Source organism: Camellia sinensis, chromosome 12 (assembly GCF_055761805.1).
Source record: "Camellia sinensis isolate YWXY chromosome 12, ASM5576180v1, whole genome shotgun sequence".
In the NCBI taxonomy this organism is placed as follows: domain Eukaryota; kingdom Viridiplantae; phylum Streptophyta; class Magnoliopsida; order Ericales; family Theaceae; genus Camellia; species Camellia sinensis.
Genome location: NC_138972.1, coordinates 169,082,393 through 169,226,571, shown reverse-complemented (window position 1 = coordinate 169,226,571; position 144,179 = coordinate 169,082,393).

The window sequence follows — 144,179 nt, the reverse complement described above, 5'->3', positions numbered from 1 at the left end:
TATGACTTACACATCATTGGGTCCAGAAAATGGATCTAAAAAGTGGGCTTAGATATCATTTTCCATTTGAAAAATACTGACTTCCTTAACTAGAAGAAGAGAATGAGGGCTTCTCATGTGTAGAGAAGTATGTTGAAAATCAGAAACACCTAAACCACTAAACCACTAAAACACCCACACCATGAACATCTATCTAAGGCCTCGTTTGGCAAGTGCCCCTTTTAGCCAAAAAGTCAAAAAGTTATTAAAAAAATCAAAAAGTCAACAACCCATGCCAAAAAGTCATCCTAAAGATACTAGTTTTTTTTACATCACATTTTAGCTAAAAGGCCAAAAAGTTACTAAAAAAGCCTATTCCCAAATGAGGCTTAAAATGAAATCAACAGCATGTGAGGAAGTTGTCTCAACTTCTCCATTAAGAAAGAAGACGAAAAGAGAAATCAAAGCCACCGGAGGATAATCCAAAGATGTTGTGATCTAGAAATTTTTAATTAGACCAGAATTTTAAGATTATTATTCTTATTTTGTACTAGTGAAAAAGATCATTAAAAATGTTAACTCAATCAAACTTTAATTTTGTACTAGTTACTCGATGTATTCTAAGCATTATACCGAATAAACATGAAGGGAAATACTCTTGAAGAGGAAAACACAAGAACGAGTAACTAGGAATAACACGACTCAAAGAGGTAAAACACGACAAAAGAAGGTGCAATCAGAACACAAGACTCAGAATGACTTCCCTAAGGAGATACTCTTCTACATCGTTTAGCGTCTACCATGGGTATCACCATGCTTGTCGGGGGAAAATTGCCATAGGAAAGCCTCTTAACATTGGTTAATCTAGCTCAAGATCTATAGGCTTATAAAGAGGCTGAATAAATTCCATACACATTTTAGTCGAAGCCATAAGAACAATGTGCATGTGATTAATTGATTGCAATATCCCATTTGTTCACACTAAAGTAACTCTACCCAAAATTCTTAATATTAACTTGAAATTATATCCATATGGTATGTAGGATGCTAAGGTGGATGTGTGGCAAGACTAGGCAAGACAGAATTAGGAATGAGTGTATTCGAGATTGAGTAGGAGTAGTATTGATAGAAGATAAGTTGAGAGAGAATCGATTGAGATGGTTTGGTTATATTCAACGGCGACCAACAGAGGCAATAGTGAAGAGATGCGATACTCTAGAAATCCTAGAGTGAGAAGCTCTTAGGCAATCTTAGAAAATTTTTACTTCAAATTGATCAATAGTGTTACAAGACACCACAACACCTATTTATAGTCATAAGTTCCATCGCTAACTAATACTCACAAGCCATGCACATGCTAACTAACTCACCACTAACTAATACTCACATGCCAACTAACACATGCAAACTAAAGTTGATTACATATTTTGGTTCTTTCTTATTAAAAGCAGCTTCTATAAATTTTGCTGTTTATTATAAAGCAAAAATTATAAGTTAAAAGCATGTTTGGGTTATTGTCTTGTTTCACATTTACTTTTTCTAAAATATCATTTTCAAAAATCATATCTAAATTTTTTAAAAAGGGTTAATATAATCTCTTTTTTAGTAATAAAGTTGAAAAATTAGGAAAAAGAAGTAAAAAGGTTAACAAAGCATAATCTAAAATAATATAAGACCATTTAAAAGTAATTTAGATTATTTGTTATTTGGAAGTCAGATATATTAAAAAAGAGTATAATATTATATGATTGGTTTTAATTGAACTCAAACTAAATTTAATTGGGTTGAATTAGGTGCAAGAAGTAAGAATACGTAACTTAAGGAATCTAGATTAAAAGATGGATAAAGCTTTTCAAAATTCTCGACCTTCTTATGGTTGATGTTTTTCTTCTTGTTATTCTAAGTTTTTTTCTCTCCAATTTATGTGTTCTTGATTTTAACAAGTTTTCTCGTGCCCTTGTGTCCATCTAGTTCTAAAAGGAGGAGATTCAAATATCATGGAACGCCCATATAAGTTAATGGCGACTGCTATGTCACGAGGTCTGACAATGTGCATTGGGAGGAGAAATGACAGATTCAACAGTCTTCGTGACCATATTGCTCATCACATTCTTTCCTTCCTGACAATGAAAGACCTTGTTCGGTTCATGTTCACTTGCAAAAGATGTAGAGAGTTATGCATGACTACTCCATTTTTGACTTTTGATGGGATGAAACCTTAGCCAACGTCTGATCTGTATGAATGCGATAAGTGGTTCCTTGATGCAACATCAAAGGAGAAAGATATGTAACTTATGTATTCGTTGGTGTGTTTTGGGCTACGTGGGTGTAATCTATCGTGTTGTTACATGGTTACATATTGCAGTGCAAGGTAATGTGGAAGTGCTTGAGCTCGAACTCCTTGGTTATCCACCATATACCAAGTTTTCATTGCCACTATGCTTATTTTCTTGTGGATCCTTGAGGTCTTTAACATTGAATTTGAACAGTTGCTCTCTTGTATTGCCCTCCGCAGTCGGGTTTACTAATCTCCAATCCTTATCAGTATCATCCGTTAAAATGCTCAACAAGTCTTTTGGTGATTGGATCTCATCCTTGTGCAAATCCCTTAAGGAACTAAGGCTTGAGAGTATTGAAAAGATGAACAGTATCAACATTAATAGTTCATCGCTAGTGTATTTTACATTATTAAATTCGTCTCTTACTGAACTCGACCATCTCAGCATTGCAGGTGAGAAACTTGAAGTCGTGAATTTGGAGTGGAGATTCAATTCCTTTACCGGCAAGTCATTGAAAATTTCTACTCCCAATCTTAAATATTTTACATGGAAGGGGAATCCAACAAACGACAATTGTTTGGGAAATTTGATGAATTTAGAAGGTGCTCAACTTTTTCTTGAACCCAACCTATGAGAACTTACAGATGGCAATTCATGGTATAAGTTGGATCCAAGACCTTACTTTAGATGACCTTACTTTAATTATTGATGACCCTTTTTTTTTAATGCTTTCTGTTAAGTTGTAGTCACAATCTGTGTATTTTCTTTTTTGGGATGTTAAATAAATAGTCTCTGCAATATAATTTCAATTCATAAATGGATTTCTAGAGTAACCACTGCACATGAATTTATTAATTTATTTGACTCCTTTTGCTATTCTCAACTTTTATTTCCTTTAGTTTTGCAGCTACTCTATTATTATTATTATTATTGTCAGATTCTAGTCTAACCTTCAATAGTTTGCATGAATTGATGAATTTTTATTATTCTTGTTGTTTTAGCTCAATTTTTTTTTTGGTTGTCTCTTTTTCTTTGTTTCTTTCTTTCAAGCTGAAAATATTCCTTCACAATTTGTAGGTTTTATATGAGCAAGGTTGCTTGCCTACTTGCTTCAGTAATATATGCAGACTGTGTATGTATGTTAGCAATTTGAAGGATGATCTAGTCCCAGCATTTGTCTCCCTTCTTAGAGGAATGCCTAATTTAAAGATTTTAAGCATAAAATCGTCCCCAAACTCTACTATCACCCATGTAAGTAAAACTGTACTTTGCATGGCTCCGTGTGTGTGTTGTGTGCACACGTGGGCATGCATTTTGCAGAGGGAGCTCAAACATATTTAAGGCTTTGAAGTTAAATTTTAAGTGAGGCCCTTTTGTAAATTTTTACATTGTAATTTTTTTATTTATAATTAAATTTACTAATTTTTTTGTGATCTAAAATTAGTGATTAGGTTTTTATCTTTATGTTTTGTTGACCTTTCATTTTCATTTTTCTTGTGACAGTTGATATACTTGAGATTTTATCACTTTCTCTTTTGCCCGTTTATGTCAAGACAATTTTACCTGTGCTTTTACTTTTATCTATTGCATATCTAATGTGGCCCCATTTGGTGCAAATTTACAAAGTGTGATCATAATATTTTTATTTTTATGTCAGGAGTTTGTGCCAAATTGTTTGATATTGGGTCGTATGATTTAAATAAGCTTGAAAAAATTGATTATTGAAAAGCTGGAGTAAGTGCCTTTCATATTATGTTTTTAGATTACTAATTTTATTTAGTTTGCCACAATTTCTACCAAACAGGGCCTATCTATAGTATCCTAAAGCTATAAAAATGGGGCCTCCTCTTATTGGGGCCCTGGGAAAATACCTAAGTTGCCTATTGGTTGAGCCACTACTGGTATGTTGCCTATGACTTCAGGATAGGATGCATGCTGATTGGGACACAAACACACTGTACCTGTAGGATGGTATCCGAGATTGAGTAACAATTTTCATGTATCAAAATCTTGTTGCAGGTTTGTGGATTTGATGCGGGATATCGGGAGTCTCAAAACTTGATATTTATTCATCATCTGCTTGTGGCAGAGATCGAGCTTTTGATGGTAAAAATGATTTGGAGCTAGCATTGTTTTTGCTTAGGCATGCCAAAGAAATAACAAAGATGGCCATCTTTTATTCTCCCCCTTTGCCACATAATGTGCATGCAAAGTTGCATCATTGTGCTTTGGCTTCTGCTACTACAGTTGTTTTCCAGAAGACATGAATTCTTTTGGGTGTTTCTTGGAGATTGTTTTTAATTTAGCTCGGACTAAGTTGGACTTAAAGTTGAAGATTAAATTGGCCTTGATTGTAAAATGGGAAAGAATTCATTGTTGTGGGTTAATGAGAGACCCCTTTTGATAATTATTTGATAACTTTTTTATTTTTGGGATGAATTATGTTTTGTATGTGATCTTTGTTATGATTGTAATTCATTGACTTTCATTGTATTATCATATGTTTATCTATCTTATGTCATATTTATCTATATACTGTAAGCGTTGCTTAGAGTTTTCTACAGTAAAAGATGGTTAATTTTTTTTGGCACACATCTACCAAAAATGCCATCCACTTTGTTGTGATAAATGCTCTATCCAAACTAGAAAGACCTTTAATGAAATTTGTCTTGGCAGAGAAAAACTCTTAACTCTACTCTATCACCGGTTAACCTAGTTAGTTTTGTCTTTTTCATTAATCATTTTCACTAGGCTAAGCCTTTGTCTTTTTCTGTTTTAAGAACATAAAAAACATTTATATTAAAAACAACATACAGAAACAAGATTCTAAAGGGTCAAACAAACCAAGCCTTTGCCTTGTTAATTGATCTACTGGTTGGATGATATCTGTTGAAGAACTATGATACTATCATTGTTACGTTGCATTTATTATTTTGTATTATCATTGCATTGATTTAATTGGAAGTATTATCAATATATTTTTTTTCCAGTATTGTGATAATAACAAATCACATAGTAAACAAAGAAAATTGTTATATATAACCAGAATATTTTCCTTAGAACGCTTCACCTTTGGTGTGAAATTGTTATATATAATTAGAACATCAAAATAAATCATAACTAAAAATCACGTCATCATAACTGAGACATATGGTACGTACCGAAAAATGATTTCCCATTTTCAAAATACAATGATTCATATAAGACTTTTATCACATAATAATAAAGATGCGTAATGAAACAATGGTGAAATAAAAATCTAATGGTAAATAACATTTCTCATTTTTTTAAATATGGTGACTTACCTTGTGCTATAGAAACATAACTTAATTGGAACGTTAATGCTCATCAACATTGCAGATCATCTCTGTTTCAACTCATGATATTGAACCCGCTCATTTTACATTACTACCACAATTCAACCCAACTTTAACACCAATAATTCTAAACTTCAAACTGTCTCCAACTTAACTTATAAAAAATCCTCATAAACATCTAAAGAACATAATTATCTCCAGGAAACAACTTTACATATATAAAAATAAATAACCATTCAAAGAAATTCATACGTCCTGAAAAACAACTGTGGCAGCAAAATCCATAGCGCAATTGTGTATCTTCATACGAATATCTGATGGCAGAGAGGAAGGCAAGTGAAAGAAAATCATATTCTTCAAACTTTTGGCATGCTTAAGCAAAAATAATCCTAGCTCCACTTCATTCATTCCACCATTAGACAGCCCTATCTCTGCCATCTCCAGATGATGAATAAATCTCAGGTTTTGAGACTCCCAATATCTTGCATTAAACCCAGATGCCTGCAACAAGATAGGGAAAAAATTTACTAATTTAAAATATCATCCATCTTCAAAAGAGAGAGAAAGGGGTTGTGCAATGAACTATATTACTTATGTTGTTTTTAGCCGAGGGTGTTGATGATTTTATGCTGCGATGAAACCTTAAAGAGGGCTTCACATAGTAGTTGGTAAATAATATACAACACTTCATGTTGCAATGTATTCTTGTACTGCTTATATTGGTGTTAGCCGACAACGGTGGGGAAGATTTTATGCTTAAAGTCTTTAAGTTGGGCATTCCAAAAAGATGAGAGATCACTGCTGGAACTAGGTCATCGTTTAAACTGCTAATGTACATATACAATCTACGTACATGATTTAAACTAGGACATCGGTAACCTTGCTCATACAAAACCTACAACATTATGAATACAAACTTGTAAGTATTAAGAAAAAGAAAAACAGAAAAATAAGAAAGATTCTTGACCAGTTTCCCTATAGCAAGTGCTAGCTCAGCTCTAAAGATTAAGGAGAAGGCTGTCACTGTACGTAATAATGGAACAAAAAATAAGGGCAAAATTCACTTTATCCCCTTGTGGTTCGAGGCTAGAGCCCGGGACATTTTATCTCAATGTAGTTCAAATATAGGCAAACTCTCCATTGTTGTTTTGGACTGATTTGCAACTGCTAGGTTCTCCCCCCAGTTAGTTCTTTTTAGTTTCACCCAACAAAGCAGTTTAGTCAGTCAAGTCCAACTATGCAACGAAGGCATGAGGGAAGAAAAAACGTCCTTTCATTAAAGGCTAAAATAGTCTTTTGATTACTAGCTTTAGCAGATGTTAGACTACAAATCAGTCCAAAAGTACATGGGGGGCAATTTGTCTGTATATTTAAACCATAACGAAGTAAAGTGCTCCCGTCTCAAACCATGAATGGGTAAAGTGAATTTTTCCCAAAAAAACAAAAGCATCCTTGATTTGTTTACAGAAAGGGAATAAATATATATATATACATAGAGTGACAATAACAGTAGTAAAGCTAAAAATTGTTGACCAGTTGATTCTATTTGTGGACAAATGTACTTTAGTGTTCGAGGGGAAAAAAATACAGAACAAATAAATGATATTAGACTTATTTTGACAATTGGCTAAAATAGCCAAAAAGTAACTACAAAAAAGTCCTCTCTACTTTGTCCTTTTGTAAAAAGTCAAAAAAAAAAAAAAAAAAAAACTAAAATAGTCAATTCTCGAAACAACCTTACTTTCCCTATGAAAATGGAAAATTAACAAGATTTGGACTTTACATCGCACATAAATAATCCAATATGAGCATAAAGCAAAGTATATTTACCTTAATCATAAGGTCACGTACATCAAGATCTTTAGTTTTGCTAACACCAAGAAGAATCTTATGCAAGTTCTTATCAGTATCTTCCTTGGGTTCAAGAAAAAGTCGAGCAACTTCTAATTGCATCAAGGGTTCCAGACGGTTATCATTTGTTGGATTTCCATTCCACATCCACTATTTAAGATTCGGAGCAGAAATTTTCAAAGACTTGCCCACAGAGGAATTGAATCTCCACTCCACATTTATGACTTGAAATTTCCCACCTACAATTCTAGGATGGCAGAGTTGGGAGGAACAAGATTCCACTAACGTAAAACGCACTAGAGATGGAATTCTGATGCTAACTTTGCATATCTCCTCGATATTCTCAAGCCATAATTCCTCAAGAAAGACACAGTTGGATGAGATCCACTCATCGAAGGACTTGTCCACTTTAACCGATGTTATTGACAAGGATTGGAGACAAGTAAACCCAAGAGAGAATGGCAATCAACGAAAGCAACCATGCAAATTCACCGCTACTGACCTCAAGGATTCCCAACAAAATAAGCAAAGCGGAAAATTACCGCTTTTGCCTTCATAATAATGGAGCTCAAGATCAAGTACTTCAGCATTACACTCCACTGCCACATGAAACCATGTAATGATGCGATAGAGTTTCACACCTACTTCGGACCCAGATCAAATCAAAAGCGACATATTTTCCTCCTTTCACGTTCCACCAGTAACCTATCCAAGAAATCCAGTCTGCCATCTAGCAAAATAGAATATAACCTGAATTTGAGTACATAGAAAGTCAGGAATGGATTGGTCGAATACAATTCTCTACATCTTTTTGATACCAACTTGAATCGTAAGAGATTTGTAAAACAGAGGAAGGAGAAGATGTGGTGCACAACATGGTTGGGTAGATCATTGAATCTACATTTCCTACTCTCATTACAAATTCCTAGAGGTTGTGAAACAGCAGCTTCCATTAACTTAAGTGGGCATTCCATAATAATATTTGAATTTCTGTGTTTTATGAGAGAAAATTAGAACAAAAAGGTATATCATCAAAATCAGGAGGACATAAAAACATATTTTCCAAATAAATTAAACAATTATAATTGTAGCACTTGTAATCCTTGGCTATATATAAATCAAATATATATATAGCCAAGGATTTCCTACTCTCAGCACTAAAATTAACCAAATTAATTAGTGTATTAAAGAAAGCAACTTCACACGAACTTTCGGTCATTATTGTAAGAATGCAAATATATATATATATATATGAAAACAAGATTGAAGAAATATATATATATATATATATGATGGTGAGATACAACTAAAAATAATAATAATGGTATACACAGAAACGAGGAGTAGACAACGACTTGTAATCAAAACAAACCGAAAACCATCTCCTCAATCAAACCAAACCCATCTTCCAGTTGTGGAGTGTTGCAGAGAGAAGCATTGGATCCGTCGATTATATCATCAACGCCTCTGCATCTATATATACGAAAATGTTAAATTTTTTTAATTTCTTTAAAATTAGTGACTTTTTTTTTTAATATCAATTATGATTTTGTTAAATATTATTACTATGCAATAATTTTTATTTTTATTTCATTATTTATAATTTATAGTTATTTATTTAATTATATATTATTAATTATGACGTTAAGGTTCGACTACTTCCACCTGACGGTTGAACCAATGACCCATCCATCTGATCCCCCTTTTTTGGTTCACTCACCAATTTGACCCCTCCTGCTTCACTATCTTTTGGGAGTTTCTTCTATATTTTCACTTCACACAATCTCTAAGTACACTTACACACTACTTTCTTACCACACCACACATATTTTGATTTATTTGATATTTTCTCAATTCACACCATCAATTTTTAAAAAATCTTCTGAACTTTCTAACCCTAACCTAAATCCAACCCTAACCCTAACTTCCACCGTCAGTGACTCCACCATCGCCGCCCATCCATATCACCACCATCTTTCCACATTGACACTGCCCATCTCCACCCACTCTCACTCACTCGCGATTTTCTCTCTACGTCGTGCGATGGCAGTGCGACTGGGCTGGAAAAGGGAAGGACGAAGGTTGCAGAGATTGGGGAGGGTGGATGTAGGGACGGGACCAGAAATGTTGCTTAGGGTTGGCCAAGGTGTGTGTATAAAAAGATTTGACTTAGTTATGGTATATGACTAATTAAAAACAATTTTTTATACAAACATTGTGAAAACAGAATTTCACATGGATGAAATTAAATAAATCTAGCAAGTCCTTTTTTTTATTTTAAAATTTAAAATAGTTAAAAATCGTCTCATTATATATTATAAAATACTGATAAAATAAAAAATTAGTGAGTGATTTTATAAAATAGGTATCATCTCATTATATATTTTATAAATAATCTCGTTATATATTATAAATAATCATGAAATATAGGGGTAATATTTGAATTTTCCAAAACTTGAGAGGGGTTGTGGCCACTGCTTGTACCTATACTGTTCCGCCCCTGGGTGGATGGGGCCAGAGAAGGGTTGAGAGAGATGACGGGGCTAAAGAGGCGATGGTGGTGGCTGCGGCTATGAGGATATTAGTCCCAATCCAAAGTTAATTTTGAATGATGGAAGCATTTCAAAATATTGACATGTCATTAGAGTTGGAAGAATGGGAAATGATAATATATAGCTTTATAAATATACATTGGATATTGTTGGCTACATATTTTGTATAAGCCAATTACAATTCAACACGTGGCAGAATAAGGGCAATACGGGAAGACTATTCAAGTCTTCGATCGTGACCGTACACGTGGCAGTTAGCATTGGTTCTTATGAGATCTGCATAGCATTGGATCAGCAAAGAGATGCAAAGAGATGTGGTTCCAACGGTTACCCACATTCAAATTCAAAATTAGGAGGGAAGCCTAACTGCAAGTGATGGCATAGTGGAGCTAACTATAAGGCAACATGATCAGCGATCATGGAGGAACGATTCGACGGTTAGAAGTGCAGTTCGATGGTCATCATTGAGAAGTATAAATAGCAGAGAAGGCCCTAGAAAAGGCCCCCACACTCAGATCCAAAAAACCAGTTTATTCTACTTTATTTCCTTTCCAGTTTTACATTTCCTATTCTTTACATTTCTGTACTTTAATTCCTACACTGCACTTCGTTCATAGGAGTAGTTTCAAGTAGATTGTTGCTGTAAACCTCTACGAGGCTGAATTGGATCATTGTAAGTTTTTCATTTTAATGAAATGCTTCAATTGTTCTTCATTTGATTATTGTTTACTTAATTCTCCTAAATCAAGCCACTAGTGAAAGTCCTCTTCATTGAGGCTGAAAGAACTAAAACAGAATCGTCTGATAATTGGTTAACAATTAATTTTCTGTAAGGACTGATTGATCCTTGCTGGCACGCTCACAATTACAATAATAACCTTCGAAAGCCAAAAAGCCAACATATATTTTTGGCACGCCCGGTGGGACTAATTGAAATGGCTAGACGTAGGAGACAATGAGAAAATGAACGCTTGGAAGAAGGCGTTTATGGAGAGGTAGAAATACCTAATCCAGAGGATAATGTGATAACACATCATGTGGAGACACCTATTTTATTAGAATCTATGGTCGAACAGACCAGCACTGCGGAACAAGTACTAGATGTTCATAATGTTGGACGAGGCCAGGGAATTGGACCATCCACTGTTCCATCTACTCAGCCAATGAATCCATGGGGTGTCCTAGTAGATGCCATGGGACAGCAGTTAATGAATACAATGGAAAGGTGGGCAACATCTTTTTTGGATCGAATGAATACCCACCAACCAACAAACACAAGACACATGGAGGAAATTTCAAATGTCTCTCAGCAAAGATTAGCTAGAGATAAACAGCCTATGCAAATTAATGGACATTCTAATGGTCAAAATAGCAATCAAAACTATGGAAGACCATCACCTCAATCTTGGTATGAGCCTCTTTCGAGGCCTATGGCAAGTCAAAATGCCTTATTACTTAACAGTGAACCATGCAAACTGGTGGATCTAGCTTAGTACAAGAAAATGGCATAAGGATGGTTCCAAATCCCATGTTCGAAGCCAGACCTGGCACAAGGGGGTTCACTAACCCTTTATTTGAATTTATACCCGGGGGGTTGGAAGGTTTTCCTACAACTGGAAGAGACACAACACCTGTGCCAGCACCTTTCGCAGGACAGGCTCAAAGAGGTCATCCATACCCTCAACAGCAGCCAGCACCACAGGGACAACCAGTCCCAAATATACCACCCTATGGACCAAGAGGACTCCAAGCACAAGGTTGTCCACCAAATCCTGTGTTTGTTCCTCCAGTAGTGGTTCAACAGGCACAAAATATGGTCCCTAGGGACCAAATTGCTGACATTGTTAGAGAGATATGTGGACCAATGGCTCGGGGGGTTCAGACTCCTGTCTACAGGAAACCATACCCAGAATGGGTAGATAGGGTACATGAATACCCAAGAGGTTTCAGGATACCAGATTTTGCCCTTTTTTATGGGAATGGGAACCAGTCAACGGTAGAACATATTGCTAGATTCGCGGCTCAGTGCGGTGAATTTTCCAATAATGACTATATGAAGTTAAGATTATTTCCAAATTCTCTAACTGGAGGAGCATTTGTGTGGTATATTAATCTTACACCTGGCTCTATCCAAACTTGGCAACAAATAGAAGAGGCATTTCATGCCCAATTCTTCCAAACAGAACCAAAGGTTTCCATGGCAGACTTGGCAAGATTGAGTCAAAGGCCTGATGAGAAGGCTACTCTGTTTATTTCCAGATTTAAAAGAGCACGAAATAAATATTGGATCATCTTACCAGAGCCTGAATTTGTGAGATTGGCTCAAAATGGTCTAGAGTTTAGGCTTCGAAAGAAGTTTGACTCAACTGAGTTTAGAGACTTAGTGGAATTAACCTATAAGGTGTCTAGGTATGAAACATTACTGGAAGAAGAACAAGATCGGAGTAATGCATCATACAAGACATATTATAGAGATCCTAATTATGAGACTGATGTAGTAGAGATTGTAGGGAAAGAACCTGTGATTTGTGAAGCATTAATTCATAAAGACACAACGATTGACCAGCAGTTTAAAAAGAAAACCTTCATAGGAAATACTATTTCGATTTAACAAAGGCAGATGATATTTTTTATCGTTTGCTTGCTGCAAATTTCCTGAAGTTACCAAAAGGAGTCAAAATTTCATCTCCAGAGGAACTTAAAGGAAAAGTGTATTGTAAATGGCATAATTCTTGGTTGCATTCAACTAAAAACTGCATTGTTTTTCGAGATAGGATCCAAGAGCAGATTCGAAAAGGGAGTTTAAAATTCCCAGCTAAAGCAGAAAAGGCCATGGGGATTGATACTAACCCATTTCTAGAAATTGGAGAAATGCCAGCCAATGTTATCATGCCAAACTTCCAAAACTTATCCTTGAAAGAATTGGAAGAAGTCAATGTGCAGATGCATGTTGCCAGCCAGACAACTGTCAAGAAAGACACTGGAAATCTACCAGCTATTGGACAAGGTTTCTCAGACCAGAGGGAGGACTCTGATAAAGAGGCACTGGATGATGATTCTTTGGAGGCAGCTGTTATGCAAAGAATGTGTCCCAGATGCAGGCTGAGTTACAAGTGGTTGAAAAGACTTCCAATTGATGGGAAGCAATACTACAGGGATGTGCAAAGGCGTCCTAAACCAACTAGTGCTTATAATAAAAGGCCATATCCAACTAGCATTAGGCAGCAGCCATTAATGGCTGAGCCAACAGCTGCTAGAATGCATTCTAAAGGCAAGAGGCCTTTATATGAATCCAGACCACCTAATTATTACAGAAAGGAGGCCGGAGAAGGGTTCAGTTTATGGGATCAAAGCCAGAGATTGGCCTCCTAGACCAACCTCACGTAGGATGGAAAGTGGCTACCTTTATCAAAGGCCTGAGTCAGGCTCGAGGCAGGGAGTCAAGGCCAAGCAGTGGCCTTCACAGCCAGCTTTGAAGGAAGAAAGGAACAGTTCGACAGTTGGGTCAGTAGGTTCGTAGGTATTTGGAGTTCCAGATTGGTTTGTCCTGGAGAACAAACCTAAGGAGATGTCTACCCAAAGAAATGCGGTTGGGAACCTAGGTAGGATGGTCAAACCTCATTTGGTGGCTCCAAACAATTGGGTATTACTTAAGCACCCGAAAATAAAAGAACCAAATATGGTTCCAGTGATTTCTAGGTCCAAAGAAGGAAGATCCAACGAAGGTACACTCAGTACCAGAAGGATCTGAAGGAAGATGGAGAAAGTTCTTCATTGGTTCAGCCAAAGAACCAGGCAGAGGGAGGAAGAGATTCGAATCTAGACCATTGTCTGAAATCAACTCTCATAGACAAAAGGAGTTATAGCAGGGAGTAGTTGGCCAAAGTTCATTTCGAGCTAAAAGCCAAGGAAAGATCCAGTTTGGTAGGATTCGAAAAAGCTCTGATGGAAAGTGATAGTGAGATAGAAGATGTGGTCATCCCAAGCCAAAGGAAAAGGGTCGTTGAGGAAGAAATGTTTGAAGCCTTCATGGCTGAACAGACATTTTTGGTCGAAAAACCAACGGAAACAGACTATTCGAAGGAAGTTATTAACACAGAAGTGCCAGAATGCAGCATGGAAGACGCTTGTGTAGTAATTGAACAAGTTGACCAAGAGGGAAAGCAAGTACAACCAATTGTCCAATTTGGCTCGTTCCCTCCGGTGTCAGTGAATATGGTACTTATATTACTGCAGGAGTTTCAAGCTGAAGATGAAAACCAAGGTCAGGAGGTTGACCCAATTCCAGTCTCCAGTGAAGACTCACTAGTAAGTACGGTGCAAGACGAATCCGAAGCAGCCACACCAATGGAAACTGAAGATGGGAGTGAGGAAGTAGTAAGTATTAACCTCTCATACCTTTTTGAGTATCCCACGGCGTCTATGACACAGCATGTCAAACCCTTGTATACAAGGCCTTCTTCGATGGAATACCGATGAATCGGGTGCTGGTGGATAACGGGGCAGCAGTAAACTTGCTTTCAAAATCTTTGTTGAAGAAACTAGGAAAGAAGAACCCCAGACTAATCCCAACCAGTACAACCATTGCTGGTTTTATGGGAGACAAACAGATGGCCCAAGGTATTCTGCCCATCAACCTGAGTGTTGGAACCAGGGACTGCATGACAACATTCTTCGTTATCGATAACAATGCTAAGTATAGTGCTTTACTTAAAAGAGATTGGATTCACACCAACAAATGTATGCCTTTCTCTTTACATCAGAAAATGATGATGGCCTTGTGCAATGGAGAAACGGAGGAGATCAATGCAGATCCTCAACCCTCCATAGCTTGTGTAGATTTCGCAGAGGCCAAATTATATGTTGAAGGAGTGGCACCACTCAGTATAATGAGAAAGCCTGATGGGTCAGCCGATGTGACGGCTGATGAAGAATTTGCACATCTAAAGCACTTGGTCCAGGAGAGTGCTGATAAAGAGTTTGTCGTTAAGGATGACAATGATGCCTGGTTGTAGGCAAAGAGATGAAGCCCAAGAAGCCAAGTCTTTGGCTTTAATTAAGTTCTCAATATTGGATGTAAAATCAATAATCCAGAAAGTGCAGAAGCAAGAGAAAGAAGCCATGACGATTGGTCGTAGGAAGGAACAGCAACAGGTCAGATTTTTGGCCTTAGATAAATATTGTGCTTTGGACATTGAAACAAAAGTCCAGGAGATACAGGAGGAAGAAGCCTTGTGGACAGACTTTGTCTATGAGGAGGAGAGTAAAGATGTTGAATCAAAGAATCTAAGATCAGAACAAAGCAAGGAAATTACTTCGAAGTCAGAAGGAATTAAAGAAGGAGCATTAGTAAGTTCTCAGATGCAAGACCCCTTGGAAGAAGTAAATTTAGGGGAAGGTTCTACACAACAGCCCACCTATATAAGTGCTTGGTTGAATACTCTTGATAGGAACCAGTTATTGGTTGTTTTGAAGGAATATAAAGATTGTTTTGCATGGTCTTATAATGAACTACCAGGATTGGATAGGTCATTAGTGGAACATAGGCTCCCTATGAGGCCTAATTTCCAGCCATACAAGCAAAAATCAAGAAGAATGAGTCTAAAAGTGATTCAGAAAGTTAAAGAGGAAATTCTTAGACGCCTCAAGGCAGGTTTTATTAGGACAGCCAGGTATGTTGAATGGCTATCTAATATTGTACCTGTAGTTAAAAAGAATGGTAAAATGAGGGTATGCATCGATTTCAGAAACTTGAATCTAGCAACCCCAAAAGATGAGTATCCTATGCCTATAGTAGATTTGTTGGTAGATAGCTCAGCAGGGCATCAAATTTTATCAATGATGGTGCGGACGCGCCCGAATGTCCCGGGACAATCCCGTTTTGTTCATTAGGCTTACTACAGTTTGGACTAAAATTTCATGGTTCTGAATCTAATCTCGCAAAGTGCAATGCAAGACCGATAAATCACCAAAGAGTCCAAATCCGACAAATCGTTTTGAAAAACTGATTTTAGAAAGAAGTGCCAAACATGGATTGCTTTGCCAGATACAGAGTCCCTAAATATTTTATTTTGGGAAATTTAGTGTCACGACCCGAACCCGCCCCCATGGGTTAAGGACGTAACTAGCCAGTAATCCTAAGATTACCTACGGCCTCAAACCAAAACAGACTTAACAAGGAAAGCCAAATTTAAAACTTTGTCCATAGAGCTGTGCTTACATGGCACATCAAAACAAACCATACATATGTACGTTAATAACTCACAACAAAAAGTGTAATGACATAAGATTCTATACAGACAGGATCATCCAAACTAAGTCAACCCATGAAAACTATATACAGACGTATTCAGAACTTCGCCAACCTGACAAAATGTAAATATAAACAAAAGGGCGAAGACGGGTGTAGTGCGTGAGACACAAGGGCTGACTCTCTCAAAACCTTAGTTGCTCCATACAGACTTCACTCAGGCTGGGTCTGGACTTCTCTTGGCTCACCTACAAACACATGAATGAGCGTGAGCGAAAGCCCAGTGAATAATATCAAATCAAATACAGGAGTTACATAACAATGTAGAATAACATGTTCCAAACGGCCTTAGGCCCAATTCCTATTTCTATTTAACAGATATATAACTACACGAAATTCAAATCAAGTGACTGTAGTTCCAAACATTCTGGCCTTTGGCCCATTCAGATTTCCATTCATGTCAAAACGGCCTTCGGCCCGTTCGTTTACGTCAAAACGACCTTCGGCCCATACATTCATGTCAAAACGGCCTTCGGCCCACTCATTCATGTCAAAACGACCTTAAGTCCATTTATATATGTCAAAACGACCTTCGGTCCACTCATTTCTATCAAAATGACTTTCGGTCCATTCATTTCTGTCAAAACGGCCTTCGGCCCACTCATTCATGTCAAAACGACCTTTGGTCCACTCATTCATGTCAAAACGACCTTCGGTCCACTCATTTCTATCAGAACGACCTTTGGTCCATTTGTTTACGTCAAAACGACCTTAGGTCCATTTATTTCTATCAGACAGAATGACCTTAGGTCCATTTATTTCTATCAGACAGAATGACCTTAGGTCCATTTATTCATATCGAAACGACCCTTGGTCCATTCATCTCTATCAAAACGACCTCTGGTCCATTCATTTCTATCAAAACGACCTTAGGTCCAATTACTTTCATGTCAGACTTTTGCCCACAATCCCAATCAGCAATTCCAGCAATTCATAAAGCTTATGAGGGAATAAACAATTGGACATTCACAATTATTCGAATATCGATATTACTCACAGTGATCGGCTTGTGGATTTGCCCTAGAGCTTGACCTTACACGTTTCATGAACACAAAAGGGTCATTAACAGTTCAATCCGTTCTTTAATTCACATATTCCTCTTTAGGCTTTATTATTATCTCATTAACTCATTTACAATGCTTAACATATGCTTAAGAGTGCTTGCAAGTGAAAGAGAACGGAAAACAGAACACAAAATGCAAAAACAGGATTTCAGAAAATAGGGTCCCCGCTCGAGCGGACCCTTAGGACAGCAAAAGTACTGGTTGCCTTCAATTCCAGCTCGAGCGTGAACTCGGCCGCTCGAGCGTATTGCCTGTCTACATAGCTCCCCGCTCGAGCGTCAAATTCCCCCGCTCGAGCGGGAACCATGTCTGCAAAAAAATGCTGGGAGCTTGTTTTCTCCGCTCGAGCGGCACTTCACCCGCTCGAGCGAACATCGAAAATCTGGGTTTTCCAGATTGAGTTCTTGAGCTTCATCTCGACATTCAAAGGCTCTAAATGCATGATTTCGGTCCAAACTTCACATAATCATGTACTAACATGGTACAAACATAGAATTACAACATATTGAAGCTCAATTTCATAATTTATTTGCATGCATGTCCCAAAATATCACAACCTCATCACCAACATGCTCAAATTCAAACATTCAAGATTACACATTAAACTCATGAATTCAAGAATCAATGCTTACCTAGAGGCTCAATCTTCACAATTATGGCCAAGTCTTGCACCTAGCCTTCCCAATTCACAATTTTGAATCAAAATGCCCAAAGGTGCCTCCCCTCTCTCTCAAAGTCGTCTCTCTCTCTCTCTAGAGAGTTAAGCTTCAGCCAAAATGATATAAGGGTGAGGAATTGATCATAATAAGGCCCCTATTTAGCCCCACTCAACACATTATTTCATTATAAAATATTTGGGCACTTAATTCATCAATTTAATCGATTTAATCTGACCCAAATCAATTTTCAATTAAACTCCACCGTAGGCTCTAAAAATTACGCCAATCACAATGGCGCGATCAATTTCGGGTTCTGTGGCCGATAGGGCCCTCAATTTAATTCCCAAAGTAGTTTACTCAAACAGATATTCCTACAGTGAACAGATAGAATTGCAAAATCACATAATGGCACATAAAGTCATGCTGAACACATAATCATATTCAAATTAAGGACCAATGTAGCATATTACGGAACAGGGGTATCACAATCTTCCCCCCTTTAGGAAGTTTGGTCCCTCAAACTTATTTCATCCTTAGTCGAACACAATTCGGAACACCTTTCATTCAATGGTTCCAATCCTTTTTGATAGCCATTTACTTAGTCTCAAAATCAAGCAACACTCTGTTCTCAATCAGTTAGGGACTTACATTTTCTTCCATACAAAGCTTGTATGGTGTCACACCAATCTAGAGTGTAGGCTGTGGTTGTAAGCAAAGTCTGCCAACAATGGATAGATCTTTCAAATTCCCTGAAAAATCTACTGCATAAATTTGGAGTATTTCTCCCCAAAATCTAACAAGTTCTTTCTGATCATACATCAATTTGCGGATGGAAAACAGTGCCGAATCATAATTCAGTTTTGTATCAAATTCATAATTTGTCCAGATCATACACAGGAGTCATAAGTCACGATTAAGTTTACGTGATACATTCATTAGCATTAACAGAACAGAACAGAACAGAACGGAACAGAACAGAACATATACACGTGAGGTTACGAATAACCAGTTCCATAAGGGAACCTCCGGGTCCGGGTAACATAACAGAACAGAAGCTGAGGCCCGATTTCCTCTTGAAGGCTTTTCAGAATTCAAACACATTTTAGAATTTCTATCTAAACAATAGATACTGGGACCCCATGTAACGAGCGATCTTATCGATGTAAACAGTGGCTAGTCTACAAGCATCATACAAAGTTTTATAGGGAGAAATGGGCAACTTCAATAATTTTACCTACAATAGCCCAAATAAGACTTATACCTTGGGTGCTCAAGGTAGCCCCACAACGAAATTCCTAGCCACATATTCCCATTTCCATTCCAAAATGGAGAGAGGTTGAAGTAGTCCCGCCACTATCTGAAATTCAACTTTGACCTGTTGGCACCGAAAAATATTTAGACATATTCACCAACTGCCCTCTTCAAGGTAGGTCACCAATATATTTATTTCAATGTCAGCTAACTTTATCACAAAAGTTCGGTCTATTCCGTATCACAAAAGTTCAATTCATTCTTCAATAATTCCCCAATTCACGATCTGATTCGGTATTTAGTCCAGTGACTCATCACAATTATCCAAGGTCAATTAAAAGTCTTCAGGAATATAAGGTGGATCCAGATACTGATTCCCGAAACAACAAAGGTAACATCGAAGTAATTACCCACACAATACACATAGTCCAGACATCCCCATAATACTGATTGTAAAGTACAATAACATCGAAGCAGGCAATTTCTGACATAATACACGTGTTCTTAATTCATTCAACAGTTTACAGTTCACAATTCAGTTCAATATTCAACTCCCTGTTCTATCGAGTCTTTCCACATTATCTGATAGTCATCAAAAGCATAAGGCAATTCATATATAAACCTCCATAATGGCAAAGGTAGTATCAAAGGAGTCAATCACATGTTAAGCACAATTTACACATCCTCAGGGCCCCAATTACAGAATATAATGGCGCTGGGCAGGCGTTCACAAGGTGTACTGAATTCGCACACTTATGGATAATCAGGATTTTTCAAAGCTTCTTGGATGTCTATAACATCTGCATAATACCAAAGGATAACATTCCGGACAAAACAAAGGAATAATCGTCTCGGAATCAAGCACACCCGTTCACGACCATCGGTGGCCGACTCGAGATCGATTAGTCAAACCCACCCGTACGAAACCGTCGGTGGCAAAAGGTATCTCGATCAAAGGTGCTACATAGGCTTAACGTCCCCTAGCACGAAAGGACGCCCCAAGAATGTCATCAAAACAACCATAATACCACTCACCGTAACCTGATCTTCCAAAATCCGATAACACTGAAGCAACTACTCTCCCATACACAACATATTCTGATCAGTCAAGGACAACTATTCAGTACTGCTTATAGTCAAATCAATCTGCCATCATCAGTCCCCATAGCATCAAACCAACCAGGATGGGACAATACACAAGCATCGTTCCTTAAGACACCCAATCACGGGATTTGTACAATTCAGTTCATCTATAACACATATGTCCTCAATGGTTGAAGGTTGGTTCTCAATGGTGTTCATAGGTAGATCAATCTATTGATAGCCCACAAAAGGTCTTTCAAATAAGTCAAGCACTCCAAACGGGTTCAAGTTTTGGGTCCATCAGTTTTCCTGCCAATAATAATCTGGTTATTTATTCACAAGCAATTCTTAATCCCCTTTTTACAAAATCAAATTAGATAGAGGGTCTTATCAATCAATCCAAGCAAAGGTCTTGTCAGATTAAATCAAACAAAGGTCCCGTCAAATTATATCCAATGAGGGTTCTATCGGGTCGATTCAGACAAAGGTTCTATTGGATCAAGTCAGATAGAAGTTTTCTCAAATAAGGTACATTTGATTCTATAAAGCTCACTTCGTTTGTTTAGGCACATGGTTGATAGTTTCACAACTGCCCTAAATTTATCAGTTCTCAAGGTCATATCAGAATCATTCATCACAACTGTTCATATCAAAGTGTTCTAAATCACGTACAATACGGTATTGTCCACATAAGTTCAGGTATAGTTACATAAGCATGCAAGTGTTCATATCAGGAGGTACGTATCATAATCAGTATAGCAGTTCCCAAATAAGCCTTATATGCAAGACCATGGTGCACAGTAATACATTATACAAAGTTCCTCGGGTACACATAGTATGGGATTGTTACGCAAAAGTTCCAAATTAGTCACATCACCCAGTCAACTTTCTACCAATCAAAATATATGGTCTCACAATTATAGAGTTCATCATTTAGGGCGCTCAACTTGGTCACACGATTACAGAATCATAATTCCAGTGGTTTAGTCATTGAAGACGGTAACATAATAAATCACCCTGAGCATAGGTGTAGATATATATGTGCATGTGCAGAGTCAATCAATATCCCAAAACGTATTTCACAAATTTCCCAAACGGGGCATATACCTCCAATGAATACCGTCTCGATCATGTGGGTCTAACCAATCTAGATACACATGCAGCAGATATGAAATATATGCTGATCCGAATCAAATAATATCCCAAGCAAAGATGTACAAACGTACTAATTCAGAATCAATCAACACATAAGCATTCATTTGTAAACAGTATAGATACCTGAGATAATGGTTACAACATTCTGAGTGCTTTCTGGGATGAGTGTGATTACTCCATCCTGAGTAGCAATTCCTACCACTGGTACGAATTTAGCCAAGGCAGAGGATTCATTCACATTTCGTTCAATCCGGGGACAGTTCCTTGCCGTATGGTCCATTTTACCATATCTATAACGAGCCCCAGAAGTCTGATAACAAACTCCTCGGTGTTTCTCACACTGGTGGTGGCAAGGTTCTTGCCGTAGCGGCAACTGACGCTGTTGTCTCAAGATCTCTGCCAATTCTTGTACTACTCTTTCTGGACTATCAAGTCGGGCTATGGAAGAACCTTCCAACCCGTATGCCCTTAATTTGCCCATACTCTACACAAATTCTTATCAAACTTTACCAAATACTGGGATGCCCAATACGAAATTAAACACAAAATCACATGAGTACATTCGCACATAGGCACATTGTTATATTCTCCTTTCACATATCGTACGCAATTAATCACTTACGTCACAGATAATTGCATATTTATCAAATATCGCATGCTGAACATTTACTAAGTAATTATATACTCAAATCATGTTCATATTTCAAATAGACACCCGTAGGCAGAATTGAATGCACATAAACAACTTTTCATGTATGTGCATTATAACAAAACAAACTTGTTGTACACATTAGTGTAACAATTTATATCTCACATTCGAATCATGTGTGGTACTTCTTTTAGTGTGACATATCATGTTGGTCAAGCATATCAACATATCTCATACATAGGCCACGGTATTATTTCCCCCGAGCGAGGGCCTATGCCACGGTATTATTTCCCCCGGGCTAGGGCTTCATGACCATAAACCACAGTATTATATCCCCTGGGCGAGGGCCTCCGCTAAGGGTACCACAATTATGTTCAAGGAGAATTTAGGAAATCATTCACTTATACCAAACATAGCATTATACTTAATACAGAGATTCACAAGTATGCATATACCAGAGAGCATACGTATTCCAAAGGTTTACCATGCAAGCAATTTACAAATTATAGCACATGACTGTTCATACCGAAACACTTAAGCATACTCTTGATGCTTTCAGATTTACATTTATCACGTGAATGCATCCTAGATCTTTTCTAGACGCTTATTGCTCTTTTGGACAAGTGTGTGAGTTATTAACTCGTGCTCTGATTGTAAGAACCCACATTTTTCATCTTAATCATGTTCATGAGCATCTGTATGATTATGGTTTGTTAAGCTTGCATGTGTATGTTCGTGACTTGTCCTGCTTAAGTGAGTGAGATCCATGCCTTGATTTGATACCTTTGTGATTTGTCTAAGTGTTATGTGCTTGCCTAAGTTATGATTAGCCGACGTTATGCCAAGCCTAGGTTACGTTGCGCCCTAGTGATCTCGTCCTGGAGTGGTACGACCTAGACCGAGGTGTGGCACATCTAGGCCAAGATGTGGCACAGCTTAGTCAAGTGTTGTCTTTCCTAGCCGAGGTCATTGTCACCTTAGTTGCCGAAGCCCTTTTGTTAGCCGATGTCACCTCTTGCCGGAGTACCGTTCCGTGTAGCTTGTTAGATACGCCTTGTTATTAGCCGATGTCGTTGCCTCGTCAGGAAGCCCATACCGTTTTGCTTGTTGAACACCCTTTCACCATGCTTTGTCCAGTCTGTCAGCCACCTTTTCAGGGTGAACCCAACCAGTCGCCGCCACGTGTCCCAACAGAGGGATTAAGCCCAGAACCGAGTGAGAACACTTATCATTTTAGTGTCATAACCTTGCCTTGTAGAGAGAGAAACTCTAGGAGGAAGAAGGAGTTTTAGAGTGAGAAAGTAAGTCTTCAAGCTTGATTCCGAGAGATCGAACCGTTAGATCCGTGTTCTAAGGTTAGGTTCTTGATCCGCTCTTGTTGTTCTATATGTTTATGATATTGCATTGCATGATTGAATATGATGTGTAAGCCATGCATTGCTTTGAAGTTCGATTTTAGAAAGAGAAAATGGTTTTCATGTGTTCTTCAAGAAAAGTCATGTTTTGATCCGAAAGCTCATGCCAAGATCCATGTTTTTGTGTTTGTTTCCACATGATTTTCAAGTATGGGTACCCCGGTCCATGTTTTCGAACTCATGTCATGAAATCCCAGATCTTGTAATAACAAGTTATGATTTTAGCATTCATGTTCTTCATGTTCTTCACGCTCATGTTCTTCATGATCATCAACAGAGGGAAACCCAGAATTTCCCGACCTCTTTCTTTTGCATGTGGCCCTTGGGGACACACCTCGGCAAGGAGGTGTGGAACCTCGGCCTAGACCTGGTTAGTGCCCAGCATGTTTTTCCGAGATCATTTGTTACATATGAAGCTTGTTTGAAAGTGCATTCAATAGGCCTTGCCATGTGCTTGTAGGACTTGGACTTGTCTCGACCCCGACGTTCGAAGAACTATGTGAGTGGTATTTTTAATAAAGCTATGTTATACTTGTTTTGATGAATCTCGTTTCGCCTTGTTTGATGAAAAGTATTTGATTTAGCATGATGCCTATCCCTATTTGAATATCAAACACTATCTTGTTTTGATGACATGTCTTGAAAGTCCTTAGTTGCAGGGGACTATAATGCAACTGCACTCTTGTCTTGAAAGTCCTTAGTTGCAGGGGACTATAATGCAACTGCACTCTTGTCTTGAAATGTCATCGCACTCGTATTATGTAGATGTTATTAACATCCAAGGAATTTGAAAGACCGGCAACGAACTTGATTTTTCCCCTTGCTTGTAATATATGCTATGTATGTTTTTGAAAGAATCTCGGATATCAATCATGCAAAAACCTTTATTTATAATATCATTCACTGAGTATCCAAGCTCACCCTCTCTATATATATGTAGGTGATGAGCAAGAAGGCATTGAGGCCTAGGTGTGTTGCCGATGTGTTTTGAGTGCTGTGCCGACGTGTTTTGGATTAGTATTTTGTAACGTCTTGAAGATCATGCTTCTTAGCTTATGTTCCATTTGTAATTTGTATATGTCGGCTTGAGAAGCCTTTTGGTCAAGATGTATTTTGTATTTCATTTCCTTATTGTATCTAAGTTGTAAGACTTTGTAAGAATGTATGTCATTTCATTGGACTTAAGCACGGCTCTCATGGACTATTTGGATTCCATATATATATACATGTATACGATGCTTCCGCACTTGTAAGCCCCATATTTTATACTCTGATTGTGTGTGATTCTTGTAAGTCGGCCTTTGGTAATCTCGGATTACTGGCCATCACGGCACCAAACTACTAGGGGCGGTTTGGGGGCGTGACACTGATACCACTCTGTCACGACCCGAACCCGCCCCCATGGGTTAAGGACGTAACCGGCCAGTAATCCTAAGATTACCTACGGCCTCAAACCAAAACAGACTTAACACATCAGAGTAAAGGGGGCCAAAGGGAAGCCAAATTTAAAACTTTGTCCATAGAGCTGTGCTTACATGGCACATCAAAACAAACCATACATATGTACGTTAATAACTCACAACAAAAAGTGTAATGACATAAGATTCTATACAGACAGGATCATCCAAACTAAGTCAACCCATGAAAACTATATATAGACGTATTCAGAACTTCGCCAACCTGACAAAATGTAAATATAAACAAAAGGGCGAAGACGGGTGTAGTGCGTGAGACACAAGGGCTGACTCTCTCAAAACCTTAGTTGCTCCATACAGACTTCACTCAGGCTGGGTCTGGACTTCTCTTGGCTCACCTACAAACACATGAATGAGCGTGAGCGAAAGCCCAGTGAATAATATCAAATCAAATACAGAAGTTACATAACAATGTAGAACAACATGTTCCAAACGGCCTTAGGCCCAATTCCTATTTCTATTTAACAGATATATAACTACACGAAATTCAAATCAAGTGACTGTAGTTCCAAACATTCTGGCCTTTGGCCCATTCAGATTTCCATTCATGTCAAAACGGCCTTCGGCCCATTCGTTTACGTCAAAACGACCTTCGGCCCATACATTCATGTCAAAACGGCCTTCGGCCCACTCATTCATGTCAAAACGACCTTAGGTCAATTTATGTATGTCAAAACGACCTTCGGTCCACTTATTTCTATCAAAACGACTTTCGGTCCATTCATTTCTGTCAAAACGGCCTTCGGCCCACTCATTCATGTCAAAACGACCTTCGGTCCACTCATTCATGTCAAAACGACCTTCGGTCCACTCATTTCTATCAGAACGACCTTTGGTCCATTTATGTTTATCAGAACGACCTTTGGTCCATTTTTTTACGTCAAAACGACCTTAGGTCCGTTTATTTCTATCAGACAGAATGACCTTAGGTCCATTTATTCATATCGAAACGACCTTTGGTCCATTCATCTCTATCAAAACGACCTCTGGTCCATTCATTTCTATCAAAACGACCTTAGGTCCAATTACTTTCATGTCAGACTTTTGCCCACAATCCCAATCAGCAATTCCAGCAATTCATAAAGCTTATGAGGGAATAAACAATTGGACATTCACAATTATTCGAATATCGATATTACTCACAGTGATCGGCTTGTGGATTTGCCCTGGAGCTTGACCCTACACGTTTCATGAACACAAAAGGGTCATTAACAGTTCAATCCGTTCTTTAATTCACATATTCCTCTTTAGGCTTTATTATTATCTCATTAACTCATTTACAATGCTTAACATATGCCTAAGAGTGCTTGCAAGTGAAAGAGAACGGAAAACAGAACACAAAATGCAAAAACAGGATTTCAGAAAATAGGGTCCCCGCTCGAGCGTGGACTTCCCCGCTCGAGCGGACCCTTAGGTCAGCAAAAGTACTGGTTGCCTTCAATTCTAGCTCGAGCGTGAACTCGGCCGCTCGAGCGTACTGCCTGTCTACATAGCTCCCCGCTCGAGCGGCAAATTCCCCCGCTCGAGCGGGAACCATGTCTGCAAAAAAATGCTGGGAGCTTGTTTTCTCCACTCGAGCGGCACTTCACCCGCTCGAGCGGACATCGAAAATCTGGGTTTTCCAGATTGAGTTCTTGAGCTTCATCTCAACATTCAAAGGCTCTAAATGCATGATTTCGGTCCAAACTTCACATAATCATGTACTAACATGGTACAAACATAGAATTACAACATATTGAAGCTCAATTTCATAATTTATTTGCATGCATGTCCCAAAATATCACAACCTCATCACCAACATGCTCAAATTCAAACATTCAAGATTACACATTAAACTCATGAATTCAAGAATCAATGCTTACCTAGAGGCTCAATCTTCACAATTATGGCCAAGTCTTGCACCTAGCCTTCCCAATTCACAATTTTGAATCAAAATGCCCAAAGGTGCCTCCCCTCTCTCTCAAAGTCGTCTCTCTCTCTCTAGAGAGTTAAGCTTCAGCCAAAATGATATAAGGGTGAGGAATTGATCATAATAAGGGCCCTATTTAGCCCCACTCAACACATTATTTCATTATAAAATATTTGGGCACTTAATTCATCAATTTAATCGATTTAATCTGACCCAAATCAATTTTCAATTAAACTCCACCGTAGGCTCTAAAAATTATGCCAATCACAATGGCGCGATCAATTTCTGGTTCTGTGGCCGATAGGGCCCTCAATTTAATTCCCAAAGTAGTTTACTCAAACAGATATTCCTACAGTGAACAGATAGAATTGCAAAATCACATAATGGCACATAAAGTCATGCTGAACACATAATCATATTCAAATTAAGGACCAATGTAGCATATTACGGAACAGGGGTATCACATTTAGGAAACCCTGACTCGTGCCTAAAGCATAAACACTTACCGAGTACTCCGAGCCAAAACAGAAACTAGTTAGAAATCAATGCATGATCCTAGCTATGTCAAGAATGCCTAATGTAACACATACAAAATGCAACTAAGACAGGCTCGGCTATTCTAAAATGTCATGTGAAATGCAATTTGATACATGTATTCAAACAGGAATTGAGATACAATGCAGTTAGCATGATGCGCCGAGCCCGGTGTATGCAAGACAGATGAATGGATACAAACATTTGAGCATAAGGATGCTAATTGAAACATGCTCTAAAACTAACCATCGTAAGTTGGTAAATAAAAGGGAGAAAGAAATGGGGGTTGGAAGACATGCATCACACACACGCACACTTATTTACAACAGTTGTGCCCTCTCGACGGAGGGTCCGAATGAATAATACAGAACCAACTAGCTAATCTAATTAAACTAGTTATTACACAACAGAATGAATAACAAGCTACAGCTAATTATTACACAACTCTAACTAATTAACAAATTAACTAAGTTAGCAATTGAATAAGCATGTAAACTATATGAAATAGGCTGCCTCAACTCTGCCTTGGATGACGAAGGATGCGTGCCCAGTCACCTCGTGCGAAAATCCATTGCGATGCCCCGATTTGCCTCTGTTTGCAACTGGTCTCAGGGCACTGCAAAAAGCTCTAGAAGGTTGAAACTCCATCATGGGAATCTGTAGGAGGGCTGCCGACCAGTTCTTGGCACTGGAGACCACCTGCTAACCACTTTTTATGCTGAAAACCAAAAAAAGTGGTCGGCTAACCACTTTATCTGGTCGGCCGACTAGTTTTTGCTGTTAGTTTCTGGTTTGCTGCAACAGAGAGCAAGAAAGGGGCATGGCAAAGTATTTGCAACACATGTATACACAACCACCCTCCCTATCATTATGTAAGCTCAAGGGAGTATGATTCTCGACCCGCGGGACACCAGTCACGCATCTCGATGCATGATAGCCAAGGAGCCCAAGTTACACAACTCAATATGAAAGGAATGCACACATGAACACATAAAGCCTAAAACTCCATCATGTATAGTCAAGAGTGTCAGCAACCGAGAATTGAGGCACGTTTTATCACTTCGAGTATGAAACGCCCCTCATTTCCCGTGTTTGGACTAACTCCTATTCCAAACACAATGCAACAAATAACATGTCATGTCATACACAATGCGGCTCAAGCATGCGAACATACAATGCAATGAAACAAGTATGTGAACAAGATGCAATGGACAATCATGAAAACATGCAACTAACATACTAGCATACACAATGCTATGAACTACATGGCATACACAATGCTCATGACAACTAGTATACACAATGCACATGGTAACTAGCATACGCTAGGCAATGGACATGGCATGCACAAATGCAATAATCAATCATGCAATAACATGGCATTCTCAATGCTATGAACCACATGGCATACTCAATGCACAATGGGCTTAAACCAAAATGAATAGGCCTCAGCCATGTCCAAATCAGTGGCCATACATGCTAAGATAGAAACTCAAAATGCTATACAAACATGCATGCACATCGACCCAAACTTAAGGCTCAAAACACAACTCTCCAAAAGCATTGAAAGGATGTAACATGGGGTACAATGGCATATGTTCCAGCACTGAAATGACATGCAAAATGACTTAGAATCATGCCAACAACCTATGTAATGCATGTTGAAAGGCTCAAGCGTCAAAGCTAGTGAAGTGCATTACACTAGAGGCATTCAAGACAATGCCCAAATGGCCAAACCAACCTCAAACAGACCCTATGTAGGCCAAAATAGTAGCAAAGATGGGTTGAGATGATGGCTTGAAAGGCACGAAAATGAGGCTCCTGCAATGGCTCACAAATAGGGCATAAAGGCACAACCCTCAAGAGCACTTAAGGAGTGGAAAATATGGAAGTATAACAGCCCTACATGCTCTGAAATATTATTTTTAATGATGCCAAAACATGCAAATACCTCAAGTTAAGCATGTAAGAGACCTCAAAACTCAAAGCTAGTTAAGGCTATTACACTACAAGCATGCATGACAAGAATTATTCGACCAAGAAGCTTCAAAATAGAGCTAGAACAGCCCAAAATATAAACAAAATCATGCTAGAGCATAACCAAAATATGCTAGAATAATGAGCCAAAACATCATGCAAACAAAGCTAGTAAACAAGATTTACAGTACAAGCATATGGAGCATGCAAGAGGCTACCAAACTAGCCAAAAATAGAGTCATGACATGTTAAATGATGGCCAAAAATCTACTGAAATGGAGCCAATACATGCTAGAAAGACATGCTACTTTGATGAGTCACAAATGGGAATACACTACATATACAAGAAGCAAACACAAGATGACCAAACCAGCCATAGACAGAGCTAAGGCAGGCCCTAAAAGTCACAAAAAAGTGCCTGAACCAAGCCTTGAAAGTATGAAGATGCATGCTTCTTTGATAGGCCAATAATGCAAGCAAACAAAATAAGAAGAGAGTGGATCACCCCCCTCTGATTTGATGCCTCAAAATGACATACATACCACTAAAAATCTACTGGATTTCAGTGGCTAAAAGGCCAAGCAAATACCAACCCAAAGGCCTTAAGGCATGGCACAAAACAAGACTAAACAAGGCATGCAAGAGGGTAGAAGACCCTCAACACCAAAAGGGCCTTAAACAAACATGCTAAGGACTGAAAAATAGAGCTTTTTGTAGTTCAATGTTAAGCCAAGAGAAGCATGCAAATATGGCTAAGAGTGTAATCAAAATAGAGCTTAAAAAGGGAAAAAGAGGGTTACCCTTGAAGCACTGCAAAACCAGCAGATTTCCAGAGCCAAAACCAGCTTTTGAGCTCCCACTAGGCCCTCCAGCAACTTAGCAACAAGGTAAGAGTGTTTGGCTAGGAGGTTGTGTGCACAAATGTGAAGCAATGCACAAATATAGAGAGAGAAGAGAGGAATATAGAGAGAGTATAAGCCTATGCTCTCAGCAAAATTCAGAACCTCTGCCATGGAGAGGGAGAGCCTCTCTTATAGAAAAAAAAAGGTTCAAGATTATTGGAGAAGCTAAAACTTGGATGCAATCCCTCCATACACGTGTATGGAAGATACAATCTGTGCCCTCCAGCTAGTACAGCTGGCATCCACACAGTCTGCCAAAACAGGGGGAAAGCTGCCGACCACTTTAAGTGGTCGGCCAGCCACTTGCAGTGGTCGGTCGACCACCACAAGTGGTCTCCCAGGAAAGAAAGTTGTTGGCAGGGGAAAATGGCGGTCTCCACACTGAAAGCAAGCTAATGGTCTGGTGGGAGACCAGAAAAGGTGGCCCAAAGACCAAGAAAACCAGTTTCCTGACCAGAAAACTGGCTGGCGAGAAGAAAAGTGGTCTCCAAGGGAAAAAACTGGTCTTCCACCCTCATACCACCTTCCAAACAAGGAATACAAGATTTGTACCAAAAACAAACCAAAACGGATGCAAGACGAGAGTTTGGGAGGCAAAGCGCGTAGTTGGGAGCCTCGAAAACTAGCTGTCGAGCACCAAAAATGGTACACGACCACAAAAGTGGTCTCCCGGACCAGTGCCCCTCTTGGGAGAGGAAGCAAGGTGTGGTTCAAAAACCAAGCCAAATGGAGAACGTTAAGCAGTCCCAAGACAAGGCGCACGGCCGAAGGCTCTAAAAATCGAAAACTAGTCTCCAAATGGAAAAAGTGGCCTACGACCACGAAAAGTAGTCTACGACCATAGAGAGATGGTCTACAAGACCTCTCCCTCCGTCCAGGAAGGGAAACAAGGCTTGGTCCGCAAACCGAGCTGAAGCACAAAGAGTTCGGAGACCCGGAGGCAAGGCTCTCAGCCAAAACTCTAAAGCTCGAAATGAGCACAACACGCACTATTACCGAGCGCTCAATCGATGACATCTTAGTCTTAAGGTCGGTAAAAAATGGAGTGTCTACAGATGGATGGATATTCTGGTTATAACCAAATCTACATTGCAGAGGAAAATGTCCACAAGACAACATTCAGATGTCCTGGGAATATTGGCACGTTCGAATGGGTTAAATTGCCATTTGGCCTGAAGAATGCTGGGGCTACATATCAGAGGGTTATGAATACTATCTTTCATGACCTTATTGGGGGGGTATTTAGAGTGTTATATTGATGACATTGTAGTGAAATCCTAGTCCATGGAGGAACATTTGTTTCACTTAGAAGCAGCTTTCGAAAGAATGAGAAAGTTTAAGTTGAAACTCAATCCTCTTAAATGTGCTTTTGGCGTATCATCTGGAAACTTCTTGGGCTATGTAGTACACAAGAAAGGAATACAAATTGACCAGAATAAAGCCAAAGCCATCATTGAAGCCAGACCTCCATCAAGCAAGAAAGAATTACAAAAGTTCCTTGGACAGGTTAATTTTCTTCGAAGATTCATTTCTAATACTGCAGGGAAAACTAAAGTATTTTCTTCCTTGTTAAGGCTAAAAGATGAAGAGGAGTTTGTGTGGATAGCAGAGCATCAAACTGCTTTCGAAGGAATCAAAGCCTACTTGGCCAACTCTCCAGTGCTGATGCCACCAAAGGGTAATAAGCCCTTGAAGTTGTACATAGCTGCAGCAGAAGATTCATTGGGAGCTTTCTTAGCCCAAGACAATAAAGAAGGCAAGGAACAAGCTGTTTATTACCTTAGTAGGTTTCTAAATTCTTGTGAATGTAAATATTCAGCTGTAGAAAAGCTGTGCCTTACATTGTATTTTGCTGCAATGAAATTAAGATATTATCTTTTGCCTACAACTGTCTTGGTAATTGCAATCACAGATTTGGTTAAGTATATGTTATCTAGACCCATGTTGAGGGAAAGAATTGGCAAATGGATACTCGCTTTGTCAGAATTTCATCTAGAATATGTTCCCCAAAAGGCAGTAAAAGGACAAGTTTTAGCTAATTTTTTGGCAGACCATCCATGTCAAACAGAAAGCCAAGAGATAATGGAACTTGGTATGGCTAGTGTTGAACCATGACAAATGTGGTTCGATGGATCAAAAGCCAATGGTTTAACTGGAATTGGTATAGTAATCAAGTCACCACAAGGAGTAGAAACCACGCATGGTTTCAGAGTGGATGAAATTACTTGTTCCAATAATCAAGCTGAATATGAAGCCTTAATAATGGGACTGGAAATACTTATTGGATTACAAGCTCATGCAGTTGACATATTTGGAGATTCTCAATTGGTAGTTAACCAGGTGAAAGGGATTTTCAAATGTCAAAGTATAAGCATGTTGCCATACTATGTTGTTGCATTACATCTGCTTTCTCAATTGTAACTCATGTCCCAAGATTCTTGAATAACAAAGCTAATGATATAGCTCAGAAAGCTTCGAATTTCAAGAGAAGGGATAATATTGGAAGAGATATAAGCCAGACAACATATTAGAAAGTAATACTACCCTTGAATAAAAGGAATGTGGTCCTGGAAGTCAATCATAATGACTTACAAGAGCAAGATTGGAGGCATCCAATAATGCAGTATCTGACTGGCCCAACTTCGAAAGCCAGTAGAAAAATTAAATTGCAGTCTATGCAATACACAATGTATGGTAATTCTCTCTACAAAAGAAGGGGAGATGGGTTATTGTTGGAATGTTTAGGTCCAAAGGAAGCATTGACAGCTATAGCTGAGGTTCATGAAGGCATTTGTGGTGCTCATCAGTCTGGTGTGAAGATGAGATGGTTGCTTCGAAGGCATTCATACTATTGGCCAACTATCCTTAAAGACTGCATAGAGTATGCAAGAGGTTGCCAGGCATGCCAAAAGAATGGCACAATAAGGCACGTGCCCATAATTGACCTGCTTGCAGTTGTGAACCCTTGGCCATTTAGAGGATGGGCTATGGACATGATGGAAAAAATACACTCACCCTCTTCGAAGCATCATTGTTTCATCTTAGTGGCCACTGATTACTTCACTAAGTGGGTCGAAGCTAAGCCATACAAGGCTGTAGACCAAATTGAAGTCATTGGATTCATTAAGGATTTAATCTATAGATTTGGCATCCCACAGACTATAACTGTTGATAATGAGACTGTATTTGATGGGAAAATGGTGAAGTCTTTTGTGGCAGAATTTAGAATTAGCCTTGTTAATTCCACCCCCTATTATGCACAAGCCAATGGTCAAGCTGAATCATCCAATAAGTCTTTAAAAAAGGTAATACAAAAAGTTGTGGAAGAGAATCCAAGGGATTGGCATAACTTATTGTTAGATGTTTTGTGGGCTTATAGAACTTCTCCAAGGTCAAGCACAGGAGTCACTCCTTGTGCCTTAGTATATGGGCATGATACAGTGTTACCTGTAGAAATTAATGTTAAGTCCTTGAGGGTAAGATGCCAAGACCAATTAGATCTTGAGCAATACCATCAGAGTATGTGCCTGGAGTTAGAAAGTATAGATGAAGCTAAAATTCTGGCATTAAATAGCATGCTTTTCCAAAAGAAGAAAGCAACCAAAAACTATAATAAGAAAGTCAAACACATTGGCTTTGATGAAGGTGATTTGCTATGGAAGACAATACTCCCAATAGGGATTAAAAGCCATAATTTTGGTAAATGGTCACCTAACTGGGAAGGACCATATCAAGTTCATAGAGTCCTGCCTTTTGGAGCTTACCATTTGAGAAATTTGAATGGATACATACATCCAAAAAGATTAATGGCAGATATTTGAAGCCTTATTTTCCAACCATATGGGAAGCACAAGGAATAAAATAAATACTAAGTACAAGAACATAAGAATACTCAAATGATAAATAAGAATTTGTTTTTCATAAAGAGTTGAATACATTTTGCCATAAAAATTGGCCCAAAAGTTAGTACAATGCCTCAGTTGTTCTTTTACAATGGATGTTCTATTCTTAAATGATGAAAACAACTGGATGGCTGTGGTCATTTCCTGCTTTCGGTCGGCTAGTCCTTGATTGGTAATCTGCAACTTGGTGTCAGTTTGGATTAAGGCCTGGTTAACTGCGGATAACTCCTCCTTAAGTTGAGCTTTCTTCTCCAGTAGTTGAGTTCGAAAGTGGGAGACAGAGGAATGTTGTTCCTTTAGCTCTGATACTTTAGTATGTACTGTGGAAACAAAGCTCTAGTCTCTAACCAATTTCTCCTCTGCAGCCTTGGCAGCATGGCAAATGTTGATGTAAAAGTCAATAGTGGCTGCTGCCCGAGATAAATGACTTGAGACAGTCATGCCGGATTGTTCAACGATTTTGCAGCACTGAAGGAAGCCATTTCTTATTATAGGCCTCTGTAAGGCCTCAAAAGGGATCCTTGAAAAAGATGTCAACAGCTCAAGACAGCTGTCTAAGTCTATCAGAGGCGAAGAAGTCTTACTACTGGTGGAAGAGCTCTAAAAAATTTCTAGCAAGGAATCAGCCAAAACTAATGGCTTAGTCTCATCACTAGCTATTGGAGAGGTGGAAGGTATGTCGAAGAGACTAGCTAGTCTAGCTTCGAAGATGTCTACCTCATCCATGGACATGAAGGGTGCAGAAAGAGCTTTGGTGGAAGGCATAAAGGACTGCATAGGGATAAGAGAAATGAGTGGAGCATCTTCAGCAGTTTCTATAGTTCTAGCCACCAGTAGGTCGAGAGAAGAGGGGCTGGAACTAGGCAGAGATAATAGACTATGAGTTGGAGAGCTACCAGCACCCTCTATAGGGGAATCAGCTACCATCAGAGATGGAGCAGCAGCTGGAATTCCCTTAGGAGGAGAAGGAAAAGTAAGGCTCGAAAGAGAATTAAATTGAGATAAATCAAAAGTCAAATGAAGGAGATATGGAGTTAAGCCAGAAGGGAAAGGAGCAGGAATACTTGGCCTCAAGGAGGGTACAGAGAATGTAGGCCTAGGAAGTGGGAGTATTATCTGAATAGACTTCACATTTTGCAATTGATCAACTTCAACCGAAACTGAGAGAGTCATTAATGGAAGAATAGGCTTAGTAGTTGTTGCTGCAAAAGAAGAAGTACAAAGTAATGTCAAGTCTCAATACCAAGAATTTGACAAGAAAAGAATAGAGGTATGAAAGAAATTACTTGTTTCAGAAGTGATAGCAATGATGGGAGAGCTACGAAGGGAATAGTGCTCAGCAATGTGTTGCCTTCTCACAGTTTCCCTTTGGATTGCATCAGCAGCAGCAGCTTCATCTCTTAATAGTTGCTGCTGCCGCCTCTTCTCAGCTCTTTGAAAAACAATTATTTCTCTGGAATGTTCTTCCTCTACTGCTTTGGCAGCCGCCTCATGAGTGGGGTCTTCGACCAAATCAGAAGGAGAGACAGTCATCTTCTTTCTCTTTCTTCTCGGTAATGGTATTTCCTGCTCTTTCTCAATCTCTCTCTCTTCAATCTGGGATTCAGGCTCTTCAGAAGTAAGTTCCTTTTCCACTGCTTTGGCAGCTGTCTCATGAGTAGGGTCTTCGACCAAATCAGATGGAGAGACAGCTACCTTTTTTCTCTTTGTTCTCTGTAATGGTATTTCTTGCTCTTTCTCAATCTCTTTCTCTTCAGTCTGAGATTCAGATTCTTCAGGAGTGAGTATTAGCTTCCTTTTCTTTTTCTGCTGTTGTTTGTCTTTGAGAGCAGCTAGAGTTTCAGCTCTTTTAGGAGATTCTTCTTGTGGAGACCCTGCACCAAGAGGTATGAGTGTAAAAGAAACAAACAAAAGAGTATAAAAGAAAAGGAACCTGAAAATACTTACCCTTTTTTGAAGAAGCTCTGGTAACTCTAGCTGGAGGGGGTGAGGCTACAAGAACAGTTTGGGCAGCTGTGGAAAGAGAGGGTCTCTGGGCGTAAATGGACATTCGAGAGGCTGCAAAGTGGAACGGGAATCCCCTGAGTAAACCCAAATTGTCTGGCAAACTGAGAAGGGCAGTATACCTCAAATATACACTTCTGAGCTCGAGGGTTTAAAGTACCAATGAACAGCTCTCTCGGTAACAAAATAGAAGCCCACATATCTTTGTGTGGTGGGGTGGAGCACTCTTTATCAGCCAAGAATGTTTGCAGCCAAGCAGGTCCTTTGTTGGCCTCAAAGGGGCAGAAGAAGGAGACAGATGGAGAAATAGGAAGTTGATGAAAAAAAGGTGAGGTAATAGGCAAAGGAGGCAAGATAAAGAACAATTCTAGCATATTTCTCCCCATAAGTGCTAGGATCCTGAACAAGGAATTTTAAGCATTTGAGATGCAAATCAGTAAAGTAAGCAAAGAGCCAGAGTTGGAGCACCCAAAGGGAACCTCCTTGGTTGATGTCAAGAGGTTTCTCACAAAATTGGGAGCAAGCTCTATAAACATGGCCTAAGAGATATGGGGCCAAGGCTATGCATTTCTTCAAAACAAAGGCCTTCGCAAGTGGGGCGAATTCAGGCATAATCCGTTGAGATGATGTACAAAAGAGAAATTTACACAACCAGTATAAAATAAAGGAAAAGAGTTCTCTATCTCTCACAGGGCCTACCCTTTTGTTTTCAGCCTTTACAAAGTCACTGGAGGAGGAATTTAAGGGTGGAAGGGAAAACTTAACAGAAAGGTCCGGGTAGCTAGGTGTAAAAGGAGTACCAAGGGGTGAAAGCCCTAGGAGATGGCAGATATCAAGAACGGTGGGGGCCATCATGCCACACCGAAACTGAAAAAAATTAAAAGCCATGTTCCAAAAGCAAAGAGTAGCAGGAATCAAAAAAGGGTCTTCAGGAATGATAAACCTGGAAAGACGAAGGGCATCGAGAATACAGAGCTCTTGCAGGTCACCTTTTCTTACAGGCACAACTCTGTCATACCATTCCTCCCACTCAGCTCTTAATGTCGGCCAGCAACGGTGAGGACGGGTCATTCTCCAATTTCCCCAGTCGAGCCACTCTTCATAGAGAAGAAAGTGGTCCTCCAAGCGAGGGTATAAAGCTGGAAGTTGAGTGGGAGCTTCTCGAAAGATGGGACCTAGGACGTATTCTTGTTTATCGCTATGGCGAGGAACAAAGAGGCGCCCGTCTATGGCGCTTGACCCATCAGCTGTAAGTTTGGCGATCTCTTCCTCTATATATCTCTTCAAAGCCATTGTTAGGCTTATACGATCACCAGTTGGTACTTTCAGAGAAGAAGAATCCATTGGTGGCAAGTAGCAAGGAAGAGAGGGTTAATAGAGGGGAAGGGTTTGTGTGTTGAACAAACGAGTGATTTCAGAATACGAAGTAAAAGGGTTCTAAGAACCTTTGTGTCTGGAAAATATATCGTGTAATTCATAGAGAAGTACTAAAAGTACAGATACGAAGAGTTTCCTTCAATATTGATACTTTTGGAGGGAAAAACACATCCCAGATGTCGTTATCAGCTTCGAAATAAAACATTTGGCTTCAAAGCCAGTTTTAGCGCCAAAATGAAATGACAAGCGGCTTCGAATGTCAAAAGCCTGCTTCGAAGCACATTCCATACCTAAGGATGTAAAAATGTTCAAGTATTTGTTTATTTCGAAGGGGTTTAAAGACCTGTTTTAGGTTTCTTAGTGAGAGTAGTATCCTTCAAAGCAAAACTTGAGATCCCTTAAGGATGAGAATTGTTGTTCGAAGTATAATAAATTATTTGGCTTCGAAGCCAATTTTTGGTGCCAAAATGAAATGACAAACGGCTTCGAACGTCGAAAGCTTACTTCAAAGCACATTCCATGCCTCGCGGTGAAGTAATGTTTTGATATTTGTTTACATCAAAGGATTAAGAGCCTATTTTCTGGTTTCTTAGTAAGAATAAATCCTTCAAAGCAATGGAAATTGTTGTTCGAAATATCAAAACCAATAGTTGGTTTGGCAATATATAGAAGAGTTTGTTTTTTCGAATTTAAACAATGTAACCCTTGAGAGGGGCTTCGATACTTTGGAAATTATGGACTGTTGTTCGAAGAGTGGTCAATTTAAAACTGATTGATCGTACTAACCATGGCCATATGTTGGATATGATTAAAACAAGCTTTAAGGGGCAAGATTGTTAAATTCGAAACACAGATTCTAAATGGAAATCAGCAAAAATTGACAACTGTATTCCATAAATTGGAAAAGTTCATGTTGGTTTTTCAGTGTTTCATTTAAGACGATTGAATCCAGATTCGAAGGATAAGATTGTTGAGTTCGAAGCTCTAAATTTGCTTGTAAAGACAAATGGAGATAAAATCAAACCATGCCAAACAAGGAGAAAAGTCTTAATTGTATTAAAAAACAAAAGCAATTACATTGAAGGACCCTCTTTGGGTACAAATTCAAGTTCATAAAAGTAAGGAATAGAATAAATAACAAGATCATGGAATTTAGTCGAACTATGGTCAATAAATTTCTGTTCCTTTTTTATTCTATCCTCTATTTCCTCCATGATTGGCTGTTGAAGTTGATGTGCTTTCACTTGATAAAAGAGCTCTTCAGCCTTTATTTCGAACGCTGTTTCTTTTAATCCTTGTTCCAGCTCATCCATATCCAAGTCATCCTAGTACGCAGAGTCTTTATTCTTGAAGTCATCATATTCTTCGATGAGGTTCTCTGCTTCGTACTGGTCATGAACTCGAAGGGATGAAACTTGGTCCAAAGATTGGGTGGTGGCTACAGAAGTTCGATGCCAATGAAGAAGCAATGGAAGTTGGTCCAAAAACATGTGAAGCTTTGCTTGGCCGAGGGGATTGAGGACGTGACCCCGAGTCATGATATCACAAGCCCATCGAAGGTTCTTGAGAGGAACATCGTCTTCAAGAACACTGAAAGGAAAATGAGAAAAGGCAGCAAGCAAAAGTTAAGCTTGCTTTCGCTGAGCTGGAGTAGGGGAAGGTGGAGGCTTATAAGGAGGAAAGACCTTTTCCGCATAAAGGGTAAGCCTCAGTCTCTGTCCAGTAGGGATTTTGCGGAGGAGGAGGTATAGAAGCTTCCATTTCGAGAGGAGGAGGAAGGGCATTAATATAATCGAGCTAGTCAGAAGAGCAAAGCCTCGCCTTCTGGGCTAGGAATGATGGGTTATACCCTTGTGCCTCTTCTGGGCGCCGGGTAGCTTGTACTATCTTTGTAGGCATGGAGGATGTGTACCATGCTACAAGCAGAATATCCTCTAAACTGCGGCGACGGTCGATGGGCACGTAAGGATAAACCACCGAACTTCGAGCATCTGAAGGGAATTCTAGAGGATCAGAAAACTCGACAAAGTGGTGATTAATTCGCTCCCTTAACTCACATGCCTCAGGTTCTGACCAGTTTCCCCAATTGGAAGCCCCAGAAGAAGAAGAAGCCACAGTCTTATCCCATGCAGAAGATTGTGAATTAGAAGAAGAACGTCCCATGTCCATATTTGCAAATTTCTGAATCAAAGGATTAAGGACAATGTGTTCGTAGTCCAAGGGTTGATAATTTGCAAAAGCTTCCATGACTTGAATATAGAAAGGTGGGTAAAGGTGGCTAATCAATGCATGAAGGTTCTTTCGAGAAAGAACATCATCATCAGATGACTCTTCGTATACTCGATCAATAGAAGAGAGAATTGATTTGGCCATAAAGATGTATTAGTCTGTTCGAATACTAAGGTGGTGGGGATGTTCAAAAGATTAAGAGAGAATTTAATGCAAATGATGAATGACGGTTGCATTTCTAGAATAATGCAAAACCCATACACGTTCTAAGATGTGGATAAAAGACCTTGATCCACTAATATCACCAAGTATTGGGTATATTAGTGCGGGGGGTAATGCTGGCTACATATTTTGTATAAGCCAATTACAATTCAACACGTGGCAGAATAAGGGCAAGACGAGAAGACTATTCAAGTCTTCGATCGTGACCATACACGTGGCAGTTAGCATTGATTCTTATGAGATCTGCGTAGCATTGGATCAGCAAAGAGATGCAAAGTGATGTGGTTCCAACGATTACCCACATTCAAATTCAAAATTAGGAGGGAAGCCTAACTGCAAGTGATGGCATAGTGGAGCTAACTATAAGGCAACATGATCAGCAATCATGGAGGAATGATTCGACCGTTAGAAGTGCAGTTAGATGGTCATCCTTGAGAAGTATAAATAGCAGAGAAGGCCCCAGAAAAAGCCCCCAGACTCAGATCCAAAAATCAGTTTATTCTTCTTTATTTCCTTTCCAGTTTTACATTTCTTGTTCTTTACATTTCTGTACTTTAATTCCTGCACTGCACTTCGTTCATAGGAGTAGTTTCAAGTAGATTGTTGCTGTAAACCTCTACGAGGCTGAATTGGATCATTATAAGTTTTTCATTTTAATGAAATGCTTCAATTGTTCTTCATTTGATTATTGTTTACTTAATTCTCCTAAATCAAGCCACTAGTGAAAGTCCTCTTCATTGAGGCTGAAAGAACTAAAACAGAATCGTCTGATAATTGGTTGGCAATTAATTTTCTGTAAGGACTGATTGATCCTTGCTGGTACGCTCATAATTACAATAATAACCTTCGAAAGCCAAAAAGTCAACAGATATATTAACGGGAATTTCACAATTTCAATACGAATTCGGTTCCATGAGATCACCCACCACACCATCATAATCAAGCACGTAGTAGACAAGTAATTGAAGGGCATATATGAACGCACTTCTTGAATTTTTTTATTAAAAAAAAAATGCTCTGTCTCTCTTTTAAATAATATAGAAAATTCATTGGAAATTATGCAAATTAAATTTTTTTGAGGCAAGCCAAAAAAATAGAAATCACTACACAACATAAAACACAACCAGATGAATCATAAACTATGTAGTGGTTAGAAAGCAATTTTGTGTATGTATTAATGCTAATGATCCTAAAAAGTGAGCTTTAACAACTAATATACAAAAATTCAAAAACCCACATCTAAAGCAACCAAATTGTAACGTTCCAACACCAACTTAGTAACCATAACAGCTAATCATCACACTTTGATGTTCACATTCCAATTCCTAATACTGAATTATTAATTAAAGTAACAGAAACCACGATTCAAAACATGAAACACAACCAGATGAATCATAAACTGTGTATTGGCTTGAAAGCAATCCTGTGTTCGTATTAATGCTAATGATCCTAAAGAGTGAGCTTTAACAACTAATATACAAAATCCAAAAAATCCACATCTAAACCAACCAAATTGTAACAGTCTAACACCAACTTAGTAACAATAACACTTAATCATCACACAGTGTTCTTCACATTCCAATTGCCAATAATGAATTGTTAATTAAAGTAAACAGAACATATTGTGGGCATGAATAATAAAGGAGATCATATAGAATGATGAGAAAATTACCATGAAAGAAGACAAAAGGAAGAGAATATGTGCTTGTTAGTGTACAGGTCAACGTGAAGATGATATAAAATTTTTGGAACTGCTTTAGAAGCCACTGATTATGGTAAAAGGAACACAAAAACCAAAGAAAACCCAAGATTTTAATATGAAAGCATAGCGAGAATTTAGGGTTTTTGTGGTCCCTGGAAGATTGGGAGTTGTATGAATTTTGGGTTGGGTTTATTTTGAAACATACATGAGAAGCACGCGGAGAAGACATATATAGATTATTAATTTATGGATTTGGTTGGTATGTCAGTACATGATGAGAGTGTTTAGAGAGAGAGAGAGAGAGAGAGAGAGAGAGAGAGAGAGACAGACAGACAGACAGACAGCAAACTGACCTGAAATTCACGGTAGGGCTGTAGCTTTATGTCGTTGATACACTGATGGAACACCCACCCACCAAATGAAAACAATCAGCATGACACTCTACAATATTGTATACCCACCTATACGTATTCCTTACCAACCTAAACCCTAATCGTATTCTTTTTCATGACCATCCCAAACCCATGTATTCATCTTCAATGAAAAACATTTGAAACTACCTAATCAGTTAACATTTTGTTCGGTGGTTTCAAATGTGTTCGGTGTTCCAAATCAGTTAACGTTGCAAATAGTCCTATTACAAACTCTGAGTTTCTACATTTGTGGTCGTTTTCACCATTCGTTGATGCTTATGGAATAATGGAGGACGATGACAATAACTCTGATGAGGTTGGTGTTGCATTGGTAAGTTTATTTATCTTGCATTTAATCATTTTCAGTTCAGTACTGGTTTGCCAACTGTTAAAGTTCTGTTCAGTAATATAGTGCTGAACAAAAACATTTAGCTAAGTAATACAGTGTAGAACATAAACATTTTGTTCAGCACTGGAATGCCGAACAGTTCCATTTTGTAGGATTTTTTTCCCTTTTTTTTTTTCCTGAGGGTTTTCTCGTAAAACCCCCCGTATCGAGGGTTTTACCTCGAAATAAAACAAAACAAATTTAGGGAAAACTTCACTTTATCCCCTTGTGATTTGGGCCGGGTGTGGATTACCTCCCTGACATTCGAAAATCACCACATAACCTCACCGTGGTTTGTGGACTAAAACGCACACTAATTTCTGTTAACATAATGTGTAAATTTGCCTTTATGCCCCCATTTTCTTCCTCTTCTCTCTTTTAAACCTGCAAATATACATACATATATATATACACACACACACACTCCTATTTTCTTTCTTCTTCCTTCCATGCTACCAAAATTTCATAAATGATTTTAATTTATTTAAAATTTTAGAATAAAAACATTTTTAATTGCTGAATTAAATAAATTTTCATAAACAAAAAAAATAAGTGAAAGATTCATCAACTATCATATGCATTGAGAAATATATAAATTCGTCATAATACTATTTTGTTTTTGTAGCTCTTTGTAATTTTAATAAAATTTAATTTTTAAAATTGTTTTTATCGTAATTTAAAATTATAGAAAATGATGCAATTTATGCTATATTCATTTTGATCCAATTGTTATTTATGATTTGTTTAATATAACATTAATAATTTTTGTAATTAAAATTTTTAATTTTAATTAAGTTAAAAATTGTTGTTAATATTAAATGATGAAGATAAATTTGGGATAAAAAATACTATTATCGAGCAATGAACACTTTAGAAATATTTTATGACAAATAGGACGTAATTATTCATAGGTTGTTTAGTGTTGATATATATGGACGGTTTTTTTTTTTTTTTGTGTGTGTAATTGATGAGCTACATATAGGTTTTTGTGGATCAGAGAGAAAGATATGAAATTTTCTATAGCGGTCCCGGTATTTCCTGTTGTTGTTTAACTATAATCCGGACTCGGTTCCGTAGATTCGTTGATATCTTATCCTCATTTCTATCCCTTACTCTTTTAATTAGAGTTTTGGGTTGTGTTGGGCAAGTTGGGAATAAGTGGGTCGTGTTTTAAAACTTAGAAATTTTGCCCAGGTTTTGGCCTCTCCGCTCGAGCGGCGATTTGACGCTCGAGCGGGATTTTGTTGTTGCCTCTCCGCTCGAGCGGACGTTTGGACGCTCGAGCGTGAATTTCCTTCTCTCAGCATTTTGGACATCTGCAGAAAATTCTGGGAGAGTGCATCCGGCGCTCGAGCGGATCTTGGGACGCTCGAGCGTGAACCTGTGTCTGACGCTCGAGCGGGGTGTTGTACGCTCGAGCGGACCTGTTTTTATATCAGTCCGTGAAATCACTTTTTTGATCACTTTTTGATTTCCTTTCTCTCTCTTACTTTTTCAAAACCTCCATTGGAGAGCACCTCACTCTAAAACCCTAACTTCTCTCTTAGAATTGATCTAATAGGAGTTGTTTTCTCACCTTGGGCCTTTACAAAAGTTGTGTTGATCGTCGAGGGCTATCTTCTAATCTGAAAATTTCAGGATTTGGAGCATTTCCGTTTCTTCATCTCCTTCGTTGAGCCCCATCATTTGAGGTAGGGATAACCTACTCCATCTTATGAGCTTTGTCTTTGAATTTTAGCATTTTGATATGTTGGGGGTTGTTGGGTAATTTTGAGAAAGTTTGGGCCTTTGTGTAATTTTACAAAAGTTGGGGTTTTAAATATATAAATCTATATGCATGTTAGGCATAGAGAAGTGAGATTAATGTTGGGACATTGATGGAAATGGAACCTTAGGGTTGTTTTGTGAACTAAGGTGATTTGCCCTAATTGGATTAATTAATTAATGCATACGATTAATTGAAGAAAATGAGGAATTGAATTGAGAATGTTAAAATTGGGAATGTATGTGACTAAAGAGTGTAGATGAATCTTTTATTGCTCATCTAGTTGAAATGTTGATATATTATCGCATTTATTTCCTGCTTAGAAATAATTGCTTTGGGCTACCGGTGAAGGGTAGTGTTGATTGTTGTAGACAATGCATGATGATTAGGCAAACTAAAACTAATCAATCGGATGTGTCATAGAGTATGACGGTTGATAGAATACATTAACTGTATGTATTGAGTGATTGTGTATATGACCAATGTGTTTATATGCATTATGTGTAGACGGTTAGTAGAATACATTAAATTTATGTATTGATTGATTGAGTATGTGATTCTGTGTTTACATGCGTTATATTGTGTATAGAACCTTTGTGTTTATATGCATTGCTTGTGTAGAGGAGGAGATGGGGGATGTACTCCGCGGTTTAGGGGAAGATGGGGGATGTACCTCTAAACCGGATAGGATTGGGAGGAGATGGGGGATGAACTCCGTAGACACAGCTCATATGCTTGTCTAGAGAAGTGAAGATACAGCTCATATGCTTGTCTTTGTGAAGTGTAGATATAGCTCATAGGCTTGTCTAGTGCAGTGTGGATACAGCTTATATGCTTATCTGTTGATGTGTAACATGCTTATCTATTGAAAAGTTGGTTTGATTTGATATAACACTAAAATGTATATCATCATCGTTTGTGAAGTATGGAAGTAGTTTGTGTGTTATTGATATAACATCAAAATGGGTATCCACCGTGAATTTCGAAGGTGTTCTAGTAATGAACTATAACCTCATCAAATGTTTTGGCCAGAGTATTGAGCCTTATTTTCAAACTCAAAGTTGAATAAGAAATGAAAATTGAATTGTATCATAGACTTAGTTGTCATGGAATTGAAATAAGATATAAATAGAGGTATAAGTATTGACCATCTTTCAGTTGCTAATCTTTTAGGCATTGTTTATAATTGGTTTAGTATATCTCTGCTGGGCTGTGGCTCACCCTATATGGGAACATCATTTCAGGTTCAGGTAGCATGCCACCTCCAAGGACATAGCTTGGGAGGCTAGAGGCGGACAGACTTTTGTTCTCTTATCTCCGTTTGATGTGTTACATGTAAATTCAATGCCAAGGGCTTAATGTGTAACCGAGTCATTACTCTCTTTGTAACCAAGTGTTAACTTGGAAAGCTGTAAGCCCGTAGGGCATTTACTTTTGTTGTTAACATGTAATACTTTTGCGATGAAGTACTCTGATGAATTGAGGAAATGTGGATCTTTTGTATATAAATGTATGTTTATATTGATGGGTTTAATGTTATTATTTTGAGGGCGTTACAACTTGGTATCAGAGCGTACTGGGTTCGAATACTTTGGGTACGTGGGAAGTGATCAGGATCACAATGGGTTTGTCTCGCTTGATAGAGACTTAGATGTAGTGTCATATGCTATGTGCTTAATTGATAAATGCTTATGTGACTATGTGGGTATGGGATTTAGTTTCTAGGATGTTGATTGGATCCTTGGGTTTCTGGGAGTCCTGTTGGAAAGGCACTTGATCAATGTTGTTTCTAACCGGAACTCTAGTAACGCCTCGGGACTATCATTATCCGGAAATGAAATTCGTAAATGCTTATATGTTTATGTGCTTACGTGGAGTGAATTACAGTTGTCCATGTATTAGGACGTGAGTGTTTACCTTCGGCACATGTATGAGTGTGCTAACGCGTCTCTGTTACTTTTACTAGGATGCCTAGGCGAGGAAGTTGCGATTTCCCTCCTTCCGCTCGGGAAGAGTTGCGGAAACAGTTTGTGGAGTTACGCCAAGGTACTACACCTATGGTGCGGTTTGAAAGATGGTTTGCTAACCTGTCGAGGTTTGCTCCAGAATTGGTGGAGACGGAGGACTTGCACTGTTTTGAGTTTGAGAGTAAGCTGCGTGACGACATCCGTGTGAGGATATCGGGGTCTTGGAAAAAAAAATATAGTGTGCTTGTTGAGGCGGCTGCTCATGTTGAGGCCGCGGTATTAGCTATGGGACAAGATAGGGAAGAGCCCGTGGTGATGGGTGTTGGCCAGGATAGGAAGGAAGTCATTGTGGGGACTCCTACGGTTTATAGGTACTCTAGGCCCAGTAAGAGGCAAAGGGGTTTAAACTCGCAGCAGGGAGGTCGGGCTAGAACCACCCTTCCAGTGTCGGATTTGGGTTCGGGAGAAAGTAAGCAGAGGGGCGTCTTTTGTTTCAGATGTGGTCTGCTGGGCCACAAGGTTTCGGTTTGCCCACAAAGGAAGGGGGCTGGTTTGTCAGTTCGAACAGTAGTTGCACCACCAGAATCTTCTTGCCAGCCGCGTATTGGGCCAATCGAACATATAGTGGGGGAGCAGTTATTGGGGCCTTCATCAGCCCAGATTCTGAACCAGTCTCGTGCTTTGGCACCGCCTACTTGTTGGATGTGTAATCAGCCGGGTCATATTCGGCGATTCTGTACTCAGCCGGGGGCATCTTTAGGGGTTTTACAACCTAGCCAGGCTCAGCTTCATTCGACTGGGCAGGAACAGTATCGTTTTGGGAGACTAGCAGGCCAGATTGCGAGGGCCTCAGTAGAGTCGAGTTCCCAAGCCTTAGTTCGGGAAGTTTGTAGTTGTTCCAGGTGTGGACAGAGGGGGCACGTCAGTAGTTCGTGTCCGTGGTTAGTAAGCTCGTAGGTTGTCTTGTGTTTAGAGATGGTAAATTTTGGCGGTCCAGCGAGGGACGGCAGTGGTGGTAATACCGAAGGGTTGGTTTCGTTTTGGCTAATCCGTTTTGTAATCGGTGAATTATCGTTTGTGATCATTGGGTTCCGTTGTGTAACCAATGTGTTTTGGGAATGTTGAAACATCTAAACCGTTTGTTTATCTATATGTATACATATGTGCTTTGTTTGTTAATTTCCCTGGAATGGGTGAATTGGAGCATGTTGTAGCTCTGAAGTTTTAGTAATGTGTAAAGTTGCTGTAAAAAAAAAAAAAAATATATATATTTTTTTTTTTTTTTTTTTTTTTTTTTTTTGTATTAAGCATGTGACTTGATTTGGGAAAGATGAGGGCTGAGGAGCCATGTTTTCAAAATTTGAAAGAACCACTGAGGGGTGCGTGTCCTAGCCAAGGCAATATTGAAGCGAGAACTGTTTTACTTACAGAGTGTGTGGAATTTCATGGGTACTACCCATTTAAAAATTTTATGCGTGGCATAGCTTTTGGTCTACTGTTAGAAGAACTCGAGAGGATGTGAAGTGTACGATTAATACTAGATGTAACACGTATTTAATATGGTGTCCTGTGGGGGCATAGCGCATAATTTTGTTAAGGTTAGACGTGTACCTCCATGGTGAGTAACGTTACCGAGATTGCAGGTGTACTGATTGGCCGTTTTAAGTGAGGGGATGTTAGTCCCTATATAAGGTTGTGATTGTTGTATCGGGAGCGATGCGTTGTGGGTAGCTGATACTATATCTCGGGCAGTAGTATAATGGGTGTTTCCCTAAGTTTCCAAATACCTTTATTTGGGTCGAATGTGATAGGTTCGTACCTTAGCACTGGTCAGGTCAGAGGATGTTATCAGAAGGGTTAATTGGGTATATAACCCGTGGTTAGAGTGTGACCTGTGGATGGAGTCACAGTGGTATGGTGTTCGCAGATAGAGACGTGGATTAATAGTGAGGAGGGCGAGAACCTTTACTCTGCTGGATAGTTAGAGGAGTGAATCCTTGAAAGCCTTGTCGGCGACATGTAGTGGTGTCGGGGTTTGAGTCATGGTGGTTGTCTAGTAGTAACATTCGGGGCTTGCAAATAAGGAGGTTTTGCCTAGTACAGTTGTATGTGTTAGATGTGATGGTTTCACGAGTTGCGTGGTGTTGGTAAGATTATGCGAGAATGTTCAAAGGAATGTGACATTTGTATCTCGAGTTAGTGGGAATGGTACCTGTATGTTGGTTCGTGTTTTGGGTCTTGCTAGTCAGTGAGTCTGTGGTGACCCCATTGGTTGTGTAGGGGTAGCGTTCGTGTTGTGATTGAGGATGACCATGTCGGTCTTCAGTCAAGGAGGCGAGCAGGCTTGCTAGATAGTCATGGTGGGGGTTGGTGATTCCCTTAGACGCAGTGTTGATGCGGTTCAATTTTAGGAGATCCAGTGAGATTCCAAAATTTGTGGTTTGTGTAGAGAACTCCGTGGTTGGGGTTAGTGGTTTTAGCGGCACGTCAGTGTGTGGGTTACGGAATGTAAAGTTTACGAGATTGATTAGTCAGCTTGTCGGTATCGGGCTTTGGGTTGGCATTAGTCACCTTGAGTTTAGTCTCGTTTGTTGTAAACTTTGTATGTTGATTAGGGAAAACTGAAACTAATCGGACATGTTTTGTCGTTGAATCTGACGGTTGGAATAATACATCTAATATATGTATTGATTGATCATTGTGAATGATTGGCTTTTTATGCATTATGTATGTATGATGTTTGGTTTGATATTGATACAGCACTATAATGTGCATCATTTGTGTATTAAAGGGAGGCGGGATGAAAATTGCAAAACCATGAATTTTCTTATGCCTTATGTGTTGTTAGTACTGTCGTTATTTCTATTAACCATCATTATAGAAATGTTATATTCTGTATCGGTTGTGGCATCACTGTGTGAGTGATGGTTGTGGATAGTGCTGTTTTGGAAAGAAATGGAAAACAAAATTTTCCCAGTGTTTGGGCCATCTGGGGGCGTTGTTGAAAAGTTAATTTAAATTCAAGGATTTTAAAGAATTCTAGATTAATCTTTTTGGCAAATAAACTGTGGATAACTCTGCATTTGGGTAACACCGTATTTGTAAAAAAAAATTTAAAATTTACAAAGCTTTTGAGTTTTCGTATGGAAAACGCAAGATTTATCCCGGAACGTTAACGTTGAAAATTTAAACATCTTTGAGAAATGCCTCTTGAACAAGAAAATGTTTTCTTACTATCTACTCTAAAGATTTGCTTTGGTCGTGCTGTTGAGTAGTGACTTAGCTTGGGGTGCTAGTCGGATGTTGGTGAATTGTTTCGGGGGAGGTTTGGTTTGTTGAGGCTTGCGTACCTAAGGTGTGGTTGTTTAGAATGTGTTTCCTTGGTTAGTATCTTCCTTGCTAAGAGTAAGTCGGAGATTTGTTGTGAAAGTAATTTCTTTCCTTGGGACTCGATTGTTGAATGCTCTGTTATCAATTGGCCTTGTGTTTTGGCGTACCCTTAATTTCGGGGACGAAATTCTTTAAGGGGGGGAGGTTATAGCGGTCCCGGTATTTCCTGTTGTTGTTTAACTATAATCCGGACTCGGTTCCGTAGATTCGTTGATATCTTATCCTCATTTCTATCCCTTACTCTTTTAATTAGAGTTTTGGGTTGTGTTGGGCAAGTTGGGAATAAGTGGGTCGTGTTTTAAAACTTAGAAATTTTGCCCAGGTTTTGGCCTCTCCGCTCGAGCGGCGATTTGACGCTCGAGCGGGATTTTGTTGTTGCCTCTCCGCTCGAGCGGACGTTTGGACGCTCGAGCGTGAATTTCCTTCTCTCAGCATTTTGGACATCTGCAGAAAATTCTGGGAGAGTGCATCCGGCGCTCGAGCGGATCTTGGGACGCTCGAGCGTGAACCTGTGTCTGACGCTCGAGCGGGGTGTTGTACGCTCGAGCGGACCTGTTTTTATATCAGTCCGTGAAATCACTTTTTTGATCACTTTTTGATTTCCTTTCTCTCTCTTACTTTTTCAAAACCTCCATTGGAGAGCACCTCACTCTAAAACCCTAACTTCTCTCTTAGAATTGATCTAATAGGAGTTGTTTTCTCACCTTGGGCCTTTACAAAAGTTGTGTTGATCGTCGAGGGCTATCTTCTAATCTGAAAATTTCAGGATTTGGAGCATTTCCGTTTCTTCATCTCCTTCGTTGAGCCCCATCATTTGAGGTAGGGATAACCTACTCCATCTTATGAGCTTTGTCTTTGAATTTTAGCATTTTGATATGTTGGGGGTTGTTGGGTAATTTTGAGAAAGTTTGGGCCTTTGTGTAATTTTACAAAAGTTGGGGTTTTAAATATATAAATCTATATGCATGTTAGGCATAGAGAAGTGAGATTAATGTTGGGACATTGATGGAAATGGAACCTTAGGGTTGTTTTGTGAACTAAGGTGATTTGCCCTAATTGGATTAATTAATTAATGCATACGATTAATTGAAGAAAATGAGGAATTGAATTGAGAATGTTAAAATTGGGAATGTATGTGACTAAAGAGTGTAGATGAATCTTTTATTGCTCATCTAGTTGAAATGTTGATATATTATCGCATTTATTTCCTGCTTAGAAATAATTGCTTTGGGCTACCGGTGAAGGGTAGTGTTGATTGTTGTAGACAATGCATGATGATTAGGCAAACTAAAACTAATCAATCGGATGTGTCATAGAGTATGACGGTTGATAGAATACATTAACTGTATGTATTGAGTGATTGTGTATATGACCAATGTGTTTATATGCATTATGTGTAGACGGTTAGTAGAATACATTAAATTTATGTATTGATTGATTGAGTATGTGATTCTGTGTTTACATGCGTTATATTGTGTATAGAACCTTTGTGTTTATATGCATTGCTTGTGTAGAGGAGGAGATGGGGGATGTACTCCGCGGTTTAGGGGAAGATGGGGGATGTACCTCTAAACCGGATAGGATTGGGAGGAGATGGGGGATGAACTCCGTAGACACAGCTCATATGCTTGTCTAGAGAAGTGAAGATACAGCTCATATGCTTGTCTTTGTGAAGTGTAGATATAGCTCATAGGCTTGTCTAGTGCAGTGTGGATACAGCTTATATGCTTATCTGTTGATGTGTAACATGCTTATCTATTGAAAAGTTGGTTTGATTTGATATAACACTAAAATGTATATCATCATCGTTTGTGAAGTATGGAAGTAGTTTGTGTGTTATTGATATAACATCAAAATGGGTATCCACCGTGAATTTCGAAGGTGTTCTAGTAATGAACTATAACCTCATCAAATGTTTTGGCCAGAGTATTGAGCCTTATTTTCAAACTCAAAGTTGAATAAGAAATGAAAATTGAATTGTATCATAGACTTAGTTGTCATGGAATTGAAATAAGATATAAATAGAGGTATAAGTATTGACCATCTTTCAGTTGCTAATCTTTTAGGCATTGTTTATAATTGGTTTAGTATATCTCTGCTGGGCTGTGGCTCACCCTATATGGGAACATCATTTCAGGTTCAGGTAGCATGCCACCTCCAAGGACATAGCTTGGGAGGCTAGAGGCGGACAGACTTTTGTTCTCTTATCTCCGTTTGATGTGTTACATGTAAATTCAATGCCAAGGGCTTAATGTGTAACCGAGTCATTACTCTCTTTGTAACCAAGTGTTAACTTGGAAAGCTGTAAGCCCGTAGGGCATTTACTTTTGTTGTTAACATGTAATACTTTTGCGATGAAGTACTCTGATGAATTGAGGAAATGTGGATCTTTTGTATATAAATGTATGTTTATATTGATGGGTTTAATGTTATTATTTTGAGGGCGTTACATTTTCACTGAAAGACTAAATCAGCCAAGTGACAGGACCAAAGAAAGTAGAAGAACTATGCTGGAGACAAAAGAGTTTGGTGTCACGCCCCCAAACCGCCCCTAGTAGTTTGGTGCCGTGATGGCCAGTAATCCGTAATTACCGAAGGCCAACTCACAAAATCACACACAATCAGAGTATAAAATATGGGGCTTACAAATGCGGAAGCAATATATATACATATACAAAACCTAAATAGTCCATGAGAGCCGTGCATAAGTCCGATGAAATGACATACATCCTTATAAAGTCTTACAACTTAAATACAATAAGGAAATGAGATACAAAACACATCCTGACCAAAAGGCTTCTCAAGCCGACATATGCCAAAACAAACAAAAGAAAACATAAGCCGAGAAGCATAATCTTCAAGACGATGCAAAACACAAATCCAAAACATGTCGGCAATGCACCCAAAACACATCGGCAATCACGTCTAGGCCTCAATGCCTTCTTGTTCATCACCTACATATATATAGAGAGGGTGAGCTTGGATACTCAGTGAATGATATTAGAAATAAAGGTTTTGCATGATTGATATCCAGGATTTCTTACAAGACAATACATAGTATACTTTACAATCAAGGGAAAAGTCAAGTTCATTTGCCGGCTTTCAAGTTCCTTGGATGTTAATAACATCTACTTATTTCAAAGGGTGATGACATATCAAGACAAGAGTGCAGTTACATTATAGTCCCCTGCAACTAAGGACTTTCAAGACAAGAGTGCTGCGAAAGTTTAGAGTCCTCTAGCACTAAGGACTGTCAAGACAAGAGTGCAGTCGCATTATAGTCCCCTGCAACTAAGGACTTTCAAGACAAGAGTGCTGCGAAAGTTTAGAGTCCTCTAGCACTAAGGACTGTCAAGACAAGAGTGCAGTCGCATTATAGTCCCCTGCAACTAAGGACTTTCAAGACAAGAGTGCTGCGAAAGTTTAGAGTCCTCTAGCACTAAGGACTGTCAAGACAAGAGTGCAGTCGCATTATAGTCCCCTGCAACTAAGGACTTTCAAGACATGTCATCAAAACAAGATAATACTTGATATACAAATAGGGATAACCATTCATGCTTGATCAAATACTTTTCAAGACAAGGCAAAACAAGATTTATCAAAACAAGTGTAACATAGCTTTATTAAAAATATCACTCACATAATTCTTCAAACGTCGGGGTCAAGCAAGGTCCAAGTCCTACAATCACATGGCAAAGCGTACTTGAACATATTCCTCAAAACAAGTCTAACATGCATGCAAATGATTTTGGAAAACATACTGGGCACCAACCAGGTCTAAGCCGAGGTGTGTTTCCGAGGGCCACATGCAAGGAAAAGAGGTCGGGAAACTCTGGGTTTTCCCTCTGCTGATGAATACGAAGAACATGAGTATGAAAACATGGAAAATATGAATGTTTGATGATACCAATCTGTCATCACAAATCTGGGATTTTCATGTTACGGGTTTGAAAACATGGACCTGGGTACCCATAGTTGAAAATCATGCAAGAACAAACACAAAACATGAGTCTAGTCAAAAAGCTTTCGGATCAAAACATGGCTTTTCTTGAAGAACACATGAATGACATTTTCTCTTTCTAAATCCGGATTTCAAGACGATGCATGGCTTACAAATCATATCCGATCGTGCAATACAATAACATGAACATAAAGAACATCATAAGCAGATCAAGAATCTAACCTTAGAACACGAATCTAACGGTTCGATCTCTAGGAATCAAGCTTGAAGATCTACTTCCTCACTCTAAAACTCTTTCTTCCTCCTAGAGCTTCTCTCTCTACAAAGCAAGTTTATGATACCAAATGATAGTTTTCTATACCCGGTTCTGGGGTTAACCCTCTGCTGAGACACGTGGCGGCGACTGATTGGGTTCTGACTGAAAAGGTGACTGACAGACCAGACAAGGCATGATGGAAGGGTGTTCAACAAGCAAAACGGTATGGGCTCTCTGCCAGGGCAATGACATCGGCTAACAACAAGGCGTATCTAACAAGCTACACAGAATGACACTCCGGCAAGGGGTGACATCGGCTAACAAAGGACTTCGGCAACTAAGGTGACAATGACCTCGGCTAGGAAGGACAACACTTGACTAAGCTGTGCCACATCTTGGCCTAGATGCGCCACACCTCGGCCTAGGTCATACCGCTCCAGGACGAGATCACTGGGGTGCAAGGTAACATCTCGGCTAACGTGGTCGAGGCAAGGACGGAGATCAACAAGGGGTTCCAAGATACTACTACTAGACTAAGGGTGACCTCGGCTTGGAATAACATCGGCTAGAGGCAAGGCGTGACCTAAGTTTTTACATCAAGGAAGGAACAAGACAAGTACACTACACTTAGACAAATCACAAGGCTTCAAATCAAGGCACGGATCTCTCTTGCTAAAGCAAAACAAGTCACAACATACACATGCAAGCTTAACAAGTCATAATCATACAAATGCTCATGAACATGATTAAGATGAAAAATGTGGGTTCTTACATTTGGTGTCTTCATCATTCAAGATTTGCATCAGCAATGAGTGTTTGCTCGGTTGTGTTGTGTTGCAAATGTGCCTGGTCAAGCTTAGTGTGTAGTTTGCATGGTCGTAACATGGATTCAGTATACTAGATTATGTGTTATTCATGGTCGATCACATTTTTGTGTGAGTTATTTTGCCCAGTTGCAGGACGTCTCGATTTATTTTATAATTTGAATTTGAAAGTTTAGCTCAGCCAATCGAGAATTCCAGATTTTGCTCAGTTAAACCAAGATTCGAATACAAAAAATTCCAAAAATGTATTTTTGGGGCATTTTGAGGTAGTATTTTCATGAAATATGATGTTTGACAGTCCTTATACACCTTTTTACTAATTCATAATGAAATATAATCAGAGAAAAGTTGTGTAATGAATATGGAGATTCAAAGAATATTATATGAACATAATATAAGGACTAACATGGACAAGAATTTTTTTTAAAAATGCACCTTTTAGAGCAAAAGATCGTCGTCAGTCAACTCTGACCACTCGTTTCACAGGATAGTCCTTCGAAATGGATGAAATAGAGATGAAACCTAAGTTTGGAGGTTAGGGTTTTCTGGGAAAAGCTTATGAAACAGCGGGAAGGTGAAAAGGTATACACATGTATATATAGCGGGTTGTTTTGGGAAAGCAAGCTAGAAACATTACAATATTTTCCATGTAGAAAATTGATAAATAAATAAATGCCAAATCAGTTGAGGAGAAAGGAATAGCCTTTTTGGTGTACCATTAACTAAAAATTGGCAAGCAAGATCAATTCCAATGGTAAGTAGATCCTAGTTTTTTGATAAAAGTGTGGTAACCACTTCGATTTTTGCATCCGGTTTTACTCATTACCAATCAACGGCTAGATTATCTCCTTATCCGAATCTAACGGCTGGAATTGTTTTTGGTGTATGGTGCAACCATAGAAAAATCCTATATTAACAGATTACCAGAGAAATCATCATGATTTCAGAATATTGGATGAGTTCTAGCTAAATCAAACATGGTAGGCCCAAGAATGTGAAAGGTGTGACCTTTTGCTCCCCAAGACTTTACAAGAATGACTAGCTTTCGGATTGACCAAACCGGTGAAAAACATTGTATTTATTCTTGTTTGTTCCCATTCTAAATAAATGAAAGTAAAATGATATATTTTTAATATTTGAAAGCACAAACTTTTAAAAGATGTGTGAAATTAGAAGAGAGAGAGAGAGAGAGAGAGAGAGGAGAGAAAAAGAGAATGAAAATCAAAACAAAACAAGAAAACAAAATAGTGTAGTTTAGAAATAAGTTTCCCCAAGATGCAAACCTTCAAAGATGATGTTAATTCCTCTATGATTTAAGTAACCAAGCGATATTTTTTCATCCTTGGATTTCACAAGCCCTTCACAAGGCAAGAACATGAGGTAAAAACAAACTTAGAAAAGTGCAATTAAATATTTTGATCAAAAGCCTCCCTGTAAAGTCGTCAACCCTGTCCTACACACACTACCATATAACATGTAATGTCATTTTAGAATCAAAATTTGCAGGCACCAAGTGTCACGCCCCAAATTTTTAATTACACGAAAACATTACCAAAGTCTTTAATTTAGGTCTAATTTTTATTTTTTATTTTATTTTATTTTATATCTATTACCTTTGAGTAATAGAAATACAATCATGCAAGTTCTCTCTCTCTCTCTCTCTCTCTCTCTCTCTCTCAATGAATACAATAATAACTATAATACATGCCAAGCTTCTGCTGCGAAGCTATAAATAAATAAATACAAATATAAAAATCCATTTTCTTTACATCTACCATGAAGTTATACAGAGAGACTTAAGGACTCCATAACTCCTCAATCAAAGAATCTACACTTTCTTCCTGTAAAAAGATAAAACAACAAGGGGTGAGCACTAATGGCCAATAGAAATCTCATAGTTCTGAATCAATAGCTAATACACAGATAGAAATGATCGTGCATGCAGAGTGATGCCATATAGTAGGGTGACATTTTATAATTTCAAAATATCATAAGTAAGGTACATTTTTCTCAAAAACTATTTAAATGCTTTTAAGAAAAACCTTCAGCCATTAAAATTTATCCCTTAACCTTAGAAAACCATAGATCCTTGTGAAACAAACACATTTGAGAAACAACATCATTTAAAAATTATTAACCAATTCCCAAAATATTTCTCATTTAATTTCCATTTTTAATATTCCTCTCTTTCTTTCATTCTCCCTTTCTACTCATTATGTTTATTTAGAACTCCATAACTTTAAGTTCAAGTTCCCTCTTTGGTTTACGAGCAATTCTCCTATACTCAATTCACATCGTTATTTACACTCTCAAATTTCAATTCAAGATAATACAAGATCAATAAACCCCCTTTCAGTTCAGTCTTTCATTTATTTACAGAACAACACTCATAAGTTACCTTTATTGTCACAACTAATTCATTAAGTTCACCATCACCGATCCATAATCCCTTTACCCATTTTTAGGTTATATTCTTTACAAACAATGTCTATGAGCATTTCCTCTTTATACCAAATTACACATCAATTTACAATTTCACAAATTCATCACAAGTCACAAATAACATCATCAACTCAAAACACTTCTCAACACACATCTCAACACAATCCACCTTTTGCCGACTTACTACGGCGGGATAGCGGGCACCAAATTCATAACACTTTCCACCTTTTGCTGGCTACTATACGGCGGGAAGTGAACTCCCAAAAACCATTTTCTCAAAAGCCATTTTCTTCTAAAAACCATATTTCTCCAAAAATCATTTTTCAACTTTTTAAAACCATCCCCCACATTTGCCAGCTACTATACGGTGGGACGTGGGCACCCAAAACATTTTCGAAAACCATCCGTTTTTCCACTTTTGCCGGCTATTATACGGAAGGACTATGTGGACACCCAAAAATTATTTTTCCACTTTTGCCGGTTACTATACGGCGGGATTGTGTGGACACCCAAAAATTATTTTTCCCACATTCGTCCGGCGATAAGCCTAGATAGGGCAATTGGGCACCTTTAATTCACAACCACCCCCACATATGCTGGCTATGATATGGCAGGACGTAAGCCCCCAAAAACATTTTCAACTCCCCGCGCGGGTACCGACACAACACCACCCAACACAACTCAACGCAAACTCAACACTACCCAACACAACTCAACTCAACACAACTCAACAAAACCCAACACAACTCAACATGATTCAACATAATTCAACATAATCCACACAATTCAACATGATCAACACAATTCAACATGATTCAACACAATTCATTTCAACACCACTAAATGTAATTCAACATAATTCAAGGTGAACTCTTAAATCTCCATTTCATCATTTCATCCTAAGGCTCATGTCATCCATAACATTAACAAAACTTTTTCCCTAAATTTCATTTCATATTATAGCATGATTTACAATATCCATAATAAAGTTTCATTCGCTAATTTTTAACATAATTTTCAAATACCTTCAAAATTCAATTAAACTTGTATATATATAATTCAACCTCTCAATTTCATGATTCTACTTTCAATTTAGGCAAAATCATTAATTATCATCATGAATCAACTTAGGGTTTTCAAGAAAAATCAAGACTATCAAGAAAAATTAAAACTTCTCACACCACTACTTTTTATTCCAATTTGCCCATTGATTATACACCTAAGGTTCATAATCCACAATCTAAACCCAACACTTCAAACCCTAAACCCCCAAATCTCATGATGCAACACTATATGCTCAAAATGTAGATTTTGTATTTATATAATAAAAAAACCACAAATCTATCTATTAATGCAAGTATTGAAGAAGAACTAGGACCCCTACCTCAAGAATCAAGCAAAAGAGCAAAGCTTTGATGAGATTCCTTCACAAATTCAAACTTCAATCGGTTGAAAAGTGAGATCTTCAAGCATTTTTCACTTCTTGGTAAAAGATCTTGGCCAAAACTTTAGGGAATGGAAGGTATTTGGGTCAAGAGATCAAGGATTTTTGGACCTAGGGTGAGAGTGTAACGCCCTCAAAATAATAACATTAAACCCATCAGATAAGACAAGCATTTACATATAAACCAACCACATTCCTTTATTTCATTGAGTTTCATTACATAAGTATTACATGTTAACTTCAAAACAAAATGCCCTACGGGCTTACAGCTTTCCAAGTTAACACTTGGTTTCAACGAAAGAGTACTAACTCGTTTACACATTAAGCCCTTGGCTTGAAGTTACATGTAATACATCAAAAGTAAAACGACAAAACTATGCCGCTACTAGCCTCCCAGCTATGTCCTTGGAGGTGGCATGCTTCCTGTACCTGAAAATGATATTCCCATATAGGGTGAGCCACAGCCCAGTAGAAATACACTAAACCAACCATGGACAATGACTAAAACATTAGCAATTGATAGTTGGTCAACACTGATACAATCACATAAATTACATATTTATGTCAACGACTTACAAGTCCCAATTACTTTTCATTTTCCCTTTTTCAACAGATAAGCATGCTAGCTCTATCATCATTTCCACAGATATGTATAAAAAACTATATCTCACATTCAGATAAGCATAAAAGCTATATCCACATTCTCAACAGATATGTATATCGACAATATCCACAGATAAGCATACAAGCTGTATCCACACTCTACAACAGATATGTATATCAACAATATCCACAGATAAGCATACAAGCTGTATCCACACTCTACAACAGATATGTATATCAACAATATCCACAGATAAGCATACAAGCTGTATCCACACTTCACAAAGATAAGCATATGAGCTCTATCTTCACTTCTCTAGACAAGCATATGAGCTCTGTCTACGGAGTTCATCCCCTATCTCCTCCCAATACCTATCCGGTTTAGAGGTACATCCCCTATCTTCCCCTAAACCGCGGAGTACATCCCCTATCTCCTCCTCTACACATAACGTATATAAACACATTGGTTCTATATACAATCACACAATACACACAATTAATGTATTCTATCAACCGTCAAGTTCCATGACACATTCCATTGATTAGTTTTCGTTTACCTAATCATCATGCATTGTCTACAACAATCTCGACTATCCTCCACCGATAGCCCAAAGCAGTTATTTCTAAAACAGAAAATAAATGCACAAATGGATATTCAATCAACATTTCATTTCCTCATTTCTCACCAATTAATTATCCCAATTAATTAAACAATGTAATTAGGCCATTTTCCATAATTACTATTTCAACCCTTAGGTCCCATTTTCATCAATGATTCAACAATCATTCTATTTTTCTAAGCCAAACATGCATCTAGGTTTATTATGAATAAAACCCCAACTTTTGTAAAATTACACAAAAGCCCCAAACTTTCACAAATTTACCAAACCAAGCCCAACATCTCAAAATACCAAAATTTAAAGACAAAACCCATAGAGAGGAGTAGGTTATCCCTACCTCAAATTCGGAGTTCCAAAGGAGAAGACGACAAAACCCAACGTGCTCCAAAACCCGTGATTTTCAGATTAAAATGTAGCCCTCGACGATCAACAACTTTTTTGTAAAGGCCAAAGGTGAGTAAATCACTCCTACTAGATCAAAACCTAGAGAGAAGGTAGAGTCTAGAGTGAGAGGCTCAACAATGGTGATTTTGGAAAAGTAAGAGAGAGAAGAGAAAGTGAAAAAGTGATTTGAAAAGTCACAATTTCGGGATTTAAACCCAGTCTTACGCTCGAGCGTAAAACACCCCGCTCGAGCGGCCACTCACAGACTTCCGCTCGAGCGGCCAACCTCCCGCTCGAGCGCAGAATGCACTCGCCCAGCACTTTTGCAGAACCAGGCCTCCGCTCGAGCTCCCAACCCTACGCTCGAGCTCACAACACTGCACAACAAGATACTGGATGGATGTAATCTACGCTCGAGCGCCAACACCTCCGCTCGAGCTTACAGGCCAAAAATCTGGGCAACTAGTTTTGGTTTCTAAACTCAACCAACCTGAAACAAATCCGCCCAACACATCCTATAACTCAAATACAAAGTAGGAAAGGATGTAAACAAGATAATAAACAACTACCAACATCCACGGACACATGTCCGGATCACTATACAACAAGGGTAAACCCGGGATCGCTATAGAGAGGAAGGAAGAAGGAAAAGGAAAGTGCAAAGAATGATCTAAAAATTCACTTTTTAAGTCGCTGAATTCGCACAATCTGCTCGAGCGTCTCTTTTTCCGCTCGAGCGTACCTGCTTCCAACACAGGTACTAAAACTTCAAACGGGCATAACTCTCTTATCTGGACTCCGTTTTAAGTCGTTCTTGTGTCCAAATCGAAGCCCCAGAAACAAGATTTCCAATGGTTCTATCCTCATACCCAAATTAAAAGTGTGGAAAAAGAAAATAGCAAAAGAGTGACGGCTGTTTGTAGGATGATTATCCAAATTAAAGTTTTTGATCCGATCTTACTTTACCATCATGTTACCACTTCAATCAATACCCCAAAATAAAATAGGGAGGCTCAAAACACAATAATAAAAGGTAAAAAATAATCCCACTAGTCTCAAAAATTCAAACTCAACCAGGCAGACCGCTCGAGCGCCCAATCTTGCGCTCGAGCGCGTAGACCAACAAAGCCGTTCACTCGAGCGACCATTCCTACGCTTGAGCGGGAATTCACAACTCTCAGAATCTCGGACAGACTACAAAAATACGAGGAGCCTCACAAGTCTGCTCGAGCATCAACTTCCCCACTCGAGCGGAGGGAAAAATTCTAGATCGTTGCAATCTTCCCTCCTTAAGAAATTTCGTCCTCGAAATTACATCTGTTCTAACAAAAATAACAACTTTATACTCACCAATTCTTAACAACCCCTAGTCCAAAAATAAAGTATGAGAGCACCCATATATGTATATCCACCAAACCTTAACAGCTTCCAATTACACCTTACCTCAATTCTAAACCCAAAAATACAAAGTGTCACACCAAGGCTTGTATAATGTATTAGAACATCATATAAGAAAAATCCGTACATATGGAATTGAACACTTCAAATTTTGGCATCCTAATTGCCATCTAGGAGAAGCAAGGGTGGTGTTGATATAGTAAATACTCCTAGCATACTTCCATTTGTGAGATATTTAGGTTTCAACCAAATAAAATCTTAAACAACTAGCAAATAGCAAGACTACTCATGTACACATGCACACACCCTTCCCACAAACAATCACCTCCCTATAGTACACTATTTTACCATATCTTCAAGGCTTAAGTATGTCCAACTAGAACATCAAAACAACCATAAACAGTAGGGCATCCTTACCATTGCCAACCAGGAGAAAACACTACTAATTTTCATGTTTCATTGCATAAGAATGACATTGAAGATGAAGTTAACCATGATTATTGAGTTATTGCAAAGGATGAAAATGAGTAGATATAGAGAAATAGAGAATGTAACGCCCCCAAAATAATACAATAAAGACAACTCATATGCGGAATAAATATGAGAAACAACATACTTTCATACATCAGAGTCTATTGTTTAACAAACAGTTAAATGCCATATAGGCTTACATCTTTCCAAGTCATTGCTTGGTTATACAAATTGAGTCTCGCTCATTATATCTTAAGCCCTTGGCTTTACAAATAACAAACATACACACATAAAGCATAAATAAGAAGCTCTTGCTTCCCGAGAGTCCATCTATGCTATTTCCTTGGAGGTAACACCTCACCTGCACCTAAAAATGATATTCCCGTATAGGGTGAGCCAACAGCCCAGTAGAGATAATCTATCACAATATATGAGGTTTAGCAAAGTTATAAGTACCACGTACATAAACGATACCGATACTAAAACATCCACAAGGCCTGCATAGTCATATGCGTCTAAGACCTAATCTCATTTCCATTTTTCCTTCCATTCATTCCCAATTCATATATGCTACTCAATTCATGAGTTAAATTCATTATCTTTCAATAACCAAAATGAGACTACAACTCAATGGTTTCTAATTATGCAAAACACACATAAACACTTCAAATCTTGCCATTTTACGGATATTTCGTCGAAAGGAATCGACACCAAATATATATGAAATTTCGGGTCTCTCACCCAGGACACTTTGGCCATCTTGTTTAAAATGGAGTCCATCCCCTTTCTCCTCCCAAACGAATATACATATGCAATGTATTTATAAACATAATCATATATGGAGTACATCCCCTTTCTCCTCCCAATAAACATACATATACAATGTATTTATAACATGGTCATATATATATAGAGTACATCCCCTTTCTCCTCCAAATAAATATACATATACAATGTATTTATAACATGGTCATATTTAATGACACCAACAATGGATTAGCATTAAATCGCCTAATCCTCATGCAATTTCTACAACAATCACAGCTATCCTTCACTGATAGCCCAATACAATTATTTCTAAAGAGATGTTCAATCTCAAAATAAATGTTTTATTCAAAACTTACATAGGTGAGATATTACATATTCAATATCACCAATTATAACCACAACTTTCCAATTTCACATTTTCAATGTTAATTCCAATTATTTATGCAAAATAATTATTTAATCAAAATTAGGGCAAAATCCCCCTCTTTCCAAATATCAACCCAATTTACCAAAATCAACTATTTTGACACAACACAACCTTGTATTCAAACCTCAAACCCCCTTATGCCAATTTCATCAAAAACCCTTCTTTTCATTTCACACCCAATTCCTAGATTTGTCCAAATCACAACCAAATCTCATCATCTATACACAATAGCAAATAACTAAGCTAAAAACCATATTAGAGTGTAGAAATTCCCAACCTCAAGTGTAGAAAACCCAAGCAACAAGGTGGAACTTCAAAAATGACGAAATCAATTACTTCTTGGATCAAAATGAAGCTCTTGAAGCCCTCTACCTTATTCTCAAAGACACTAGGGTCAAGAACACAACGAATCTAGATGAAATCTTAGAGAGAAAGTGAGCTTTAGAGAGAGAGACAACCGGATTAGGGTTTTGGGGAAGAAATTGAATCAAAAAGTGATGTAAAACATCATTGTTGCAATCTGATATACGCTGCCTCGCTCGAGCGAAGGAGTCCTTGCTCGAGCGACCAGACACACGAAGGTCGCCTCGCTCGAGCGTAAGAAGCGTCGCTCAAGCGTAGAATGTGGAGCTTCAAGTCTGTCGCCCAACGCAGACGCACGCTTGAGCGCAAGAGTTCTCGCTCGAGCGAAGAAACATTTTCACAGGGCTTACTCGAGCGCAAGAAGCCTCGCTCGAGCGAAGAACAGATTACACAAGGCTCACTCGAGCATAAGAAGCCTCGCTCGAGCGAAGGAGCTAAATTCTGGGCAACAACCATTTGTACCAAAAGACAACCAACCTGTTCTAAACTCGCCTAACAAGTTCCAAAACTCAAATTCAAAGAATTAAAGGAAGGAAACAAGACATAAACAACAATATACACTCACGGAACTCGAGTCCGGAACACAATAAAGGTCGGGGTAAAACCGGGATCACTATAACCTCCCCACCTTAGGAAATTTCGTTCCCAAAATTACAAATCAAGCTCTAAAACAAAATTGAACTACTCATAACTATATTATTTCCACAAGTTCAACACCATGACCCACTCTCCGGTCATCTATTCACATCGACTCGATTCACAAGTCCCAAATTAAAATGAAATTTTCAATTTTCCCAAAACATTTACAATGTTTAACCAAAATCCAATTTTTTTAAAAAAATCATACATAGCATATACAATGCTTCCAAAACTGATACAACACCCACAATATTCCACATTCTCAAAACATATGCAATGTTTATATTGAATCCATGTTCTTCCCAAATAACCATAACATATACAATGTTTTCATGAGTTAAAACACATACAATGCTTAGACTTTTCATTAATACAATAAATTCTCAATACATGCTCATGCATCAACAAACAAATCTGGATATTTCTCTCGAACTTCTAATTCACGTTCCCAAGTCGCTTCCTCGACTCCGTGATGTTTCCAAATACTTTTACCAAGGGAATTGTCTTGCCTCGCAAATCTTGATCCCGTCTATCCAAGACTTCCACTGGCCTCTCCTTATACGAGGCATCCTCATCTACCTCTAAGTCGGTCCAATCCAACACGTACGATGGATCTGGCTCATATTTCCGAAGCATACAAATATGAAACACGTTATGAACCCCAGAAATTTGTGGCGGTAACGCCAAACGGTAAGCAACCTCCCCAATCCGCTCAAGGATCTCAAAAGGACCAATAAATCGAGGGGACAACTTCCCACTCTTCCCAAATCTCATCAAACCCCATCTAAGTGATATTTTCAAAAAGACATGATCACCCACCTCAAATGACAAAGGTCTCCTCCTACGGTCGACACAACTCTTCTGGCGACTCTGAGCCATAGCTAGCCTCTTACGGATAAGTGCAACTTTCTCCGTAGTTTCTCGAACCAGCTCTGGACCCAACAAAGGTGCATCACCCACCTCGGCCTAACACACTGGATATCTACACGGTCGACCATACAAGGCCTCAAACGATGCCATGCCAATACTCGATTGAAAACTATTGTTATAGGCAAATTCCACTAAGGGTAGGTGTCTCTCCCACGACCCCTTAAAATCAAGGACACATCCTCTAAGCATATCCTCAAAGGATCTGAATAGTATGCTCGGACTGCCCGCCAGTCTGAGGATGATACGCAGTACTAAAAGTCAATCTAGTGCCCAAGGCACTCTGCAAACTCTGCCACAACCGTGCAGTGAAACACGAATCTCTATCCGAAATAATCGTCACAGGGACCCCGTGCAACCTCACTATGTCCCTAATATACAAGTCGACAAGATAATCTACCGAGTCACTTACGCGCATGGGAATCAAATGCGCCGACTTAGTCAATCAGTCAACGACCACCCAAATGGCATCACTACCCCGTTGAGTCCTCGGAAGGCCCACAACGAAGTCCATCGTAACATGCTCCCGCTTCCACTCAGCTATAGGCAAGGGTTGCAACAAACCCACTGGCCTCTGATGCTCGGCCTTCACTTGTTGACAACACTTTGATACAAACACAGCCACATCCTTTTTCATACCTCTCCACCAAAACTGGCGACTAAGATCATGATACATCTTTGTGCCTCCTGGATGCACCGCAAGGCGAGAATGATGAAACTCTCGGAGTACTTCCTCTAGGTAAGACTCCGGTACAAACAAACGATCACAATATCTCACACTCAGGTCGGGATACACAGTCAAATCTCTTTCTACCTTCCTATTGGAAATTTTCTCCCAGAACGATTCCACCTCAAGGTCACCCTTTTGCGCTTCCAACACTCGATTCACAAGTGTCGGTTGTGCAACTACTGAAAACAAAGTTGTGAATTCAATAGACTTGCCCAGATGCAAGTCAAACTCATTAAGAGTACCCAACATTTCCCATTCTTGGATGGCGATAGAAGCTACACTGCTAATTGGCTTTCTACTCAAAGCATCAGCCACAACATTGGCCTTCTCGGGATGATAATGCAATTCAAAATCATAATCCTCTATGAATTCCATCCACCTCATTTGCCTCAAATTCAAGTCTTTCTGGGTAAATAGATATTTCAGACTTTTATGATCAGAGATCAATGTACGAGTGCATAAAACCCTAATGCATGAGAAATGACAAGTAAACACTGTAATTACATATCTGCCATCATGCAAGAGGGTTCGAAGAAGTGTCCGAGTGTTCGAACCCTAATGCACGAGAAAAGGCAAGTAAACACCGTAATTACATATCAGCAATCATGTAAGAGGGTCCGAATAAGTGTCCAAGTGTTCGAACCCTAATACATGAGAAACGGCCAGTAAATACCGTAATTTCATACCTGCAATCATGCAAGAGGGTCCGAATAAGTGTCCGAGTGTTCGAACCCTAATGCATGAGAAATGGCAACTAAACACCGTAATTACATATTTGCCATCATGCAAGAGGGTTCGAATAAGTGTCCGAGTGTTCGAACCCTAATGCATGAGAAATGGCAAGTAAACACCATAATTACATATCTGCCATCATGCAAGAGGGTCCAAATAAGTGTCCGAGTGTTCGAACCCTAATGCATGAGAAATGTCAAGTAAACACCATAATTACATATCTGCCATCATGCAAGAGGGTCCGAATAAGTGTCCGAGTGTTCGAACCCTAATGCATGAGAAATGGCAAACAAAGACCATAATTACATATCAGCCATCATGCAAGAGGGTCCGAATTAGTGTCCGAGTGTTTAAACCCTAATGCATGAGACATGGCAAGTAAACACCGTAATTACATTTCTATCATCATGCAAGAGGGTCCGAATATGTGTCCGAGTGTTCGAACCCTAATGCCTGAGAAACGGCTAGTAAATACCGTAATTTCATATCTGCAATCATGCAAGAGGGTCCGAATAAGTGTCCGAGTGTTCGAGCCCTAATGCATGAGAAATGGCAAGTAAACACCATAATTACATATCTACCATCATGTAAGAGGGTTTGAGTACGTGTCCGAGTGTTCGAACCCTAATATATGAGAAATGGCAAGTAAACACCATAATTACATATCTTCCATCATGCAAGAGGGTCCGAATAAGTGTACGAGTGTTTAAACCCTAATGCGTGAGAAATGATAGGTAAACACTGTAATTACATATCTGTCATTATGCAAGAGGGTCCGAATAAGTGTCCGAGTGTTCGAACCCTAATGCATGAGAAATGGCAAGTAAACACCATAATTACATATCCGCCAACATGCAAGAGGGTCCGAATCAGTGTATGAGTGTTTAAACCCTATTCCATGAGAAATGGCAAGCAAACACTTTAATTACATATCGATCATCATGCAAGAGGGTCCGAATAAGTGTCCGAGTGTTCGAACCCTAATACATGAGAAACGGCCAGTAAATACCGTAATTACATATCTGCAATCATGCAAGAGGGTCTGAATAAGTGTCCGAGTGTTCGAACCCTAATGCATGAGAAATGGCAACTAAACACCGTAATTACATATTTGCCATCATGCAAGAGGGTTCGAATAAGTGTCCGACTGTTCGAACCCTAATGCATGAGAAATGGAAAGTAAACACCATAATTACATATCAGCCATCATGCAAGAGGGTCTGAATTAGTGTCCGAGTGTTCGAACCCTAATGCATGAGATTTGGCAAGTAAACACCATAATTACATATCTGCCATCATGCAAGAGGGTCCGAATAAGTGTTCGAGTGTTCGAACCCTAATGCATGAGAAAAGGCAAGTAAACACCGTAATTACATATCAGCAATCATGTAAGAGGGTACGAATAAGTGTCCGAGTGTTCGAACCCTAATGCATGTGAAATGGCAAGTAAACACCGTAATTACATATTTGCCATCATGCAAGAGGGTTCGAATAAGTGACCTAGTGTTCGAACCCTAATGCATGAGAAATGGCAAGTAAACACCATAATTACATATCTTCCATCATTCAAGAAGGTCCGAATAAGTGTCCGAGTGTTCGAACCCTAATGCATGAGAAATGGCAAGTAAACACCATAATTACATATCTGCCATCATGCAAGAGGGTCTGAATTAGTGTCCGAGTGTTTAATCCCTAATGCATGAGATATGGCAAGTAAACACCGTAATTACATATCTGCCATCATGCAAGAGGGCCCGAATAAGTGTCCGAGTGTTCGAGCCCTAATGCATGAGAAATGGCAAGTAAACCCCATAATTACATATCTAACATCTTGTAAGAGGGTTTGAGTAAGTGTACGAGTGTTCGAACCCTAATATATGAGAAATGGCAAGTAAACACCATAATTACCTATCTGCCATCATGCAAGAGGGTCCGAATCAATGTACGAGTGTTTAAACCCTAATGCATGAGAAATGACAAGTAAACATAGTAATTACATATCTGCCATCATGCAAGAGGGTCCGAAGAAGTGTCCGAGTGTTCGAACCCTAATGCATGAGAAAAGGCAAGTAAACACCGTAATTACATATCAGCAATCATGTAAGAGGGTCCGAATAAGTGTCCAAGTGTTCGAACCATAATGTACGCGAAATGGCAAGTAAACACCATAATTACATATCTGCCATCATGCAAGAGGGTCCGAATAAGTGTACGAGTGTTTAAACCCTAATGCGTGAGAAATGACAGGTAAACACTGTAATTACATATCTGTCATTATGCAAGAGGGTCCGAATAAGTGTCCGAGTGTTTGAACCCTAATACATGAGAAATGGCAAGTAAACATCATAATTACATATCCGCCTACATGCAAGACGATCCGAATCAGTGTATGAGTGTTTAAACCCTATTCCATGAGAAATGGCAAGCAAACACTTTAATTACATATCGGTCATCATGCAAGAGGGTCCGAATAAGTGTCCAAGTGTTCGAACCCTAATACATGAGAAACGGCCAGTAAATACCGTAATTACATATTTGCAATCATGCAAGAGGGTCTGAATAAGTGTCCGAGTGTTCGAACCCTAATGCATGAGAAATGGTAACTAAACACCGTAATTACATATTTGCCATCATGCAAGAGGGTTCGAATAAGTGTCCGAGTGTTTGAACCCTAATGCATGAGAAATGGCAAGTAAATACCATAATTACAAATCTGGCATCATGCAAGAGGGTCCAAATAAGTGTCTGAGTGTTCGAACCCTAATGCATGGGAAATGTCAAGTAAACACCATAATTACATATCTGCCATCATGCAAGAGGGTCCGAATAAGTGTCCGAGTGTTCGAACCCTAATGCATGAGAAATGGCAAACAAACACCACCATAATTACATATCTGCCATCATGCAAGAGGGTCTGAATTAGTGTCCGAGTCTTTAAACCATGATGCATGAGACATGGCAAGTAAACACCGTAATTACATTTCTACCATCATGCAAGAGGGTCCGAAAAAGTGTCCGAGTGTTCGAACCCTAATGCCTAAGAAATGGCAAGTAAACACTATAATTACATATCTGCCATCATGCAAGAGGGTCCGAATAAGTGTCCGAGTGTTCGAGCCCAAATGCATGAGAAATGGCAAGTAAACACCATAATTACATATCTACCATCATCTAAGAGGGTTTGAGTAAGTGTCCGAGTGTTCGAACCCTAATATATGAGAAATGACAAGTAAACACCATAATTACATATCTACCATCATGCAAGAGGGTCCGAATCAATGTACGAGTGTTTAAACCCTAATGCATGAGAAATGACAAGTAAACACTGTAATTACATATCTGCCATCATGCAAGAGGGTCCGAAGAAGTGTCCGAGTGTTCGAACCCCAATGCATGAGAAAAGGCAAGTAAACACCGTAATTACATATCAGCAATCATGTAAGAGGGTCCGAATAAGTGTCCAAGTGTTCGAACCCTAATACATGAGAAACGGCCAGTAAATACCGTAATTTCATACCTGCAATCATGCAAGAGGGTCCGAATAAGTGTCCGAGTGTTCGAACCCTAATGCATGAGAAATGGTAACTAAACACCGTAATTACATATTTGCCATCATGCAAGAGGGTTCGAATAAGTGTCCGAGTGTTCGAACCCTAATGCATGAGAAATGGCAAGTAAACACCATAATTACATATCTGCCATCATGCAAGAGGGTACAAATAAGTGTCCGAGTGTTCGAACCCTAATGCATGAGAAATGTCTAGTAAACACCATAATTACATATCTGCCATCATGCAAGAGGGTCCGAATAAGTGTCCGAGTGTTCGAACCCTAATGCATGAGAAATGGCAAACAAAGACCATAATTACATATCTGCCATCATGCAAGAGGGTCCGAATTAGTGTCCGAGTGTTTAAACCCTAATGCATGAGACATGGCAAGTAAACACCGTAATTACATTTCTACCATCATGCAAGAGGGTCCGAATAAGTGTCCGAGTGTTCGAACCCTAATGCCTGAGAAACGGCCAGTAAATACCGTAATTTCATATCTGCAATCATGCAAGAGGGTCCGAATAAGTGTTCGAGTGTTCGAGCCCTAATGCATGAGAAATGGCAAGTAAACACCATAATTACATATCTACCATCATGTAAGAGGGTTTGAGTAAGTGTCCGAGTGTTCGAACCCTAATATATGAGAAATGGCAAGTAAACACCATAATTACATATCTGCCATCATGCAAGAGGGTCCGAATCAATGTACGAGTGTTTAAACCCTAATGCATGAGAAATGACAAGTAAACACTGTAATTACATATCTGCCATCATGCAAGAGGGTCCGAATAAGTGTCCAAGTGTTCGAACCCTAATGCATGAGAAAAGGCAAGTAAACACCGTAATTACATATCAGCAATCATGTAAGAGGGTCCGAATAAGTGTCCAAGTGTTCGAACCCTAATACATGAGAAACGGCCAGTAAATACCGTAATTTCATATCTGCAATCATGCAAGAGGGTCCGAATAAGTGTCCGAGTGTTCGAACCCTAATGCATGAGAAATGGAAACTAAACACCGTAATTACATATTTGCCATCATGCAAGAGGGTTCGAATAAGTGTCCGAGTGTTCGAACCCTAATGCATGAGAAATGGCAAGTAAACACCATAATTACATATCTGTCATCATGCAAGAGGGTCCAAATAAGTGTCCGAGTGTTCGAACCCTAATGCCTGAGAAATGTCAAGTAAACACCATAATTACATATCTGCCATCATGCAAGAGGGTCCGAATAAGTGTCCGAGTGTTCGAACCCTAATGCATGAGAAATGGCAAACAAAGACCATAATTACATATCTGCCATCATGCAAGAGGGTCCGAATTAGTGTCCGAGTGTTTAAACCCTAATGCATGAGACATGGCAAGTAAACACCGTAATTACATTTCTACCATCATGCAAGAGGGTCCGAATAAGTGTTCGAGTGTTCGAACCCTAATGCCTGAGAAACGGCCAGTAAATACCGTAATTTCATATCTGCAATCATGCAAGAGGGTCCGAATAAGTGTCCGAGTGTTCGAGCCCTAATGCATGAGAAATGGCAAGTAAACACCATAATTACATATCTACCATCATGTAAGAGGGTTTGAGTAAGTGTCCGAGTGTTCGAACCCTAATATATGAGAAATGGCAAGTAAACACCATAATTACATATCTGCCATCATGCAAGAGGGTCCGAATCAATGTACGAGTGTTTAAACCCTAATGCATGAGAAATGACAAGTAAACACTGTAATTACATATCTGCCATCATGCAAGAGGGTCCGAATAAGTGTCCGAGTGTTCGAACCCTAATGCATGAGAAAAGGCAAGTAAACACCGTAATTACATATCAGCAATCATGTAAGAGGGTCCGAATAAGTGTCCAAGTGTTCGAACCCTAATACATGAGAAACGGCCAGAAAATACCGTAATTTCATATCTGCAATCATGCAAGAGGGTCCGAATAAGTGTCCGAGTGTTCGAACGCTAATGCATGAGAAATGGCAACTAAACACCGTAATTACATATTTGCCATCATGCAAGAGGGTTCGAATAAGTGTCCGAGTGTTCGAACCCTAATGCATGAGAAATGGCAAGTAAACACCATAATCACATATCTGCCATCATGCAAGAGGGTACAAATAAGTGTCCGAGTGTTCGAACCCTAATGCATGAGAAATGTCTAGTAAACACCATAATTACATATCTGCCATCATGCAAGAGGGTCCGAATAAGTGTCCGAGTGTTCGAACCCTAATGCATGAGAAATGGCAAACAAAGACCATAATTACATATCTGCCATCATGCAAGAGGGTCCGAATTAGTGTCCGAGTGTTTAAACCCTAATGCATGAGACATGGCAAGTAAACACCGTAATTACATTTCTACCATCATGCAAGAGGGTCCGAATAAGTGTCCGAGTGTTCGAACCCTAATGCATGAGAAACGGCCAGTAAATACCGTAATTTCATATCTGCAATCATGCAAGAGGGTCCGAATAAGTGTCCGAGTGTTCGAGCCCTAATGCATGAGAAATGGCAAGTAAACACCATAATTACATATCTACCATCATGTAAGAGGGTTTGAGTAAGTGTCCGAGTGTTCGAACCCTAATATATGAGAAATGGCAAGTAAACACCATAATTACATATCTGCCATCATGCAAGAGGGTCCGAATCAATGTACGAGTGTTTAAACCCTAATGCAAGAGAAATGACAAGTAAACACTGTAATTACATATCTGCCATCATGCAAGAGGGTCCGAATAAGTGTCCGAGTGTTCGAACCCTAATGCATGAGAAAAGGCAAGTAAACACCGTAATTACATATCAGCAATCATGTAAGAGGGTCCGAATAAGTGTCCAAGTGTTCGAACCCTAATACATGAGAAACGGCCAGAAAATACCGTAATTTCATATCTGCAATCATGCAAGAGGGTCCGAATAAGTGTCCGAGTGTTCGAACCCTAATGCATGAGAAATGGCAACTAAACACCGTAATTACATATTTGCCATCATGCAAGAGGGTTCGAATAAGTGTCCGAGTGTTCGAACCCTAATGCATGAGAAATGGCAAGTAAACACCATAATTACATATCTGCCATCATGCAAGAGGGTACAAATAAGTGTCCGAGTGTTCGAACCCTAATGCATGAGAAATGTCTAGTAAACACCATAATTACATATCTGCCATCATGCAAGAGGGTCCGAATAAGTGTCCGAGTGTTCGAACCCTAATGCATGAGAAATGGCAAACAAAGACCATAATTACATATCTGCCATCATGCAAGAGGGTCCGAATCAATGTACGAGTGTTTAAACCCTAATGCATGAGAAATGACAAGTAAACACTGTAATTACATATCTGCCATCATGCAAGAGGGTCCGAAGAAGTGTCCGAGTGTTCGAACCCCAATGCATGAGAAAAGGCAAGTAAACACCGTAATTACATATCAGCAATCATGTAAGAGGGTCCGAATAAGTGTCCAAGTGTTCGAACCCTAATACATGAGAAACGGCCAGTAAATACCGTAATTTCATACCAGCAATCATGCAAGAGGGTCCGAATAAGTGTCCGAGTGTTCGAACCCTAATGCATGAGAAATGGCAACTAAACACCGTAATTACATATTTGCCATCATGCAAGAGGGTTCGAATAAGTGTCCGAGTGTTCGAACCCTAATGCATGAGAAATGGCAAGTAAACACCATAATTACATATCTGCCATCATGCAAGAGGGTCCAAATAAGTGTCCGAGTGTTCGAACCCTAATGCATGAGAAATGTCAAGTAAACACCATAATTACATATCTGCCATCATGCAAGAGGGTCCGAATAAGTGTCCGAGTGTTCGAACCCTAATGCATGAGAAATGGCAAACAAAGACCATAATTACATATCTGCCATCATGCAAGAGGGTCCGAATTAGTGTCCGAGTGTTTAAACCCTAATGCATGAGACATGGCAAGTAAACACCGTAATTACATTTCTACCATCATGCAAGAGGGTCCGAATAAGTGTCCGAGTGTTCGAACCCTAATGCCTGAGAAACGGCCAGTAAATACCGTAATTTCATATCTGCAATCATGCAAGAGGGTCCGAATAAGTGTCCGAGTGTTCGAGCCCTAATGCATGAGAAATGGCAAGTAAACACCATAATTACATATCTACCATCATGTAAGAGGGTTTGAGTAAGTGTCCGAGTGTTCGAACCCTAATATATGAGAAATGGCAAGTAAACACCATAATTACATATCTGCCATCATGCAAGAGGGTCCGAATCAATGTACGAGTGTTTAAACCCTAATGCATGAGAAATGACAAGTAAACACTGTAATTACATATCTGCCATCATGCAAGAGGGTCCGAATAAGTGTCCAAGTGTTCGAACCCTAATGCATGAGAAAAGGCAAGTAAACACCATAATTACATATCTGTCATCATGCAAGAGGGTCCAAATAAGTGTCCGAGTGTTCGAACCCTAATGCATGAGAAATGTCAAGTAAACACCATAATTACATATCTGCCATCATGCAAGAGGGTCCGAATAAGTGTCCGAGTGTTCGAACCCTAATGCATGAGAAATGGCAAACAAAGACCATAATTACATATCTGCCATCATGAGAAATGACAAGTAAACACTGTAATTACATATCTGCCATCATGCAAGAGGGTCCGAATAAGTGTCCGAGTGTTCGAACCCTAATGCATGAGAAAAGGCAAGTAAACACTGTAATTACATATCAGCAATCATGTAAGAGGGTCCGAATAAGTGTCCGAGTGTTCGAACCCTAATGCATGAGAAAAGGCAAGTAAACACCGTAATTACATATCAGCAATCATGTAAGAGGGTCCGAATAAGTGTCCAAGTGTTCGAACCCTAATACATGAGAAACGGCCAGTAAATACCGTAATTTCATATCTGCTATCATGCAAGAGGGTCCGAATAAGTGTCCGAGTGTTCGAACCCTAATGCATGAGAAATGGCAACTAAACACCGTAATTACATATTTGCCATCATGTAAGAGGGTTCGAATAAGTGTCCGAGTGTTCGAACCCTAATGCATGAGAAATGGCAAGTAAACACCATAATTACATATCTGCCATCATGCAAGAGGGTCCAAATAAGTGTCCGAGTGTTCGAACCCTAATGCATGAGAAATGTCAAGTAAACACCATAATTACATATCTGCCATCATGCAAGAGGGTCCGAATAAGTGTCCGAGTGTTCGAACCCTAATGCATGAGAAATGGCAAACAAAGACCATAATTACATATCAGCCATCATGCAAGAGGGTCCGAATTAGTGTCCGAGTGTTTAAACCCTAATGCATGAGACATGGCAAGTAAACACCGTAATTACATTTCTACCATCATGCAAGAGGGTCCGAATAAGTGTCCGAGTGTTCGAACCCTAATGCCTGAGAAACGGCCAGTAAATACCGTAATTTCATATCTGCAATCATGCAAGAGGGTCCGAATAAGTGTCCGAGTGTTCGAGCCCTAATGCATGAGAAATGGCAAGTAAACACCATAATTACATATCTACCATCATGTAAGAGGGTTTGAGTAAGTGTCCGAGTGTTCGAACCCTAATATATGAGAAATGGCAAGTAAACACCATAATTACATATCTGCCATCATGCAAGAGGATCCGAATCAATGTACGAGTGTTTAAACCCTAATGCAAGAGAAATGACAAGTAAACACTGTAATTACATATCTGCCATCATGCAAGAGGGTCCGAATAAGTGTCCGAGTGTTCGAACCCTAATGCATGAGAAAAGGCAAGTAAACACCGTAATTACATATCAGCAATCATGTAAGAGGGTCCGAATAAGTGTCCAAGTGTTCGAACCCTAATACATGAGAAACGGCCAGAAAATACCGTAATTTCGTATCTGCAATCATGCAAGAGGGTCCGAATAAGTGTCCGAGTGTTCGAACCCTAATGCATGAGAAATGGCAACTAAACACCGTAATTACATATTTGCCATCATGCAAGAGGGTTCGAATAAGTGTCCGAGTGTTCGAACCCTAATGCATGAGAAATGGCAAGTAAACACCATAATTACATATCTGCCATCATGCAAGAGGGTACAAATAAGTGTCCGAGTGTTCGAACCCTAATGCATGAGAAATGTCTAGTAAACACCATAATTACATATCTGCCATCATGCAAGAGGGTCCGAATAAGTGTCCGAGTGTTCGAACCCTAATGCATGAGAAATGGTAAACAAAGACCATAATTACATATCTGCCATCATGCAAGAGGGTCCGAATTAGTGTCCGAGTGTTTAAACCCTAATGCATGAGACATGGCAAGTAAACACCGTAATTACATTTCTACCATCATGCAAGAGGGTCCGAATAAGTGTCCGAGTGTTCGAACCCTAATGCCTGAGAAACGGCCAGTAAATACCGTAATTTCATATCTGCAATCATGCAAGAGGGTCCGAATAAGTGTCCGAGTGTTCGAGCCCTAATGCATGAGAAATGGCAAGTAAACACCATAATTACATATCTACCATCATGTAAGAGGGTTTGAGTAAGTGTCCGAGTGTTCGAACCCTAATATATGAGAAATGGCAAGTAAACACCATAATTACATATCTGCCATCATGCAAGAGGGTCCGAATCAATGTACGAGTGTTTAAACCCTAATGCAAGAGAAATGACAAGTAAACACTGTAATTACATATCTGCCATCATGCAAGAGGGTCCGAATAAGTGTCCGAGTGTTCGAACCCTAATGCATGAGAAAAGGCAAGTAAACACCGTAATTACATATCAGCAATCATGCAAGAGGGTCTGAATAAGTGTCCAAGTGTTCGAACCCTAATACATGAGAAACGGCCAGAAAATACCGTAATTTCATATCTGCAATCATGCAAGAGGGTCCGAATAAGTGTCCGAGTGTTCGAACCCTAATGCATGAGAAATGGCAACTAAACACCGTAATTACATATTTGCCATCATGCAAGAGGGTTCGAATAAGTGTCCGAGTGTTCGAACCCTAATGCATGAGAAATGGCAAGTAAACACCATAATTACATATCTGTCATCATGCAAGAGGGTCCAAATAAGTGTCCGAGTGTTCGATCCCTAATGCATGAGAAATGTCAAGTAAACACCATAATTACATATCTGCCATCATGCAAGAGGGTCCGAATAAGTGTCCGAGTGTTCGAACCCTAATGCATGAGAAATGGCAAACAAAGACCATAATTACATATCTGCCATCATGCAAGAGGGTCCGAATTAGTGTCCGAGTGTTTAAACCCTAATGCACGAGACATGGCAAGTAAACACCGTAATTACATTTCTACCATCATGCAAGAGGGTCCGAATAAGTGTCCGAGTGTTCGAACCCTAATGCCTGAGAAACGGCCAGTAAATACCGTAATTTCATATCTGCAATCATGCAAGAGGGTCCGAATAAGTGTCCGAGTGTTCGAGCCCTAATGCATGAGAAATGGCAAGTAAACACCATAATTACATATCTACCATCATGTAAGAGGGTTTGAGTAAGTGTCCGAGTGTTCGAACCCTAATATATGAGAAATGGCAAGTAAACACCATAATTACATATCTGCCATCATGCAAGAGGGTCCGAATCAATGTACGAGTGTTTAAACCCTAATGCAAGAGAAATGACAAGTAAACACTGTAATTACATATCTGCCATCATGCAAGAGGGTCCGAATAAGTGTCCGAGTGTTCGAACCCTAATGCATGAGAAAAGGCAAGTAAACACTGTAATTACATATCAGCAATCATGTAAGAGGGTCCGAATAAGTGTCCAAGTGTTCGAACCATAATGTACGCGAAATGGCAAGTAAACACCATAATTACATATCTGCCATCATGCAAGAGGGTCCGAATAAGTGTACGAGTGTTTAAACCCTAATGCGTGAGAAATGACTGGTAAACACTGTAATTACATATCTGTCATTATGCAAGAGGGTCTGAATAAGTGTCCGAGTGTTCGAACCCTAATGCATGAGAAATGGCAAGTAAACACCATAATTACATATCCGCCAACATGCAAGAGGGTCCGAATCAGTGTATGAGTGTTTAAACCCTATTCCATGAGAAATGGCAAGCAAACACTTTAATTACATATCGGTCATCATGCAAGAGGGTCCGAATAAGTGTCCGTGTGTTCAAACCCTAATACATAAGAAACGGCCAGTAAATACCGTAATTACATATCTGCAATCATGCAAGAGGGTCCGAATAAGTGTCCGAGTGTTCGAACCCTAATGCATGAGAAATGGCAAGTAAACACCATAATTACATATCTACCATCATCTAAGAGGGTTTGAGTAAGTGTCCGAGTGTTCGAACACTAATATATGAGAAATGACAAGTAAACACCATAATTACGTATCTGCCATCATGCAAGAGGGTCCGAATCAATGTACGAGTGTTTAAACCCTAATGCATGACAAATGACAAGTAAACACTGTAATTACATATCTGCCATCATGCAAGAGGGTCCGAAGAAGTGTCCGAGTGTTCGAACCCAAATGCATGAGAAAAGGCAAGTAAACACCGTAATTACATATCAGCAATCATGTAAGAGGGTCTGAATAAGTGTCCAAGTGTTCGAACCCTAATACATGAGAAACGGCCAGTAAATACCGTAATTTCATACCAGCAATCATGCAAGAGGGTCCGAATAAGTGTCCGAGTGTTCGAACCCTAATGCATGAGAAATGGCAACTAAACACCGTAATTACATATTTGCCATCATGCAAGAGGGTTCGAATAAGTGTCCGAGTGTTCGAACCCTAATGCATGAGAAATGGCAAGTAAACACCATAATTACATATCTGCCATCATGCAAGAGGGTCCAAATAAGTGTCCGAGTGTTCGAACCCTAATGCATGAGAAATGTCAAGTAAACACCATAATTACATATCTGCCATCATGCAAGAGGGTCCGAATAAGTGTCCGAGTGTTCGAACACTAATGCATGAGAAATGGCAAACAAAGACCATAATTACATATCTGCCATCATGCAAGAGGGTCCGAATTAGTGTCCGAGTGTTTAAACCCTAATGCATGAGACATGGCAAGTAAACACCGTAATTACATTTCTACCATCATGCAAGAGGGTCCGAATAAGTGTCCGAGTGTTCGAACCCTAATGCCTGAGAAACGGCCAGTAAATACCGTAATTTCATATCTGCAATCATGCAAGAGGGTCCGAATAAGTGTCCGAGTGTTCGAGCCCTAATGCATGAGAAATGGCAAGTAAACACCATAATTACATATCTACCATCATGTAAGAGGGTTTGAGTAAGTGTCCGAGTGTTCGAACCCTAATATATGAGAAATGGCAAGTAAACACCATAATTACATATCTGCCATCATGCAAGAGGGTCCGAATCAATGTACGAGTGTTTAAACCCTAATGCATGAGAAATGACAAGTAAACACTGTAATTACATATCTGCCATCATGCAAGAGGGTCCGAATAAGTGTCCGAGTGTTCGAACCCTAATGCATGAGAAAAGGCAAGTAAACACCGTAATTACATATCAGCAATCATGTAAGAGGGTCCGAATAAGTGTCCAAGTGTTCGAATCCTAATACATGAGAAACGGCCAGTAAATACCGTAATTTCATATCTGCTATCATGCAAGAGGGTTCGAATAAGTGTCCGAGTGTTCGAACCCTAATGCATGAGAAATGTCAACTAAACACCGTAATTACATATTTGCCATCATGCAAGAGGGTTCGAATAAGTGTCCGAGTGTTCGAACCCTAATGCATGAGAAATGGCAAGTAAACACCATAATTACATATCTGCCATCATGCAAGAGGGTCCAAATAAGTGTCCGAGTGTTCGAACCCTAATGCATGAGAAATGTCAAGTAAACACCATAATTACATATCTGCCATCATGCAAGAGGGTCCGAATAAGTGTCCGAGTGTTCGAACCCTAATGCATGAGAAATGGCAAACAAAGACCATAATTACATATCAGCCATCATGCAAGAGGGTCCGAATTAGTGTCCGAGTGTTTAAACCCTAATGCATGAGACATGGCAAGTAAACACCGTAATTACATTTCTACCATCATGCAAGAGGGTCCGAATAAGTGTCCGAGTGTTCGAACCCTAATGCCTGAGAAACGGCCAGTAAATACCGTAATTTCATATCTGCAATCATGCAAGAGGGTCCGAATAAGTGTCCGAGTGTTCGAGCCCTAATGCATGAGAAATGGCAAGTAAACACCATAATTACATATCTACCATCATGTAAGAGGGTTTGAGTAAGTGTCCGAGTGTTCGAACCCTAATATATGAGAAATGGCAAGTAAACACCATAATTACATATCTGCCATCATGCAAGAGGGTCTGAATCAATGTACGAGTGTTTAAACCCTAATGCATGAGAAATGACAAGTAAACACTGTAATTACATATCTGCCATCATGCAAGAGGGTCCGAATAAGTGTCCGAGTGTTCGAACCCTAATGCATGAGAAAAGGCAAGTAAACACCGTAATTACATATCAGCAATCATGTAAGAGGGTCCGAATAAGTGTCCAAGTGTTCGAACCCTAATACATGAGAAACGGCCAGTAAATACCGTAATTTCATATCTGCTATCATGCAAGAGGGTCCGAATAAGTGTCCGAGTGTTTGAACCCTAATGCATGAGAAATGGCAACTAAACACCGTAATTACATATTTGCCATCATGCAAGAGGGTTCGAATAAGTGTCCGAGTGTTCGAACCCTAATGCATGAGAAATGGCAAGTAAACACCATAATTACATATCTGCCATCATGCAAGAGGGTCCAAATAAGTGTCCGAGTGTTCGAACCCTAATGCATGAGAAATGTCAAGTAAACACCATAATTACATATCTGCCATCATGCAAGAGGGTCCGAATAAGTGTCCGAGTGTTCGAACCCTAATGCATGAGAAATGGCAAACAAAGACCATAATTACATATCAGCCATCATGCAAGAGGGTCCGAATTAGTGTCCGAGTGTTTAAACCCTAATGCATGAGACATGGCAAGTAAACACCGTAATTACATTTCTACCATCATGCAAGAGGGTCCGAATAAGTGTCCGAGTGTTCGAACCCTAATGCCTGAGAAACGGCCAGTAAATACCGTAATTTCATATCTGCAATCATGCAAGAGGGTCCGAATAAGTGTCCGAGTGTTCGAGCCCTAATGCATGAGAAATGGCAAGTAAAGACCATAATTACATATCTACCATCATGTAAGAGGGTTTGAGTAAGTGTCCGAGTGTTCGAACCCTAATATATGAGAAATGGCAAGTAAACACCATAATTACATATCTGCCATCATGCAAGAGGGTCCGAATCAATGTACGAGTGTTTAAACCCTAATGCATGAGAAATGACAAGTAAACACTGTAATTACATATCTGCCATCATGCAAGAGGGTCCGAATAAGTGTCCGAGTGTTCGAACCCTAATGCATGAGAAAAGGCAAGTAAACACCGTAATTACATATCAGCAATCATGTAAGAGGGTCCGAATAAGTGTCCAAGTGTTCGAACCATAATGTACGCGAAATGGCAAGTAAACACCATAATTACATATCTGCCATCATGCAAGAGGGTTCGAATAAGTGTACGAGTGTTTAAACCCTAATGCGTGAGAAATGACTGGTAAACACTGTAATTACATATCTGTCATTATGCAAGAGGGTCTGAATAAGTGTCCGAGTGTTCGAACCCTAATGCATGAGAAATGGCAAGTAAACACCATAATTACATATCCGCCAACATGCAAGAGGGTCCGAATCAGTGTATGAGTGTTTAAACCCTATTCCATGAGAAATGGCAACAAACACTTTAATTACATATCGGTCATCATGCAAGAGGGTCCGAATAAGTGTCCGTGTGTTCGAACCCTAATACATGAGAAACGGCCAGCAAATACCGTAATTACATATCTGCAATCATGCAAGAGGGTCCGAATAAGTGTCCGAGTGTTCGAACCCTAATGCATGAGAAATGGCAAGTAAACACCGTAATTACATATCTGCCATCATGCAAGAGGGTCCGAATAAGTGTCTGAGTGTTCGAACCCTAGTGCATGTGAAATGGAAAGTAAACACAATAATTACATATCCACCATCATCCAAGAGGGTCCGAATATGTGTCCGATTGTTTCAACCCTAATGCATGAGAAATGGCAAGTAAACACCATAGTCAGATATCTGCCATCATGCAAGAGGGTCCGAATAAGTGCTGGGTGTCTAAACCCTAATGCAAGAGAAACGACAACTAAACAACTAATTACATATCTGCCATCATGCAAGGGTGTCCGAAGAAGTGCTGGGTGTGTAAACCCTAATGCATGAGAAATGGCAAGTAAACAACATAATTACATATCTGCCATCATGCAAGAGGGTCTGAATTAGTGTCCGAGTATTTAAACCCTAATGCATGAGACATGGCAAGTAAACCCATAATTATATTTCTGCCATCATGCAAGAGGGTCCGAATAAGTGTCCGAGTGTTCGAACCCTAATGCATGAGAAATGGCAAGTAAACACCGTAATTACATATCTGCCATCATGCAAGAGGGTCCGAATAAGTGTCCGAGTGTTCGAGCGCTAATGCATGAGAAATGGCAAGTAAATGCCATAATTACATATCAGCCATCATGCAAGAGGGTCTGAATTAGTGTCCGAGTGTTTAAACCCTAATGCATGAGAAAAGACAAGTGAACACCGTAATTACATATTTGCCATCATGCAAGAGGGTCCGAATAAGTGTCTGAGTGTTCGAACCCTAATGCATGGGAAATGACAAGTAAACACCATAATTACATACCTGCCATCATGCAAGAGGGTCTGAATTAGTGTCCGAGTGTTCGAACCCTAATACATGAGAAATGGCAAGTAAACACCCTAATTACATATCTGCCATTATGCAAGAGGGTCCGGATAAGTATCTGAGTGTTCGAGACCCTCTTGCATGATGACAGATATGTAATTACAGTGTTTACTTGTAATTCCTCATGCATTAGGGTTTAAACACTCGTGCACTTATTCGGACCCTCTTGCATGATGGCAAATATGTAATTATTGTGTTTACTTGTCATTTCTCATACATTAGGGTTCGAACACTTGGACACATATTCAAACCCTCTTACATGATGGCAGATGTGTAATTATGGTGTTTACTTGCCATTTCTCATGCATTCGTGTTCGAACACTCGGACATTTATTCGGACCCTCTTGCATGATGGCAGATTTGTAAATATGGTGTTTACCTGCCATTTCTCATGCATTAGGGTTAGAACACTCGAGCACTTATTTGGACCCTCTTGCATGATGGCAGATATGTAATTATGGTGTTTATTTGCCATTTCTCAAGCATTAGGGCTCGAACACTCGGACACTTATTCAGACCCTCTTGCATGATGGCAGATATGTAATTACAGTGTTTACTTGCCGTTTCTCATGCATTAGGGTTCGAACACTTGGGAACTTATTCGGACCCTCTTGCATGTTGGCGGATATGTAATTATGGTGTTTACTTGCCATTTCTCATGCATTAGGGTTCGAACACTCGGACACTTATTTGGACCCTAATGCATGAAAAATGGCAAGTAAGCACCATAATTACATATCTGCCGTCATGCAAGAAGGTCCGAATAAGTGTCCGAATATTCGAACCCTAATGCATGAGAAATGGCAAGTAAACACCATAATTACACATCTGCCATCAAGCAAGAGGGACTGAATTAGTGTCCGAGTGTTCAAACCCTATGGCATGAGAAATCGCAAGTAAACACCGTAATTACATATCTGCCATCATACAAGAGGGTCCGAATAAGTGTCCGAGTGTTCGAACCCTAGTGCATGTGAAATGGCAAGTAAACACCATAATTACATAGCCGCCATCATCTAAGAGGGTCCGAATATGTGTCCGATTGTTTCAACCCTAGTGCATGAGAAATGGCAAGTGAACACCATAATTACATATCTGCCATCACGCAAGAGGGTCCGAATAAGTGCTGGGTGTCTAAACCCTAATGCAAGAGAAATGACAAGTAAACACCAAATTACATATCTGCCATCCTGCAAAGGGGTCCGAAGAAGTGCTGGTTGTCTAAACCCTAATCCATGAGAAATGGCAAGTAAACAACATAATTACATATCAGCCATCATGAAAGAGGGTCTAAATTAGTGTCCGAGTGTTTAAACCCTAATGCATGAGACATGGCAAGTAAACACCATAATTACATATCTGCCGTCATGCAAGAAGTTCTGAATCAGTGTCCGAATATTCGAACCCAAATGCATGAGAAATGGCAAGTAAACACCATAATTATATATCTGCCATCATACAAAAGGGTTCGAATAAGTGTCCGACTGTTCGAACCCTAGTGCATGTGAAATGGCAAGTAAACACCATAATTACATATCCGCCACCATCCAAGAGGGTCCGAATATGTGTCCGATTGTTTCAACCCTAGTGCATGAGAAATGGCAAGTGAACACCATAATTACATATCTGCCATCACGCAAGAGGGTCCGAATATGTGTCCGATTGTTTCAATCCTAATGCATGAGAAATGGCAAGTGAACACCATAATTACATATCTGCCATCACGCAAGAGGGTCCGAATAAGTGCTGGGTGTCTAAACCCTAATGCAAGAGGAATGACAAGTAAACAACATAATTACATATCTGCCATCATGAAAGAGGATCTGAATAAGTGTCCGAGTGTTTAAACCCTAATGCATGAGACAGGGCAACTAAACCCATAATTACATTTCTGCCATCATGCAAGAAGGTCCGAATAAGTGTCCGAGTGTTCGAACCCTAATGCATGAGAAATGGCAAGTAAACACCATAATTACATATCTACCATCTTGCAAGAGGGTCCGAATAAGTGTCCGAGTGTTCGAGCGCTAATGCACGAGAAATACCAAGTAAACGCCATAATTACATATCAGCCATCATGCAAGAGGGTCTGAATTAGTGTCCGAGTGTTTAAACCCTAATGCATGAGAAAAGGCAAGTGAACACCGTAATTACATATCTGCCATCATGCAAGATGGTCCGAATAAGTGTCTGAGTGTTCGAACCGTAATGCACGGGAAATTACCAGTAAACACCATAATTACATACCTGCCAGCATGCAAGAGGGTCTGAATTACTGTTCGAGTGTTCGAACCCTAATGCATGAGAAATGGCAAGTAAACACCCTAACTACATATCTGCCATTATGCAAGAGGGTCCGGACAAGTGTCCGAGTGTTCGAACCCTAATGCATGAGAAATGGCAAGTAAACACGACAATTACATATTTGTCATCATGTAAGAGGGTCTGAATAAGTGTCGGAGTGTTTAAACCCTAATGCATGAGAAATGGTAAGTAAACACCATAATTACATATCTGCCATAATGCAAGAGGGTCCGAATAAGTGTTTCGTGTCTAAACCCCAATGTATGAGAAATGGCAAGTAACACCATAATTACATATATGCCATCATGCAAGACGGTCTGAATAAGTGTCCAAGTGTTTAAACCCTAATGCATGAGAAATGGCAAGTAAGCACCACAATTACATATATGCCGACATGCAAGAAGGTCCGAATAAGTGTCCGAATATTCGAACCCTAATGCATGAGAAATGGCAAGTAAACACCATAATTACACATCTGCCATCATGCAAGAGGGTCTGAATTTGTGTCCGAGTGTTTAAACCCTATTGCATGAGAAATCGCAAGTAAACACCGTAATTACATATCTGCCATCATACAAGAGGGTCCGAATAAGTGTCCGAGTGTTCGAACCCTAGTGCATGTGAAATGGCAAGTAAACACCATAATTACATATCCGCCATAATCCAAGAGGGTCCGAATATGTGTCCGATTGTTTCAACCCTAACGCATGAGAAATGGCAAGTGAACACCATAATTACATATCTGCCATCACGAAAGAGGGTCCGAGTAAGTGCTGGGTGTCTAAACCCTAATGCAAGAGAAATGACAACTAAACACCTAATTACATATCTGCGATAATGCAATGGTGTCTGAAGAAGTGCTGGATGTCTTAACCCTAATGCATGAGAAATGGCAAGTAAACACCATAATTACATATCTGCCATCATGCAAGAGGGTCCGAATAGGTCCTGGGTGTCTAAATCGTAATGCATGAGAAGTACCAAGGAAACTCCATAATTACATTGCTGCCATCATGCAAGAGGGTCCGAATAAGTGTCCGAGTGTTTAAATCCGATTGCATGAGAAATGGTAAGTATACACCATAATTACATATCTGCCATCATGTAAGAGGGTCCGAATAAGTGTCCGAGTGTTCGAACCCTAATGGTTGAGAAATGCCAGGTAAACACCATAATTACGTATCTGGCATCATGCAAGAGGGTCCGAATAAGTGTCCGAGTGTTCGAACCCTAATGCATGAGAAATGGCAAGTAAACACCGTAATTACATATCTGCCATCATGTAAAAGGGTTTGAATAAATGTCCGAGTGTTCGAACCCTAATGTATGAGAAATGGGAAGTAAACACCATAATTACATATCTGCCATCATGCAAGAGTGTCCGAATAAGTGTACGAGTGTTTAAATCCTAATGCATGAGAAATGACAAGTAAACACCGTAATTACATATCTGTCATCATGCAACAGGGGCCGAATAAATGTCCGAGTGTTCGAGCCCAAATGCATGAGAAATGGCAAGTAAACACCATAATTACAAATCTCCCATCATGCAAGAGGGTCCGAATAAGTGTCCGAGTAGTCGAACCCTAATGCATGAGAAATGGCAAGTAAACACCGTAATTACATATCTGCCATCATGCAAGATGGTCCGAATAAGTGTCCGAGTGTTTGAACCCTAATGCATGAGAAATGGCAAGTAAACTGCATAATTACATATCTACCATCATGCAAGAGGATCCGAATAAGTGTCCGAGTGTTCGAACCCTAACGCACGAGAAATGGCAAGTAAACACCATAATTACATATCTGCCATCATGCAAGAGGGTCTGAATGAGTGTCCGGGTGTTTAAACCCTAATGCATGAGACATGGCATGTAAACACCGTAATTACATATCTGCCATCATTAAAGAGGGTCCGAATAAGTGTCCGAGTGTTCGAACCCTATTGCATGAGAAATTGCAAGTAAACACCACAATTACATATCTGCCATCGTGCAAGATGGTCCGAATAAGTGTCTGAGTGTTCAAGCCCTAATGCATGACAAATGGCAAGTAAACACCATCATTACATGCCTGCCATCATGCAAGAGGGTCTGAATAATTGTCCGAGTGTTTGAACGTTAATGTAGGAGAAATGGCAAGTCAACAACATAATTACATATCTGCCATCATGCAAGAGGGTTGGAATAAGTGTCCCAGTGTTCGAACCGTACTGCATGAGAAATGGCAAGTAAACACCACAATTACATATCTGCCATGATGTAAGAGGGTCTGAAGAAGTGTCCGAGTGTTTAATCCCTAATGCATGAGAAATGGCAAGTAAACTCCATAATTACATATCCGCCATCATGCAAGAGGGTCCGAATAAGTGCTTGGTGTCTAAACCCTAATGCATGAAAAATGGCAAGTAACACCATAATTACATATCTGCCATCATGCAAGACAGTCTGAATAAGTGTCCGAGTGTGTAAACCATAATGCATGAGAAATGGCAAGTAAGCACCATAATTACATATCTGCCGTCATACAATAGGGTCCGAATAAGTGTCCGAGTATTCGAACCCTAATGCATGAGAAATGGCAAATAAACACCATAATTACATATCTGCCATCATGCAACAGGGTCTGAATTAGTGTCCGAGTGCTTAAACCCTAATGCATGAGAAATCGCAAGTAAACACCGTAATTACATATCGGCCATCATACAAGTGGTTCCGAATAAGTCTCTGAGTGTTCGAACCCTAATGCATGAGAAATTGCAATTAAACACCATAATTACATATCTGCCATCCTGCAAGAGGGTCCGAATATGTGTCCGATTGTTTAAACCGTAATGCATGAGAAATGGAAATTAAACACCATAATTACATATCTGCCATCATGCAAGAGGGTCCGAATAAGTGCTGGGTGTGTAAACCCTAATGCATGAGAAATGCCAACTAAACACCATAATTACATATCTGCCATCATGCAAGTGGGTCCGAAGAAGTGCTGGGTGTCTAAACCCAAATGCTTGAGAAATGACAAGTAAACGCCATAATTACATATCTGCCATCATGCAAGAGGGTCCGAAAAAGTGTCTGAGTGTTCGAACCCTAATGTATGAGAAATGGCATGTAAACACCATAATTACATATCTGCGATTATGCAAGAGGGTTCGAATAAGTGCTGCGTGTCTAAATCGTAATGCATGAGAAATACCAAGGAAACATCATAATTACATATCTGCCATCATGCAAGAGGGTCCGAATAAGTGTCCGAGTGTTTAAATTCGAATGCATGAGAAATGGTAAGTAGACACAATAATTACATATCTGCCATCGTGCAAGATGGTCCGAATAAGTGCTGGGTTTCTCAACCCTAATGCATGAGAAATGACAAGTAAACACCAGAATTACATATTTGTCATCATGCGCGAGGGTCTAAATAAATGTCCTAGTGTTCGAACCCTAATGGAAGAGAAATGGCAAGTAAACACCATAATTACATATCAACCATGACGCAAGAGGGTCCAAATAAGTGTACGAATGTTTAAACCCTAATGCATGTGAAATGACAAGTAAACACCATAATTACATATCTGTCATCATACAAGAGGGTCCGAATAAGTGTCCGAGTGTTCGAACCCTAATGCAGAGAAATGGCAAGTAAACACCATAATCACATATCTGCCATCATGCAAGGGGGTCCGAATAAGTGTCCGAGTGTTCGAACCGTAATGCATGATAAATGGCAAGTAAACACCGTAATTACATATCTGCCAACATGCAAGAGGCTCCGAATAAGTGTCCGAGTGTTCGAACCCTAATGCAAAAGAAATGGCAAGTAAACGCCATAATTACATATCTGCCATCATGCAAGAGGGTCCGAATAAGTGCTGGGTGTCTAAACCGTAATGCAAGAGAAATGACAACTAAACACCTAATTACATATCAGCCATCATGCAAGGGGGTCCGAAGAAGTGCTGGGTGTCTAAACCCTAATGCATGAGAAATGGCAAGTAAACACCATAATTACATATCTCCCATCATGCAAGAGGGTCCGAAAAAGTGTCTGAGTGCTCGAACCCTAATGTATGAGAAATACAAGTAAACACCATAATTACATATCTGAGATCATGCAAGAGGGTCCGAATAAGTGTTGGGTGTCTAAATCGTCCCGCATGAGAAATACCAAGGAAACACCATAATTACATAGCTGCCATCATGCAAGAGGGTCCGAATAAGTGTCCGAGTGTTTAAACCCTAGTGCATGAGAAATGGCAAGTAAGCACCATAATTACATATCTGCCGTCATGCAAGAAGTTCCGAATAAGTGTCCGAGTGTTCGAGCCCTAATGCATGAGAAATGGCAAGTAAACACCATAATTACATATCTGCCGTCATGCAAGAGGGTCCGAATAAGTGTCCGAGTGTTCGAGCCCTAATGCATGAGAAATGGCAATTAACACCTTAATTACAAAGCTGCCATCATGCAAGAGGGTCTGAACAAGTGTTCAAGTGTTCGAACCCTAATCCATGAGAAATGGCAAGTGAACACCATAATTACATACCTGCCATCAGGCAGGAGGGTCTGAATTAGTGTCCGAGTGTTCGAACCCTAATTCATGAGAAATGGCAAGTAAACACGCTAATTACATATCTGCCATCATATAAGAGGGTCCGAATAAGTGTCCCAGCGTTCGAACCCTAATCGATGATAAATGGCAGGTAAACACAATAATTACATATCTCCCATCATGCAAGAGGGTCCGAATAAGTGTCCGAGTGTTCGAACACAAATGCATGAGAAATGGCAAGTAAACACCATAATTACATTTCTGCCATCATACAAGAGGGTCTGAATTAGTGTCCGAGTGTTTAAACCCTAATGCATGAGACATGGCAAGTAAACCCGTAATTATATTTCTGCCATCATGCAAGAGGGTCCGAATAAGTGTCCGAGTGTTCGAACCCTAATGCATGAGAAATGGCAAGTAAACACCATAACTACATATCTGCCATCATGCAAGAGGGTCCGAATAAGTGTCCGAGTGTTCGAGCGCTAATGCATGAGAAATGGCAAGTAAACGCCATAATTACATATCAGCCATCATGCAAGAGGGTCTGAATTACTGTCCGAGTTTTTAAACCCTAATGCATGAGAAAAGACAAGTAAACACCGTAATTACATATCTGCCGTCATGCAAGAGGGTCCGAATAAGTGTCTGAGTGTTCGAACCCTAATGCATGAGAAATGGCAAGCAAACACCATAATTACATATCTGCCGTCATGCAAGAGGGTCCGAATAAGTGTTCGAGTGTTCGAACCCTAATGCATGAGAAATGGCAAGTAAACACCACAATTACATATCTGCAGTCATGGAGGAGGGTCCGAATAATTGTCCGAGTGTTCGAACCCTAATGCATGAGAAATGGCACGTAACCACTGTAATTACATATCTGCCATCATGCAAGAGGGTGCGAATAAGTGTCCGAGTGTTCGAACCCGAATGCATGAGAAATGGCAAGTAAACACCATAATTACATATCTGCCATCGTGCAAGAGGAGCTGAATAAGTGTCCGAGTGTTCGAGCCCTAATGCATGAGAAATGGTAAGTAAACACCATAATTACATATCTGCCACCATGCAAGAGGGTCCGAATAAGTGTCCGAGTGTTCGAGCCCTAATGCATGAGAAATGGCGAGAAAACACCATAATTACATAGCTGCCATCATGCAAGAGGGTCCGAATAAGTGTCTGGGTGTTCGAACCCTAATGCACGAGAAATGGCAAGTGAACACCATAATTACATACCTGCCATCATGCAAGAGGGTCTGAATTAGGGTCCGAGTGTTCGAACCCTAATGCATGAGAAATGGCAAGTAAACACCCTAATTACATATCAACCATCATGCAAGGGGGTCCAAATAAATGTCCGAGCGTTCGAACCCTAACGGATGATAAATGGCTGGTAAACACCACAATTACATATCTGCCATAAAGTAAGAGGGTCCGAATAAGCGTCCGAGTGTTCGAACCTAATGCATGAGAAATGGCAAGTAAACACCATAATTACATATCGGCCAGCATGCAAGAGGGTCTGAATTTGTGTCCTAGTGTTTAAACCCTAATGCATGAGACATGGCAAGTAAACCCGTAATTATATTTCTACCATCATGCAAGAGGGTTCGAATAACTGTCCGAGTGTTCTAACCCTAATGCATGAGAAATGGCAAGTAAACACCATAATTACATACCTGCCATCAGGCAAGAGGGTCTGAATTAGTGTCCGAGTGTTCGAACCCTAATGCATGAGAAATGGCATGTAAACACCCTAATTACATATCTGCCATCATGCAAGAGGGTCCGAATAAGTGTCCGAGCGTTCGAACCCTAATGGATGATAAATGGTAGGTAAACACCATAATTACATATCTGCCATCATGCAAGAGGGTCCGAATAAGTGTTCGAGTGTTCGAACCCTAACGCATCAGAAATGGCAAGTAAACACCATAATTACATATCTGCCATCATGCAAGAGGGTCTGAATTAGTGTCCGAGTGTTTAAACCCTAATGCATGAGACATGGCAAGTAAACCCGTAATTATATTTCTGCCATCGTGCAGGAGGGTCCGAATAAGTGTCCGAGTGGTCAAGCCCTAATGCATGAGAAATGGCAAGTAAACACCATAATTACATACCTGCCATCATGCAAGAGGGTCTGAACAATTGTGCGAGTGTTTGGACGCTAATGTAGGAGAAATGGCAAACAAACACCCTAATTACATATCTGCCATCATGCAAGAGGGTCGGAATAAGTGTCCGAGTGTTCGAACCGTAATGCATGGGAAATGGCAAGTAAACTCCACAATTACATATCTGCCATGATGTAAGAGGGTCTGAATGAGTGTCCGAGTGTTTAATCCCTAATGCATGAGAAATGGCAAGTAAACACCATAATTACGTATCTGCCATCATGCAAGAGGGTCCGAATAAGTGCTTGGTGTCTAAATCCTAATGCATGAGAAATGGCAAGTAACACCATAATTACATATCTGCAATCAAGCAAGACGGTCTGAATAAGTGTCCGAGTGTTTAAACGCTAATGCATGAGAAATGGCAAGTAAGCACCATAATTACATATCTGCCGTCATACAATAGGGTCTGAATAAGTGTCCGAGTATTCGAACCCTAATGCATGAGAAATGGCAAATAAACACCATAATTACATATTTGCCATCATGCAATAGGGTCGGAATTAGTGTCCGAGTGTTTAAACCCGAATGCATGAGAAATCGCAAGTAAACACCGTAATTACATATCTACCATCATGCAAGAGGGTCCGAATAAGTGTCCGGGTGTTCGAACCCTAATGCATGAGAAAGTGCAATTAAACACCATAATTACATATCCGCCATCATGCAAGAGGGTCCGAATATGTGTCCGATTGTTTAAACCCTAATGCATGAGAAATGGAAAGTAAACACCATAATTACATATCTGCCATCACGCAAGAGGGTCCGAATAAGTGCTGGGTGTGTAAACCCTAACGCATGAGAAATGCCAACTAAACACCATAATTACATATCTGCCATCATGAAAGGGGGTCCGAGGAAGTGCTGGGTGTCTAAACCCTAACGCATGAGAAATGGCAAGTAAACACCATAATTACATATCTGTCATCATGCAAGAGGGTCCGAATAAGTGCTGGGTGTGTAAACCCTAATGCATAAGAAATGCCAACTAAACACCATAGTTGCATTTTTGCCATCATGCAAGGGGGTCCGAAGACGTGCTGGGTGTCTAAACACTAATGCATGAGAAATGGCAAGTAAACACCACAATTACATATCTGCTATCATGCAAGAGTGTCCGAATAAGTGTCCAAGTGTTTAAATTCGAATGCATGACAAACGGTAAGTAAACACCATAATTACATATCTGCCATCGTGCAAGATGGTCCGAATAAGTGCTGGGTTTCTAAACCCAAGTGCATGAGAAATGACAAGTAAACACCAGAATTTCATATTTGTCATCATCCACGAGGGTCCGAATAAGTGTCCGAGTGTTCGAACCCTAATGGATGAGAAATGGCAAGTAAACACCATAATTAGATATCTGCCATGATGAAAGAGGATCTTAATAAGTGTACGAGTGTTTAAACCCTAATGCATGAGAAATGACAAGTGAACACCATAATTACATATCTGTCATCATACAAGAGGGTCCGAATATGTGCCCGAGTGTACGAACTCTAATGCAGAGAAATGGCAAGTAAACACCATAATTACATATCTGCCATCATGCAAGAGGGTCCGAATAAGTGTCCGAGTGTTCGAGCCCTAATGCATGAGAAATGGCAATTAACACCATAATTACATAGCTGCCATCATGCAAAAGGGTCCGAATAAGTGTCCAAGTGTTCGAACCCTAATCCATGAGAAATGGCAAGTAAACACCATAATTACATACCTGCCATTAGGTAAGAGGGTCTGAATCAGTGGCCGATTGTTCGAACCCTAATTCATGAGAAGTGGCAAGTAAACACGCTAATTACATATCTACCATCATGTAAGAGGGTCCGAATAAGTGTCCGAGTGTTCGAACCCAAATGCATGAGAAATGGGAAGTAAACACCATAATTACATTTCTGCCATCATGCAAGAGGGTCTGAATTAGTATCCGAGTGTTTAAACCCTCATGCATGAGACATGGCAAGTAAACCCGTAATTATATTTCTGCCATCATGTAAGAGCGTCCGAATAAGTGTCCGAGTGTTCGAACCGTAACGCATGAGAAATGGCAAGTAAACACCATAACTACATATCTGCCATCATGGAAGAGGGTCCGAATAAGTGTCCGAGTGTTCGAGCGCTAATGCATGAGAAATGGAAAGTAAACGCCATAATTATGTATCAGCCATCACGCAAGAGGGTCTGAATTAGTGTTCGAGTGTTTAAACCCAAATGCATGCGAAAAGACAAGTGAACACCGTAATTACATATCTACCATCATGCAAGAGGGTCTGAATAAGTGTTTGAGTGTTCGAACCCTAATGCATGAGAAATGCCAAGTAAACACCATAATTACATATCTGCCGTCATACAAGAGGGTCCGAATAAGTGTCCGAGTGTTCGAACCCTAATGCATGAGAAATGGCAAGTAAATACCGCAATTACATATCTACAGTCACGCAGGAGGGTCCGAATAAGTGTCCGAGTGTTCGAACCCTAATGCATGAGAAATGGCACATAACCACTGTAATTACATATCTGCCATCATGCAAGAGGGTGCGAATAAGCCTCCGAGTGTTCGAACCCTAATGCATGAGAAATGGCAAGTAAACACCATAATTACATATCTGCCATCATGCAAGAGGATCCGAATAAGTGTCCGAGTGTTCGAGCCCTAATGCATGAGAAATGGCAAGTAAACCCCATAATTACATATCTGCCACCATGCAAGAGGGTCCGAATAAGTGTCCGAGTGTTCGAGCCCTAATGCATGAGAAATGACAAGTAAACACCATAATTACATAGCTGCCATCATGCAAGAGTCCGAATAAGTGTCCGAGTGTTCAAACCCTAGTGCATGAGAAATGGCAAGGGAACACCATAATTACATACCTGTCATCATGCAAGAGGGTCTGAATTAGTGTCCGAGTGTTCGAACCCTAATGCATGAGAAATGGCAAGTAAACACCCTAATTACATATCTCCCATCATGCAAAAGGGTCCGAATAAGTGTCCGAGCGTTCGAACCCTAACGAAAGATAAATGGCAAGTAAACACCGTAATTACATATCTGCCATCAAGCAAGAGGGTCCGAATAAGTGTCCGAGTGTTTGAACCCCAATGCATGAGAAATGGCAAGTAAACACCACAATTACTTATCTGCCATGATGTAAGAGGGTCTGAATGAGTGTCCGAGTGTTTAATCACTAATGCATGAGAAATGGCAAGTAAACACCATAATTACGTATCTGCCATCATGCAAGAGGGTCTGAATTAGTGTCCTAGTGTTTAAACCCTAATGCATGAGACATGGCAAGTAAACCCGTAATTATATTTCTGCCATCATGCAAGAGGGTCCGAATAAGTGTCCGAGTGTTCGAACCCTAATGCATGAGAAATGGCAAGTAAACACCATAATTACATACCTGCCATCAGGCAAGAGGGTCTGAATTAGTGTCCGAGTGTCCGAACCCTAATGCATGAGAAATGGCAAGTAAACACCCTAATTACATATCTGTCATCATGCAAGAGGGTCCTAATAAGTGTCCGAGCGTTCGAACCCTAATGGATGATAAATGGCAGGTAAACACCACAATTACATATCTGCCATCATGCAAGAGTGTCCGAATAAGTGTCTGAGTGTTCGAACCCTAATGCATCAGAAATGGCAAATAAACACCATAATTACATATTTGCCATCATGCAAGAGGGTCTGAATTAGTGCCCGAGTGTTTAAACCCTAATGCGTGAGACATGGCAAGTAAACCCGTAATTATATTTCTCCCATCATGGAGGAGGGTCCGAATAAGTGTCCGAGTGGTCAAGCCGTAATGCATGAGAAATGGCAAGTAAACACCATAATTACATACCTGCCATCATGCAAGAGGGTCTGAACAATTGTCTGAGTGTTTGGACGCTAATGTAGGAGAAATGGCAAGTAAACACCATAATTACATATCTGACATCATGCAAGAGGGTCGGAATAAGTGTCCGAGTGTTCGAACCGTAATGCGTGGGAAATGGCAAGTAAACACCACAATTACTTATCTGCCATGATGTAAGAGGGTCTGAATGAGTGTCCGAGTGTTTAATCCCTAATGCATGAGAAAGGGCAAGTAAACACCATAATTACGTATCTGCCATCATGCAAGAGGGTCCGAATAAGTGCTTGGTGTCTAAACCCTAATGCATGAGAAATGGCAAGTAACACCATAATTACATATCTGCCATCAAGCAAGACGGTCTGAATAAGTGTCCGAGTGTTTAAACCCTAATGCATGAGAAATGCCAAGTAAGCACCATAATTACATATGTGCCGTCATACAATAGGGTCCGAATAAGTGTCCTAGTATTCGAACCCTAATAGATGAGAAATGGCAAATAAACACCATAATTACATATCCGCCATCATGCAATTGGGTCGGAATTAGTGTTCGAGTGTTTAAACCCGAATGCATTAGAAATCGCAAGTAAACACTGTAATTATATATCTACCATCATGCAAGAGGGTCCGAATAAGTGTCCGGGTGTTCGAACCCTAATGAATGAGAAAGTGCAATTAAACACCCTAATTACATATCCGCCATCATGCAAGAGGGTCCGAATATGTGTCCGATTGTTTAAACCCTAATGCATGAGAAATGGAAAGTAAACACCATAATTACATATCTGCCATCACGCAAGAGGGTCCAAATAAGTGCTGGGTGTGTAAACCCTAATGCATGAGAAATGCCAACTAAACACCATAATTACATATCTGCCATCATGAAAGGGGGTCCGAGGAAGTGTTGGGTGTCTAAACCCTAATGCATGAGAAATGGCAAGTAAACACCATAATTACATATCTGCCATCACGCAAGAGGGTCCAAATAAGTGCTGGGTGTGTAAACCCTAATGCATGAGAAATGCCAACTAAACGCCATAATTACATATCTGCCATCATGAAAGGGGGTCCGAGGAAGTGTTGGGTGTCTAAACCCTAATGCATGAGAAATGGCAAGTAAACACCATAATTACATATCTGCCATCATGCAAGAGGGTCCGAATAAGTGCTGGGTGTGTGAACCCTAATGCATGAGAAATGCCAACTAAACACCATAATTACATTTCTGCCACCATGCAAGGGGGTCCGAAGACGTGCTGGGTGTCTAAACCCTAATGCATGTGAAATGGAAAGTAAACAGCATAATTACATATTTGCCATCATGAAAGAATGTCCGAATAAGTGTCCGAGTGTTTAAATTCGAATGCATGAGAAACGATAAGTAAACACCATAATTACATATCTGCCTTCGTGCAAGATGGTCCGAATAAGTGCTGGGTGTCAAAACCCTAATGCATGACAAATGACAAGTAAACACTAGAATTTCATATTTGTCATCATGCACGAGGGTCCGAATAAATGTCCGAGTGTTCGAACCCTAATGGATGAGAAATGGCAAGTAAACACCATAATTAGATATCTGCCATGATGCAAGAGGGTCCTAATTAGTGTACGAGTGTTTAAACCCTAACGCATGAGAAATGACAAGTAAACACCATAATTACATATCTGTCATCATACAAGAGGGTCCGAATAAGTGTCCGAGTGTTCGAACTCTAATGCAGAGAAATGGCAAGTAAACACCATAATTACATATCTGCCATCATGCAAGAGGGTCCGACTAAGGGTCCGAGTGTTCGAACCCTAATGCATGAGAAATGGAAAGTAAACACCGTAATTACATATCTGCCATCATGCAAGAGGGTCAGAATAAGGGTCTGAGTGTTCGAACCCAAATGCAAGAGAAATGGCAAGTAAACGCCATAATTACATATCTGCCATCATGCAAGAGGGTCCGAATAAGTGTCCGAATGTTCGAACCTTAATGCATGAGAAATGCCAAGTAAACACCACAATTACATATCTGCCATCATGCAAGAGGGTCTTAATTAGTGTCCGAGTGTTTAAACCCTAATGCATGAGAAATCGCAAGTACACACCATAATTACATATCTGCCATCATACAAGATGGCCCGAATAAGTGTCCGAGTGTTCGAAGCCTAATGCATGAGAAATGGCAAGTAAACACCATAATTACATATCCGCCATCATGCAAGAGGGTCTGAATATGTGTTTGATTGTTTAAACCCTAATGCATGAGAAATGACAAGTAAACACTATAATTACATATCTGCCATCATGCAAGAGGGTCCAAATAAGTGCTGAGGGTCCAAATAAGTGTTGGGTGTCTAAACTCTAATGCATGAGAAATGCCAACTAAAGACCATAATTACATATCTGCCACCATGCAAGGGGGCCCGAAGAAGTGCTGGTTATCTAAACCCGAATGCATGAGAAATGACAAGTAAACTCCATGATTACATAGCTGCCATCATGTAAGAGGGTTTGAATAACTGTCCGAGTGTTCGAACCCTAATGTATGAGAAATGGCAAGTAAACACCATAATTACATATCTGCCATCATGCAAGCCGGTCCGAATAAGTGTACGAGTGTTTAAACCGTAATGCATGAGAAATGACAAGTAAACACTGTAATTACATATCTGACATCATGCAAGAGGGTCCGAATAAGTGTCCGAGTGTTCGAACCCTAACGCATGAGAAATGGCAAGTAACCACTGTAATTACATATCTGCCATCATGCAAGAGGGTCCGAATAAGTGTCCGAGTGTTCAAACCCTAATGCATGAGAAATGCCAAGTAAAAACCATAATTACATATCTGCCATCATGCAAGAGGGTCCGAATAAGTGTCCGAGTGTTCGAGCCCTAATGCATGAGAAATGGCAAGTAAACACCATAATTACATATCTGCCATCATGCAGAGGGTCCGAATAAGTGTCCGAGTGTTCGAGCCCTAATGCATGAGAAATGGCAATTACCACCATAATTGCATAGCTGCCATCATGCAAGAGGGTCCGAATAAGTGTCCAAGTGTTCGAACCCTAATGCATGAGAAATGGCAAGTAAACACCATAATTACATACCTACCATCAGGCAAGAGGGTCTGAATTAGTGTCCGACTGTTCGAACCCTAATTCATGAGAAATGGCAAGTAAACACGCTAATTACATATCTGCCATCATATAAGAGGGTCCGAGTAAGTGTCCGAGCGTTCGAACCCTAACGGATGATAAATGGCAGGTAAACACAATAATTACATACCTGCCATCATGCAAGAGGGTCCGAATAAGTGTCCGAGTGTTCGAACCCTAATGCATGAGAAATGGCAAGTAAACACCATAATTACATATCTGCCAGCTTGCAAGAGGGTCTGAATTTGTGTCCAAGTGTTTAAACCCTAATGCATGAGACATGGCAAGTAAACCCGTAATTATATTTCTGCCATCATGCAAGAGGGTCCGAATAAGTGTCCGAGTGTTCAAACCCGAATGCATGAGAAATGGCAAGTAAACACCATAATTACATATCTACCATCATGCAAGAGGGTCCGGTTAAGTATCCGAGTGTTCGAACCCTAATGCATGAGAAATGGCACGTAAACACCACAATTACATATCTGCCAACATGTAACAGGGTCAGAATAAGTCTCTGAGAGTTCAAACCCTAATGCATGAGAAATGGCAAGTAAACACCACAATTACGTATCTGCCATCATGCAAGAGGGTCCGAATAAGTGCTTGGTGCCTAAACCCTAATGCATGAGAAATGGCAAGTAACACCATAATTATATATCTGCCGTCATGCAAGAAGGTCCGAATACGTGTTCGAATATTCGAACCCTAATGCATGAGAAATGGCAAGTAAACACCATAATTACATATCTGCCATCATGCAAGCGGGTCTGCATATGTGTCCGAGTGTTCGAACCCTAGTGCATGTGAAATGCCAACTAAACACCATAATTACATATCTGCCATCATCCAAGAGGGTTCGAATATGTGTCCGATTGTTTCAACCCTATTGCTTGAGAAATGGCAACTAAACATCATAATTACATATCTGCCATCATGCAAGAGGGTCTGAATAAGTGCTGGGTGTCTCAACCCTAATGCAAGAGAAATGACAACTAAACACCTAATTACATATCTGCCATCATGCAAGGGGGTCCGAAGAAGTGCGTGGTGTCTAAACCCTAATGCCTGTGAAATGGCAAGTAAACACCATAGTTACGTTTTTGCCATCATGCAAGAGGGTCCGAAAAAGTGTCTGAGTGTTCGAACCCTAATGTATAAGAAATGCAAGTAAACACCATAATTACATGCAAGAGGGTCCGAATAAGTGCTGGGTGTCTAAATCGTAACGCATGAGAAATACCAAGGAAACACCAGAATTACATAGCTGCCATCATGCAAGAGGGTCCGAATAAGTGTCTGAGTGTTTAAATCCGATTGCTTGAGAAATGGTAAGTAAACACCATAATTACATATCAGCCATCATGCAAGAGGTTCCGAATAAGTGTCCGAGTGTTCGAACCCTAATGGTTGAGAAATGCCAGGTAAACACCATAGTTACATATCTAGCATCATGCAAAAGGGTTTGAATTAGTGTCCAAGTGTTCGAACCCTAATGCATGAGAAATGGCAAGTAAACACCCTAATTACATATCTGCTATCATGCAAGAGGGTCCGGATAAGTATTCGAGTGTTCGAACCCTAATGCATGAGAAATGGCAAGTAAACACCATAATTACATACCTGCCATCATGCAAGAGGGTCTGAATTAGTGTCCGAGTGTTCGAACCCTAATGGTTGAGAAATGCCAGGTAAACAACATAATTACATATCTGCCATCATGCAACAGGGTCTGAATTAGTGTCCGAGTGTTCGAACCCTAATGCATGAGAAATGGCACGTAAATACCATAATTACATATCTACCATCATGCAAGAGAGTCTGAATAAGTGTACGAGTGTTCGAATCCTAATGCATGAGAAATGGCACGTAAACACCATAATTACATATCTGCCATCATGCAACAGGGTCTGAATTAGTCTCCGAGTGTTTAAACCCTAATGCATGAGACATGGCAAGTAAACCTATAATTATATTGCTGCCCTCATGCAAGAGGGTCCGAATAAGTGTCCGAGTGTTCGAGCGTTAATGCATCAGAAATGGCAAGTAAACACCATAATTACATATCTGCCATCATGCAAGAGGGTCCGAATAAGTGTCCGAGTGTTCATACCCTAATGCATGAGAAATGGCAAGTAAACACCACAATTACATACCTGCCATCATGCAAGAGGGTCTGAATTAGAGTCCGAGTGTTCGAACCCTAATGCATGAGAAACGGCAAGTAAACATCCTAATTCCATATCTGCCATCATGCAAGAGGGTCTGAATTAGTGTCCGAGTGTTTAAACCCTATTGCATGAGAAATCGCAAGTAAACACCGTAAATACATATCTGCCATCATACAAGAGGGTCCGAATAAGTGTCTGAGTGTTCGAACTCTAGTGCATGTGAAATGGCAAGTAGGCACCATAATTACATATCTGCCGTCATGCAAGAAGGTCCGAATAAGTTTCCGAATATTCGAACCCTAATGCGTTAGAAATGGCAAGTAAACACCATAATTACATATCTGCCATCATGCAAGAGGGTCTGAATTAGTGTCCGAGTGTTTAAACCCTAGTGCATGAGAAATGGCAAGTAGGCACCATAATTACATATCTGCCGTCATGCAAGAAGGTCCGAATAAGTTTCCGAATATTCGAACCTTAATGCATGAGAAATGGCAAGTAAGCACCATAATTACATATCTGCCATCATGCAAGAAGGTCTGAATTAGTGTCCGAGTGTTTAAACCCTATTGCATGAAAAATCGCAAGTAAACACCGTAAATACATATCTGCCATCATACAAGAGGGTCCGAATAAGTGCCTGAGTGTTCGAACTCTAGTGCATGTGAAATGGCAAGTAAACACCATAATCACATATCTGCCATCATGCAAGAGGGCCCGAATAAGTGTCCAAGTGTTCGACCGCTAATGCATGAGAAATGGCAAGTAAACGCCATAATTACATATCAGTCACATTCAAGAGGGTCTGAATTAGTGTCTGAATTAGTAAATGTCATGAGAAAAGACAGGTAAACACCGTAAATACATATCTGCCATCATGCAAGAGGGACCAAATAAGTGTCTGAGTGTTCGAACCCTAATGCATGAGAAATGGCAATTAAACACCATAATTACATATCTACCGTCATGCAAGAGGGTCCGAGCAAGTGTCCGAGGGTTCGAACCCTAATGCATGAGAAATGGCAAGTAAACACCCCAATTACATACTTGCCCTCATGTAAGTGGGTCTGAATTAGTGTCCGAGTGTTCGAACCCTAATGCATGAGAAATGGCAAGTAAACACCCTAATTACATATCTGCCATCATGCAAGAGGGTCCGGATAAGTGTCCGAGTGTTCGAACCCTAATGCATGAGAAATGGCAAGTAAACACCACAATTACATATATGCCGTCATGTAAGAGGGTCTGAATAAGTGTCTGAGTGTTTAAACCGTAATGCATGAGAAATGGCAAGTAAACACCATAATTACGTATCTGCCATCATGCAAGAGGGTCCGAATAAGTGCTTGGTGTGTAAACCCTAATGCATGAGAAATGGCAAGTAACACCATAATTACATATCTGCCATCATGCAAGACGGTCTGAATAAGTGTCCGAGTGTTGAAACCCTAATGCATGAGAAATAGCAAGTAAGCACCGTAATTACATATCTGCCGTCATGCAAGAAGGTCCGAATAAGTTTCTGAATATTCGAACCCTAATGCGTGAGAAATGGCAAGTAAACAACATATTTACATATCTGCCATCATGCAAGAGGGTCTGAATTAGTGTCTGAGTATTTAAACCCTATTGCATGAGAAATCGAATGTAAACACCGTAATTACATATCTGCCATCATACAAGAGGGTCCGAATAAGTGTCCGAGTGTTCAAACCCTAGTGCATGTGAAATGGAAAGTAAACACTGTAATTACATATCCGCCATCACCCAAGAGGGTCCGAATATGTGCCCGGTTGTTACAACCCTAACACATGAGAAATGGCAAGTAAACACCATAATTACATATCTGCCATCATGCAAGAGGGTCTTAATAAGTGCTGGGTGTCTAAACCCTAATGCAAGAGGAACGACAACTAAACACCTAATTACATATCTGCCATCATGCAAGGGGGTCCGAAGAAGTGCTGGGTGTGTAAACCCTAATGCATGAGAAATGGCAAGTAAACACCATAATTACATATCTCCCGTCATGCAAGACGGTCCGAATAAGTGTCCGAGTGTTCGAACCCTAATGCATGAGAAATGGCAAGTAAACACCACAATTACATATCTGCAGTCATGCAGGAGGGTCCGAATAAGTGTCCGAGTGTTCGAACCCTAATGCATGAGGAATGGCAAGTAACCACTGTAATTACAAATCTGCCATCATGCAAGAGGGTGCGAATAAGTGTCCGAGTGTTCGAACCCTAATGCATGAGAAATGGCAAGTAAACACCATAGTTACATATCTGCCATCATGCAAGAGGGTCCGAATAAGTGTCCGAGTGTTCGAGCCCTAATGCATGAGAAATGGCAAGTAAACACCATAATTACATATCAGCCATCAAGCAAGAGGGTCCGAATAAGTGTCCGAGAGTTCGAGCCCTAATGCATGAGAAATGGCAAGTAAACACCAAAATTACATAGCTGCCATCATGCAAGAAGGTCCGAATAAGTGTCCGAGTGTTCGAACCCTAATGCATGAGAAATGGCAAGTGAACACCACAATTACATACCTGCCATCATGCAAGATGGTCTGAATTAGCGTCCGACTGTTCGAAACCTAATGCATGAGAAATGGCTAGTAAACACCCTAATTACATATCTGCCATCATGCAATCCGAATTAGTGTCCGAGCGTTCGAACCCTAATGAATGATAAATGGCAGGTAAACACCATAATTACATATCTGCCATCATGCAAAAGGGTCCGAATAAGTGTCCAAGTGTTTGAACCCTAATGCATGAGAAATGGCAAGTAAACACCATAATTACATATCTGCCAGCATGCAACAGGGTCTGAATTAGTGTCCGAGTGTTTAAACCCTAATGCATGAGACATGGCAAGTAAACCCATAATTATGTTTCGGCCATCATGCAAGGGGGTCCGAATAAGTGTCCGAGTGTTCGAACCCCAATGCATGAGAAATGGCAAGTAAACACCATAATTACATATCTGCCATCATGCAAGAGGGTCCGGTTAAGTATCCGAGTGTTCGAACCCTAATGCATGAGAAATGGCAAGTAAACACCGTAATTACATATCAGCCATCATGTAAGAGGATCTGAATAAGTCTCTGAGTGTTCGAACCCTAATGCATGAGAAATGGCAAGTAAACACCATAATTACGTATCTGCCATCATGCAAGAGATTCCGAATAAGTGCTTGGTGTCTAAACCCTAATGCATGGGAAATGGCAAGTAACACCATAATTACATATCTGCCGTCATGCAAGAAGGTCCGAATAAGTGTCCGAATATTCGAACCCTAATGGATGAGAAATGCGAAGTAAACACCATAATTACATATCTGCCATCATGCAAGAGGGTCTGAATTAGTGTCCGAGTGTTTAAACCCTATTGCATGAGAAATCGCAAGTAAACACCGTAATTACATATCAACCATCATACAAGAGGGTCCCAATAAGTATCTGAGTGTTCGAACCCTAGTGCATGTGAAATGGCAAGTAAACACCATAATTACATATCCACCATCATCCAAGAGGGTCCGAATATGTGTCCGATTGTCTCAACCCTATTGCATGAGAAATGGCAAGTAAACACCATAATTACATATCTGCCATCATGCAAGAGGGTCTGAATAAGTGCTGGGTGTCTAAACCCTAATGCAAGAGAAATGACAACTAAACACCTAATTACATATCTGCCATCATGTAAGGGGGTCCGAAAAAGTGCTGGGTGTCTAAACCCTAATGCATGAGAAATGGAAAGTAAAAACCATAATTACGTATCTGCCATCATGCAAGAGGGTCCGAAAAAGTGTCTCAGTTATCGAACTCTAATGTATGAGAAATGCATGTAAACACCATAATTACATATCTGCGATCATGCAAGAGGGTTCGAATAGGTGCTGGGTGTCTAAATCGTAACGCATGAGAAATACCAAGGAAACACCAGAATTACATAGCTGCCATCATGCAAGAGGGTCCGAATAAGTGTCCGAGTGTTCGAACCCTAATGCATGAGAAATGGCCAGTAAACACCATAATTATATATCTGCCATCATGCAAGAGGGTCTGAATTAGTGTCCGAGTGTTTAAACCCTAATCCATGTGACATGGCAAGTAAACACCGCAATTACATATCTGCCATCATGCAAGAGGGTCCGAATAATTGTCCGAGTGTTCAAACCCTAATGCATGAGAAATGGCAAGTAAACACCATAATTACATATCTGCCATCATCCAAGAGGGTCCGAATATGTGTCCGATTGTTTCAACCCTAATGCATGGGAAATGGCAAGTAAACACCATAATTACATATCTGCCATCATCCAAGAGGGTCCGAATATGTGTCCGATTGTTTCAACCCTAATGCATGGGAAATGGCAAGTAAACACCATAATTACATGTCTGCCAACATGAAAGACGGTCCGAAAAAGTATCTGAGTGTTTGAACCCTAATCTATGAGAAATGGCAAGTAAACACCATAATTACATATCTGCGATCATGCAAGAGGGTCCGAATAAGTGCTGGGTGTCTAAATCGTAATGCAAGGAAAATACCAAGGAAACACCATAATTACATATCAGCCATCTTGCAAGAGGGTCCGAATAAGTGTCCGAGTGTTTCAATTCGAATGCATGAGAAATGGTAAGTAAACACCATAATTACATAACTGCCATCATGCAAGAGGGTCCGTATAAGTGTCCGAGTGTTCGAACCCTAACGGATGGGAAATGGCAGGTAAACACCATAATTACATATCTGCCATCATGCAAGAGGGTCCGAATAAGTGTCCGAGTGTTCGAACCCTAATGCATGAGAAATGGCAAGTAAACACCCTAATTACGTATCTGCCATCATGCAAGAGGGTCCGAATAAGTGTACGAGTGTTTAAACCCTAACGCATGAGAAATGACAAGTAAACATTGTAATTACATATCTGTCATCATGCAAGAGGGTCCGAATAAGTGTCCGAGTGTTGGAACCCTAATGCATGAGAAACGGCAAGTAAACACCATAATTACATATCCACCAACATGCAAGAGGGTCCGAATAAGTGTCCGAGTGTTCGAACCCTAATGCATGAGAAATGGCAAGTAAACACTGTAATTACAAATCTGCCACCATGCAAGAGGGTCCGAATAAGGGTCAGAGTGTTCGAACCGTAATGCATGAGAAATGGCAAACAAACACCATTATTACATATCTTCCATCATGCAAGAGGGTCCGAATAAGTGTCCGAGTGTTCGAACCCTAATGCATGAGAAATGGCAAGTAAACACCATAATTACATATCTGCCATCTTGTAAGAGGGTTTGAATAAGTGTCCAACTGTTCGAACCCTAATGTATGAGAAATGACAAGTAAACACCACAATTACATATCTGCTATCATGCAAGAGGGTCCGAATAAGTGTACAAGTGTTTAAACCCTAATGTATGAGAAATGACAAGTAAACACTGTAATTACATGTCTGTCATCATGTAAGAGGGACCGAATAAGTGTCCGAGTGTTCGAACCATAATGCATGAGAAATGGCAAGTAAACGCCGTAATTACATATTTGCCATCATGCAAGATGGTTAGAATAAGTGTCCGAGTGTTCGAACCCTAATGCATAAGAAATGGAAAGTAAACACCATAATTACATATCTGCCATCATGCAAGAGGGTCCGAATAAGTGTCCGAGTGTTCGAACCCTAATGCATGAGGAATGACAAGTAAACACAATAATTGCATATCTGCCATCATGCAAGAGGGTCTGAATTAGTGTCCGTGTGTTTAAACCCTAATGCATGAGACATGGCAAGTAAACACCGTAATTACATATCTGCCATCATGCAAGAGGGTCCGAATAATTGTCCGAGTGTTCGAACCCTAATGCATGAGAAATGCCAAGTAAACCCCATAATTACATATCTGCCATCATCCAAGAGGATCCGAATATGTGTCCGGTTGTTCAAACCCTAATGCATGGTAAATACCAAGGAAACACCATAATTACATATCAGGCATCATGCAAGAGGGTCTGAATAAGTGTTCGAGTGTTTAAATCCGAATGCATGAGAAATGCCAAGTAAACACCATAATTACATAACTTCCATCATGCAAGAGGGTCCGAATAAGTGTCCGAGTGTTCGAACCCTAATGGATGAGAAATGGCAGGAAAACACCATAATTACATATCTGCCATCATGCAAGAGCGTCCGAATAAGTGTCCGAGTTTTCGAACCCTAATGCTTGAGAAATGGCAAGTAAACACCCTAATTAGATATCTGCCATCATGCAAGAGGGTCTGAATAAGTGTACCAGTGTTTAAACCCTAACGCATGAGAGATGACAAGTAAACATTGTAATTACATATCTCTCATCATGCAAGAGGGTCCGATTAAGTGTCCGAGTGTTCGAACCCCAATGCATGAGAAATGGCAAGTAAACACCATAATTACATATCCGCCAACATGCAAGAGGGTCCGAATAAATGTCCGAGTGTTCGAACCCAAATGCATGAGAAATGACAAGTAAACACTGTTATTACATATCTGCCATCATGCAAGAGGGTCCGAATAAGTGTCCGAGTGTTCGAACCCTAATGCATGAAAAATGTCAAGTAAACACCATAGTTACATATCTGCCATCATGCAAGAAGGTCAGAATAAGTGTCCGTGTGTTCGAACCCTAATGCATGAGAAATGGCAAGTAAACACCATAATTACATATCTGCCATCATGGAAGAGGGTTAGAATTTGTCTCCGAGTGTTTAAACCCTAATGCCTGAGACATGGCAAGTAAACACCGTAATTACATTCCTGCCATCGTGCAAGAGGTTCCGAATATGTGTCCGAGTGTTCGAACCCTAATGCATGAGAAATAGCAAGTAAACACCGTAATTACATATCTGCCATCATGCAAGGGAGTCCGAATAAGTGTCCGAGTATTCGAACCTAATGCATGAGAAATGACAATTAAACAAAATAATTACGTATCTGCCATCGTGCAAGAGGGTCTGAATTAGTGTCCGAGTGTTTAAACCCTAATCCATGAGACATGGCCAGTAAACACCGTAATTACTTGGCTGCCATCATGCAAGGGGTCCGAACAGGTGTCCGAGTGTTCGAACCCTAATGTATGCGAAATGGCAAGTAAACACCGTAATTACATATCTGCCTTCATGCAAGAGGTTCCGAAAATGTGTTCGAGTGTTCGAACCCAAATGGATGAGAAATGGCTGGTAAACACCACAATTACATATCTACCATCATGCAAGAGGGTCCGAATAAATGTCCGAGTGTTCGAACCCTAATGCATGAGAAATGGCAAGTAAACACCATAATTACATATCTGTCATCCTGTAAGAGGGTTTGAATAAGTGTCCAAGTGTTCGAACCCTAATGTATGAGAAATGACAAGTAAACACCATAATTACATATCTGCCATCATGCAAGAGCGTCCGAATAAGTGTACGAGTGTTTAAACCCTAATGCATGAGAAATGACAAGTAAACACTGTAATTACATATCTGTCATCATGCAAGAGGGTCCGAATAAGTGTCCGAGTGTTCGAACCACAATGCATGAGAAATGGCAAGTAAACACCATTATTACATATCTGCCATCATGCAAGAGGGTCCGAATAAGTGTCCGAGTGTTCGAACCCTAATGCATGAGAAATGGCATGTAAACACCATAATTACATATCTGCCATCCTGTAAGAGGGTTTGAATAAGTGTCCAAGTGTTCGAACCCTAATGTATGAGAAATGACAAGTAAACACCACAATTACACATCTGCCATCATGCAAGAGGGTCCGAATAAGTGTACGAGTGTTTAAACCCTAATGCATGAGAAATGACAAGTAAACACCGTAATTACTTATCTGTCATCATGCAAGAGGGTCGGAATAAGTGTCCGAGTGTTCGAACCCTAATGCATGAGAAATGGCAAGTAAACACTGTAATTACATATCTGCCATCACGCAAGAGGGTCCGAATAAGTGTCCGATTGTTCGAACCCTAATGCATGAGAAGTGGCAAGTAAACACCATAATTACATATCTGCCATCATGAAAGAGGGTCCGAATAAGTGTCCGATTGTTCGAGCCCGAATGCATAAGAAATGGCAAGTAAACACCATAATTACATATCTGTCATCTTGCAAGAGGGTCCAAATAAGTGTCCGAGTGTTCGAACCCTAATGCATGAGAAATGGCAAGTAAACACAATAATTACATATCTGCCATCATGCAAGAGTGTCTGAATAATTGTCCGAGTGTTCGAGCCCTAATGCATGAGAAATTGCAAGTAAACACCATAATTACATATTCGCCATCATCCAAGAGGGTCCGAATATGTGTCCGATTGCTTAAACCCTAATGCATGGGAAATGGCAAGTAAACACCATAATTACATGTCTGCCATCATGCAAGAGGGTCCGAAAAAGTATCTGCGTGTTCGAACCCTAATCTATGAGAAATGGCAAGTAAACACCATAATTACATATCAGCGATCATGCAAGAGGGTCCGAATAAGTGCTGGGTGTCTAAATCGTAATGCATGGGAAATACCAAGGAAACGCCATAATTACATATCAACCATCATGCAAGAGTGTCCGAATAAGTGTCCGAGTGTTTAAATCCGAATGCATGAGAAATGGTAAGTAAACACCATAATTACATAACTGCCATCGTGCAAGAGGGTCCGAATATGTGTCTGAGAGTTCGAACCCTAATGGATGAGAAATGGCAGGTAAACACCATAATTACATATCTGCCATCATGCAAGAGGGTCCGAATAAGTGTCCGAGTGTTCGAACCCTAATGCATGAGTAATGGCAAGTAAACACCTTAATTACATATCTGCCATCATGCAAGAGGGTCCGAATAAGTGTACGAGTGTTTCAACCCTAACGCATGAGAAATAACAAGTAAACATTGTAATTACATATCTGTCATCATGCAAGAGGGTCCGAATAAGTGTCCGAGTGTTCAAACCCAAATGCATGAGAAATGGCAGGTAAACACCATAATTACAAATCCGCCAACATGCAAGAGGGTCCGAATAAGTGTCCGAGTGTTCGAACCCTAATGCACGAGAAATGGCAGGTAAACACCATAATTACATATCTGCCAACATGCAGGAGGGTCCGAATAAGTGTCCGAGTGTTCGAACCCTAATGCATGAGAAATGGCAAGTAAACACTGTAATTACATATCTGCCATCATGCAAGAGGGTTCGGATAAGTGTCTGAGTGTTCGAACCCTAATGCATGAGAATTGTGAAGTGAACACCATAATTACATATCTGCCATCATGCAAGAAGGTCCGAATAAGTGTGCGAGTGTTCGAACCCTAATGCATGAGAAATGGCAAGTAAACACCATAATTACATATCTGCCATCATGGAAGAGGGTCGGAATTAGTGTCCGAGTGTTTAAACCCTAATGCCTGAGACATGGCAAGTAAACACCGTAATTACATTTCTCCCGTCATGCAAGAGGGTCCAAATAAGTGTCCGACTGTTCGAACCCTAATGCATGAGAAATGGCAAGTAAACATTACATATCTGCCATCATGCAAGAGGGTCTGAATCAGTGTCCGAGTGTTCGAACCCTAATGCATGAGAAATGACAATTAAACACTAGAATTACGTATCTGCTATCATGCAAGAGGGTCTGAATTAGTGTCCGAGAGTTTAAACCCTAATGCTTGAGACATGGCATGTAAACACCGTAATTACATATCTGCCATTGTGCAAGAGGGTCTGAACAGGTGTCCGAGTGTTCGAACCCTAACGTATGAGAAATGGAAAATAAACACCATAATTACATATCTGCCTTCATGCAAGAGGGTCCGAATATGTGTTCGAGTGTTCGAACCCTAATGGATGAAAAATGGCAGGTAAACACCACAATTACATATCTGCCATCATGCAAGAGGGTCCGAATAAGTCTAAGAGTGTTTAAACCCTAATGCATGAGAAATGACAAGTAAACACTGTAATTACATATCTGTCATCATGCAAGAGGGTCCGAATAAGTGTCTGAGTGTTCGAACCCTAATGCATGAGAAATGGCAAGTAACCACCATAATTGCATATCTGCCAGCATGCAAGAGTGTTCGAACCTTAATGCATGAGAAATGGCAAGTAAAAACTGTAATTACATATCTGCCATCATGCAAGAGGGTCCGAATAAGTATCCGAGTGTTCGAACCGTAATGCATGTGAAATGTCAGGTAAACACCCTAGTTACATATCTGCCATCGTGCAAGAAGGTCCGAATAAGTGTCCGAGTGTTGGAACCCAAATGCATGAGAAATGGCAAGTAAACACCATAATTACATATCTGCCATCATGGAAGAGGGTCGGAATTAGTGTCTGAGTGTTTAAACCCTAATGCCTGAGACATGGCAAGTAAACACCGTAATTACATTTCCGCCATCATGGAAGAGGGTCCGAATAAGTGTCCGAGTGTTCGAACCATAATGCATGAGAAATGGCAAGTAAACACCGTAATTACATATCTGCCATCATGCGAGACGGTGTAAATAAGTGTCCGAGTGTTTGAACCCTAATGCATGAGAAATGGCAAGTAAACACTGTAATTACATATCTGCCTTCATGCAAGAGGGTCCGAATAAGTGTCCGAGTGTTCGAACCCTAATGCATGTGAAATGTCAAGTAAACACCCAAATTACATATCTGCCATCATGCAAGAAGGTCCGAATAAGTGTCCAAGTGTTGGAACCCAAATGCATGAGAAATGGCAAGTAAACACCATAATTACATAACTGCCGTCATGGAAGAGGGTCGGAATTTGTGTCTGAGTGTTTAAACCCTAATGCCTGAGACATGGCAAGTAAACACCGTAATTATATTTCCGCCATCATGGAAGAGGGTCCGAATAAGTGTCCGAGTGTTCGAACCCTAATGCATGTGAAATGACAATTAAACACCATAATTACATATCTGCCTGCAAGAGGGTCTGAATTAGTGTTCGAGTGTATAAACCCTAATGCATGAGACATGGCAAGTAAACACCGTAATAACATATCTGCCATCATGCAAGAGGGTCCGAACAGGTGTCCGAGTGTTCGAACCCTAATGTATGAGAAACGCCAAGTAAACACCATAATTACAGATCTGCCTTCATCCAAGAGGGTCCGAATATGTGTTCGAGTGTTCGAACCCAAATGGATGAGAAATGGCAGGTAGACACCATAATTACATATCTACCATCATGCAAGAGGGTCCGAATAAGTGTCTGAGTGTTCGAACCCAAATGCCTGAGAAATGGCAAGTAAACACCATAATTACATAGCTGCCATCATGTAAGAGGGTTTGAATAAGTGTCCAAATGTTCGAACCCTAATGTATGAGAACTGACAAGTAAACACCATAATTACATATCTGCCATCATGCAAGAGGGACCGAATAAGTGTACGAGTGGTTAAACCCTAATGCATGAGAAATGACAAGTAAACACTGTAATTACATATCTGTCATCATGCAAGAGGGTCCGAATAAGTGTCCGAGTGTTCGAACCCAAATGCATGAGAAAGGGCAAGCAAACGCCGTAATTACATATTTGCCCTCATGCAAGATGGTCCGAATAAGTGTCTGAGTGTTCGAACCCTAATGCATGAGAAATGGCAAGTAAACACCATAATTACATATCTGCCATCATGCAAGAGGGTCTGAATAAGTGTCCGAGTGTTCGAACCCTAATGCATGAGAAATGACAAGTAAACACCATAATTACATATCTGCCATCATGCAAGAGGGTGTGAATTAGTGTCCGAGTGTTTGATCCCTAATGCATGAGACATGGCAAGTAAACACCGTAATTACATATCTGCCATCGTGCAAGAGGGTCCGAATAATTGTCCGAGTGTTCGAACCCTAATGCATGAGAAATGGCAAGTAAACACCATAATTACATATCCGCCATCATCCAAGAGGGTGCAAATATGTGTCCGATTGTTTAAACCCTAATCCCTGGGAAATGGCAAGTAAACACCATAATTACATGTCTGCCATCATGCAAGAGGGTCCGAAAAAGTTTCTGAGTGTTCGAACCCTAATCTATGAGAAATGGCAAGTAAACACCATAATTACATATCTGCGATCATGCAAGAGGGTCCGAATAAGTGCTGGGTGTCTAAATCGTAAGGCATGGGAAATACCAAGGAAACACCATAATTACATATCAGCCATCATGCAAGAGGGTCCAAATAAGTGTCCGAGTGTTTAAATCCGAATGCATGAGAAATGGTAAGTAAACACCATAATTACATAACTGCCATCATGCAATAGGGTCCGATTAAGTGTCCGAGTGTTCGAACCCAAATGGATGAGAAACGGCAGGTAAACACCATAATTACATATCTGCCATCATGCAAGAGTGTCCGAATAAGTGTCCGAGTGTTCGAACCATAACGCATGAGAAATGGCAAGTAAACACCGTAATTACATATCTGCCATCATGCAAGAGGGTCAGAATAAGTGTACGAGTGTTTAAACCCTAACGCATGAGAAATGACAAGTAAACATTTTAATTACATATCTGTCTTCATGCAAGAGGGCCTGAATAAGTGTCCGAGTGTTCGAACCCTAATGCATGAGAAATGGCAAGTAAACACCATAATTACATATCCGCCAACATGCAAGAGGGTCCGAATAAGTGTCCGAGTGTTCGAACCCTGATGCACGAGAAATGGCAGGTAAACACCATAATTACATATCTGCCAACATGCAAGAGGGTCCGAAAAAGTTTCTGAGTGTTCGAACCCTAATCTATGAGAAATGGCAAGTAAACACCATAATTACATATCTGCGATCATGCAAGAGGGTCCGAATAAGTGCTGGGTGTCTAAATCCGAATGCATTCGAAATGGTAACTAAACACCATAATTACATATCAGCCATCATGCAAGAGGGTCCAAATAAGTGTCCGAGTGTTTAAATCCGAATGCATGAGAAATGGTAAGTAAACACCATAATTACATAACTGCCATCATGCAACAGGGTCCGATTAAGTGTCCGAGTGTTCGAACCCAAATGGATGAGAAACGGCAGGTAAACACCATAATTACATATCTGCCATCATGCAAGAGTGTCCGAATAAGTGTCCGAGTGTTCGAACCATAACGCATGAGAAATGGCAAGTAAACACCGTAATTACATATCTGCCATCATGCAAGAGGGTCAGAATAAGTGTACGAGTGTTTAAACCCTAACGCATGAGAAATGACAAGTAAACATTTTAATTACATATCTGTCTTCATGCAAGAGGGCCTGAATAAGTGTCCGAGTGTTCGAACCCTAATGCATGAGAAATGGCAAGTAAACACCATAATTACATATCCGCCAACATGCAAGAGCGTCCGAATAAGTGTCCGAGTGTTCGAACCCTAATGCATGAGAAATGGCAAGTAAACACTGTAATTACATATCTGCCATCATGCAAGAGGGTTCGGATAAGTGTCTGAGTGTTCGAACCCTAATGCATGAGAATTGTGAAGTGAACACCATAATTACATATCTGCCATCATGCAAGAAGGTCCGAATAAGTGTGCGAATGTTCGAACCCTAATGCATGAGAAATGGCAAGTAAACACCATAATTACATATCTGCCATCGTGGAAGAGGGTCGGAATTAGTGTCCGAGTGTTTAAACCCTAATGCCTGAGACATGGCAAGTAAACACCGTAATTACATTTCTACCATCATGCAAGAGGGTCCAAATAAGTGTCCGAGTGTTCGAACCCTAATGCATGAGAAATGGCAAGTAAACATTACATATCTGCCATCATGCAAGAGGGTCTGAATCAGTGTCCGAGTGTTCGAACCCTAATGCATGAGAAATGACAATTAAACACTAGAATTACGTATCTGCCATCATGCAAGAGGGTCTGAATTAGTGTCCGAGAGTTTAAACCCTAATGCTTGAGACATGGCAAGTAAACACCGTAATTACATATCTGCCATTGTGCAAGAGGGTCCGAACAGGTGTCCGAGTGTTCGAACCCTAACGTATGAGAAATGGCAAGTAAACACCATAATTACGTATCTGCCTTCATGCAAGAGGGTCCGAATATGTGTTCGAGTGTTCGAACCCTAATGGATGAAAAATGGCAGGTAAACACCACAATTACATATCTGCCATCATGCAAGAGGGTCCGAATAAGTCTAAGAGTGTTTAAACCCAAATGCATGAGAAATGACAAGTAAACACTGTAATTACATATCTGTCATCATGCAAGAGGGTCCGAATAAGTGTCTGAGTGTTCGAACCCTAATGCATGAGAAATGGCAAGTAACCACCATAATTACATATCTGCCAGCATGCAAGAGGGTCTGAATAAATGTCCGAGTGTTCGAACCCTAATGCATGAGAAATGGCAAGTAAAAACTGTAATTACATATCTGCCATCATGCAAGAGGGTCCGAATAAGTATCCGAGTGTTCGAACCGTAATGCATGTGAAATGTCAAGTAAACACCCTAGTTACATATCTGCCATCGTGCAAGAAGGTCCGAATAAGTGTCCGAGTGTTGGAACCCAAATGCATGAGAAATGGCAAGTAAACACCATAATTACATAACTGCCGTCATGGAAGAGGGTCGGAATTTGCGTCTGAGTGTTTAAACCCTAATGCCTGAGACATGGCAAGTAAACACCGAAATTAGATTTCCGCCATCATGGAAGAGGGTCCGAATAAGTGTGAGAGTGTTCGAACCCTAATGCACGTGAAATGACAATTAAACACCATAATTACATATATGCCTGCAAGAGGGTCTGAATTAGTGTCCGAGTGTTTAAACCCTAATGCATGAGACATGGCAAGTAAACACTGTAATAACATATCTGCCATCATGCAAGAGGGTCCGAACAGGTGTCCGAGTGTTCGAACCCTAATGTATGAGAAACGCCAAGTAAACACCATAATTACATATCTGCCTTCATCCAAGAGGGTCCGAATATGTGTTCGAGTGTTCGAACCCAAATGGATGAGAAATGGCAGGTAGACACCATAATTACATATCTACCATCATGCAAGAGGGTCCGAATAAGTGTCTGAGTGTTCGAACCCAAATGCCTGAGAAATGGCAAGTAAACACCATAATTACATAGCTGCCATCATGTAAGAGGGTTTGAATAAGTGTCCAAATGTTCGAACCCTAATGTATGAGAACTGACAAGTAAACACCATAATTACATATCTGCCATCATGCAAGAGGGACCGAATAAGTGTACGAGTGTTTAAACCCTAATGCATGAGAAATGACAAGTAAACACTGTAATTACATATCTGTCATCATGCAAGAGGGTCCGAATAAGTGTCCGAGTGTTCGAACCCAAATGCATGAGAAAGGGCAAGCAAACGCCGTAATTACGTATTTGCCCTCATGCAAGATGGTCCGAATAAGTGTCTGAGTGTTCGAACCCTAATGCATGAGAAATGGCAAGTAAACACCATAATTACATATCTGCCATCTTGCAAGAAGGTCTGAATAAGTGTCCGAGTGTTCGAACCCTAATGCATGAGAAATGACAAGTAAACACCATAATTACATATCTGCCATCATGCAAGAGGGTGTGAATTAGTGTCCGAGTGTTTGATCCCTAATGCATGAGACATGGCAAGTAAACACCGTAATTACATATCTGCCATCATGCAAGAGGGTCCGAATAATTGTCCGAGTGTTCGAACCCTAATGCATGAGAAATGGCAAGTAAACACCATAATTACATATCCGCCTTCATCCAAGAGGGTCCAAATATGTGTCCGATTGTTTAAACCCTAATGCGTGGGAAATGGCAAGTAAACACCATAATTACATGTCTGCCATCATGCAAGAGGGTCCGAAAAAGTTTCTGAGTGTTCGAACCCTAATCTATGAGAAATGGCAAGTAAACACCATAATTACATATCTGCGATCATGCAAGAGGGTCCGTATAAGTGCTGGGTGTCTAAATCGTAATGCATGGGAAATACCAAGAAAACACCATAATTACATATCAGCCATCATGCAAGAGGGTCCAAATAAGTGTCCGAGTGTTTAAATCCGAATGCATGAGAAATGGTAAGTAAACACCATAATTACATAACTGCCATCATGCAACAGGCTCCGATTAAGTGTCCGAGTGTTCGAACCCAAATGGATGAGAAACGGCAGGTAAACACCATAATTACATATCTGCCATCATGCAAGAGTGTCCGAATAATTGTCCGAGTGTTCGAACCATAACGCATGAGAAATGGCAAGTAAACACCGTAATTACATATCTGCCATCATGCATGAGGGTCAGAATAAGTGTACGAGTGTTTAAACCCTAACGCATGAGAAATGACAAGTAAACATTTTAATTACATATCTGTCTTCATGCAAGAGGGTCTGAATAAGTGTCCGAGTGTTCGAACCCTAATGCATGAGAAATGGCAAGTAAACACCATAATTACATATCCGCCAACATGCAAGAGGGTCCGAATAAGTGTCCGAGTGTTCGAACCCTAATGCATGAGAAATGGCCAGTAAACACTATAATTACATATCTGTCATCATGCAAGAGGGTTCGAATAAGTGTCCGAGTGTTCGAACCCTAATGCATGAGAAATGTCAAGTAAACACCATAATTACATATCTGCCATCATGCAAGAAGGTCCGAATAACTGTCCGAGTGTTCGAACCCTAATGCATGAGAAATGGCAAGTAAACACCATAATTACATATCTGCCATCATGGAAGAGGGTCGGAATTAGTGTCCGAGTGTTTAAACCCTAATGCCTGAGACATGGCAAGTAAACACCGTAATTACATTTCTGCCATCATGCAACAGGGTCCGAATAAGTGTCCGAGTGTTCAAACCCTAATGCATGAGAAATGGCATGTAAACACCATAATTACAAATCTGCCATCATGTAAGAGGGTTTGAATAAGTGTCCAAATGTTCGAACCCTAATGTATGTGAAATGACAACTAAACACCATAATTACATATCTGCCATCTTGCAAGAGGGTCTGAATAAGTCTACGAGTGTTTAAACCGTAATGCATGAGAAATGGCAAGTAAACACTGTAATTACATATTCGTCATCATGCAAGAGAGTCCGAATAAGTGTCCGAGGGTTCGAACCCTAATGCATGAGAAATGACAAGTAAACACCATAATTACATATCTGCCATCATGCAAGAGGGTGTGAATTAGTGTCCGAGTGTTTGATCCCTAATGCATGAGACATGGCAAGTAAACACCGTAATTACATATCTGCCATCGTGCAAGAGGGTCCGAATAATTGTCTGAGTGTTCGAACCCTAATGCATGAGAAATGGCAAGTAAACACCATAATTACATATCTGCCATCATGCAAGAGGGTCCGAATAAGTGTCCGAGTGTTCGAACCCTAATGCATGAGAAATGACAAGTAAACACCATAATTACATATCTGCCATCATGCAAGAGGGTCTGAATTAGCGTCCGAGTGTTTAAACCCTAATGCATGAGACCTGGCAAGTAAACACCGTAATTACATATCTGCCATCATGCAAGAGGGTCCGAATAACTGTCCGAGTGTTCGAACCCTAATGCATGAGAAATGGCAAGTAAGCACCATAATTACATATCCGCCATCATCCAAGATGGTCCGAATATGTATCCGATTGTTTAAACCCTAATGCATGGGAAATGACAAGTAAACAACATAATTACATGTCTGCCATTATGCAAGAGGGTCCGAAAAAGTTTCTGAGTGTTCGAACCCTAATCTATGATAAATGGCAAGTAAACACCATAATTACATATCTGCGATCATGCAAGAGGGTCCGAATAAGTGCTGGGTGTCTAAATCGTAATGCATGGGAAATACCAAGGAAACACCATACTTGCGTATCAACCATCATGCAAGAGGGTCCAAATAAGTGTCCGAGGGTTTAAATCCGAATGCATGCGAAATGGTAACTAAACACCACAATTACATAACTGCCATCATGCAAGAGGGTCCGGATAAGTGTCCGAGTGTTCGAACCCTAATGGATGAGAAATGGCAGGAAAACACCATAATTACATATCTGCCATCATGCAAGAGGGTACGAATAAGTTTCCGAGTGTTCGAACCCTAATGCATGTGAAATGTCAAGTAAACACCATAATTATATATCTGCCATCATGTAAGTGGGTTTGAATAAGTTTCCAAGTGTTCGAACCCTAATGTATGAGAAATGACAACTAAACACCATAATTACATATCTTCCATCTTGCAAGAGGGTCCGAATAAGTCTACGAGTGTTTAAACCCTAATGCATGAGAAATGACAAGTAAACACTGTAATTACATATCTGTCATCATGCAAGAGGGTTCGAATAAATGTCCGAGTGTTCGAACCCTAATGCATGAGAAATGGCAAGTAACCACCATAATTACATATCTGCCAACAAGCAAGAGGGTCTGAATAAGTGTCCGAGTGTTCGAACTCTAATGCATGAGAAATGGCAAGTAAACACTGTAATTACATATCTGCCATCATGCAAGAGGGTCCGAATAAGTGTCCGAGTGTTCGAAACCTAATGCACGAGAAATGGCATGTAAGCACCATAATTACATATCTGCAATCATGCAAGAGGGTCCGAATAAGTGTCCGAGTGTTCGAAACCTAATGTACGAGAAATGGCTGGAAAACAACCTAATTACATATCTGCCATCATGCAAGAGGGTCCGAATAAGTATCCGAGTGTTCGAACCCTAATGCATGAGAAATGGCAAGTAAACACCGTAATTACATATCTGCCATCATGGAAGAGGGTCGAAATTAGTGTCCGAGTGTTTAAACCCTAATGCTTGAGACATGGCAAGTAAACACTGTAATTACATTTCTGCCATCATGCAACAGGGTCCGAATAAGTGTCCGGGTGTTCGAACCCTAATGCATGAGAAATGGCAAGTAAACACCGTAATTACATATCTGCCATCATGCAAGAGGGTCTGAATAAGTGTCCGAGTGTTCGAACCCTAATGCATGAGAAATGACAATTAAACACCATAATTACATATCTGCCATCATGCAAGAGGGTCTGAATTTGTGTCCTAGTGTTTAAACCCTAATGCATGAGACATGGCAAGTAAACACCGAAATTACATATCTGCCGACATGCAAGAGGGTCCGAACAGGTGTCCGAGTGTTCGAATCCTAACGTATGAGAATTGGTAAGTAAACACCGTAATTACATATCTGCCTTCATGCAAGAGGGTCCGAATATGTGTTCGAGTGTTCGAACCCTAATGGATGAGAAATGGCAGGTAAACCCCATAATTACATATTTGCCATCATGCAAGAGGGTCCGAATAAGTGTCCGAGTGTTCGAACCCTGATGCATGAGAAATGGCAAGTAAACACCATAATTACATATCTGCCATCATGTAAGAGGGTTTGAATAAGTGTCCAAGTGTTCGAAACCTTATGTATGAGAAATGACAAGTAAACACCATAATTACATATCTGCCATCATGCAAGAGGGTCCGAATAAGTGTACGAGTGTTTAAACCCTAATGCATGAGAAAAGTAAACACTGTAATTACATTTCTGTCATCATGCAAGAGGGTCTGAATAAGTGTCCGAGTGTTCGAACCCTAATGCGTGAGAAATGGCAAGTAACCACCATAATTACATATCCGCCAACATGCAAGAGGGTCTAAATAAGTGTCCGAGTGTTCGAACCCTAATGCATGAGAAATGGCAAGTAAACACTGTAATTACATATCTGCCATCATGCAAGAGGGTCCGAATAAGTGTCCGAGTGTTCGAACCCTAATGCATGAAAAATGTCACGCTCGAGCGGACAGGTCAAAATCTGGGCAACTAGTTTTGGTTTCTAAACTCAACCAACCTGTAACAAACCTGCCCAACACATCCTATAACTCAAATACGAAGTAAAAAGGATGTAAACAAGATAATAATCAACTACCAACAACCACGGACACATGTCCGGATCACTGCACAGCAAGGGTAAATCCGGGATCGCTATAACCTCCCCCCCTTAAAGAATTTCGTCCCCGAAATTAAGCACAAGTTTTCAAAAACAGGTTTTCCTCCATTTTAAACAATGTTACATTTTAACATTCAACAATTCGACCCATTACCGGTCACCCCCTCCCTTTAACAAGAGGCATTTCACAATATGTAAACAACATATGTACTTTCAACATGCATCAACATTACGCATTTCCTTTCCAATTTCAACAATATATTCAACATATATAATGTTACATTCAACTTCCATATGAGGCAAGTTCCAAAACACACTTCCAATAAACCAAAACATTTCAATGTTTCACAACTTAAGACATATATAAAAGCTCTTAAGTTCAACAATAGTTCAAAATCTAAATACAAGATTACATATCAACAAACAAGTCCGGATATTTCTCACGGACTTCCAACTCACGTTCCCAAGTGGCCTCCTCCACTCCATGATGTTTCCACAAGACTTTCACCAAAGGAATGGTCTTGCCACGCAGGACCTGATCCCGCCTATCCGAGACCCGAACCGGTCTCTCCTCATACGAGGCATCCTCATCTACCTCTAAATCGGTCCAATCCAATACATGTGATGGATCCGGCTCATACTTCCGAAGCATACTCACATGAAACACGTCATGCACTCCGAACAACTGCGGCGGTAAAGCTAACCGATAAGCAACCTCGCCAATCCTCTCAAGGATCTCAAAAGGACCAATAAATCGAGGGGATAACTTCCCACTCTTCCCAAACCTCATCAAACCTCGCCTAGGTGATATCTTCAGAAAGACATGATCACCTACCTCAAACGCCAAAGGCCTCCTCCTACGGTCGGCATAACTCTTTTGGCGACTCTGGGCTGTAACAAGCCTCCTACGGATAAGCTCAACTTTCTCCGTCGTCTCCCTAACCAACTCCGGACCCAACAAAGGTGCATCACCCACCTCGGCCCAACACACTGGAGACCTACACGGTCGGCCATACAAGGCCTCAAACGGTGCCATACCGATGCTAGACTGAAAACTGTTGTTGTAGGCAAACTCTACCAAGGGTAAGTGCCTTTCCCACGTCCCACTGAAGTCCAGGACACAACCCCGAAGCATATCCTCAAGGATCTGAATAGTACGCTCGGACTGCCCGTCAGTCTGCGAATGGTAAGCCGTACTAAAAGTCAACTTAGTACCCAAGGTACTCTGCAAACTCTGCCACAACCTAGCAGTAAAACGAGGATCTCTATCTGAGACGATCGTCACTGGGACCCCGTGCAATCTCACTATGTCCCGAATATACAAGTCGGCTAGATGATCTACCGAATCTCTCACGCGCATAGGAATGAAGTGCGCCGACTTAGTCAACCGGTCTACAACCACCCAAATAGCAACACTACCCCGCTGAGTCCTCGGAAGACCTACAACGAAGTCCATAGTGACATGCTCCCACTTCCACTCGGCAATAGGCAAGGGTTGTAACAAACCCGCTGGCCTCTGATGCTCGGCCTTCACTTGCTGGCAAGTAAGGCACTTCGATACAAAAACAGCCACATCTCTCTTCATACCCCGCCACCAAAACTGGTGACCCAAATCCCGATACATCTTAGTACCTCCCGGATGCACCGCAAGGCGCGAATGGTGAAACTCTCGAAGTACTTCCTCTCAGCAAGACTCCGGCACAAACAAACGGTCTCGGTATCTCACACTCAGGTCGGGATACACCATCAAACCCTTCTCCACCTTCCCACTGGAGATCTTCTCTCGGAGGGATTCTACCTCAAGGTCACCTTTCTGTGCCTCTAACACTCGTGTCACAAGTGTAGGCTGCGCAACAACAGAAAACAAGGCCGCAGCCTCAACGGATTCACTCAGAAGTAAATCAAACTCCCCAAGTGCACCCAACATCTCCCATTCCCGGATGGCTATACCAGCTACATCACTAATGGATTTCCTACTAAGGGCATCGGCCACAACATTGGCCTTTCCCGGATGATAATGCAACTCAAAATCATAATCCTCAATGAACTCCATCCATCTCCTCTGCCTCAGATTCAAGTCTCTCTGTGTAAACAGATACTTTAAACTCTTGTGGTCCGAGAACACCTCGAACCTCTCACCATAAATGTAGTGCTTCCAAACTTTCAAGGCAAAGATCACAGCCGCTAATTCTAGGTCGTGTGTAGGGTAATTCTTCTCGTGTATTTTCAACTGACGTGAGCCATAAGCTACCACACTCCCTTCTTGCATCAACACACAACCCAAACCTCTCGTGAGGCATCACAATAAGCCGCATAACCCAACCCTCTCTCCGGAATAATCAACACCGGAGAGGTGGTCAATCTAACCTTCAGCTCTTGGAACGACTTTTCACAAGTCTCACTCCACACAAACTGGACTCCCTTCCGAGTCAGTCTAGTCAACGGTGACACTAACCTGGAGAAATCTTTCACAAACCGGCGGTAATACCCAGCTAATCCCAGAAAACTGCGGATCTCAAACACACTCTTAGGCTGTGCCCAATCTTGCACTGCCTCTACCTTGGATGTATCAACTGACACCCCTTCCCCGGATACCACGTGGCCTAAGAATTTGACTTCCCTCAGCCAGAACTCACACTTCCCAAACTTGGCATATAGCCTATGGGCTCTAAGCAACTCAAGCGCCACTCTCAAGTGTTCCTCGTGCTCCTCCTCAGAAGGCGAATAGATAAGAATGTCGTCCACGAAAACGACTACAAATCGATCCAAGAATTCCTGGAAGATCCGGTTCATCAAGTCCATAAAGACTGCTGGTGCATTGGTAAGCCCGAATGGCAGCACCAGAAACTCATAATGGCCATACCGCGTACGGAATGCCGTCTTAGGAATATCCTCCTCCCTGACCCTCAACTGGTGGTAACCCGATCTCAAGTCTATCTTAGAGAAACAACGGGAACCCTTCAACTGGTCAAACAAATCATCTATACGGGGCATAGGGTACTTATTCTTAACCATAGCCCGATTCAACTTCCGGTAGTCAATGCACAATCTCAAGGCACCATCTTTCTTTTTACCAAAGAGGGCCGGTGCTCCCCACAGTGAAACACTAGGGCGAACAAAACCCTTATCTAGCAATTCCTGGAGCTGAACTTTCAACTCAACCAACTCTGCTGGAGCAAAACGGTAAGGTGCCATAGAAATCGGCGTCGTGCCGGGCACTAAATCAATAGAGAACTCTATCTCTCGGTGAGGTGGCAAACTAACAAGATCTTCGGGAAAGACATCCGAATACTCACAAACCACCCTCGGCAATACAAGCTGGGTCTCACCACTCTCACCTCTCTCAAAGCTAGCAAGTAGACCACTAAGTTCACTTCGCCCTCGCGAATCATACCCCGATGGTAAAACACAACCAACCCGGTCTCCCAAGAAATGGAACCACTCCCCGCTCAAGGTACATAACGTGACCCTCTGGCGGTAGCAATCGATAACAGCCCGGTATGACGATAACCAGTCCATACCCAAAATAACATCAAAACCCTTCATAGGTGTAGACGTCCCCGAACGCTCCCGGGAGGAAACGTGCTCCCGTTCTGTTCATATTGGGGTCACTGCAGCTCAGGACTCTTCAAATTGTCACGGTTCTTAATCTGAACCAAAGAGTCCAAATCCGGCAAATCGTTTTGAGAAAACAGATTTTTTTGAAAGAAGTGCCAAACATGGACTGCTTTGCCAGATACAGAGTCGCCACCTAAATATTTTATTTTGGGAAATTTAGGAAACCCTGACTCGTTTGCCTAAGGCCACGTGTCCGTCATCACCAAAGTTGCCTCGGCTCGGGAACTTGGGCACGATTGGGGAAGGTCACTTCGTGAGCACCCCCGCTCGCCCGGTCAGAGACTGGCCTCTACTAACCATGATATCTATTTTTGAAAACATTGTATGTTCTTTTTCCGGTTATTAGCCTAGGTTACTACGTGATGCGCACAGCATACAAGTATAGACTGAGTCGCCTGAATTGGAACAAAACATTTCATGTTTGTTTGTTTGAAAATGGTTTGATGGTGCTACCCGCATGTAGGCTTAAAATGCAGATTTTGCCACCCTCGGGTGGGCTTAGAAAATATGGTTTTGCCACTATCTAGTGGGCTTAAAACTCACACTCAATGATTTGCTCCAATCCAAACAACCCAACCTTCACCCACAGACATTCAGGCAGTTATATCACATAAGCAAATAGCCTCATGGTAAGCATGCTATTCATGGCAGTCACTCAAACGCATGCAAGGATGCTAAAGCATAAAACTCACCGAGTACTCCATGCTAAAACAGAAACTACATTAGAAATCATGCATGATCCTAAGTATACAGAAATGCCTAATGCAACACATGCAAAAATGCAAACTATAGCAGGCTCGGCTATTCTAAACATGGCATATGGAATGCTACAACTAACATGTATACAATTTGGAATTGAAAGTACAGTGCAGTTAGTATGGTGCGCCGAGCCCGGTGCATGCAATACAGATGAATGAATGCAAACATGCTATCATACTGTATGCTAATTGAAATATGCCCTAATCTAACCATCATAAGCGGATAAATAAAAGGGAGAAAGACGTGGGGTTGGAAGACATACAACACACACACGCACAATAAATATACAGTCCCAAATGAAAGAATATTACAGTCCAAATATTACAGTCCAAATAATGTACAAATTCCTAATTAATTTACAAATTAACTAAGAAAGCTGTAAAACTGGCGTGCAAGCCAGGGACTGCCTTGCTTCTGATGAATGATGCATGTTTGGGCTGCCTTGCGCGGAAATCCACTGGGATGCCCCAATTGGCCTCTGTTTTGTAGTTATTCTTGGAAAGCGTGCCAAGCCTCGGAAGACCGCTGATTCTTGATTTGCTGCAACAGAGAGCAGGAAAGGGGCATAGCAATGTATTTTCACAAATATATGCATGCCTCGATCCTCGTGCCACCAATCACGCATATCGAGGCATGATGGCCGAGGAATCGAATTGCCCAATTCAATATAGGATGAATGCACATGAAAACACAACAAGAACCTAACTCCATCATGGATAATCCGGAGTGTTGGTGACTGGGGAATTGAGACACATTCCGTCACTCAGAGTACGAAATGCACCTCGTTTCCCGTGCCCGGGCTAACTCCTATCCCGAACACGATGCAATATGCATGACATGCATGAAATGCAACTAAGATACAATCCTAACATACACAATGTTATGGAATGGCATACACCCTATACGAGGTAATATACAACCGAGCATACACGATGCTATGGATGAAATGGCATACGAAATGCAATAATGGGCTTACACCAACATGAGAGAGCCTCAGCCACACTCACATTGGAGGCCATCAGATGAAAACAAGACAACTCGAAATGCGTGCACGCGTGCACGCAAACCAAGGACCGACCCTCAGGCACCGAAATGCCACTCTAATGAGACATGGCAAAGACATGGAATATGATATGCAAACATGCAAAAATTAGTAGCAAAATGAAGGGGAAAACAGCCCCGAAACAAGGCGAAATGACACACGATGCATGGAATTTCTCCCGAAATGCAAAACTAGGTACATGAAATGGCTTACAGCTATACAAAGCATGCAAAATTAGTACATGGAATGAAAAGACAGAAGCAAGGCAGCCCCAAAATAAGCATTTTTACAGTTCAAAGCATGGCCAAACAACAAACAAAAACAGGGCAAAACTAGCATGCAAAAGTGGACCTAAATGCGAGATAAAGAAGCAACTCAGAGCTTCTGTCCCCAAACAGATTAGGGCCCTTCAACAAAGTTGAAGAGGGGCCCAAAACATGATCTTTTACAGTTCTGAAAATAGCCTAAAAACAAACACAGGTATGGCTAAACCTTCATGCAAGAAATAGGCCAAAAGATGGACAAAGGAGCAAGTGGTAGATGCAAAGCCCAAAGAGAGAAAGACTCTTCTACAACACTGAAGAGGGACCAGAAATAATGCATTTTACAGTTGATGGGCGGACCCAAAACAGCATACATACAAGCCAAAAATATCATGCAAGATATGGCCAAAAAGAGAGATATAACACAAAGTATATAAATGATGCCTCAAACAGTGAAATACCCTCAATGAAACATGAAGAGGAGGCCAAAATAAGACTGTTTCCACTTCTGAAAATCGCCCAAAAATCAAAGCACAATAGGCTAATGAATCATGCAAGAATGGGGACCAAAAGAGAGATATAACACAAGGTATATAAAGGATACCTCAAAAAGTGAAATACCCTTAATGAACCATTAAGAGGAGGCCAAAATAAGACTATTTTCAGTTCTGAAAATCACCCAAAAACAGAAGCATAGTAGGCTAATAAATCATGCAAAAATGGGGACCAAAGAGGGGTATAATGACAAGTGGCACATGGAGGTCCCAAACAGTGATAAGCCCTTCTTCAATGTTGAAGAGGGGCTTAAAATAAGCCTATCTACAGTTTGCATCATGCTCCAAAACAGATCACATATAGGCCAAAAATACTATGCAAGATTATGGCATACAAGAGGGATAATGAAGCAAGTGCAAGATGGGGGCCTCAAACAATGAGAGGCCCTTAAGAAAAAGTGAAAAAGAGCTCAAAATAAGGCCACTTTCAGTTAGGGCCGGAGCTCAAAACAGCAAGCATGTATGGCTAAGAAATGATACAAGAATGAGCCAAAAAAAATGGGGAAATGGTACTTACCCTTGAAGACAAGTCTTTGGTTGCTTCTTGGCTTGAGAAGTGATGCCTCCTAGCTACTGGAAAGCTCCCCAAGCTGCTGGAAATGGAGTAGTGGTGGTGATGCTAGGTGGTGATGAAGAAAAGGTGGTAGAACTTGGATGCTTTTCCTTGAAAGAGAGAGATGGAGGGAGATTTGTATACCAAAGCTTGAATGCAATTTCTTCCAACCCTTAGACCAAAGTTGGAGGCTGGTTATATGGACCAAGGAGAGGGAGAAATGGAGGGGGAAAAGGTGGGGGAAAAGGAGCCAAGTTTTCCCCCAAAAGCTGTCCCCCGGATATAGATATTTTTGGGGGAAAACAGCTATACAGCTGTAAAGTACACACTGCAAGGAGAGAGGCCGGCCAGTTTTTGGAGCTGCAGGTGGCCGGCCGGCTACCTCCCATGGCCGGCCGGCCAAGGGTCAAAAGGTTCAAGTGGAATTTCTGGCCGGCCACCACAGATAGGTGTCCTCCCAGGTGCCCTCAACACAACCCTGTGATTCAAAATTGGAAACAGTGAAACAGGAGAGAGAACAAGCCATTTTTAAGGAGGGTTCAAAAGGGTTAGGTGGAATTACTGGCCGGCCACCAACTTTTAGTGTCCTCCCATGTGTGTATAACACAAATATGTGGTTAAAAGTTCAAGAAAATGGCCCAAGGTTGTTCAACATTGGCTTCGAAGTGAAGAAAAACGGGCATCGGAGGGCGCCAGAGGAATATAACTGGTTGTTGAAACAATTGCTAGCCTCCCACCCTTCTACGGCCTTCCTGGTGATGAAACAGAGGTACCTGCCAAAAATGAACGAAAACCGATGCAAAACGAATGCTCGGGGGCCAGAACGCACAGTTCGGGGCCCCGAAAACTGCCTGTTAAACACCAAAAGTGGCATTCGACCACGAAGTGGGTCTCTCAGACCTCAGTGTCCCTCAAAAGTAAGTAAACAAGATGTATGCCAAAAATCAGAGCAAACGGAGATGGTTAAGCGGTCCCGAACCGAGGCACACAGCCAACGGTTCCGAAAAACCGGGAACCGGGCTCCGAAATGGGCAAAATGGCCTATAGCCACAAAATGTAGCCCACGGCCACCGAGAGATGGTCTACGAGACCTCTCCCTCCCCTCAGGAAAAGAAACAGAGAAAACCGAGTCTGGTTCGCAAACCGAGGCAAGGCACAGAAGAGGGTTCGAAAATCCGGAGGCAGGGCTCATGGCCACGACTCTGAGACTTCTGAACGAGCGCGATATGCAACATCACCAAGCGCTCAATCGGTGACGTCTGAGTCTTAAGGTCGGTCAAAAATGGGGTGTCTACAGTTGCCCCTCTTTGACAGAACTCGGAAGTCACAAGTGACGGGAGTGAATGTCAAAGCCCAGAGACGACCCATTTTTGACAAGGCCAAAGACTTAGACAAACGTACAAGATAAACAAAGTGATGTGCCCGCAGGCATGCCCGCTGGCAAGGGGGGCAAAATGCAAAGCGATATGCACAGAGCCGGAAGTAACTCAATGATCATGCAAATGTAGCAAGCTGTAATGAAGCAAGTATTCGCAAATAGATGCAACAGTTTTAAGCAAGAATGCAAAGCAACAACTACATTTCATGCAGTTAAGAATGCGGAGAATTATTCAATCCTCGCCACGTCTCACATGGAGAAGATACGATACCTGCGCGATTCGTCTGGTCGCACCAGCCTCAAATGAACCGTACATACAATATCGTGCCTGCAAAAGAGAGAAATTCAACAAGCACAATATGCTACCAACATATATTCAATGTGATTCCGAAAGTTTCACACACGCAGTGCCGGCGGGTGAATGCATCGCGATGCGAGAAAGGAACGTGCGTGACAACGCATGCTCAAGCACAGAGGTATGGCAATATCAAGAAATGTGCATAATAATGCAAGTATGCTCATGAGAATGCAAGTTATGTGCATGATAGTGCAAAACGAGCGTAAATCAAGGTGCCCGTTTGTTACGAAATAACGAGCAAGGAAACACGTGTTTCGGCGAAGGTGACTCGATCACGGCCTCCGATCCACTTCCTGGAAAGGCTACAACACATTCAAAAAGGATACATTTTGATTTCGATGAATGATGATGAGACACATGTCAGAACTTGAAGCTGAAGTTCCGGCGGAGCAATTTTGCGACAGAAAGTGCACTTTCCTTGAACTTTTTCAGGTCCCGGGAACTCCAATCTTCCTCAAAATTTGCAGAGAGCTAGGTGAGCATGTGGGGGAAATGGCCGGCTAGTTTTATGGAGAGGGGGAGGTGGCCAGCTAGTTTTTCAAAAAGAGAATGGCCGGCCAGCCATAAAAGGTGGCCGGCCGGCCACCTGCCCAAATCCGTGGGCAATTCGGTCTTTTCACCTTCTTTTCTTTATGCTCTCTCACTCAAACACTTTGAGCCTATAAATTCAGCCACGAAATCTTCTCCTCTTGCTTCCTACACCATTTTCTCCCTCAGATCTGGGCTCTATACGCGTTTTCCAACGCCCCACGCAAGTTGTTTTCGCGAAAATATTCAGTTTCAAGCACTTTGAACCGATTAAATTTTGGTTTCGGGGCTTCTTTTCTCATTTTCGCCACTTGAGGTGAGTTTGTCTCATTATTTGGAATATTTTCTCGGGAATTGACTTTTGTTGACTTTTTCATTTCCCGAGAGTTGACTTTTGTTGACTTTTTCCAATTTTGGCTCATTTTTGCTCATTTTTTGCTCCTTTTGCAGATTTTCCGAAATGGCCGGTCATTTTCCTCATGGTGGAGGCCCTCCGGGTGCCGGGGATGATTTTGATGTCATGGCTTTGCCTCCGAGGGTTCGACCCTTTATTCCCGGGAGGTATGCCCCGCCGGCGCATGTTCTTCCTCGGGCCATTTTTCGCCACTTTACTGATTTCGATGATCGAGCACCTAGAGATCTACTCCTGCGGGAGCCAGAGCATCACCTCTCCTATGAGGCACGAGAGGTATTTTACTTCATTTTCTGCATTTTTCGTGCATTTCATGCCTTCGCCATGCTTGAACATACAGTTTAGCTTATGACATAGTACTTTGTTTGCGTCCTGAACATGTAGCTTAAACACTTGAGTTTCTGAACACTCGGCTCATTAACTGATTGCGAACGCACGGCACACATTTAGTGAGGAAGTGAACACACGGCTCAAATACTGATTTGTCGAACACACAGCCCGAATTTGAAGGTGAACACACAACACACACTGACTAAGAGTAGAACACACAGCCCAAACTCTGATTTTCTGAACACGCAGTCCAAATTGATGGTGAACACACAGCTCACATTGACTAAGAGTAGAACACGCAACCCAAACTCCGATTTTCTGAACACACAGTCCAAATTGAAGATGAACACACAGCCCACACTGATTGAGAGTAGAACACACAGCTCAAACTTTGATTTTCTGAACATGCAGCCCAGGTTGATGGTGAACACACAGCTCACACTGATTGAGAGTTGAACACACAGCCCAAACTCTGATTTTCGGAACACGCAGCCCAGGTTGATGGTGAACACACAGCCCACAGTTTTTAGAGTAGAACACACAGCCCAAACTCTGATTTTCTGAAATTTGAACATGCAGCTCAAATTTGATTGTGAACACACAGCTCACACTGATTCAGAGTTGAACACACAACCCAAACTCTGATTTTCTGAACACGCAGCCCACAGTTTTTAGAGTAGAACACACAGCCCAAACTCTGATTTTCTGAAATCTGAACACGCAGCTCAAATTTGATTGTGAACACGCAGCCCACATTTGATTGAAAGTTGAACACTCAGCCCAAACTTTAAATTTTCTGAAATCTTAACACACAGCCCAAATTTGATTGTGAACACGTAGCCCACATTTGATTGAAAGTTGAACACGCAGCCCAAACTTTAATTTGCTGAAATCTGAACACGCAGCCCAAATTTGATTGTGAACACGCAGCCCACATTTTATTGAAAGTTGAACACGCAGCCCAAACTTTAAATTTTCTGAAATCTGAACACGCAGCCCAAATTTGATTGTGAACACGCAGCCCACATTTGATTGAAAGTTGAACACGCAGCCCAAACTTTGAATTTTCTGAAATCTGAACACGCAGCCCAAATTTGATTGTGAACACGCAGCCCACATTTGATTGAAAGTTGAACATGCAGCCCAAACTTTGAATTTTCTGAAATCTGAACACGCAGCCCAAATTTGATTGTGAACACGCAGCCCACATTTGATTGAAAGTTGAACACGCAGACCAAACTTTAAATTTTCTGAAATCTGAACACGCAGCCCAAATTTGATTGTGAACACGCAGCCCACATTTGATTGAAAGTTGAACACGCAGCCCAAACTTTGAATTTTTTGAAATCTGAACACGCAACCCAAATTTGATTGGGAACACGCAGCCCACATTTGATTGAAAGTTGAACACGCAGCCCAAACTTTAATTTTCTGAAATCTGAACACGCAGCCCAAATTTGATTGTGAACACGCAGCCCACATTTGATTGAAAGTTGAACACGCAGCCCAAACTTTAAATTTTCTGAAATCCGAACACGCAGCCCAAATTTGATTGTGAACACGCAGCCCACATTTGATTGAAAGTTGAACACGCAGCCCAAACTTTGAATTTTCTGAAATCTGAACACGCAGCCCAAATTTGATTGTGAACACGCAACCCACATTTGATTGAAAGTTGAACACGCAGCCCAAACTTTAAATTTTCTGAAATCTGAGCACGCAGCCCAAATTTGATTGTGAACACGCAGCCCACATTTGATTGAAAGTTGAACACGCAGCCCAAACTTTGAATTTTCTGAAATCTGAACACGCAGCCCAAATTTGATTGTGAACACGCAGCCCATATTTGATTGAAAGTTGAACACGCAGCCCAAACTTTAAATTTTTTGATATCTGAACACGTAGCCCAAATTTGATTGTGAACACGCAGCCCACATTTGATTGAAAGTTGAACACGCAGCCCAAACTTTAAATTTTCTGAAATCTGAACACGTAGCCCCAATTTGATTGTGAACACGCAGCCCACATTTGATTGAAAGTTGAACACGCAGCCCAAACTTTAAATTTTCTAAAATCTGAACACGCAGCCCAAATTTGATTGTGAACACGCAGCCCACATTTGATTGAAAGTTGAACACGCAGCGCAAACTTTAATTTTCTGAAATCTGAACACGCAGCCCAAATTTGATTTTCTGAAATCTGAACACGCAGCCCAAATTTGATTGTGAACACGTAACCCACATATTTCTCTTCTGAACACGCAGCTCATTAATTTTATTTGCACGTAGCTTATACTGAACACACAGTTCATACACTTCACTCCTGAACACACAGCTCATTCATTTCATTGGCATATAGCTCATTCATTTTTATACTGACACATGTATTCATTCTGAATGCAGGTTGGTTCTCGCGGTGTACGGGGATATGGCTCCACCGCTGCGAGGGATTGGTATGTCGAGCTCCTAGAGGCTGTCCGGGATTTAGTAGATCTGGCAGGGTTCGGGGCCTTCTTCGTCGGGTTATCGCGTTGTCGTGCCAGGAGGACACTGATAGCAGCTTTGGTGGAGGACACCACCAACTCCTTTCATTTCTCTGCCACTGGGGACATGACTATGACCCCTCTGGATTTTGCTATGTTGACCGGCTTGGACATTGGAGGTTGGTCCATTCCTTTTGACGAGGACATGGGCGAATGGGAGGCCGCTTGGATACATCTGCTGGGGACCCGCCCGCCTGTTGACAGAGCTTCTGGGAGAGTTCGATACACTTGGTTCTCTTCCCACTTCCGGCGGGCGGAGATGGAGCCTGGGACTCCTGAGGAGACAGAGCAGTATGCCCGTGGTTTTCTTATGTTCCTCTTCGGGACTACTCTGTTTGCCGATAGAGGGAACACGGTTGGGCTATATCTGTTGAGCGCTCTGGTTAACCTATCACAGGTCAGTCGGTACGACTGGGGTGGCGCCGGCCTGGCTACCCTTTACTGTTACATGAGCGCGACCTCCCGCGGGCAGGGAGATTTACTTGGCGGTTATTGGAGAGCCTGGGAGGTACTTTCTGCCCTCTTTACATTTTTGCTCCTCATTACTTGTACATTGCACACACGGCGCACTTTACAGTCTGTATTTTGCCCTCAGCACTTTGTACTTACATTCTGCACTGTTTTTCTCAGTTATGGGTTTACGTATACTTCCCGGTATTAGCCCCAGAGTTGGAGGTGGTAGGGCCCCTCATGACCCCGTACTCACTGGTGTTCGAGGGCCAGCACCGGCCGAGACCCCGAGAGACTCTCTTTTATCTACGGCAGTATTTTGACACTGTGCGACCGTCAGAGGTATTTCAAAACTCTCGGTCCCTTCCATTTTCATCTTTGATTTGCTCCGCATATTCCCGATTTCTGATTGGTTTATGCACTTGTCATCCGCAGATTACATGGCAGCCCTGGGCGCCCTTGGGTGATGGTCTCCGATTTCAGTATGCCGGAGAAGCGGGCACCTCCCAGTACAGGGTCCTGCTCGAAGGACCGGTTGGTAGAGCATGGTTTCTGGGGGAACGCTTTTTGCGTCAGGTATGGGGGTACACTTCTCAGGACCCTCCCGCAGCACCCCCAGTCAGTATGCGGACTGCTGATAGGCTCTCTCCCCAGGATGTAGTCGGCGCTATGCTGGGTAGTGATGCTTTGCTGCATCTCGAGGAGGGGGATTACGCCACTTACCGTCATACATATCTGATGCCTCCATTGACGGGAGTTCACACCCCGATGACGAGGTCTGCTGGTACGCCATCCTCGAGCCAGGCCCGGGCTCGGGCTGCAGACGCCCCTTCCACCAGCAGGGCTGTTACATCTAGAGGTGGGGGTAGATTGGTTCCTCCGATTCCTCCGACTCTTCCTCATCCTGGGTGGCCAGATATGCCGACTGAGCTGATGGGGTGGCAGTATGGGACCACCTCTCCGACTCCGATCCCGCTAGAGCCTCCGATGCCCGGTGATCGATACGCCATTGATCCCGACTCACCACTGGTATGCCCCACTATTTTTCATCTATCATTCAAACATTTAGACATTCCTTTGTTCACTGATGATTATGAGCTCGTATTTGCAGCCACCCCGAGAGTACATGAAGGAGGTGATCGGATTGGTGGCCTCATTCGAGGGCATGGTCCTGCGGAGGGAGGCACAGTTGTCTATCGTGGGCATCCAGGTACCCTTTAGTTTTCTGGCATTTATCATACTTCTGATGACATGCTGATTTCTACTGCATTGATAGGCTACTTGTGTAGAGCACATCTGACACACACCCCGTTCGTACACTGTGTTTACATGCACTCATTTCATGTAGTTTTTGCTTGTATCTGCATCTGATGTACATATTTGGACTGATGCATTTGAATTGAACTCTTTATTTTCAGATGCCCCCGTTATACGCTCAGCAGCCGGCCAGGCCACCTGGGCCTCCTTGGGGAGCTAGGCCATCTGGGCCTTTTCACGGAGCTGGGCCATCCAAGCCTTTTCAGGGAGCTAGGCCATCCAGGCTTTTTCAGGGAGCTGGGCCATCCAGGCCTTTCCGAGGAGCTCGAGGAGGGTCCTCCCGCAGACGCAGGGCACATGTTATAGAGGCGGAGCCCGAGGAGGAGGAGGAGGAGGTTACAGACCATCAGTCAAAGACATCTGCTGAGGAGGGGGACTCCGGTCTTGGTTCCGAGAGTGAAGGCGAGGCTGAGGGGGATCCTGAGGATGACAGCTCCGACCCTGATGATGATGGTGATGCAGAGGTTGTCCCGCAGAAGAGGACGAGGAGGGCCTCTTATTCCCGCTCCTGAGAGCACAGACGTGTCTGTTTTCCTGTTTTATTTATCTTTTTGCTAGTAGTTGTAGCACATTTGTACATAATCAGGCAGTTTATTTTCTGTAAAACTTGTGCCTTTGTTTGTTGTAAAATATGATGGAATGAAACAGCTTTTGAAAAAGTGTTTGTATTTTAAACTTTTAGCATCGTATCGCATCATTTTATTTTGCACCGAAATGAGATTGAATGGGAATGTGCATTGTGTAATCACCAAGTCAGGTAGTGAACCGACGCAACAACCTAACTTTCTAAGATATAACAAAAATCTTAGCAAGTTTACAACTCAATAAGCAAAATACAATAGCGTTGACAACGCAAATACACAAGACTTAAATAAAGATTGCTTAAACAGAGAGCAATGACTCAAAAACACGAAACACGACAGCTCGACAAACAACTCGATAAGCAAAACGACAACTCGATAATCAAAACAACAACTCGATAATCAAAACAACAACTCGATGAACAAAACTCAACAATACAAAGTGTACTTCGGACGATCTGGGCACCGGAACGCATCCGAAACAGAGGGAAATGAAGGCCTTTGACACATCTGTTGCATGGAAATGCTCGAAACTTTCCACCGGAGGGTAAAACAGGGCCAAGGACATACATTGGAGCATGGCCGGCCACCTTTGGGAGCCGGCCGGCCACCTTTGGGAGCCGGCCGGCCAGTTTTATTGGAGAGAGGGGGGCCACCGGCCAGGTTTGAAAAAGGAGATGGCCGGCCTGCCAGAAAAGGTGGCCGGCCGGCCACTTATCCCTGCAGTCGCCCAATTTTTGACACGTGTCCTCCTGAATAGTGTTTTTCCCTCTTTAAAAGCCCTAGGTCCATGGTTCATTCAATTCACCTCAGTTTTGCATCAGAAATGGAGGCGTTTCTTATTGAAAACCTCACAGCTTGGATCGCTTCTCTAGATGGTTCTGAAAAGCTGAACTTCCGGGGTTTTAGCTTGAATGCACTGTTCACGCTGAGTCGCACTCCATTGCACCTTCCCTTCCTCCATGCCGCGGCGAGGTTTTGGAATCCGGTGACGCATGTCTTTAGCTTCGGCGGGCAAGAGGTATGTCCGACTATTGAAGATTTTCAAGTTTTGATGGAGTCTGAAAGTCTTGAAGAGATCTTGCCCCAGTTTCGCTTCGGCTATGCCCAGGCCTTGGGGCGGATGTGCGGACTCTCCGCGCATGATGCTCAATCTCTGATCTGTAATGGGGAACTGGACATCCTTGGTTTGACCCATCGCTTTTCTGACGCCGGTGACTGCGGCAATCATTATTGGCAAGGTTTCCGGCAACACGCCCTTTGCTTGTGCTTGTTGTCTCACTTTTTGCTTTCCTCGGGCTTTGGCGGAACTAGCATTCATCTGATCGAAGTTACCCAAGGCTTAAGGGAAGGGAAGAGTTGTATCGCCATGACCCTGGCCGAGACGTTGATTGGCTTGGATGCTTTTCATCGCCGGGAGACGACTAGATTTGCCGGGAGTCCACTACTGCTGCAGGTAATGTTTCCCACCCAATCTTACATATGTATTTGCTCACATCACTCGGCCCTCAGGCTCGGTTTTTCTCACAAAACCCTCGTCTTACTTTTCTCTCATCGCACACCTCTCTATTATTTATTCTCTCATTTTTCATCCCTCCCCAGGTATGGTTAATGGACAAATTACAGGTCGTGGACTCTTGCCCAGCCTACTCGGCTCAAGGCTATTTCTTTCGACAACGCCTAGTCAATGCCCTCGATGAAAGATGGTGGTTTGACTGGATGTGCAATCTGTCTGCAGATCGCATTGCTTGGTGTTGTTCCTGGCTCAATCTCTCGGCAATGAGCTATAGCATGTCCCGGCTGATCAGGATCCAGTTGGTGGGTCTCACCCACTGTGTGTTCTACTTCCCGTTCCGGTTCTTGCGCCAGTTCGGTCATGATCAGATTTGCCCGCCAGAGAGGATTGAGTACCCGGTTGCTTTCCCGGTCCGAGGTGCGCAACTTAATCGATATGCCACAGCATGGAGGACTAGAGAACTTCTGGCTCCCGCCCCCACTTTCAATTGCGCTTTTTCTAACGAGTGCTTGGATTGGCTCAACGAGGAGGCACAGGTTGGGCCTAGCTTGGCGTCAGAGGCTTCGACCAGCTCTGGGAGGGGGCGCAGAGATGCTTGACTCGACTATGCCCCAGATTTATTACTTTATTAGTACTTTCAAGTTTTCTTTATGAATGTAATAAAAAAAAGCAACTTCGATTGTATGCAAGAGCAGGAGAACTCTGTTTTGAAATCAATGAAATTGAAGCTTGTGATACTGAAAATTTTCCGCTTTGGTCCAAAAATGGTCTTAGTTATAAAGAGATTAATTTGAACAAAATCAACTTTTACTAAAACTTTTCAAAACCATTTTCGATATGGATCAGAACTGGACACGCCTAAGATCTGTCATTGAGATGTACAACGCCAGATCCCTGCAACTGGAAAGTTGCCCCTAGTTTGATGAGTACCGCGGCAACATGTGGCAACGGAAAGTTGCCCCTAGTCTGAATAGCTCTGCACCGTCGTGGCAACGGAAAGTTGCCCCTAGTCTGAGTAGCACTGTACCGGAGATCGCGATAAATGCTGATGGATAAAGATGACCGAGATGGTCAAAATGGACAAAGTTGATCGGGGAAAAGTTTATGGCTGAACTTCAGGGTGAAGCTGCCTACGTATCCCAAAGATGGGAATCAAGCCTTACGTAGTTCAGGCTTAGGTTCACTCGAGTATTTTCACTCTCCTTTTACGCTCTAACTTTTGCCAAGGTCGCCCTTTGCTGGCTTTCAACCTTGCGAGCTCAGTTTTTATATTTTCCAATTTTTTGTGCTCTAACTTTTGCCTAGGTCGCCCTTTCGGGTTTTCGGCCTAGCGAGCCTCTCAAGGGTAATATTTCTTCAACTTGTCCATGTTGATCGGTTGTGAAAACTCTAAGCCATCTAGATCCATCAGGACCATAGCTCCACCTGACCAGATAGCTTTGATGATGTAGGGACCAGTCCAATTGGGTTTGAACTTGCCCCTTGGGTCGTGGATGGGAGCTCGGTTGTCCTTGAGCACCAGATCTCCTTCTTTTAGATTCCTGGACTTAACTTTTTTGTTGAAAGCCCGGGCAATTCTGCGCTGATAGCCTTGAACATGGTACAGTGCTTTCAGTCTTCTTTCATCAAAAAGCATGAGTTCCTCAAATCTGCTCTACTGCCAATCTGCTTCGGCTATTTGGCACTCAGCCAATACTCGCAATGATGGAACCTCAATCTCAATAGGTAGAACGGCCTCCATCCCATAGACCAATGAATACGGAGTCGCTCCGGTAGAAGTTCTGATTGAAGTCCTGTAGCCCCACAGAGCAAATGGCAGCTTATCTGGCCAATCCCGGTAGGTTTCCACCATCTTCTGCAGTATGTGTTTGATATTCTTGTTGGCGGCCTCGACCGCTCCGTTGGTTTGCGGCCGGTATGTAGATGACTTATGAAAAGCCACGTTGTATTTCTCCAACAACTCTATCACTTCCTTTTTGAAGTGGGAACCATTATCTGAAATTATCTCGTTTGGGACCCCATAGCGACAAATGATGTTGTTTCTGATAAACTTTACGACGTGTGACGCCTTCAACACCGCATATGATTGGGCCTCGACCCACTTCGTGAAATAATCTATCGTAACCAGGATGAACTCATGCCCATTTGACCCCTTCGGAGTGACTGCCCCGATCACATCGATTCCCCAAACTGAAAATGGCCATGGCGAAGTCATGTTGTACAGCTTCGACGGCGGGATGTTCATGCGGTTTGCATGAATCTGACACTTGTGGCATCGCCGAACAAAACTTATGCAATCCTCCTCCATGGTGGACCAGTAGTAACCCTGTCTGAGGATCTTCCGCGCTAGCATTACTCCGTTCATATGCGCACCGCATTCTCCTCCATGGATGGCCTCCATCAGGCGCTTCGATTCCTCGGCTTCTACACACAGCTTGTGCATTCCCAGATGGCCTCTCTTATACAGCTTACCCCCACAGATGATGAACTGAACGGCCATTCTTCTGATTGCCCTTTTATCCTTGGCATTTACCCTGGCGGGTATACTTCCCTTTCTAAGAAATTCCAAATGTCAAAATACCAGGGGTTTTGGTCCTGAACCTCATCTATAGCGGCGATCGACTCATAGGCTGGTGCAAATTTCTGGTCAATGACGACTGGACGCATCCGAATTCCAAACGGGATGTCTATCATAGAAGATAGAGTTGCTAAAGAATCTGCGAACCTGTTGTTCTCTCTTGGAAGATGAGTGAAGTTTAGCTTCTCAAACCGAGGGATTAGCAAATCCAAGGTCTGGTGGTACATCATCATCTTTTCTTCCTTGACTTTCCAGTCTCCGTTTGCTTGAGATACAACAAGGTTCGAATCCCCGATGACGTCCAACCGTCTTGCCCCTAGTTCCAGGGCTGCTTCTAGACTGGCAATACGTGCCTCATATTCAGCTTCATTGTTCGAGACTTTGAACCGGAGTTTGAAGGCTAGAGGGATACGGGAATTGTCGGGTGCTATCAGCAACACTCCTATCCCATATCCGTATTGATTTGATGCTCCATCGTACATCGTCCAATATTCGTCGTCGATATGCAAAATGGCTTCATCTGGGAATAAGCACTCAACTGCTTCATCTCCGTTGACTGGGAGATCGGCCAAGAATTCTGCCACTGCTCTCCCTTTAACTGACTTGCGTGCCACGTATTTTAGATCGAATTCGGAGAGCAACAGCAGCCAACGAGCTAGCCTACCCGTAAGTGCCGGTTTCTCGAAAAGATATTTGATTGGATCCAGTCGTGAAACCAACATTACGGAGTGAGCTAACAAGTAGTGTCGTAGCTTCCTGGTAGCCCATACCAAAGCTAAGCAAGCCTTCTCAAGCGGAGTGTAGCGGGTCTCATAGTCCAACATCTTCTTACTCAGATAGTAGGTGGCCCTCTCCACCTTATCCTCCGATTCTTGTGCAAGCATGCAACCCATTGTGGTCTCAGTCACCGAGAGGTACAATATCAACGGCTTCCCCGGTTCTGGCGGCGACAACACGGGCGGGTTCTGCAAATATTCTTTGATCTGTTCGAAAGCTGCTTGACATCGGTCGTCCCACTGGAACTTCTTGCCTTTCTTCAGGAGACCAAAAAGTGGTTCACAAGTCAAGGTTAATTTTGAGATAAACCGTCTTATGAATTGCACTTTACCCAGAAAGCCTCGCACCTCCTTTTCAGTACTTGGTGGTGGCATTTCTAAGATGGCCTTAATCTTTGAAGGGTCGACCTCGATGCCCCTTTGTGTAATCAGAAACCCCAGCATTTTCCCCGCTGTGACACCGAAAGTACATTTCTGAGGATTTAGCCGCAACCGAAATTCTCTAATCCTTTGAAAAAACTTTTGCAAGGCGGTGTAGTGGCCCTCTCTTTCCTTGGACTTGACAATCATGTCGTCCACGTACACCTCAACCTCTTTGTGGATCATATCGTGCAATATTGTGGTCGCGGCCTGTTGATAAGTAGCTCCGACATTCTTCAACCCAAACGGCATTACCCGGTAGCAGTATGTTCCCCATGGGGTGGTGAATGCGGTCTTTTCTCTGTCTTCTGGTGCCATCACTATCTGATTGTACCCTAAGAAGCCATCCATGAATGAAAGTAAAGCATGCCTTGCCGTAAAATCGACCAACTCATCAATATGCGGTAAGGGAAAGTCGTCCTTCGGACTAGCTCTGTTCAAATCCCTGAAATCCACGCATACCTGGATCCTGCCATCCTTCTTCGGCACGGGAACAATGTTGGCCAACCAAGTCGGGTATTCGGATACCTGCAGGAAGCCTGCGTCGATCTGCTTGGTGACCTCTTCCTTAATCTTGAGAGCCCAGTCGGGGCGGATCCTTCTGAGTTTTTGCTTGACAGGTTGGGCTTCGGGGTCAAGGGGGATCCGGTGCTGTACAATTTCAGGATCGATCCCAGGCATGTCTTCGTAGGACCACGCGAAAACATCTTTGAAATCTTTTAGTAAAGCGACTAGGCGCTCGCATTCCTTCGAAGACAGCGTGGACCCGATCTAGACCAGCCGCGGGTCCTCCTCAGTACCAATGTTCACGGAAATGATTTCATCAGTTAAGGGTTTGACAAATCTCTCCTACTCCTGCTCAATTAAGCGTTGCAAAATCGGAGGAATTTCGTCCTCGTCGTTTTTATCAAAATTTTAAAAGTTTGAATTTATGCAATAAATTAAGGGCACAGAGAAGTACTCAGAAACCACAGTCACCTGATTCTCATTAAGCATTTCCAAATCGTCCGAAATCACGGTTACATCAGACTCAAATGAAAAAGAGAAAGACGACCTGGACATAACTGTGGTATCCGGGTTATCATCCCCAGGATTACCAGACTCAGACTCAGTCGAGCTGGAACCTGATTCCGACTCACAGGACTCGGTGGAATCAGATTCTGGCTCACTACCTGACCCGGTGCTGCTGGACAAGAATCCCTCTTCATATTGCCAAGTGAGAGAGGGTGCGATAGATGCATCCAAAATGGTCGCTGGAAGGCCCGCAGCCGTTTCATCTCCAATCATGGAAACCGAGGAGTTATCCCCCAAGCACATTTGGTCGATCGAAGGATCTGAGAGTAGACTCGCCAGCGCTACCCCCATCTCAAGTTCAGTGCCCTCAGAGTCCACTGCCTTACACTGCTCAACCTCAGTTGGTGGGTCTGTCTGCTCTTCGGCAACATCATCCCCGGGTAGTTGCAAGTCGAAGAAGATCTCAAAACCAGGCACGCGCTTCCTCTCCGCGTTCAGCCATGGTTCTGGGAAGCCGCAAAATGGAAATTCTTCCCCCTCCTAAACGAAGCGTCCGTTCAGGGTACCCCAGATGGGCCTATGAATCAATTCGAAAGGCTTCCCAGCTTGCTTAGCTCTGGCTCTTCCAGCCATTTCCTTTCCCTTCCTCAACCAGTCCTCTTTGGTGGGCAGATATCCCAATCCAAAGGTGTGAGGGTTGTGTGGCACTTCGGCCAATGCTGAGGCGCCATTCCGGCTGCTCCTTCCCAATCCCATTCCGGGGATGTGTTGTAGCTTGTTCATGAGGTAGACGGATTGAGCACTGACGTACATCCCCTCATTCACAGCCATAATGTTTTGTACCACTCAAGCCTCAGCCAAAGTGAACCCGGATAAGAACACATCCTCAGTGCCGCGCTCGATTTCTAATACTGGCGTGGACACTTCCGGTGGCGGATGGATTGATGAATTCCCAAAAACAATTGCTACCCCCTTCCCGTGAGGGTATTTCTGATGTAGAGTGGAAGAGACTGCCTTGACCTGGTGCAACCACGGTCGCCCCAAAAGTAGGTTAAAGGTTGCGGGAACGTCCAAGACATGAAATTCAATGTTGTGTTGTCCTGGACCAACCTGGGTTTGGATTTTGACAGTCCCCATCACTTCCCTGCTAGTGTTGTCGTATGCTCTGATCACTTGAGTAGTCGGCACGAAGTCCTCGGGCTTCAACCCGATTGCATACGCTGTCCTGGTTAGGCAGACATTAATAGCGGACCCAGTATCAACAAGTACCACTGGTATCCACTTGTCTCTACATTCCACGGAAATGTAGAGGTGTTTGTTATGATTTATGCCCTCAGGCAGTAGTTCCTTGTCTGAAAAGGTCAATGCCGGGAACCTCCTCCCGGGAAAACCAGCCCAACCAGCTGCTCTGGTGTAGTATCGATGGAGAGTTTGGACTTGTCCATAGCAGATAGGACAGCTTGCCTATGTACTCGCGATGCCATAAGCAGTCCCCAGATGGAGATGTCTGCTTGTATCTTCTTTAGCTGTCTCAGCATAGCTTCCTCTTCAATCTGCTGCTCTTTCTGTTTCTCTGCTTCTCTATCCTTCCCGGATGCCTCGGGTTGGTCTATGTGCGGGGGCTTGAAGTACCGCCCGCTTCTCGTCATGTGATTCACCTCATCGAGGTACCAAGTGTCATCCGGTTGATTACTTCCCCAGTCTTCGTCTGTGTGGGCAAGACATAAGTCATCGTCTTCCCACTACATTCCGTCGGCAGCCAACAGACACCTGTCTGGCCCCGGTTCAATTGCACTCGCAGTACTCTCCGTCCACATGCTCGCAGCATTCTCTATCTT